We start from the raw sequence: 128,163 nt of genomic DNA on the forward strand, positions 1-128,163 counted from the left end.
CTTGGAGAAGCAGAGGATAGAGAGTAGAAAACATTAAGGCTGGTGTACAAAGTTTTTTTTGAGTTGGATAATATACAGAAGAGTATAAGACATATGTGGGACATATTGGAAATCTCTAAAAGAGACACAAGTGTAGTCTCAGAAAGATACAAGAAAAATGATAGCTAACAGGTGATGTTAGATCATTTTAGAAACAACATCATCAGTCTACACATGGAGGAGACCAGTGGACCCAAGCAGGACAAACGCAGTCTTGAGAAGAGCCTGAGCTGTGGCACTCAGATGGACAGCAGACTTTTCAGCACATACTCAGAAGGCAATAACATTTTTAGAATGTTGGGAAAATAACTGCCAACCTAGAATTTCTTAGAATTCTGTAGTGGAAACATCTTTCAAAAGTGAAGATAAGTTTCCTGGGGAAAATGAACAAAGAGTACATGGAGCTCTCCAGGCTTTTGTTTCTGAGAGTGGCTACTACAAAAGCAGCATAAGCTTGTAACTAGTAATAAAATAACTAAAGAGACATAGCCAAGGGCTAGTGTAAAAAGCAAAAGTTGTTTAATTGGATATAAGCAATAAAGAGGAAAAATACAAAACACATAGCTGATATAAATAGAAAAAAATTACGTAGTGGGTAGAAGATAAAGCATGCCAGGGATTACATTAAATGTAAGCAGACTAAATTATCCATGTAAAAGATGATGGTAGTTTAAAGAAAAAGCAAAAACTACATGGCTACAAGAGGCATGTCTTAATAAAGATGCAGAGGTTGAAAGGAAAAGGATGGAAAATGTATCCCATAAGCTGCCAAGAGGTCAACATCTTGATACATAGGCCACCCCTGTAAATCACACTCTGCACAAGCGGTCTGATCATATTTGTGTGCTAAGGCTTCCATAATGCATGCTAAACAACAGAGGAGGGGCTTTCTCTTAGTCCTGTGTCTGGAAGTCTCAGATAGATGCGTGGGAAGGGCTGGTTTCTCTGGGGCCTCTCCTTGGCGTGGGAGAAGTGTCTTCCCATGCCCTCCCCATATGGTCTTCCCTCTCTTGCATGCCTTTGTCCAAATTTCTATTTCTTCTAAAGACACCTGCCAGATAAGTGTCCACCATACTGACCTCATTTTTACCTTAATCACCTTCTTGACGTCACATTCCAAGGCACTAGGTTAGGGTTTCAGTGAGTTTTCAGGAGAACATTCAGAAGCTATAGCATGGCCAAAAGCCTCAGCCATGTAACACATTGGGGGCAGGGTGCCACGGGCTCAGCAGTTGCTTCCCAGGAGCCTATTTAGGGCAAATTCTTTCCTGAAACATAGAGCATTTGAGCCAACAGAGCATTTCCTGCACACTGAACCCTAACAGAACTGTCCTTGGATAAAACAGGCACTAAGAAACTAGGGGTAACTAGACATAGAGACATGCCATAGTCATGAAAGGGTGTACTCACCAGAAGTCTAGTCTTTAAAATTTCACATGAACTCAGTAACTTCACAGCAGAAAGCTGACAACCATCGGATGAGGAATAGAAACTCTGGCAGCCACAGTAGACAATTTTAACTCACCTCCCGTACTAAATGAGAGAACAGGCAAACAACAAAACTCAGTCGAGAATCTGAGTAACGTGGTTAGCAACTTGGTGTGCTTGGCACATTCAGAACATCATGCCCAGTAATGACAGAATACACATCATTTCCCAGGGCATATGGAGCATTACGAGAATTGATCATATGGCTGAACCATAAGTTTCAACACATTTTAAAGGATTAGAATTATTCAGATCAGGTCCCAGGAATAGAAGGGAACTTGTTCTGTTAAAGAGTAGCTATAAAAAAAAACTACTTTAATGATGAAATATTTAAAACGTTCCCCCCTGAGATTTGGGCTGGGGTGGGGAAATGCAGTCGCCACCACAGCTCCATGTTGTACAGAAGGCCACCTCCCCACCCACAGGGGACATACTGCAAGAACCCCAGCAGATGCCCAAGGCCATACATAGTAGTGAACCATATATAGTGTGTGCTTTTCTATGTGCTCCAAAGCATGTAGGAAATGGGGAGTGGGATCATGGGTAATGCCTACAGCATGTCTGTACTGAACAAAAGTGTGGCTTACAGCACAGTGAGGCTAGAGCCTAATGATGTGGGATTTCACCATACTCTCACCACAACGACCACTCAAACTGTCCCCGAGAGAGAATGGAACGGCTGTGGGGGTGAGTCTGTCAGGGACTCACATCTTTAGAGTGCTGGTGTCTCCTGCCTGAAAACCATTGCTTCCTGAATTTTGTCCAGGTTTATGGCCATTTATGAGGAACAAGGCTACACTGGAATATGCCAGTCCATAATATATGAAAATTATGAGTAATTACTGATAGAGAGGATCACACCCTACTTCCTGGCTTCCCACCTGGCTGTGGCCTAGTGCCCTACTGGAATGACTATCTTAAAACTCCTTGATGGACTTTCCTGACACGCCCTTCTCTCTGGTTTTCTTAGGCTCTGTTGGTTTCTCTTTGTGTTTTTACTCACTCTTCCTCAGGCCACCTTCTCAATGCTACATCAGAGACCCCTCTGGCCCTTGCCCTCCTCCTGTGACGGTCCCAGCTATAGTTCCAACCCTGCTCCCGTGGCTGTGATCCTGTGATACTCCGGAAGTCCTCATTTTCACCTGACCCTGTAGGAACGGGTATCTGAGGGTCCCTTAGCCTCTTCACTCACTGCTCCCCTGCAGAATTTAGTATTGATCCAAGACTATTTTATCCTTTGTTTTTCCTCCATCCCACCTGCATGCCGGGAAAGTGGGAGTGGTCCATCCCACCTGTTTTCCTCTGTCACTTCCATCCCTGGACTACCACATCCTGACTCCCAAATACCTTCCAACTAGAGCCCTTCTTGACCCCTGCCAGTAAACGGCACTCATAACCATTATGACCATGGTTAGTGACCTCAAAGGCGAGGTCATTGTAAATACAGTTTCTAGACTGTGGTAGGGCATTGGTTAGACCTGGCCCCATCAATTCACCTTTGGGGTACAAAGGTATGACTAAGAAGAAAGAAAGTAAGGGGCACTGAAAAGATCCCTGGGGGCCCCAGAATCCACCCGACCCCTGCAGAGGCTGATTGTGCTGACACAAACCTGGAGTCACCTGGGAAGAGGGAGCTCACCTGAAGAATCCTCCATCAGATTGTTCTATGGGTAAGTCTGTAAGGCATTTTCTTGATTGATGGTTGATAGGGAAGGGTCCAGCCCGCTGTGGGCAGTGGCATTCCCGGGCATGTGGTCCTGGATTGTTTAAGAACACAAGAGAGCAAGTCAGTAAGCAGCGTTTCCCCATGGTCTCTGCTTCAAGTCCTGCCCTGAATTCCCTCCATATAAGTATAATATAAGTAAATGGAAGTATAAGCCAGATAAACCCTTTCCTCCCCAAGATACTTCCGGTTACTGTTTTTGTTTGTTTGTTACAACACCAGAACAGAACTAATACACTAATGATACAGTCAGAAAGCCAGGGCCACTGTGACAGGAACTAAATGGGGGTGCAGTTGCTACCCCTGCGCCTCAGATGACGAGAATTTCTGGGGAGATGGGGAGCACCTTGACCTGAAGACTTACCTTGTGGCTATGTCAGGAACTGTCTGGTTGGTGGCCTGTCACGCTGACTGCTGTGAGGTCTGGGCCCCTAGGCTGGAGGCTGAGGCTCCAGCAGAAGTCTTGCCCTCCATGTATGTGACTAATGCCCAACTAGGCCAGAAACTGAGGGGCATTCAGAGAGGAGACCTCAGTCCAACATGATGCAGATAGACAGCAGATGGTGTGTGTAGCTGTGTGCATGGCCTTTGTCTTGACTCCCTTGGGCCCTTGAGTCCTGTGCTCACTGGGCTGGGCTGGGGTCCATTGGAAGTGAGGAGGGCTGAGGAGTTCAAGAGAGCGCTATCCCTTTACCAAATCCTGAGATACAGGGCAGACCGCATGCAGGGTGCAGCCTGGCAGAGGGCACTGTGCTCTTAGGCTGGGAGTCAGGCAGGGGCCACTCTACTCTGGGATCCACAGGATCTGTCCATGGCCGTCTCCATCCGCCTGACCCTGCCCCGATTGAATTGTAGGGCAGAGCAGGAGACCCAGGAGTCCTTCCAGAAGTGCTTGCCTCAGTCCCCCAGAAGAATGGGGGGGGGGGGCGGCACAGGGAAGGGCCTGAGTCTCTCAAAGGAGGAGATGAGTTTAGAACATTCCCAAGCCTGGCTCTGCTGCCCTGCCACCCCAGTCACCTGGGAGCCTGAGGCAGGAGGATGGGAAGTTCATTCAGTTCTGGCCAGCTTGAAAAACTTAGTGAGATCCTATCCCAAAGAAGTTTTTAAAAGGTTGGGGGAGATGTCTGGGACTGTGGCTCAGGGGTAGAATAAGGGGCTACGTGAGGCCCTGGCGCAGTCCTCAGTTCTAAAAACAAACAAACAAACAAAAACCACAGTGCCTCCCACTTCCCACTCCAGAGGACACCAAAAACATTTTTTTTTTTTTTTTTTTTTTTTTTTTTTTTAAGACAGGGTTTCTCTGTGTATAGCTTTGGAGCCTTTCCTGAAACTCACTTTGTACCAGGCTGGCCTGGAACTCCCAGAGATCCTCCTGCCTCTGTCTCCTGAGCGCTGAGATTAAAGGCCTGTGCCACCCCAGTCTGGCCGGCCACCAAAACCTTGGGGAGGAGACTTCTGTCTGGGGAAAGGCCCACGACCTCAGGTATATCCCTGTGCAGTTGAGACTAGACTTGTTCCTACTTGTGGTTTGCCGGTGGGCCTCATTCTGGCCTATCCTGGAGGGGGAGGCAGGAAATCGTTCCCCACAGCCTCCTCACTGCTGCTGGCCTCCAGGCAACATCCTCAGCCACTTAGGGACTCCTCACTGCTTAGCCGCAGTGAGGATCAGAAGCTCTCCAGAAAGGCAGTCCTGCTGTTGTGTGCCGGCCTTCGCCCAACACTGAGCATGGGTCCCTGCCAGCAGCTTTTCCTAATTACGGTGGCTGTGGACAAATTGCATTACATTTGTCTTCCTCCACAAGAAAGGCTCTCGCACTCACAAGCCTTCGCCCTCCTTGCTTATCACGTGGCCCGCAGTTGCCTCCTATTGCGGGACTCTGTGCCAGGCCTGTCCCCTGTGGGGGGCAATTTGGGCTGTTTCCAGCTTTCTTGGTTATAAATAGCACTGCTGTGCATATCTTCATTACAGATTCCCTCCTTACCCTGAAAGCCAGAGCTGCAGAGCCTACAGGCGTCTAGAACCCAGGCTCACTGCCGTCCCAGCCCTTACAGACCTGGAAACCTCAGCCTGGTGCTTCTCGAACACCGTGAACTAGAGCCCAAGGCTCAATGTCTCTGCAGTTCACAGGCAGAAAACAAGCCAAATGAAAATGACGGATGTCCCCATCTCCCTGGACTTCTACACCTTGGCATTTAAAGGTCCCTTTGTGTGTTTGGGAATGAGAGAGACCAGGACCCTGGTGGCAAAGAGCACCAGCTTTTTAAAAATATGTTAAAAGATATATATTTGTGTGTGTGTGTGTGTGTGTGTGTGTGTGTGTGTGTGTGTGGAGAGAGGTGGGGAGGGAGGGGGAGGGGAGGGAGGGAGAGAGAGTGTGTGTGTCTAGAAGGGTGCTGGGATCTGAGCTCCAGCCCTCCTGTTAATGCAGCAGACCCTCCCAACTCTGGAACCATCTCTCCACCCCCACCTCACCCAGGGTTCTGTGTTTTTCCTCTCCACCTTTTAATACTCACAGTTTTTTATTTGTTAATGGGCAAATATAATGCATGAATACTTTTTTGTTTGTTTTTTTGTGTTTTGTTTTTTCATTTTTCGAGACAGGGTTTCTCTGTGTAGTTTTGGAGCCTGTCCTGGATCTTGCTCTGTAGACCAGGCTAGCCTCGAACTCACAGAGATCCGCCTGGCTCTGCCTCCCGCATGCTGGGATTAAAGGTGTGTGCCACCACCACCCGGCATCATGAATACATTCTTATTGTGCAAAGTTCAGCATTTGTTCTGCCTTTTTTTTTCCTTTCGAAGTCAATATGAGTAGTTTGATTGAATTTCAACTACATTTTCTTCTTCTTGGTAAAATGAACGTAACACAATTGTCCCTGAGTATCAGAGGGGCAAGGGCACCAGGGCCCCTCGTAGGTATCAGGTCCCTCAAATACCGAGTTCCCTTCTAGAAAGTGATAGAGAATTTGCATAAAACCTACACATAGCCTTTCATAGACTTTATTTTTATGTACTCACTTTTGTGTGTGTGTGTATGTGTGTGTGTGTGTGTGTGTGTGTATACACATGCCACAGTGTGCATGTATGTGGAGTTCAGAGGACAACTCGGGAAGCTGATTCTCTGTTTCCACTTGGTTTTGAGGCAGGGTCTCTTATTGTTTAACTCCAGGCCCGCTGGCTTGGGCTTTGTCCTGATTCTCCCCCATCTCACCAAGAAGTGCTGGGATGGCAGGTGTGTGCCATCAGATCTGGCTTGGTTTTTCAGTGTGAGTTCCAGGGTTGAGCTCAGGCAGTCCGGCTGCGTTTACCCGCTGAGCCATCTCCCTGGCCCCTTCCATACTTAGGTCATCTCTGCATGGGTTCTAATGCCCAACACAGTGTAACGCTGTGTAAATAGACATTACTCTCCATTGCATGGACAATAATAACAAGGAAAAACGACTCCATGTCTAGTAGAGATGCACCTTCCCCAAAATATTTTTTTTTTTTTTTGGTTTTTTGAGACAGGGTTTCTCTGTGTAGTTTTGTGCCTTTCCTGGGACTCACTTGGTAGCCCAGGCTGGCCTCGAACTCACAGAGATCCGCCTGGCTCTGCCTCCCGAGTGCTGGGATTAAAGGCGTGCGCCACCACCGCCCGGCACCCAAAATATTTTTGATCGGTGATTTGTTGAAGTTACAGAGGGCCAGCCGTTTCCTCCCTCCCTCCTCCTCTCCCTCCTCCTCCTCTCCCTCCCTCCTCCTTTCCCGTCCTCCCCCTCTCCTCCCTCCTCCTCTCCTTCCTCCTCCTCTCCCTCCCCCTCTCCTCCCTCCTCCTCCTCCTCTCCCTCCTCCTCCTCTCCCTCCCTCCTCCTTTCCCGTCCTCCCCCTCTCCTCCCTCCTCCTCCTCTCCCTCCCTCCTCCTCTCCTTCCTCCTCCTCTCCCTCCCCCTCTCCTCCCTCCTCCTCCTTCTCCTCTCCCTCCTCCTCCTCTCCCTCCTCCCTTCCCCTCCTCTCCCTCCCTCCCTCCTCTTCTCCCTCTCTCTTTCCTTTTTTTCTTCTTTTGTTCCTACTTTCCTGGCTTTTTTTTTTTCCTGACCAGACTTGTCAAAGATTTTTCTCATATACTGTTTTAAAATTTGGAAGATTTGGGCTAATTGAGCTCAGTAGTAGAATACTTGCTTAGTAAGCAAGGCTTTGAATTCATTCTTCATCCCAGCAAAACATAAAATGAAATAAATAAATAAATAAATAAATAAATAAATAAATAAATAAATAAGAATGTCTGCTTTGGTGTTAGTGGTTAGTCTGTGTCTTTGTGTTTGCTGATCTCCATCTGACATCGTCAAGAGCATCCTCCCTCTTTTCTGAGGCTATTTTGCTTCTTCCCAGCTTCTTGAGCTGGAAACTGTAGATTGTGTCTGGTCTTACTGGTTTTCTGGTAAGTGCACTCTCGGGGCATCTCTGGTCACAGCCTTGGCCGTGCCCAGGACTCACAGTAGCAAGTGAGCTCTTGTTCCTGTGTGTTTCTAAGTTTCTTTTCCATAGCCCCTGGTCACTAGTGCTCCTGCTCAGTCAACTTCGTCTGCCTTGTTATTTCTTAAGTTTTACCATGTTGTCAGTGGCTCTGGCTTCTGTAGAATTTTTTGAGATCTCCCCTGCTTCCTAACTCTCACTTGCTTTGTGGCTAAGCTTGTTCCATGTGAATGAAAAACAGTATATTCACCATATGGGAGAGCAACATGAACTTACACTTCGTGTAGTTTTTAGGTTGAGGTACGATTTACACACATAATCACATGGAATTCATGTAGACTGCATTTACATAAAATGCACCAATTTTAAGTTTCCAACATTTTGGGCAAATGTATTCACTCATGTAACCATGGAAAAGAAAAAGAACAATTCTGTCATCCAGAGCAATTCCTTTGGGACCCTCTGGTCAATCCTGGTCATGCTGTCCCCTCTGGAGAGATGACCGCTGTTCTGAATCTGCACCCATGGACTTCTGTAGGGATGGAATCCTGCCCTGCGCCTCTGTGTCTGACTTCTTTAGTTCTGCTTTAGGTCCGAGATTGGTTTGTGCCAGGAGTGTGCCAGCAAGTACGCTTTGATTTACATCAATCTGTTCACCTGCGCTTATTCTAAGTTTCAGCTCTGTGAATAGAGTGACTATAAATGTTCTGTTACAAATTTCATTCTTGCTATTTTCTCGTGACATGTTTTTGTTTCTTCCAGGTGAATGCCTAAGAGGGGAGCTGACAGGTCATAGGGTGGAGATCTGTTTAGTTTTATAAAAACAGTCAAACAGTTCCTCGGAGTGGCTATCTCATAAACACTGACCGCCATCAGACTTTAGCTCCTGGTACTAAGTGGCCCTGAGAAACAGTTGCCCGAACTCCCCTGCCCTCTTCTATGTGTTCCCTTGTCCTCTATCAAACCCTGCTTGGGGCAAGGAGGGGACAGCTGGGTCTTGATGTCAGAGCGCAAGAAAACGCTTACTCTTAGATAGACACCAGAGCAGACTGTGCAGGCAGCCTGAAAATGTGGTTCCTGACCACCATGGTGGTCACTTCTGTCCTTCAGTGGTCAGCCTAGCTGGGGTAGCAGGCCTCTCTGTGGTGGGACTCCGGCCCCAGCCCCAGCTCCGCCGCAGGCCTCTCATGTTTAGTTGGCTTGCCCATGGGTGAGGCTGCACAAGATAGCATGGGAGGTGGCTTCAGTGCGAACCTCCTGCCTTCCCTCCCTGAGGAAGGAGTTCCCATGATGGCAAGCCCCTAGTGTCCACTACAGGGTAAGGAGGAACTGGAGCTGTCCCTGGCTCCACCTGGCCATTTGGACCTGCCCTGTTAGTCTGGTCATTCTTGCTAATATAACTGCTTGGGATGTGCTAAGCTGGGATAGTGTCGTGTGTTCTACATCCCAGGCCTGAGGCCCTTCAAAGCGAACAAAGGTGATACCCACCAGAATAGGCGTGGCGAGGTCACACTGAAGGGGTCTACCTCACCAAGGGGCCAGGGAGTACCAGGAGTCCTCCAGGGAACCTCAAACAGCCAGAAGCCTACACAGCATACAGGAGAGGGGATACCAAGCTGCAGTCTCGTTGACTGGGACTGCTTTCACCTGCCTCCCCGTCAGGGCTATGGTCTGGTCTCTTCTGGACATGGTAGTGTCCACCTTAAGCTTGGTGCCTGGTGAGCAGGGAGCAAGTCTGCAGTTCCCGTCTGGTGTCCTCAGGCTGAACCTTAGAGGCAGGCCTGTGGACATTACTCAGGGCTGACTAGAGAGATCCATCTATCATGCCGCTGTTGGCTATAATGGCGGGCTCACATCTCTTGGAGAACTGAGATGCCAGACAGTCTACTACAGAGGAGCCACCAACAAAACACAGTGGGGCTTTTCCTGGCTCACTCCCCTGTTCTTTTCCTTAAACCCAGGAGCCCACTCCACCCACAGGGCCTTTGCAGAGCTGGCTCTTCTCCTCTGCCAACACCTCTTCTCTTGTGCTCCGAAGGCCATTCTCTCCGTGCCATTCAGACCTCGGCTTACAGGTCAGCACCTTCCGGGAACACCCACTTTGAAGGCACTACCTGCCACGCTCTGGCAGGTTACTTTGCTTTAAATAATCTGTATAGACTAGCCTCTCCACCCTAATGAGAGAGAGAGAGAGAGAGAGAGAGAGAGAGAGAGAGAGAGAGAGAGAGAGAGAGAGCGAGCACACACATGGTGTTCCACGGCCTCCAGTGGTCACAGAGAGTGTAGAACCCTATGTACTGTTTGCCCATACATACGCACACTATAGCGTGGAGATGCAGTACCAAAGGATGATTCACATCAGGGCAGGATGAAGTGCAACCACACGCTACCCAGAGCTCCATGCAATTGAAAAACGTAAGGATTGTTTCTTTCTGCAATGGGCCATTCAGTATTTTTTTGGGGGACTGTAGCTGGTTGGGGCCACTGAAATCATGAAAAACCAAGCAGTCATGTGTGTGTGTATGGGAGGGGGGGCATTATTGTGTTTCGAGCACCATTGTGGAAAGCTGTTTTGTACTCTTGTCAATTTGGATGTATAAGCCCTGTAGGCACAACTACCTTGTCATTCTGTGGTGTGAGTCCATACCTGGGCAGGTCCATGCACACAGCTGGCACACAGCCACTACACCAAGGGGGAAAGGGGTCACTCTTGAACACAGCATCGTAGTTAAAGGGCAGATCTGGATGCCAATACTGCACTAGCTTCGTATCCTAAGCAGGTCAGTCTGTTGCTGCCATCCATCACCACCACCGATACGTTTACTACCATTGCCGCCACGGTTACTAATATCGCCCCCATCATCACCACCCCACCAACACGGCCACCACCTCATATGCCTGCCACAGTGTCCTAAATGGACTGGTGTGCTCAGGGCCAGGTGACTGGGGAGTGATGGGCTCTGGTCTTGCTGCTCAGAAGACACAGCCTGATTTACTGGGCAGGTTGCTATGCCTGTGACAGGTGTGAGTGGTAACACACCCCTACACGGCAGCAGACCCTGGAGGTAAAGGCATCAGGAAAGTGGTGATTTTCTTTGGGAGAATGAGCCCCATGTGCATCACTTGTGGCTCTGCAGATGTGATGCTTGTTGCCATGGTAACTGTCCTAACAATAACCTTCCAGAACTGATATTCCCCACAACCACCCCAGCTGCCACCTGGGAGGGAGAACCCTCCTTGCCTACAAAAGTGAGCCCAAAAGGACACTGTGGGAGGTGGAGAGGACATGGGGGTGGGGGAGGGGGTGGGGGTGGGGAAAGAGGTTGGATGAGGGAGGAGTTTGCACCTCTGATCCAGGGCTGAAGCCAGATGAGAAGGCTCCTGGGGTCCAAGAGCAGAAAACGTCACAGCTGGAAACCTTTGTCCCTCTCCACCTTTTCATTTTGCTAGGAAGGAGTCCTCTGGGCCTGAAGGTAGAATGTGGGCTGTGCCGTCTGGGCACGGATAGCCTGCATGCCTCTGGCAGTTCACCTCTTCCCCATTGTCCGACCCCTCGGTGCTCCACGTGTTACCTCTACTGCTTCAGCCGGCGGAGGGGAGTGTCCAGGGGCTCACAGGAATAGAACGGGGAGAGACCGACCACACAGTGGCCTTCAGATTGCACTCTTGGATGCTGCACCTTTTTGTGTAACACAGCCTGTCCACTTCTGATAGGTGACCTAACAAACGATTGTTGCTACGTCCTCGTCTGGTGTGTACATTTGTATGGTTTTGTGTATATGTAGAGTGTATGTATGTGTGCTTATGTGCATGTTTTTGTATATGCATGTCTGTGTGCATGTGGTGCATGTGGTTTGTTTTTTTGTTTTTTGTTTTTTTTTTTTGTTTGTTTGTTTGTTTTTTTGAGACAGGGTTTCACTATGTAGCCCAGACTGTCCTGGAACTCACTCTGTAGACCAGGCTGGCCTCAAACTCAGAGATCCACCTGCCTCTGCCTCCCGAGTGCTGGGATTAAAGGTGTGTACCACCAACCACTGGCTGTGTGTATATATTAATATATATATGTTTGTGTGAAAATAAAAGGTAAGGGAGGCTTTATGGACAATTTCAGCCACCCCTTTTTTGATGAACTTATGTGTATTTTATGTGTATATGTATGTGTTCCACATAAGCATGTGTAGGCCAGAGGCCAAGTCTGTCTTCCTTGGTCACTTGGCATCTTTTTTTGTTTGTTTGTTTTTTAAACTGAGTTCCTCACTGAACCTGGGGCTTGCCAATATAGCTAATCTGGTCAGTATGCTCCAGGGATCTTCCGATCTCCATCTCCAGTGCGGGGATCACAGGCCCCGTGCTTTTTCACATGGATTCTGGGGGTCACACTTGGGTCCCCATGCTTGCACAGCAAACACTTTACCAACTGAGCCTTCTCCCCAGCTCCCACACTCCCGGCACCTCTTGATTGACGTCTGACAAGTCACTTCCGCTGTCTCTGTGTCGTCCGGTCTAGGAAAGAGTGGGTAACAGCACATGGTCCGGGGTTGGGAACTGACCAGTAAAAGATGGGTAACATCCATGCTACCACTGAGATTCAGACACCACCTTGTCATCCTCCAGACTGCTGGTGGGAGGGTGTGTGACTTGGTAGCCTGAAGACAGCCTAACTCACGGAGGGGTGCAATTTTGTTTTGTTTGTTTTGCTAATTGTACTCTATTGCGCAGCCTGCCTCCTCCTTCCAGAGCTCAGAAAGAGCAGAAGCAGCTGGGCTCAGCAGGTGCTGCGGGAGGTTACATCACCCCCAAGAGCAAGCTTCAGCCTGACCTTCACCCTCTCCCCACCCTTCCCTACGCCTGTTGCATGGCCCAGGGTCCTCCATGTCTAAGCTCATGCGTTTTGGCACAATGGGGTTTGTCTTCCTGCTTGGGTCCTGCTGATATCAAGGCCAGGATTCCTGTTTTTCTCAGCTAGACACTTCTGACTGGGACCTGCACTTGTCCGTGCATGCCTCGTTCTCCAGCTGTCTTCTAGTGGAGGCTCGGTCTGGACACCCATGCTGGGGACTTTCCAGGAAGCCTGCTTTCACCTGGCAGCACTCTGTCAAATCTGCCTTTTGGAAAGACCCCTAGCTGCCCAGCAAAGAACATTCATTTGCTCCTTCGTCTAAGACACTTGTTAGGATGTCGGGGGCCAGTCTTTGGTTGGGATCCAAGTCCACCAAATCTGCTCTTGGGGATCAGTAAGTGCAAAGAATTCAGGCAATCGCCTACCAATGCCATCCAAGCAGGTTGTGGTGTTCCCTCCCAACTGCCCAGGGGGGACCTGGCCCCAAACACAAGGAGGCTGCTTGGGGATGCTGGCCAAGGGGAGCTTTGTGGGAATCTGCCTGTGCCCTCCTTCCTTCAGGGCCACTTTCAAGAGAGATAGGAAAGAGACGGGGGAAGAATGGAGGCTTCTCTTCCTGGCCAGAACAGAGGCAAGGGGCTGGACCAGGCTATCTGGGCAACAGGACTCCCTGACAGAGCAGAGCAGCCCCTGTTTTGCTGGCTCAGGGCCCCATCTGCACTCCAAATGTTCACCCCAGGGCAGAAGACACCTTAGTCACCAGTCTCAGAAGAAGCAGGGAAGAGGCCTGGGATCACGGCCAGCAAGCCCCATCCTCTCCAGCTCATTCCATTCCGGCTAGGAGACTCATGGGCAGCTCTGCCTGGCCAGGCGGGCAGGGTCTGGCAGCATCTTATGGGGGTACGGGGAAGGGAGGAGCCCAGTGGAGGGCGACACACAACCCCTCCCAAGTGAGGTGCAGTTCCCTCTTGGTGTTTAGGGAGGTGGGTCGTTAGGGGAGAAGAGTCTGGGTTCACTGTTCAGCTGCAGTAGTGGAAGAGCCGGCCCAGTGGCTTGTCCGTGCAGGGCGCGGGCCTAGAGGGGCAGACGCAGTGCGTGGGCACCGCGTGGTGCAGCCCATGTGCTGGGACAGGGCGCGGGCACGGGTGGGATTGCATGGTGCGGGCGCAGTGCGGGTGCCGGCGCGGGCGCGACGTGTGTGCGAGTGGAGCCGCGGTGCGGGTGCAGGGTGCCGGCGCAGTGCGCGTGCAGGCGCGGGCACTAGTGGAGGTACAAGGCGCGGGTGCGGTGTGTGTGCGGGTGCAGGCGTGTGTAGGGTGCGGGTGAGGCGCGTGCAAGGGGCGGCGGGCGGGGCGGGCGCGGCGGCGACAGCGGCGCCCGCGCCTCTGCGCGCGTAGGTGTGCGGCGCGCTCCTGGCGGGGACAGAGCGAGCAGATCTCGCGTGCGCTCGCCGCCCGGCGCAGCCCAGCCCGGCCCCCGCCCGGCGCCGCGAGCCGAGGTGTCTCCCGCGCCCGCGCCCGTGTCGCCGCCGTGCCCGCGAGCGGGAGCCGGAGTCGCCGCCGCCCGAGCGCAGCCGAGCGCACGCCGAGCCCGATCGCCGCCGCCATGGCCACCACGGTGACCTGCACCCGTTTCACCGACGAGTACCAGCTGTACGAGGATATTGGCAAGTAAGAGCCTCGGCGCGCGCGGGCTGTCCGCAGACCCCGGGGAGCAGGGACCCCATCGCCGCCGGCTCCGCGCGCACTGCGGCCCCGCGCGCCCCCGGCTCCTTCGGGCTGCGGGCCCAAGCTCAGCGCTCCGTGCCACCCGGACCCCCGCGCCTCGGGTTCTGGGCCCCCGCTGCCCCACCGCAGCGCGTACGGCCCTGCCCCGTACCATAGCTCGGCGGGGACCGAGACTCGGGGATCTGGACTCGGCGTGGCGGGGGCGGCAGCAGGTGTCCCCCGAGCGCCGGGCAGACGTGACGCATTTGGCGGCGGGGAGGTCAGAGACAAGCGACACGCGGGGGCGGCTGCCAGGCCTAGAGTGCCCTAGGGGTCGGCCGTGGCCCCAGGGGGTCGTCCCCGGTGTGGGCGCGCTGTCCTCACCCCCACCCGAGCGGCGGGCGGCAGCGGTGGCGGACCCGCTCCGCGCCTGCTCCTCGCGTGGCCCCATCTGCTCTGGGGGAGCAGCGTGGGAGCAGCTTCTGCCTTGGGTCCCTTGGGTAATCTGGGTTCTGGAGGATTTTTCCCCCAGATTTTTCTGGAAACAAGAATTTGGAGGGGGTGGACGAGGTCAGGGAGCCAGGATCAGGCCATGGGGTGGGGGTGAGAGAGTGAAGCCGGGAACCAGTTGGGCCTCTGATTTCAGGGTCATCGAGGCAGACAGAGGTTGGCTTCTGGACCGTTTTATTTTATGTTTTTTTTTTTTCCTTCCTCCTGTGGTGGGAGGGCTGGGGGAGGGACTCTGAAGGCGTATTTCGGGTAGGGCCTCGTGGGGAACAGGTGCCCTGGCGCAAAGACGCTACTCCGCAGCATGAGCAATATGGGGGTGAAGCTGTGGGTCCAGACCTGCCTTTGCCCCTAGGGTCGCCGAAACAGCAAAGCCCCCCAGTGCCCTGGTGTCAGGCCTGGAGCTTCCCTCTGTGATTTAAGGTGACTGCAGGGGCATCCTTAGGTGCTAGCTGCATAACTCCAGAGCTGGGTCCTCCTTCCCACTCCCTCTCCCCTCCCCCATCCCTCCTGCACCGTGGGGGCGCTGGCGAGATTTCCTCTTACACATCCAGCCGCAGATCCTTTTTTTTTTTTCCTTTACTAAAAAAGCGTCTGAAAGCTTGTGGTGGGCGAGGGACGCTGATCATTGATAATTGTGGAGTGCCCAGCTGGAGGAGTGTGGGGGCGTGTGCATTCCCCACTTCTTCCTGCACGTGCCCAGAGGATTTGGGTCAGGCCTAGGGGGCGGGGATGAGGAACCAAGCGGAGTGGCAGGAGGAAGCCTATGCCAGATTGCAAGGACCGAGGCTGGGTGGACCTGAACAACCATGCCAATACCCCTTCTCCAGCGCTGTGTTCCTCTCATACTTGGAGTCATTGAAGAAGCTTCCAGTAGCCAGTGGGGGTTGTGCTCTGCGAGGAAGAGGTGATGGGCTGGGAGTCCTCAGGTGGAGGTGAGGCACCCTCGAGGTTATGGGGTGGGGGGCAGCCCTTCAGACCTTCTCGATGATGCTTCGAAGAGGGCTCTTCCCAGCCAGTTGCCCATCTCCCCCGCAGCTCTGTCTTGTGCTGCCAGGGCAGGTGGCAGGAGTCAAAACCGAGCAGTGGGAAGCCTCTCCTTCCTAGGGAACCTTCTTGTCACCTTCCATATGCCCAGGAGCCTGTATCCCCACCCGGGGCCTCTTGGTATCTCCCGAGCAGTCTGTGTGAAGAGAGCATACCCTCCAGATCACCTAGCTGGTCTGTTTCTCCACCGTGGTGGTGGTGCGAGCTGTCCTGTGCTGAGCAGCAGCATAAGGTGGCCACTGCCACCCCCGCTGGGGAGTGGAGGCTGAAGGGTGACATTTCCAGTAGACACAGGTGAGGACTGAGACTGCCAGCTCCCCCCTGGGCACAAGAGAATGAGCACTCACCCAAGTGTGGGGACGCCACACAGGTGCCAGGGTGAGACCCCAAGTCTGGTGTGGAGGGTCCAGCTAGTCAGGAGTGGTCAGCTCAGCCCACCATACCTTTGTGGAGACTGCTGGATGCGAGGCCCCGGGGATGGGCAAGGAGAGGGATGAAGGGGATGATAACCTCAGGGTAAACTGTGGGAACTCACCGCCCGTTACCCCCCCTCCCCCAGTAGCCATGTTGGCCAGTTGTTGACAGCGCCTGCCTGGGGCACAGTTGGTGCTGCTTTACAGTCCCAGGTAGACACATCCAAGTTTATTTAAAGCTGTAGCTCCTGGCTTCCAGTCAGGAGATGCTGAGTTCCCTGCTTGGCCAAAGGGTTGGTCCCAGGCCCACAGCTGCTCTTGGTTGTCTGGTGGCAGCTCTGGGCTTCCCCCTCCCTTCCTGGCTCTCTCAGATCCGGATCTATCCTTCCTCAGGCCTGGGCAGCAGGTGGGCTGGCAGAGGGGAATGGTTCTCTGGGGCCTGGCCCACGAGACACCTCAGTGTGTGTCTTTCTTTGCAGCTGGTTCTTGCCTGATGGTTCATATGCTGGGATGCAGACACCGGGAACCCGGGGCCCAGAGCAAGCACAGTGCAAAGTGGGGAAGCCCTCCCTCCATCCACATGGAGCGGCCTTAGGATATTTTCAAATTGGATGTGTTTTAAAAATCCAGAAACCCTAGAAACAATAAACATTGGTGCCTCTTTTACCCAGAACTGAAAGTTGTTCATCATTTTGTCTTAAAGTCTTATCTTAAAATTACAGCAAGTAATGTATGACAAATAAATATTAAATAGCCCATTTTCTTCTTCTGTCTTGGCTCAAACACTCCCATTCCTCGCTGTATTCATACAGATACAAGGATTCCTATCAACATGTGATTCTTCCCAGTTTTCTTATACCTTTATGTACAAATCCAGAACTTGTTTTCTCAGTCAGGATTGTCTTGCTGACAGGCCATGGCCATGGCCGCCACATGGTGATCATGGTGTGTGATCACCATGTGTTATCTGCTCTGCTCCTCACATGACCAACACTGTGCACATGGTTGCTGGTGCAAGGGATGAGAGTTACTTTGGTGTTTGTCCCTGGTGGTAGGGTTCCTGGCGAGGCTTTACCATGCCTCACCATCCCCATTTCCATGGGCTACAAGCCCGATGCACCAACCCTGGCTTTGGAAGGTAGGAAAGGATGATGGGCAGGAAGTGATTGCAAGTTCTGGATTAATGCATGTGAGTTTTCCACTTTAGAGGGTTGTTGTCTGATTAAAATATAGATGGTCTCCCTGGAGAAAAGTACTTCCATAAGTTTTGGATATAATTCCGGAGTTCATGGACACTCCTACTTTGGGGGAGAGGGCATGGGGATCTCGGCCTATAGCTTAGTTCCTATTTAATAGTATTTTTATAACAACATCTGTGGTTACTACCTTGCCAAGCCTGGGCTGTGGAGACCACCCTTGACCTTCAGCCCAGAAGACTCCCACCATTCTTGGCCCCACCCCCATTGGCCCAGAACTGACCTTAATGTGTCCTTGACTCCATCTCCTGCCCCCAGTCAGCATCCAGAGCAGACTGGGGTGTGTGTGCACTGCCCGCTGTTAATGTTTCTTCTGATCTGCTCTGGACTGCCGGGTACTTAATAAACTTAGGACATCCAGGGCAGTTCAGCTCCGGACACTACCTTGTTCTGGGATTGAGCTCAGGAGGAATCTTGTGCTTTCTATTGTGTTTGCTTTCTCCCGGCTGCCCTGGAGGACCCCAGGCCCTTTCTGCCTCAGGGCCTTGGCTAGGGCTGCCCCATCCGCTTGTCCCCATGGCTCCTTCTGTGCTGTCTTGTGTACCCTGGGCCTGGATGATTTACTCAGCCTGGAGGCTGAGTCTCAGGGCCTGGCCAGAGTGGGCTTCCCATCATCTGAGGGGAAGGGGTAATTGGACCTCTGGCCTTTGCCTGATGGCTTGCTCTCCAGAATGAGCCCTGGTCTTGATTCTCTAATATAGGGTAATTTAAAAAGAAATTGCACATGCTGGCTTTGCTGGCAAGATGCGCATTAAGGTGACGCTAGTTTAGTTACTATTTAATGGTATTTTTATACCATAACCTACTTTGCTGGGAGCTAAGAATACATCTGCATGCCTGCTGCCGGACTCTGTTCTGGTGACAGTCCCTTGCACTTCTCTGGTGCTTCTTATATTGACATGCTGCATCTGTGGGACAGGTACTGTGGTCATTCCAGGTTTACGGGGGAGATACTGAGGGGCACAGAGCAGTTCCATCTCTTCATAAAGGCCAGGGTTTCCATCGAGGGGTTTGTTCTGAAATCCAGTTCTGCTCATCGGAGCTGTTCTGTGCTTTGGAAGGGTTGTCACTCAGCTGGCAGACTCTTGGCTAGCTTGTGGTCCCCTCAGACCCCAGGCTCCTGAGGACCTTGACTGTCTTCCAGCCAGTGGCTTGTTACATTATCTTTGTGCATTTCCAAACCCAGGGCCCTGTCCACATCTCCTTTGTGAAAATGTCACTTCTTCTCATCACCTCTCCCTGACAACCAACACCCTGACCCCATTTGAGACCAGCAAGACTTAGGATTTTATTTTACTCGTTAAACAAACTAGGGTAATATAGTCTTGTGATGGAAAAAAAAATTAAGTAACACAGCAGTTATACGCAGTAAAATGTGATCATTTGCTTTAACTCCCCCCCACCCCAGGAACCATGACTGTCACCGTAAGGGTATGTGTGTATGTACAACTGTAGTACATACATAGCCACATCATGTATGTGATCTGAAAACAGGCAGGCTCGCCATGTATGTGGCTCTATGATGTGTTTACCTTCACAACAGCCCCTCGTGTCAGAGAGTCAGCCCTCTGCCCCAGTGTTCATGAGGAGCTTATGGAGGCCAGAAGTCAGGTGTCTTCCTCAGTCATTCTCCACCCTATTTTCTGACACAGGGTCTCTCACTGTGTCTATTGGGCCAGTAAGCCTCAGGGACCCCCCTATCTCCCCCCACCCCAGTGCTGGGATTAAGGTGCATATAACTAAATCCAACCTTCTCTGTGGGTGCTGGGGAGCTGAACTCGGCCCTTATACCTGCATGGCACGCACTTTACTTACTGCCTGAGTGGTCTCCTGAGCCCCCTCACATTAGAAAGTCTTTCCCATGGCCATGAATTGTGCCTTTTTAGAAGAGAGATGGGTGCACATCTATCAGCTATCTTTTTAAAACCCAAGTTTGGCACCCATCCTCTGTTATGTGATGGAAAATGAAAGGGCCCTGTATTTGAAGTCAGAGCCCAGTTGGTCTTTAGGAACATGGGGTGGTAATGAAGGAGGGGGTGTGTGCTCAGTGGAGCTTTGGGCTCTGGAAGGGCAATGCCCTCAGGGATGCTTTTCAAAGTCAAGGTCATTGATACTAAGGGAGATGGAGTCCCAGGTCTCCCTTGAAGGAGCCAAAGTATATATTCTGGTATTTTTTTTCTTTCTGAGACTTCCCAAAAGTGGAGGACAGTGAAATTAGGAGTCTGAATTGAGCCACCCTGAAATTCAGCAAGTAATTAATTCAGTAGGAAGGGAGGAATGGAGACTCAAGCACAGCTTCTGCCCCTAGGAGACCCCCTTCAGCTTGCATCTCCTGGTCCAGCAAGGTCTGTGGCCTTGCTGGAAATTTTACAATACAGCTCTAAAACTAACCTAGCCCTTCTACAAACAAGAAATCTGATTTGTTCTTTGTAAAGCATCTGGTTTGTCCTTCTCTTTTTGAGACAGGGTCTCATGTAGCCCAGACTGGCCTTGAGCTGCAGCTGGTCTGGGATTCTTGATCCCCCTGTCTCCACCTCCTGAGTGCTGGGATTACAGGCTTGAGCCGTCACACCCAGCTTTGTGAAGCATCTTTTACAGCTGAAGTCACTTTGTTAGTGGCGAGACAGAATGCATTATGTATCAACTTGGTTTTTCAAGCATTATCATATGGGCATAGTACATGCAAGCATATATTTTATGAATAGGAAAATCTGAATTTATTGGCTATAACAATATCTTTTTTCTGTCAAAGGTGGTCTTACCAACTGTCTTAACTCGGGATGGCTTTTGTCTCCTGGGTTAGAGTCATAAACTTGATCAGGGCTCAGCTGCCCTTGGACAGGGTGCTTTAGTATTGGCATGATGACCCTAAAATAACAAAACTGTGATTCTTTGTCAAGCCAGATACACATTTCTGTTGAATTCTAGAACAGATCGGTAAGAGCTAGGCAGTGATTTAAGATTGTACTATAGGAAAGATCCAGGTCCACAGTCGCACAGGGGTGGATTTTGAAACTCTCGGACATTGTCTTCCTGTTTTGTGAGTCGTACCTTAAGTCTCGAGTGGAGAGGTGGGCTCTCCTCTTGGGGAGATGCCAGCTGTCATGATGTGCCGACACGTACAGTGACTTTTGCAGCAAGGAGCCAACATTCGATGGCTTAGGACCATGCCTTGCACATAGTAGGTGTTCAGCAGTGGCTCAGCAATGTCGTAGGCCACTCAAGCCTTACTCTGTGACTGTTTCCCAGAACCACAACACAATCTCCCGTTCAGGGCAGTACCCAGTCCTGGGGGTACCCAGATGGCTAGTCTACGTGATCTGCTAATTTTGCCACTTTGAGGGTGGCAACATGGGGCCTCCAGCCCTCATATGCTGGCCCAGTGGCCAGCCTGTAGGAGATTTACATACTTCCACTATCTTGTAATGGAATTCTTCCCTTTATTTCTTGCACATTAAGGTGATTTGATACTCAGAGTCGGAAGGGTTTGCTCCAGATCATTTGTTAGAGGACTGGGGGGTCTAGTAGGAGCAGGGTCTGCTGGAGATGACTGGGGTAGTGCCTTTCCCTCATTGGCTGTGTTTAAGCCTCACCCCAGACCACCTCATCAGACAAGAGGGGAGAAACATGAGGAGGTTTGAAAACGTCCTGGGTGTCTCCGATGACCTTACCTGATCCCCTCAGTTCTATAAAGCCTCACTAACTACATTTGGAATTCTTGTTGTTTTCTGTTAATGCACAATGGCATGAATCCCTACACGTTGTCTAGAGTGGCACTATCTAGAATAAAGAAAACGTGGTCATACAGATTTAAAATTTTCTAGTACTTAAAAAAATCAAGAGAGAAACAGTAAATGAAGTTTAATAACACATTTAACATATAATCTCAAATGTGTTTCAACATGTAATCAATGAAAAATTATTACATATCTTGCATTCCTTTTTATATTCTGACTTGGAAACCTGCAGTGATTGTACACTCCCAGCGTGTGTCAGCTCGGGCCAGCCGCAGTTCAGGTTCTGGTGTTAGCGTGATGGTAGTGGCCGACAGACTGGAGGGTTTTGTTGTTTCTTTTGAGAGTAGTTACAGTCTGCTCCCGATTCTCCCCCGTAGACCTGTTCATTCATTGTGCAAACCTGATTGCATGTTCACCATCTGCCAGGATTCTCCTGGCTGCTCAGGAAGTAATAGTGAGCAAAACAGTCAAGGGTGCCTGCCTCCTGCTCATGGGGAGACGGAGGTCAAAGACATAAGAGCTAAAAAACATGAGCACCTGCTAGGGCAACAAGAGATGGGCACCTGCTGGGGCAACAAGAGATGAGCACCTGCTGGGGCAACAAGAGATGAGCACCTCCTAAGACAACAAGTGAGGAGCACCTCCTAAGACAACAAGTGAGGAGCATCTGCTAGGACAAGTGAGGAGCACCTGCTAGGATAAGTGAGGAGCACCTGCTAGGACAAGTGAGGAGCACCTGTTAGGACAAGTGAGGAGCACCTGCTAGGATAAGTGAGGAGCACCTGCTAGGACAAGTGAGGAGCACCTGTTAGGACAAGTGAGGAGCACCTGCTAGGGCAACAAGAGATAGGCACCTGCTGGGGCAACAAGAGATGTGCAACTCTTGGAATCCTGGAGCATCAGAGGTAGTAGGGCCGGAAAGAAGTAATGCTAGGCTCTAATTGGTTCTGGAGGGATAGAGGTGACATTACTACCATCCCAACAGAAGGGACTACACAGAAATATTGTGAACAGTTGTATGCCAAATTAGATAACCTAGGTGAAATCAACAGACTCTTAGAAAGACACAAACTACTGGCTCAGACAAACTAGGAAATCAGAGTAGACCTGTACTAGAGATTGTATCAGTAAATCACCATAGCCTCCGTGGGTGGCTTCCCAGTTTATTTCAGGAATGACACTGGACCATGTTAATGTTCTAACGTTAGAAGGAATTAGACACTGATGCTAGAAGAAAACTACAGGTGGGTATCCTTTGTGAATAGAGATGCATCCATCTGGGCGGTGGTGGCACACACCTTTAATCCCAGCACTCAGGAGGCAGAGGCAGGCGGATCTCTGTGAGTTCGAGGCCAGCCTGGTCTACAGAGTGAGTTCCAGGAAAGGCACCAAAGCTACACAGAGAAACCCTGTCTCGGAAAAAAAAAATTTATATATATATATATATATATATATATATATATATATATGCAACTTCCTAAACAAATTAATAAAACTAACCTATCAATGCACAAATAGACTATACAATATAACAAGTAGGATTCATCCCCAAAATGGCAAACGCTGGTTAAACATTCAGAAAGAAATCTCTCTACCAGACAGTGTTGATAGAATAAAAAAAGAAACACTATGACCATCGCAATAGATGCAGACAAAGCATTTGTATTAGTTACTTAATTTTTTTTTGTGTGTGTATGTGTGTGCAGTAGTGTGTGTGTGTGTGTGTGTGTGTGTACATGTACATGTGTGTGTGGTGTGGTGTGCATAGATTCACATACATGCTGGGGTCAGAGGTCGTTATCAGGTATCTTCTTCAGCTGCTGTCCATCTTAGTTTTGGGGACAGGGTCTCTCACTGAGTCTAGAGCTCATGCATTTCTAGACTGGCTGGCCAAGGAGCTCAAGGAATCCACCTGTCTCGGCTCTTCCTCCTCTACTCCAGAGTTGGGGTTATGGACACACAACCTTGCCCAGCTTTTAAGTGGGTGCTTGAGATCTACACTCAGGTCCTTATGTTTACACGGTGGGCCCTTTTGCTAAGCCATCCCTCTGGCCGCCATCCCTCCGGCCACCATCCCTCCGGTCCCTCTGTAGTTGTTTTCTCACTGCTGGGCCAAAGTCCCTGACAGAAGTGACCTGAGGAGGAAGGGCTGGTTTTGGCTCACAGTTCCAGGGGGGTTTCAGTTCGTGGGGGCCGGTGTGTATGGGAGGTGGTACAGTGGTGTCGGGAGCACGAAGGGGAGCTCCCATGTCTCCACAGGACCCAGAAGCAGAGCTAGAAGGAGACAGCTCCGGGCTTTCACTCTCCAAGACCTGCCCCCAGCGCCTCACTCCTGCCAGCCAGGTGCCCCAGACTGTGCCACCAGCTGGGACCACGCCTTCAACACATGAACCTGAACGCCGAACGTGAAATGTGCATTCAGGCTGTATTAACGCTTGACAAAATCATAGACACTTTCTTGATTTAAAAAAAAAAACAAAAATACTGCAAACTGGAGTAGAAGGAACCTTCTTTAACTTGACAGAAGGTATTTATGAAAATCCACAGTGACGTCACCATTTTTCATAGATCACAGTGATGAGGTTCTTGCCAGGGATATTTTTATAAGAAAAAAAATAATCAGATTGGAAAAATAGTAGGTAAAACTGTTTGCAGTTGATGTGATCTTGTATAAAATTTCAAGAAATCCTTTAAAAACTGTTAGAAAAAAACGAAGCTAATTTCAGGATACCGATACAAAAATCCATCGTAATTCATCACACTAGCAATGTTTAATCCCAAAATAGAGTTCAAAAAACAATTCCATGTACAATAACATCTAAAGGAATAAAATACAGTACTAAGTTTTACAAAAGAGGAGTTGGGGGTAAGGTCATTGGTACCTAAGGCCCTGGGTTCCATGCCCACTACCACATAAAAAAATAAAAAAGAAGAGGAGAATTTGCACATTGAAAACTACAAACCATGCTGAGAGCATGTAAAGACCAAAATAAATGGAGCAGCACCCCTGGTCATGGGTTAGCAGGCTTACGACTATTAAGGGCTACGTCGCCACCTTTGCCTTCCTGAAACACGATACCCAAGGAGGCTGGTTCCTGGGAGACTGACTTCAGCTCAGTTCTTCAGAGGTTGCAGTGCTTGGTCACTGGCCTGTTTGCTTCTGGGCTCATGCATGGTGAGGCCCACTGTCATGGCGGGTACATCAGCTGGGACAAAGGGTTTTACCTCAGTGCCCACAGGAGGCAGGACGTGGGCAGAAGGGGCGGAATTGCTTTTCCAGCCCTTACCTCTGTGACCTACTTCCTCCAACTAGACCCCACTTTCTACCTTCTACCACCTTCCGGGGATGTGTTCACATTCTGAGTCCATCAGTGATTGACTCCTCGGTGAGTTAGAGCCTCAGAACCCATCAGGTCCCAAAAGCCTGTCAGCCACACCCAAGCCTTTCCAGGGCCCTTCAGGAGAGATTTCAGATTCAAACTGCAGCAAGATGGTCCAAATTTAACTACAGTGCCTTTTTTTTGTTGTTGTTGTTTTCTTTTTTGTTTCTTGGGACAGGGTCTCACTATGTAGGTCTGGCTGTCCTGGAACTCATTCTATAGACCAGGCAGGCATTCCATCACAGAAATCCACCTGCCTCTGCCTCCTGAGTACTAGGAATAAAGGCATGCACCACTATGCCTGGCTTAACCATAGTTTCAATATAACACTTGAAATATTCTAGGGTTCTTCTTTTTTACCAAACTTGTCAAATTTGTCCTAAAATTTACATGGAAATTTGAGGGATCCAGAATAGCCAAAATGGCCGGGCGGTGGTGGCGCACGCCTTTAATCCCAGCACTTGGGAGGCAGAGCCAGGCGGATCTCTGTGAGTTCAAGGCCAGCCTGGTCTACAGAGCGAGATCCAGGACAGTCAGGGACACAGAGAAACCTTTTGTTGAAAAACGAACAAAAAACCAAAATAGCCAATAAATTTTTTTCTTATAAAAGAAAAAAAAAAAAAAACTTGGAGGATCCAGTATCTTGGTTTCAAAACTACACAGAAAAGAGCAATCAGAACATTGTAGCGTCGGCAGAAAGATAACGAAGGACTAGTGAATCCAGATTGAATGCCTGGAGCAGACCTGTACCTTTATGCTCAGTTTTTGTTTGGTTGGTTGTTTTTGCTGGTGCTTTCGGATGGAACACAGGACCTTGTGAATTCAAGTCAACTGCTGAGCTAGCTCCCTGCCCATCAGTCGATGCTTGACAGGGATACCCGGACAGTTCAGTGGGGGAAAGAATAATGGTTCATTCAACAAAGGGACAATTGGGTCATTGTTCACTGTGGTGGGACACGTCTATAAATCCCTTAGCTGACAAGGCTGAGGCAGGATTGTATGTAACAGGATGCGTATAACAAGACTGGGTTTCAAAACAAACCAACAGTCCGACAGTGTGCAAACGCAGAAGAATGAAGTTAAAACTGACCTATACAAAACGATCTCAAGATGGGTCGTAGATTAAAATGTAGGAGATAAAACCAGAAAGTGCTCAGATGGAAAAGGAGCGAGCATGGGGCCTTGAATTAGGCGATGGTTGTTTAGCTGTGGCATTAAAATATAATCAACAAAAGAAAATCAGCTAAATTGGACTTCATCAACATTAAAACTTCTGTGTTTCAAAGGATATGAATAAAGAAGACAGCTGATAGCTGGGAGAACTGATTTGAAAACCATGTATGTAAGAGTTTGTGTTCAGAATACTCAGAGCTCTCACGACAGTAAAATGAATAACCCAATTTTTAAAATGGCCAGAGTGGGCTGGCTCCGTTGGTGAACTGTGGCTGCCTTGCAAGAATGAGGCAGTGAGTTTTATCCCCAGAACCCATGTTTTACAAAAACACACAGCTCGGCAGAGACAGGTGGTCCTCTGGCCCCTTGGCCAGCCAGCCTTGCCGCCATGGTGAGCTACATGCCAAAAAGAGACTGTGTCCCAGGGGGGAAAAAAGTAGATGGTACCTGAGGGAACTCAAGGTTTTCCTCTGTTTCCACGTGCACATGAACGCTTCACACTCAAGTGACTGGAAGACCCATCTCTCATCCAGCCAGGATCCCGAGAGGCAGCCAGTCCCCACTGGCTCTGGCCTGCATCTCACTGGTCCTAGGTTGAAGTGGGAAGAAAGGGCATGGAATGATGGCCACAGGGTAGAACTGAAAGTGATGAAATGTGAAACTTGGATCGTGGTAATGGATGCCCACCTATGTGAATATATTACAAGCCATTAGGTCATACACTCTAACTGGATGAGCTGTTCTGTGAATTATACCTCAAGAGGCCCCGGGGCCTGCCTTAGTATGCAGACTTTCCAGAAGGGAGATAGAGGAGGGCCAGCTCTGTCAAGCCAGCTTCCACTGGGAAGCCTCCACAGACCACTCGGTGAGAAACACTCTTGTTACCAGAGCACCTGACAGGTGCCTGGTGACCGTGTCTCTAAACTTAGCTGTTCCTTGGGCCTCTGCCTGATGTGAGCTCAGCCTGGAGCTCAGGCTCCAGGCATGGCAGAGTCAGGTTCCCACTAGGTGAGAAGTGTCTAGGACCTGGGATCTCCTCGGGGCAAAGCCAGAGCTGCAAACGCTCTAGTGACTATGGAAGACTCACGCCACACCCGTCCTTTCTAGAGACAGGGGTGGGGACAAGTCTGCCTGGCTCCATTCGCTTCCAGAACTGTCCTTCTTGAAGGTCCTGCTTCCACTGTGGCCTCACCTTTTTCTCCTTTTGGAGTATTGTCCCCGTTTATACTCCAGCAGGAGCTGGCACGCGGTGTCCTTGTAACCCCCGCCAGCATCCACTTTTCTGACTGGGAGGTGCGGTCCACAGAACAGCAGTACAGTTTCCTCTGTGGTGGGCCTCCCAGGATACACAGGTGGTTGGCCTGAAAGTCAACTGAGGATCAGTGAGATGTGGACCAGAGCTAGTGGACACTGTCTACCTTTCAGGACCCTGGCTGGGTGGCAGGATGGGAGGTGGGTTCCCATGGGCTGCACGCCTGGGGTCAGTGAGAACATGGTGTCATCAGGCCACCATGGACCGGATATACACTTGACTCGTGGGTCTCATCACGTGCCTAGAGACTAACAGCTCAGCCTCTGCTCTCTTGCAGAGATGAAGACCCCACCAAGCCAGGGCCCTCTGTTTCTTTCCCTTTCTCCTTATCTCCTTGTCACGACAGCCCCTGGGACTGGGGGGAGAATATCTTTCACTCACAAGTCCTGCCCGGATCCATGGTTTTGGTGCCCCCCCCCCCCCCCCGCCTGCCCATTCCTCTGCAGGCTCAGCTTCATTTTCTCTTTACACTGACCGGCACTCATCTTTGCCAGCGGCAGACACGATGGATAGGCAGACACGATGGATAACTTGTCTTGTTCGGAGGGTCTCTGTCTCTTTCTCTGTGGCAAGGTACCTTCTCAGGTGCTAGAGCTGGGGAGGGACAGAGGCTGCCTGCTCTGTGTGTGGCTTCCAGGGCCTATGTGGAAAGCTTATCCCATCCCCGTTGGCTTTTAGTTCACTATTTACTGCCTGGAACCATTATGGGACCCGCCCCCCCCCCAATCTTTAGTATTTATCACGAGAGGCTAAGGTTTGATTGGTCACACGGTATTATAGGGCTTCTTTTTAGAGCCACATTTTAAGAGCTGGGGGTGTAGCTCAGTGGTAGACACTTTCTTGATGTGTGAGGCTCTGGATTCCACCCCAGCACCACACAACCAAAACAGAACATTTTAAAGGCAGTGTTTCAAGTGCCAGCTTATTTCATTTCTTTTATTTAAAATGTTTTTAAATTTTTCATTGATTTTTAAAATGTTTTAATTTAATTATTAACTAATTAATTTTATTTATCTCTGTGTATGTCTTTTGCCTGCATATGTGTCTGTGCATCACTTGTATGCAGTGTCCGTGTGCAGGGGCGGGGGAGGGGGCAGAAGAGGACACTGGATCCCCCAGAAGTGGAGTTACAGATGGTTGTGAGCTGCTGCCGTGTGGGAGCTGGGACTCAAACCCAGGTCCTCTGGAAGAGAAGCCAGAGCTCTTAACCAGTGAGCCGTCTCTCCAGCCCTCTTTCATTATTTCTTAAAGATTTCCAGAGACACAGCCACATGTACCACTGGAACATTTCTTTCTTTCCTGTGGTAAACTCCACACGAAACGTAGCATTTGATGGCTCACACATGCGGCCGGACGGTAGCATCAACAACACTCAGTGCCGTATGACAGTCACACTTGCTCACTCCCCCACCACCCCTGCCTTGAACACTAACTTCCCGTTCTTCACCAGCCCTGGCAGTCTCCATTCTTCCTTCTGCCTCTGAGGCTACTCTCCTAAGTACTTCACAGAAGTGGGAGCATACAGCGTGTCGTCTCGCTCGGCACAGTGTCTGCCGGGGTCACTCATGTGGAAGCATGTGTAGAAACCTCCCTCCTGAGTCTCTTCCGTGGCCCGAGTGGACATGTTTTATGCATCTGTTCACCCATCAGTGGACACCTGTGGTCTACCCACCATGTGAGTGGTGCAGCTTTGAATGCCAGTGTGTAGAGGACATTTTTACGGGCATGCTATGTGTTCTCTTCTGCTGGGCATGTGCTATGAGCTGCTGGTCTGTTTGGCCTTGGGCTGCCTTGTATCGTGGGTTTCAGTCTCCCACCTATAAACCAGGAGCAGAGCAGCCCTTGGGCCCGCCCTTGGTTTCTGTGGAAACCTGGTTCTTGCAGATGAGACTTTCTGCTGAGCTTTCCTGCAGGATGGGCTAGTGCCTTGCAACTGACATGGACACAGCTCTGCGTGTAATGTAGATCCCTTAAGAATAAAACAAGAAGCTGAGTAGTGGTGGCACACACCTTTGATCCCAGCACTCGGGAGGTAGAGCCAGGTGGATCTCTGTGAGTTCAAGGCCAGCCTGGTCTACAAAACAAGTTCCAGGACAGTCAGAGCTGTTACACAGAGAAACCCTGTCTCCAAAACAAAACAGTAAAACAAGAAAAGTGAAATCGGATTGAAATGAAGTGTAACAGATCCCTAGTCGTGAGGAACTTTAAATGATGCACGCCTTGCAGGGGAGAGGGACAGAGTAGACACTCACTGAGTTGGGAGGCTGTGTGTTCTCAGTGTAGCTGCTGTTCAGACAGCGCCCAGGGTTCTTGAGATCCCTCCTCAGACTAGCAATGCCATGTCTCCTCGCCTGTCCTTCATGAGCCAACACGGCCTTGGCTGTCACTGTTCAAAGGTAATTTCAGACCCTCTGGGGTTTGATGCAATTCTTGTCTCTGCGTGGTGACCTCCCCACTGTCCCTTCCCGGGCACAGTGACCAGCAGCCTCTGCCAGGAGGATGTGGCAGGCTCTGGAGTGATGCCTTTGAAGGTGGTGGTGTGGCTGCTGCCACAGTGGCCTTCAGTGGGAGTTGCTGCTGGGCTGCTTCTCCTTCAGCTCACGATTTGGGACAGTTTCTTCCTCACTGGCACACATTCAGATGCTCGTGTCCCACAGATGTCTCAATGTCACAGGCTGCTATCCAAGGTGACCCCTTCCTGCTGGCATGCTCTAAGGCCACACAGGGGAGACTGAAGTTGTCAAGCTGGGCCGGGGAGTCGTCATACAGTACAGACTGTCTCGGCATCCCTGTCCTGACCCCTGTCTGTGCTCTCACCCTGAGGCCAGATGACTCCTCTGCATCTGGAGATGTCTTGTGTTCCTTCAGGACCGTCTACACATTGTATGATGGAGCCAGAGCTCAAACATCCAGGACAGGCCCCGAGGGTGAAGTGCAGCTCCCAGAGCCGTAGCGCTTAGGTTCTGGGCTGTCTTTGCACAGTGGTTTTGAAGTTGTCCCTGCCCGGCCAGTAGCACGGCCTAGACCTGAGAGCCCTCCTCCAGCTGGGCAGCCTTCTCCAAGGAGGACCCCATCTGGTTGTAGTGAGACCCCTCTTTCAGAGCTGGTCTGGTGGCTGGCTGCTCTTTGGGACAGCGCCTGGTGCTAAGGTGGTACTTTGAGGACCTCGTGGTCATCGTGGATGCCTGGCATATAAATAAAGCGGACAGGGATTTGGGCTGAGGACACAAGTCACTCTTTGCAGAGGACCGTCAATAACCGAGTGCCGTCCATGCCTGCTGCACCTTTCTGGCCCAGCCCAGCCTGGCAGGCAACAAGGACAGGCCAGCATGGACAGATGCCTGGGAAGAGATGGCCACTCAGTCCCTGGCTTCGCGGCGGGGAGTGTTGAGAGACTGGAACAGTGCTGCGTGTTCAGGCCTGTTGCTAGGCAAAGTGCCTTCTGTAGGCATCACACAGATGGTCTGGGTGTCAGTGGTCACTGTACTTTCTGCACCGGATTAGGACACAGGCCATGTCTGGGCCCAGCACAGTCCTTTCTTTGTAGTCTTCCACCCACCTTCGTCCCCTCTAAAGATGGGGTGACCTTGTCCTGCCCCCAGGCATCCCAGTAGAGCGGGTAACAACAGGAGAGTCCTGAAGGTAGGCCCTGGGGGGAAGAGCCTGTCCTGTGACAATCCAGTGTCAGATCCCCTGACAGGCAGAGGCGGCTGCACATTTGGACTCTCGAGACATAGAGAAGATACAGTTCTGTCCTCAAAGTGCCCGCCCTCATGTTTGGGGACAGAAGAATGTGCTCTGTACCAAATCCTCTCAAGCACTTTCTATGTCACTGAGACCGTGGCACACAGCATTGGTGCTGAAGGGGATGAGCAGGTGGTTTCCCTCACATGAAGAACACCTAAGGAGTCAATAAGAAAATAGCCAGCACTCCAACTGATGAATGGACGAAGCAGGCAGTGGACACAAAATAAGCAAAGGTTTGTGTTTGTAAAACCAGGAAATGAACCAGGATCCAGCTCCTGTCCGTCTTCCAGGCCCTCGGAAGTCCGTGTGATGATAAGCCACCGCGCCCAGACACAAGCTCAGCTCTCCTGCGGATGAGGACCCCGGCTCAGGCTGCAGGCCTATGAGCACCAAGCCTGGGGGTGGGTCGGCCTTCCATGTGCCTAAAGGCCTCATGATGTGGGCAGTTAAGGAATGTCAAAGATGTGGCTGAGCCAGAGGGCCTGTCCCTCGTCCCGAAAAGCCGAAAGCCAGACAGTGCTAACAATGTGGGGATTCCAACACCGAGCCCCCCCACCCTCCTCTCTGCTCTCACCCTTCCCCCCGACCCTCCCCTTCCTCTGCTTCCCCTCTTCCTCCTGCCTGCTGCTCTCTCCTGCCTGCAGTCTTCTTCTTCTGTAGAGCAGGATGTGTGTGTGTGTGTGTGTGTGTGTGTGTGTGTGTTAGGGGTGTCACGGTCAAGACCTCACCCAGGTGCTCAGTGTAAGGCATGTCTTGTCACACTCTGTCCCCCGGGACCCTGAAGTATCATCTCCTAACGCTGTGTGGGTTCTTGTCCCTCAAGTGCTGACATTTCCCTGTGTGGCCAATGCATCAACGCTGTCCTGTGGCTGGCACTCCTCTGTGTTTGGTTTTTAAAATCCTTCTCTGTATCCTGGAAAAATATTTTTTGTCACTTTATAATTTCATTTTGAGGCAGGCTCTTCCTATGCAGCCCAGACTGGCCTCAAACTCAGAATTTTCCTATCTTCTCAGCCCAGGAAAGAAAAAGGAAAGGTTTTTGTTGTTGTTGTTGCCAATGTTTTGTTTTGTTTTATTAAATGGGCTTCATTTTAAAAGTAATTTTGTGCTTACAGGGACAGAAAGCATGGGGCTCCCTTCTGCCCCTTCCCCACCCCTGGATTAGTAGCTTTTCTCAGGGCTGTGACCACACACTGACAAGAAACTTTGAGAGGGAGGTTTCGTTTGGGTTCCCGGTTTAAGGGGAAAGCCTACCTGTGCTGGGAAGGTTTGGCGACGGAAGTGAGGCAGCCGGTCACATCACATCCGGTCAGGAAACAGAAGACCATCTCAAGATACCCTGAAGTCTCACAGCCAAATCATGACGCTTTTACAGCCACCACCTGGGGACCGAATGGTCAAACACGTGAGCCTGTGAGGGTATTTCATATTCTGACCATAACACCTACCCATCCTGTATTCTTCTAATTTTTTTAAAGACTCGTCTGTTTTTATGTTATGTGTATGTATGTTTTGCCTGTATGTAAGTAAGCACCACATGTGTGTAATGCCTGAGGAGGCCGGAAGAGGACATCGTATCCCCTGGAGTTGGAGTTACAGGAGCGTCTGTGTTCAGGATCTATAACTTTGCAGCTAATTAGAGCACATCATAGGGAATGTAATTGCTGGTTCAGGTGGCAGGGTAGTTTTAATTATGTAGGAAACCAACAACTGCCCTCTGAAGTGTCAGGGCTTTTAATCCCAGCACTCGGGAGGCAGAGCCAGCAGGATCTCTGTGAGTTTGAGGCCAGCCTGGTCCAGATGGAGTTCCAGGCCAGCCAGAGCTACTGTCTAAGTATGAAGAAGATCTGTGTCTAGATTCCTTTCCATCTGGATGTTCACTCATGCCAGCCCAGTTGTTGACAAGACCCCCCTTTCTCTCCCCAGGGTCTCCAGGGACCTAGAACTGTGTTCTTTCTTTTTAATGTTGTGTTGGCCATTCTATATCTTTCCCATATCAGCTTTAGAGTAAGTTTGTCTATGTCCACAGAATGTCTTGTTGGGCTCGTCTTTCACCTGTAGATGAAGCTGGGAAGAGCTCAGCTCACAAACTGAGTCAGCCTATCCACGACAGTTTAACATTCCTCAGTCAGTTCCGTCTTCCATTTCTTTTCATCCAAATTTCATCTCTTTCCCTATTAGATCCTGTGCATATTTTGCCAGAGATACACCCACTTACTTCACTTTTTGTGGTGCTGACGTAAATGCTATTATATTTCAGATTTCAAATTCCAATTGCTTATAAGACAGCAGCTGATTTTTAAATATCAACCTAATAACCTCCCACCCTTCTGTACCACTTGTGATTAGGTTTTTGTTGGTCGGAGGGGGTTTCTACGTAGATGCGTCATTTCTAAGCAAAGATGGTTCTATTTTCCCGTTCCCAGCAGTATGATCTGTATTTCCTTTTCTTTGTCTTACTTGCATTAGCTGGGACTTTCCAGTATGATGGTGGATCACAGTGGGAAAGGAAACATCCTTGCTTTCTTCTGGTCTTGTGGGATGGTATCTAGATTTAAGTGTGAAAGAAACTGTAGGTCTTTGTCAATTCTTTTTATCAAGTTGTGGACGTTCTACTGTATTCCTAGTTTGCTGAGTGTGTGTGTGTGTGTGTGTGTGTGTGTGTGTGTGTGTGTGTGTGAATGTGTGTGCTGTAATGAGCGTTGGATTTTATTAAATGCTCTTTTTGCTATCTGTATGGTCACATTATTTTTCATCTTTAATTTGTTGATGGCATGATTATATTGATTTTGAACATGAGCCAGCCTTGTATACCAAGGGAAGAGTTCCACTGGCTTCAACTTAGAAATCTCTGTTAAGGATTTTTGCATCTAGTTTATGAAAAATCTCCACCACAGATTTCTGTTGTGTGTTATTTTATTTGTGTTCTGACAAATAAAGCTTGCCTGGCGATCAGAGGGCAGAGCTAGCCACTAGTTAACCAGGCAGTGGTGGCACACACCTTTAGTCCCAGCACTTGGGAGGAGGAAGCAGGAAGATTGGGAGTTCAAGGCCACCCTGGACTATACGAGATTGAACCAGTCTAAAAGAAAAACAGAGCCAGGCAGTGGTGGCACACACCTTTGATCCCTCGGATCAAAGGGAGGTGGAGACAGGAATATAAGGTGGATGATGACAGGATCTCAGCCCCCATTTGGTCTGAGGATTCGTAGAGGTAAGAAGTTTCTAGTGGCTGCTGCTCTGCTCTGATCTTTCAGCTTTCACCCTCAATATCTGACTCCGGGTTTTTATTGTTAAGATTAATTAGGATCATGCTTTAGATTTCCTTCCTGTAATCTTCACTTGGGTATTAGTGAGATTGGTTGGCTAAAATAAGTTAAGTATTTCTTTTGCTTTTATATTCTGGAAGAGAATTGGTACACTTTCCTTTTGTTTGTTTTATTTTTGAGACAAGGTCTCACTATAGAGCCTTGGCCGTCCTGCAACTCTCTATGTAGGCCAGGCTGGCCATGAACTCATGGAGATCCACCTGCCTCTGCCTGCCAAGTGCAGGGATTGGAGATGTGTGCTACCATGTCCAGCTTGTTACATGTTCTTAAATTCTGATAGAACTCACAAATTAGAGCATGGTTCTTTCTGCTTGGGAAAGCTGTCGGTTACTCACTCCATTTCTCTGAGAGACCTCGACCTGGTCAGAGAAGCTCTCTCTCTTGCTTTGTTTTTTGAGACAGTCTTCCAGTGGAGCCCACACTGGCCTTGAACTTGAGATCCTTCTTGCCTCCCACGTGCTAGAACTACAGGTAGGTGCTAGCACTGTGTAACTTTGGATGGATGTCTTTCCTGGAGTTGTTCCATCCCCTTTAATTCTGTCAAACCATGGCCACAGGTCGGTCTGCACGGCCCCTCCTCATCCTTCCAGTGTCCGTGGGCTCAGTAGTGATGGTACTGCCTTCATCTCTGTGGTGGTGTGTCTTCTCTCATCCCACTCTTGCGTTCTGCTCTCTTTCTTCACCTCATCTGGATCTCGCACTCTAGCGTGGCCAGCGGTTTTTCACTGGCATTGATCTTTTCAAAGCTTTTGGCTTTGTTGATTTTCTGCATTGATTTCCTGTCTACAGTTTCACTGATTTCTGCTCTAGTTTTTAGTTTTCTTCTGCCTGTTTTCCACTTCATCCCCTCTCCTGTTTGTTTTTATTTATCTGTTTCTGTGTGTATGAATGTTTTGCCTGCGTGTGTACATGTGCAACACGTGTGTGCCTGGTGCCCACGGCAGTTAGAAGAGGGTTTCAGGTCCCCCGGAACTGGAGTTAGGGATGGTTGTGCATCGCCATGTGGGTACCTATGCCGTATGGGTGCTGGGAACTGAACCTGGGTTCTCTGCAAGAGCAGCGGGTGCTCTTAACCACTGAGCCATCTCTCCCGTCCCTCTTTCTCATTTCTTAAGGAGAGGCTCAGGTTACTGATTTTTAGATTTTTTTCTTTTCTAAATATATGCATTTTATGATATAAAATTTCCTCTGAGTTCCACTCTAACTGCATTTGGCAGTTTTTGATGAGGTCTACTTTCATTTTTTTATCAAAATATCTTTTAAATTTTTCCTTCAGCCTTTTTCTTTGATCCTTATAAAATTTAGAAACATGGCATTTAATAATGGTGTGTTGGGATTTTTCAAGCTTTCTGTAATTTATTCCAGTTTGGGTCCATCACAGCCCAAACGCATGCTTTGATTTCTGTTCTTTTCAAGTGTGTTTATGGCCCAGCATAGGGTCTATCTCAATGAACATTTGATGTGAGTTTGGGAATGGAGGGTAGATCTGCTCTTTCTAGACCTTCTTCATGTCCAGATGAGTAATGGTTCCTGAGTTTCTGCCTGCTAGATCTTTCCATTTCTGTATGTATAGGTGTGTGCGCAGGCACACATCCATGTGTGTGTGAGGCCAGAGAACAACTTCAGATGTTTGCTCCTCAGGTGCCACCCAGGTTCACACTGGCCTGAAATCTGACTAGTAGGCTAAGCTAGCAACCCCCCACCCCCGCCCAATCCACCCTTCTTCACCTTCCAAACGCTGGGGTTATGAGTGTGTACCACCCCTCCTAGCACTTTTTATGTGGGTTCTGGGGCTCAGACTCAAGTCTTTCGGTTTCTGCCATTGCCCCAACCCCTGGCTCTGTCCTTTTCTGGTCCTGACTTCTACATCTCCAGCTGTGATGGTGGGTTTGTCTAGTTCATCTCACAGTTCCAGCAGCTCCGTCTCGTGTTGACTCTTTGCTGTTGGGTGTCTTGGATTGCTGTATCTTGAAGAGTGGCTCCGTCGCTGTGAACTGGCCCATTTGCGCCTCACAATTTCCCTCATTCTGAAATGACTCAAGCTTTATTTTAGGGAGCGTGTCTTTCTCCACCTACTTTAAAAAATTGTGGCCAAATGTACATCACATAAAATGTACCATTTTAACTATTAAAAACATGATTGTGGGTAACATTTGATTGTTTACACACATCACATGCACTGTTTTTTTAGTTTTACAAAAGCTCTAGCGAAAGTACTATTGTCATTTACAGACGAAAATTCATCTCAAGATCATATGTATAATGAGGAAGTGGCAGATTCAAGAAATGGACAAATGAATCAATAATAAAATCAGTTGTAAATTATTGGCCCTATCCACTATTGTCTTCTCTAATTTGCATATCAGTGCATTTATTTACATTGCTATATGACTAATCAAAATGCTTCTTACATTTTATTTTGTGTCTATTACACAATTTTAGCCGTTTGAGGACAGAGTTAAGTAGCACTGAGCACACTCACACTGTCCTTGTGCTCCAGGGGAAGCACTGTGTGCAGTGGACCCCAGCCCTCCCTTCCCCTTTCCTCCAGGCCCCCCTCACGCTCTTACCTCTTTATGGATTTGCCTGTCCGAGGCACCTGTATGAAGGGAACCCTGCCACGTTCATCATCTGGGACTGGCTTGTTTTAGTGAATCTTTGAAAGTGCGTGGATATTGTAGTGTGTGTGCCAGGGTTTTCTTCCTTGCTGAGGCTGAGTAACCTTGCCTGTGTGGGCATGTGCTGCCCTTTGCTCAGCCATTCATCCTTCAATGGGCGTGTGATTGCTTCTGCCTTAGGCACTTGTGAACAGTGCTGCTGTGAGTGTGGTGTACTTGTACCTGTTTCAGTCCCTGCTCTTAATCCTTTGACTTTGCCTAGAATGGCTGGATCATATGTTGACCCGTGTTTAACTGTTTTGAGGAACCGCAGACTGTCTTATCATTTTATATCCTCATCATCAATGCCAAAGTTCCAAGTCCTCTGCCTCCCTGCCAGCACTTCTGTTCAGTTTTTAAAGTTTTTGTTGTGTTTTGTTTTGTTTGTTTTGTTTTCGTAGTCAAAGTGGTCATCCTAATGGACGGGAAGTGATTGCGGCTACTGGATGCTGAACATCTTTCAGTGCCCTTATTGGCCGTGTGTCTTCTTTGGAGAATGTCTATTTCTTATTTTTAGGATTGTGCTTTGGGTTTTTGTTGTTGACTTTAGGAATTTTTTTTATTTAGCTCTTATAGGATATATTAATTGCAAATATTTTCTCCCATATTGTAGATTGTCTTTTCAGTGTCTTGGTAGTGTCTGCGGCCATGTCTCTGTCCGTGTTCGTGTGCATGTGTGTGATCTGGGGATTTAGCTCTGCCTTGTGAATGCTAGGCTACCCTGGGTCACACCCCATTCCCGCTAGTGTCCTTTGATACTCAAGAGTTTTGTATTTTCATGGAGTCCAGTTTATGATTCTTACTGCTTGTCCTTTGGTGTCACATCTAAGAGATCATTGCCACATCTAATGTCATGAAAATTTCCATCTATGTTTTATTCTAAGTGTTTTGTAATTGGATCTCTTAAATTTAGGCTTTGGTCCATTTTGAGCTAACTTTGATTTATGGTAGATAATATGACCCAGCTTCATTCTTTTGCATGTGGTTATCCAATTTTCCCAGCACCATTTTTTGACAAGACTGTCCATTCTGTAGTGAATGGTTTTAGCATCCTAATTGCGAATTGGTGGTCCATATTTTCTCCTGCGGGTCTGTATGTCTATTCTTATGCCAGCACCATATCATTTTCTTTACCTTAGCTTTGTAATGAGTTCTGAAATCAGGAGATGTGAGTCTTTTAACTTTGTTCAGCTTCCCCGACCTAAAGATTGTTTTGACTTATTTGGTGTCTCCTAGGATTACATATGAATTTGGGGATAGATTTTACTATTTCTGTGGGTGGGGGAGTTAGTGGAATTTTGATAGGATAGCACTGAGAATAATTGTTTTGGATGATACTGTGTCTTTACTCTAAATCTGTTTGTGTCTTTAATTTGAAAGTTGGTTTCTTGTAGACAGTATATAGTTGAGTCTTGTTTTATACTCTGGGGTTTCTCTGTGTAACCCTGGCTGTCCTGGAACTCACTCTGTAGACCAGGCTAGCCTCAAACTCAGAGATCTGCCTGCCTCTGCCTCCCAAGTGCTGGGATTAAAAGTGTACAACACCACCACCTGGATATAGTGGTGTCTTTTAAGTGGTGTATTTAGACTCAATTGATATTGATATCCTTAGGTTAATAGCTATCAGATTAGCTACTATTTTCTTTCTCCCTTTTTTTCCCTGTTTCTTTTAGTTTTCTCTTTTCCGTTTGTTGTGGCCTAACTGAACATTTTATATGCTGATTTCTTCCCCCCTTCCCTCTTTCTCTTTCTCTCATCCTTGTCCCTATTCTGTCCCGTGTATCAGTAATCATTCTTTGCCATGATCCTGTAGTTACCCTAGAGTTTGCAGTATCATTCACAGTTGATCCAAGTCTGCACTCAACACTGCCCTGACTCTCAGGTGACAAGGTGGTTCGTTACCTTGTGGGCTTCATGTGCGGCTCACTCTCACTTATCCAGGAGCTGCAATCACCAAATGTGTTGTTGCTGCTGTTGTTAAGGAGAAATAATGTGTTCTTAAACACCCATGGGAGAGTTGTTCACCAGTAAACTTGTCTATTAGGAAACATTAGAATGTTCAAAAAGGAAAGAATGGTATCGGTCAGAAACGTGGGTCTACAGAAAGAAAGAGAGGGAGTAAGTGAAAGTCATATGAAATATGTCTTAAATAAATAAATAAAAATACTATTACTTGATCGAGCGGATAATAGTTGATTAAAACAATAGCAGCAACAACGTATTTGGTGATTATAGCTGATGGGGAAGTAAGATACCCTGGAAGATGAGAGGGACGAGGATGAGAGAGAGAGAGGAGGAAATGGAATCAGAATGTAAGATGCTCACTAGACAACAGACAGAAGAGGAAAGACAAGAAGAAGCAGAACCAAGAGAAAATAGTAGCTGAAGTGATAGCTAGTAATCTTACTGTACTTCCCATCGTCTGAACTCCTGAGACTCCCGTGGTGTGGAGCCTGCTCGGTCGCCATTCCAGTGTTCTGTTGTTGTTTTCTGTCCTCACCCATGGCACGGTCCTGGGCGTCCTCTCTTCACGGTTCAGTTTTGTCGTCCGCTGTCCCTGCTTCTCCGGCCCCCTTGTCCTTTCTTCAGCCCCGCCCATCGCTTTTGAGCTCCTGTACAGTATTCTGCATTTCTGTCTGTGTCTTTGATGTGCAGCAGGATTTTTTTTCTTTTTTCTTTTCCGTTCTTTCTCAGAATTTCCATCTCTCTGATCACATTGCCCATCTGCTTCTGCGTGTATTCCAATCTTCCCATTAGCGCCTTTAACATGTTGATCATAGTTGTTTCCAGCTCCCAATCTGCCAGTTCCAGCATCTCCCTGCCGCACTGGAGCCTGCTTGCTGTGTCTTTTTGTCCTTTTGTTTGATCTGTAGTGTTTGGTTGAAAGATGGACATAATGTAGTGGACACCACTCCGGTAAACAGGCCTTCAGTGGCCCGGAGCTAGCATGCTGGGGAGAGAGCTCAGTCACCCCGTGCTCAGTGTCCAGGCTGTGACCTTCATGCCTGCTTCTCCTTCCCTTCCTTTCCCTCGTACATGGTACAGGACATCTAGAAGGGGCCGGGATTGGGGCTGGCTTTAGTTAGCCAGAATCCTGGGCAGTAGGCTTTGTTGAGAGGAATAGAATGCTCTCGTGTATTTAAAATAACGACTTCCCCCCTCCCACTGCCTGATGCTGGGGAATGGTCCTCTGATTTCACTGTGGGAGCTGGCAGGGCTCGTGGAGTTCGACTCACAAAAGGGTGAGTGCCTGCTGTTGAGGCTGGCCCGTCCACATTGAGCCTTCGGCACTAGCTGAGTGTGTGTGCCCACCCCAGTCCTGACCGCCAAAGCCTGAGCTCTACAAAGTTGTCGTTCTCTGTATCTGCCTGGCTTTCCAGTCTGGGAGCAAAGGGGATGAACAGCAGTTTGCCTGTGACCTCAGTTCTCTGGTGGACCTAGGAAGAGTTAATGACCTCTAAACATGTCCAGATTTGTGTGTAAGAAGGGGAGGGGCCGCTCCCAAGCTTCTCCTGCTGGACCAGAAAATGCCTCAGCTTTGCTTCCCAAATTAGTTCTTTAAATGAAACAAAACACAAGCACCTACCCAGAACTTATTTTACCCTGGCCCGCCTGATTTAAAGCCACAGTCTTTGAAAGTCTCCTTGATAGCTCTGAGCTCGGAGTGCTGAGCCTTGATCCTTTTCCCTTGACATCCCCTGTTCCAGGCGTATCCACTAGGGTAAATACATCATCCACGTCTGCTGAGCCCTGTCTGCAGGCTCTCACGGCCACCTGCGTCTGACCTTGCTTGCCTCCTGGCTAACTCTGTGCTGGGGCAGGGATAGATCACATCTGTGGTCCAAGGATGGCCATGTTGGAGCCTGGAGAGGTCAGCACCCTTGTATGCTCACCTTAGAAATGTATTAATATGCCTTATGAGTCTCAGCTGAGTCATGGCTGGGGTGCCAGGGAGATGAGCAAGCCAGCCTTGTGTGACCTTTTCGGCTGGTATGTGCTTCCTGCTACATTATGGGGGAGGATTGGCAAAATGGGGAATGGGCCAAGATGGGGGAAATTATCCTAGATCTTACAGCAGGAAAGGATAGTGGGCAGGTCTGAGTTGCCGGGGACCACCCACACCCTTGTTCCTATGACCCCTTACTGTGGAAATACCAGTTGCCAAGTCAAGGGCAGATTTCTAGAGCATTCAGTGTCTGGATGGGGGGAGGAGTAGAGGGCCAGGAGATAGGATTCATTCATGTTGGAAAGTGAAGTACCAGCCTGTGGACCTGTGGGTCCTTCTAAACCAGGGATCCTATGATACACAGCTCATAGTACCCTCCTAGGATCCAGGGCGGACATCTCTGGTCAACCACTGTACTTGCAGGCAGCTGTGTCCCGGGGCTCTATTCCTGCCTCACAGTTGTTACTTCTGCCGCCAATCTTTGTTTGGCCTGGTGCTGGGACAGGAGGGTCAGCAGTCAGTGCCTGGTGACTGATGAGCCATCCCATATCCCTGCTTCTGCCCAAGCACGCCCCTCTCAGCTGTCCATTGCACTGGCAGCAGCCCGGGGTGCCTGTGGTCCTGCTCCCTCCCCTTGACCCATCCCTGTGTGGGAAGCAGACAGAAGCATCCTGGGCCAGCCTGTGACACTAGGGACTTCGATGGGAATGGGGAGGATCCAGGAAGGGAGGTAGAGACTCAACTCCCGTCACATACCTCATACAGGGGCCTGAACGTGAGGCAAGAAGAACACAGGCTAACTCCCCTGGGTGGGGAGGAGCCCCCAAGAGCCTGTTAGACCTCACCTGGCCCCAGAGTACCACCCCAACACATGGATCTTGCTGCCTTCAGACCCCAGCGTAACCAGACAGTCCAGCTAGGGCAGGGAGGGGTCAGATTGAGAGGTGCTGCAGCCTGTGAGACCGATCTCTAATAGACGGTTATGAACACAGGCCACGGAGGATCATCACCAGGATAGACATCCTTGCACCAACAGCACCTGAACTCATGAGGTAACAGTGACAGGGTTCCAGTGTACCACCATTTGCACACACGTGAGCTTTGCCAGGCAACAGGCCTGGTCACAGAAAGCTGAGTGTCCCCTTCAGCTTAACCCTACCCAGTTGAGACCACAGAGAGAGGATGGGTGCCCTGCTGGGGATTTCTCTATCTGAGATGTGCTCACAGTTCGTCCGAGGGTAGCAGCTGTGGTCCTGGGGTGAGGCCAAGGAATCTGGGTGTGTATTTGTGTGTATTCTGGTGGATGAGCACATTCACTCTTCAGAAGCCCCCATTATGGGCTTCCGTGGGTCACACAGAGCTTCCAGCAGCAGCCAGTTTTCGTTTCTCAAAAGGTCCAGCTCTCTTGGAGCCTTGTTTGAATGAAGATTTCTGTAGTCAATAGGTTAGGAGAAAGCCACCCTCCTGGGAGACTCACAGTCCTGAAAAGTCCTACATAAAAAAAAGAATGTTCCAGTGTTCCACTTCACACTCACACACACACACACACACACACACACACACACACACACACAGACGCGCGCGCGCGCATACGCACACGCACCATACAAGCACATGCACACAAACAAACACAAAATACATAAGATGAAAAAATGAAAAATAGAGTTGGAGTGGTGGCACACGCCTTTAATCCCAGGACTAGGGAGGCAGAGGCAGGCGGATCTCTAAGTTCAAGGCCAGCCTGGGCTACAGAGTTCCAGGACAGCCAGGGCTACACAGAGAGATCCTGTCTTGAAAACCAGAAAAGGTAAATAAATAAAAAATTTTAAATTAAAAATAAAATAGGGTAGTTTCATATATCATTAAGTTAGAATGGGGTCATACCAGAGACATGACTGTTGTCATGGAAAGGTCACACAGATATACAGAGGACATCATGTGATCACTCAGACATAGATTGGGGCGATCCATCTACATCCCAAGAAACAGAATCCTCAGTGCAGAGCAGGGGAGAGCTTTGGGGAATCTCAGAGAGACCGGGGCCAGAGTACCTGGCAGCTGGAGCATGGCTGTCTGTTGCTAGGGTCGTAAATTAATGTAAAAGCACCCAATGATTGTGCTTTTGGAAATGAACTCTGTGGAAATAACCAAACTGCCCACGGCACGCTGTTTAAGAGATGGCAAATTGGAAGCAACCCCTCAGTTGCTGGAGAAGCGCTCAGCTGTCAAATGAGGGACGCTCTCCACAGCTCGAGAAGGGGCTCTCGTCAAAGTGTGGGCCTTACATATGCAGTAACCTCCACAGAAAAGGCAAAATCCAAGCAACGACTTGCTGAGAAAGCCATGTTTGGTGCTTGGAGACCACATGGAACTTGTGTGCATGCAGACAGAATTCAGGGCTGTCTAAATGCTTGTTCCCCACAGGGTTCACCTCAAGCCCAGTGCCCAGAATCCAGGATGTCTAGCTGCTGGGCAGGGCTGGACAGGCAGCCTGGGAGCTAGGCTTGCCCCCCAGCCATCTGTGGGTGGTACTGGACAGCAAGCACTTCTCTCTGAGGGCTTTGCTTCTGTCTAGAATGATATACAGCTGGAATGCTCTCCTCACCGCTGTGATTCCAGGGCCAGTGAAGCAGTCACTACTTCAGTACTGCAGGTCCTTCCCAGGGTGTCCACACAGCAAAGCAATGCTGTTGAAGATGTGTCCAAGGCATGTGGAATACCGACAGGGACAAAGACAGGGAGCAGAGACATAGACAAGCTACTCCTGTGTAACAAGAAGTCTCCTCATGGTGACACACCGGCACGGGCAATGTGCAGGTTAGGAAGGACACAGTGACTCCAGTGTGTTCTTAATGACCTTGGTTACTCTGTTGCAAACATTGTAATCATAATTATAATAATGCAAAGGCAGTTCCTGCTAGCGATGGGTGGATAGATGGCTTCTGTTCTTGTATTGTTGCTTAGAAGTTGAAAAACATATAAAAGAAAAATCTTGCAATAACATCAATACTCTGTTCCAAGCAAAGGTTAGTGTTTCCAGCAAATTGCTTAGGTCAGTGTTAAAATAGGAAAAGACTAGGCATGTTGATGTGAACGCATAGTCCCAGCTACTCAGGAGGCTGAATTGAGAGGACAGCTTGAGACCAGTGGTTCAGAATCAGCCTAGAAAACACCAGGACACCATTTTAGATTAGGGTAAATAGATGGACCGATGGATGGGTAGACAGATGATAGAAAAGGCTTCTTCATCTTCACTTTTAAGAGCTCCTTATAATCAGAGAGAGGAAGGTATTTTGTTTAGGTCAGCACATAAATAGCAACTTAAGGGTAAATAAACTGTGAAGGCCCTTGGTGTGGCCAGGACTTGCACCTTCTGATCTGTCTTTAACTCCGACTTGATCAGTAGAGTCTGCTTGGAACTGACCAGGTGAGAAGACTGGACAAATGGTTTGGAGGAGGTTTCAAAACAGCCATTTAGTAATTTACAGCAGGAAATAAAACCACTGTCTGCTCGGCTCATTCCAAAAAGGTCTGCTAGAAGTAGAAGGTGGTGTCTAGTGGGAAGGCTCTGCTGAGGAGGCTCCCCTGTGGAGATCTGTTTGGGTGGGCCTGTTGAGAGGATCTTCTGGGGGTCATCTAGGAGTACTGGGCTTGTTCCTAGGGCATATCCCTGACCCCCGTGGGCCCTTAGACTGGGAAATGTCCATTCATCAACAGGGCAGGGGGGTTGGAGCTTTGATTTTTATTCAAGGCTCCCAGGCATCTTTCCCCTTAAAACACAGGCGCCCCTGGAATTGCAGGCAGCCTTTCTGTGGATGGCAAAGTCCCCGACTCAGCTCTGAGCTGCCATTGTAGCTGGCTTCTGGGAGGATGTGAAATGCACTGTACATCGTTGTCAGGCAACCACAGGCGTTTGTGGGAGAGGGCCAAAGTCCTGGTGGCAGGTGTACTTATGCAAATAGTTAGCTTCCCTCACAGGCACAGGCCAGCAGAGACTCAAGACAGAGGCAGGAAAGCTTAGGGTGGCAAGAAGAGGCCATAAGGCATGGATACAAGGTGGGGGTGCAGAGAAAGGAGTGGGGAAATGTCCACTAAAGGGATCGAATCCAGCCTTGAGGGGGTGACTAAGAACACCCCTTTGACTCAGTTGTCCTGAGTGCAATCTGCAGTGACTCTGTGACCTCTTGTGGGGTGGGCGGGGATCTGGTTCCCTATCTACACCATCCTAGAAGCAGAATCATGTGGTTCGTGCTTTCTGAGTGCTGGACAATGCTGTGTAGCATCTGCATGGACCATCTCATTTCACCCAGACATGGTCTAGGAGAAGATGAACAGCTACCATCCACTTGCCATCTGAAATCCCCAGAGGGCATCTGAACAGAGTCTGTGAGGACAAAGGATGTCATTACCAGCATCTTAACCATACTCCAAGATCTGGGAGCCATGGTAACTCAGTCTTTGTCAGAGTGAAATTGACGTGATCCTCCACAACAGGAATCTTGGCCAGAGTTGGTCACTACCGACCTGAGACTACTGGTCTACCGCCTCCTCTGTGGGCATCGGCTTCAGCCTGCAGTGGCCATGCTGTGATGAGGCAGCAGGGCGCAGCCTGGACAGCAGGAGAGGGCTAAGTTGCAGCTAGCAAGGCCAGGTATAGGACCGAGAGGGCCACAGAGTGGAATGGGGAGTTCTGACATAGTCCGTGGGAACCACAGATGCTTAGCAACAAGCAGCAGGCTCCTGGTGTTGGCTGGCTTGGAGACATCAGAGCCAGGGTCTTTGGAGATCCTGAAGGCAGATGCTGCCTGTGAAGGATAGTAGAGCTGGGGATAGTAGGTGGACAGACGGTCATAGACCAGGAATTGCCAGGCTCTTGAGAAGACAGGGGCAGATGGGTTCCCTGAAGACTGAGCACCTTCTGACACTTCCCCTGGTCACCTGTGGTGATCTGACAGGACAGATCGTTTTCTCCTGGAGCCTTCCCCCGGGGATTGCAAAGGCTACCGCACCCCAGTGATAAAGCAGGTGGGGAGGGTAGTGGCCGCTGGCTGCCCAGCTCCAGGGCTCCAGTCCTGCGTGGAATTAATTCTTCACCGTTGTCTCTCAGGACCTGTTTCCAGGTACTGCTGTTGATCCTGTGGTAAATGAGACAGCATTTGGCGCTCTCAGCAAATCAGGGCTCAAAGAGTGTTTTCTTGTTTTAATTAGCTTTATTTGATTTTAAAAGCCCTATATCGGGCTCGGTGCCCTGGGGCCTCGTGATCTGAGCAGGTTATTCAAATCACCTTCTCCTTAGTTCTGAAGCAGACGGCCCACACCAGGCGTCTCACGGGTGACCTTGGTGTTCAGATGAAGTTCACGCAGTGTCTAGCAGGAGTGTCGGGCTGCATCGCTTTGTGTCCAACTCCCTCTGACCTTTTTCTGCCCCTGTTGCCAAGGGTAGGTGGCTGGTTTGGGAGCCAGTGGTGTTTTCCAAGGTGAGTGATGCCGCTGCCCATCCCGCCCGCCTTCTTAGATGCAGAGGGGCTTCAAGCTCCCATTCTCCAGACTCTGCCCGTTCTGAGTCGGACTATGTAATCTCAGTGTTGGTAGGCGGCCCCCTTTTTCTGGGCCACTCTAATGGGGTCTGCCTACTTTATAGGAGCCTGAGGGAAGCCCTCCTGATGCACCATTTCAGGCCCCTCTTACTTCCTGCTCCTCTCCCTGGCCATTGTTCACCAGCAGCCACTCCTGCACTGCTAGGCTGGACCAGCACCAAGATCCAGCAGCTCCAGCATCCAAAACACCTGCGGCACTTTCAGTCCGTTCTGATTTCCGTGTCATAGACTCAGGGCGGGCAGGACACAGGCCTGCCTGTAGAGAGCCCCAGTGGAGAGGGCAGAAATGGGCAGACAAATGGTCATAAAGTGGAGAATCTAAGCCCTACCACTCAAGACGATGAGCAGGAAGATCAAAAATTAAAGGCCTTCGTGGACTCTGGGAAGAATGAAGTTGGGAAGGGGATGTGTTGGATAACCCAGGAGGAGTTGGAAGAGAGGAGTGGGGATGTATATGATCAAAATGTATTGTGTACATCTATGAAGTTCTCAAAAGGATAAATTAAAATATTACATATTAAAAATAAGTGCCAGGTGGTGGTGGCGCACGCCTTTAATCCCAGCACTTGGGAGGCAGAGCCAGGTGGATCTCTGTGAGTTCGAGGCCAGCCTGGTCTACAGACCGAGATCCAGGACAGGCACCAAAACTATATGGAGAAAGCCTGTCTCGAAAAACCAAAAAAGGGAAAAAAAAAAGTCAAGATCTGCTTGGGCAACTTGGTGACAATCTGTCTTTAAAAAATAAAAAAGGGCCTTGACACAGAGTGGAGGGGCTTGGTGCTGCCTCAACTTAGTATGCCAGACTTTGCTGACTCCCCATGGGAGGCCTTACCCTCTCTGAGGAGTAGATGGGGGGGGGTATGAGAGGAGGTGAAGGGAGCGGGAGAGGGAGGGGGAACTGGTATTGGTATGTAAAATGGAAAAAAAAAAACAGTTTTTTAAAATAAAGAAAGAAAAAAGAGAGAGCTAGATGGTAGAGCGCTTGCCTGGTATGAAGAAGTCCTAGGTCCGGTATTAGGGAGTATGGAGTTGAGTGGGGGTGGGGCATAGAAACAAACGGGAGAAATTATCATGAGACCCTGTGAGGGGTGGTACTCAGAGGAGTCTAAGTCGTGTGAATTGGGTCTTGAAGGATGCCTATGAGTCAGCCCGAGGCAGGGACAGGGTCACAGTTTAGACCAAAGATCTTTGTCCATATTGCTTCTCAGTAATTATTCATTTGAGTGACAGGTGCTATGAGTGACAGGTGCTGTGAGTCCTGAGGGGGACAAGCAATGACATTGGTCTCCTGGCCCTTGGAGATGTCCAAGGTGTCAGCCTCGCTACCCTGCCTGTGTGGTACATACTAAACATGTTTGTGGCTACTTGCAGGGGGCATTCCTGTGACAGTGACATCTGGCGGCTGTCAGAGTCACTGGAGAAGGAGAGGGTAGTTCTGCAGTGGTCTGGGGGATGGCTGTGATGGCGAGGAGCCCTCTTCAGAGCTGGCTTCCAGGGGATGGAAGAGGTGTGGCTCCAGGGCGCTGAGCACAGGCACAGTAGTCATCCGGGGGTCGGCCTTCCTACTCACTTCATAGCAGCGACCTTCTCCCTGGAGGGTGGCTGAGTCACTAGAATGGGGTCTCCTGCCTGTGGCTGAGGCCAAGGCCTCCTTCACCATGGGCTGCTCCTACTGAGAACTTACCGGCTGCCTGGCTGTGTCTGTACCTCCTGCCTCCCAGCCTCATCCCTGTTCCTTCTTCCCTCTGGCAGCTGCCCAGGCCTGGCTTCTTCCTGCCCTGCTGGGTGCCTAGCCCAAGCCAGAGCTGACAGCACACAGCCTTCTTCAGAGGAAAAGGGGGCATCTGGGCTGGGGAGGGAGTCCTCCAAGCAGTCTGTAGACTGTCCACCTACCACAGACTCTTGGTAGTTTTGTGTATGGACACCCTCGCGCTGCAGCAGGGCTGTGGCTCACAGACACTCGTGTCCTTCCCTGGGTCTGGTCAGCAGCTGGGAGCCTGCTCTGCTGATGAGAGGGTGTAGGGGCCTCTACCCTGCTTTGTATATGTGCTCCCCAACTGAGACAGTATCTGACATCTCAGACATGCACGGTTTGGCCCCCTGTGAGGTCTTGCCCCTGGCACAAGAGAGGAAGGGTCTCCACTCCCTTCAGGGGCTGGCCGGGACCTCACAGAAGATGCTTGCACAGCCAGGCCGTGGGCACTGCGCTCTGTGGGCATGAGCAACATAGATGGCAGCTCGGGTCCTGAGGGAAAGTGAGGACACACAGCAGAGGAGGCCGGCTGGGACAGAGAGCCACACAGCCGCTCCCTGAGACCCTGCTGCTTCACTCTGTAGATGGGGAAACTGAGTCTCTTAGAGGTACATCAACCTGTGAAACCAGGAAGTGACAGACAGGAGGAAGCCAGCCCAGACACAGTGGCTGTGAAGGACAGCAGTCCAGGGTAGGGTACGGTTCAGAGTGGGGTGCGTCCCTACAGTGTGGAAGGCTCTGGGTTCCTTCCAACATGGCCAACAACAAAACAAAAGAAGAAAACTGGGAGAGAGAGAGAAGAGAGAGAGAGAGAGAGAGAGAGAGAGAGAGAGAGAGAGAGAGAGAGAGAGAGAGAGAACAAACACCAAATAACTCTTTCTTTACATTTTCCTTACAAAGGGATATTTTGAGACTGTAACTCGCACATAAATGGAAAAATGGAACAAGAAGCTACTGAAAGGACACATGGCATGCTGCCACCCCCGTCCCTGAGCAGCCCTCACCCTGTCCACAGGGTCACAGCAGCTAGGCCATGGTGGCCAGCCTGGGTGAGATCTTGTCTCAGCCCCAGAACTGAAGCCACTGAGCCCAGTGGCTGTGGAGCATAACTGCTGGCCGTGGTGGCCTGAGCCATTCAGGAGCCAGATGGAGACCAGTGACTTCTTTCTTCCCTAGGAGAGTGAATAGTATATTTTTATAAAGATTCATCTCAAAGGACTATACCAAAAAGAAACAGTGGTGGTCACTATCTGAGACGTGGTGTTGTGAGAAGAGTCCCTTAGGGGTGCAGAGGTGGACGTGGGGGCCGGACCAGGGAGTGCTTGGCCTGGTCCAGCCTCCTTCCCCCTCCGCTCCGGGTCTCTGCACCAGCTTTGTGGGCAGCATTCAAAGCCTCTTCCCAGGCTGCTGCCACTTTAAGCCACACCCATGAGTTCTAGGACTTTCCTATTGTGACCCACCCTGGACCTCCATGTCCTCTTCTGTGATACAGGGACAGTCGTGTGTCCCAGGGGGTCCTTGCCTCTGACTTTGCAGTTAAGCGAGACAATGCTACTCTCAAACCTTCCGTACGTCCTTGCATCCAGCTGCATCAATCCCCTGAGTACACCTGTGCTCCAGCCTGGCCTTGCCTCTGGAAAGGACATGCCAGGGTATCATGAACTTGAGGGTGCCTTTCATTCCAGCTGACCGATGGATCAGGACCTGGGTGTTGTACAGGGATTGAGTGGGGACGCTCTCAAGGCATGGCTGCTCCTCCTCACAAAGTCCCCACAAGAGTGTTTGTCTGGCCCCATCCTACTGCTGCCAAGTAGGGTAGCCAGGACTGTGTGGGAGGGGCATAGGCTTCCTTTGCTCATTGGCCATGTGCCTAAGGCCTGGCAGTGGGTAGGTTCCAAAGTGTCTTTGGGAGATTAATCGGTTTTGTCTCTCTCTCTCCCTCTCCCTCTCCCTCTCCCTCTCTCTCCCCCTCTCTCACCCCTGTATCTCTCTCCTGCCCTGCATCCTCTCTAGGGGGGCTTTCTCTGTGGTCCGACGATGCGTCAAGCTCTGTACCGGCCATGAATATGCAGCCAAGATCATTAATACCAAGAAGCTGTCCGCCAGAGGTAGGATCCGACAGGGGTTGCCTATCGGGACTGTGGTGAGGGGACCAGGAATGCCAAGGCCCTCAAGATGGCTCTGGCTGAGCGGACAGGGGAGGAATTTGCCCTCAGACCCATCACAACTTTCACTGTCTGATTTGGGGGTTGCCATGTAGTCTTTCTGGGTCCCCATGTAGCTTCTCCTTCTCAAGCCTGCTGGGTCTCTGTTCCAGACCTGAAGAGACAAGTTCTCATGCTGGTGAGGCACTGGGGGACTGGATGGTATTTCCCTAAAAACTATGGCCAAGGAGAAGTAGTGATTCCAAGCTGTGGGTGGGCGATGGCAGGGCTGCTGTTGACGTCTCGCTGCTGGTGAAGTCCTGTCCCTGGCTCACCTTGGGTATCCCAGATGGTTTCTTAACTGAGTCTTCTGAGCAGGGTATGGGATTGCATGCCCCAAGGAGGTCTCTGCAGGCTTGCAGGTCTGCAAGGAAGGGTCTTACTTGGTGCTGGTTGAGCAGGTCACCAGGCAGAGCCAGGGCCTGTGTGTGTGTGTGTGTGTGTGTGTGTGTGTGTGTGTGTGTGTGTGTGTAGGGGGGGTAGGGGACATCATTTCAGGCAGGTTATTGGAAGTCACTCTTGTGATTTCCTGGGGATGGGGTACAGAGTGAGTGGAAGTCAGGGAACTGCGTAGGAATCTGGGTAAGAGTCCCCAAGTGGGGTGGGCTGGAGGCCTGGTGAGGCCATGGGGGTGTTGAGTGGGTGGTTGCCAACGAGATGGCATTGCCACATCACCCCGCTCCTCGTCCTCCTCTTCCTCCTCCTCCTCCTCCTCCTCCTCCTCCTCCTCCTCCTCAGACACTGCAGCCTGATCGAGCTTCCAGATGAAAATCTGAGCCAATTGAGGGCCCAGGAGCGCTGACCTCTCTCATCCTGACTGGAAGATGCTTTGGGGCTGAATTAGGACATAGGCAGGGTCTCCTCTCGTGGGCATGTTGAGGGTGTGAGCCACTTGCTGACGGCAGGGTTGGTCTACCGTTTACAGTCTGACAACCCACAGGTCACGTAGCTGATACCACACCTACAGTTTAACAACATAGGTGTAAGCATGTTTGAACACCTGCCTTATACCAGACCTCCAGGGCTCTCACATGCGTTTCCTCTTGGAAGCATCCTCTGAACCTAAGATAGGGATCTTCAAGACCTTGGGGTGCTTCTCTACCAGCTGTTGTCTTCATCCCCATCACTGAGTTATGCCCAGGGCTGCTCAGGCCCCGTGGTGGACCTCCAGCCCCAAAGGGCCGGGGAGGGTGATGGTATGCAGAAGCCTTGGTCAGAACAGGAAACAAGTTCTCTTCTGTACCTTAGATGGGGAGCCACATTTGGTGGGAGAGGCTTGGGTGTCCCTTCTCCTGACGTTCTTCACGGGCTAGATGTGGGTCACTCGCTGTCAGTGGCCCTCCCTCTGTCCTGAGCTATGATTCAGGGATCTGGGGACTGTGAGCTCGGTTCTTCTCTGCCAAGACACAGAGCTAGTGTGGAGCCCTCCGCGCTCAGAGTGAGCCCAGGTCCAGGGTGAGATCAGTTCCCAGGGTTTTCCAAGTAATATCCCGAAACCTGCACACTCCCTGCTGGTAGAGAGCACACGGTTCAAGGCACATTAGGTGTGTGTGCACATGTGTGACTTTGTGTCTCTGTGTGGCATGAATATGTATGTGTCTGTGTTTGCATGTACCCCACTGGTGGTGACGGTGTTGGAGTCAGCACCCGCAGAGGGCTTGCTGGATACACTGTGCCAAAACTCGGGACCCTTCTGTGCTCCCTGACGCAGTCAGTGTCGGTTTGCACGCAGGCGTGAAACATTTCTGGCCTTGTAATGCAGGTGGGACGTGTACCCAGGAGGCCACTGAGCACGTTTTGTGGTCAGCCCCATTTCCTCTTGTCACCATCCCTAGACTTCTCCAGCCTTTACCACGTTGGTGTTTTGTCCCGAGTCTCTCGCTGACGTGAGGGCTGCCTGGTACTCGGGTGTCCGGGAGACAGGATGCTTCCGTTGTTGTGTGCTGGTCTTCTGAACAAAGACTGCTCTTCTCTCAGCTCTGTGCCGGTTCCTGGCCACCACAGCAGACCCACCGGAGCCTTGGCCAAGCCAGTTGCTTGGTAAAGGCTGCATGAGCTGTGTTCTGCAAACCATGCTGCTTTCCCAGTCGATTTAATTGTCTAAAAACCCACCCGGATGTATTAACTTAAGCAACTAGAATCCATAATGTTTCGTGTCTCCTTTTGCCTCTCCATCTACCACTGAGAGGTAATAGCTACTCCTCAGCCCTCCTTGGTCCTCACAGGGGCCCGCAGAAGCCCTGCTGACCTAGACCTCGGTCCCATCCCAAGGAGGTGCAGAGCTCAAGCCCCACCTGGGCTGATGGACCCCTGCAGGCTGTGTGACCCCACAGGGTCACTTTCTGGGCACCTTTCTTCACAGCTGGAGAATGTGTGCCCCCTCTCCCTACTGCTAGTGCCCAGCACTGTGTTGGCCCCTGTTTGAGGCCACCTCATCCCCGCCAGCTTTTTCTGGCTCTTTTCACATTGAATCTTACCTGTGGGCCTATCCAAGACCCTGATATGTCTAGACAGACCCTCACTCATCCTACAGATGCACCCCACATGCTGGGTGAGGCTGGGAATGAGGTCCTGGGAGGTCAGAAAAAGTCACTCCAAAAGCTGCATTGGCTGAGTGTTGTGGGGTAAGCAGACGTTTGTTATGCTTAAGCCGAAAACCATCTGAGTATTTTTCCATAGAATTTGGCAGCCTCCTTGGAATTAATCAACCCCCCTATTTATATCCTCAAAGTGCTTCACAGGTTGGGAGGATTGTGAGGAGTGGGCATCTGAATCCGCAGCTGTGGTCTGGTTTCTGACCTTGCTCCTCCTTGACCGGAGTGCCCAGGACCCCTTTAACTGCCAGGCTGCTGAAATGAGTTGCCAGTGTGTGTGGGCGTGCGTGAGTGGGAGGCCTTATCACAGACCCTGCGCCCTGCCAGCTGGGCTGGATGATGGGTGGTGGGGCGGCAGCTGAGGTGTCTGGAGTTACGAGCATCTGCAGACACCGCCCCCACACCTTCTTCCCTGTTACTCTATCTGGGGATGTCCTGCTGTGGTCAGGACGGTAGGCTGGCCCTGGCTGCTCTGCTTCCACGAGGGTCTCCTCACTGCCCAGCCCTGGCCTTTCCTTGAGCACTTTTTTTTCCATGATGAACTTTTAACATAGACCTTTCCCCGCAAATATCAGCTCTTGGCTGGTCTGGCCTGTGTGTGCCCCAGACCCCAGATTACTCACCATCCTGCACGAGATGCTCCAGCATCTGTCCCCCACAGAAGAGGCAATGTCAAACTTCCTTGATGTCTTCAAATGCTCAACCCTGTCCACGGGCTTGGCTCAGCAGGATGGCAGCGGGACCACGTTGCTGGGTCATCATTGATGTTCAGCTCCACTCTAGGCCGTCTCTGAGTGGCTGCCCAGGACCTCATTCCCAGCCCCGCCCAGCTTGTGGGGTGCATCTGTAGGATGAGTGAGGGTCTGTCTAGACATATCAGGGTCTTGGATAGGCCCACAGGTAAGATTCAATGTGAAAAGAGCCAGAAAAAGCTGGCGGGGATGAGGTGGCCTCAAACAGGGGCCAGCAGCACAGTGCTGGGCACTAGCAGTGGGGAGAGGGGGCACACATTCTCCAGCTGTGAAGAAAGGTGCCCGGAAAGTGACCCTATGGGGTCACACAGCCTGCAGGGGTCCATCAGCCCAGGTGGGGCTTGAGCTCTGCACCTCCTTGGGATGGGACCGAGGACTAGGCCTAGTGGGCACCTTGTTACAACTGGTGGGCCCAAGATGGTTTTCTCCTTGAACCTAACAAACGCCTGCTTACCCCACAGTATTCAGCCAAGGCAGCTTTTAGAATGACTTTTTCTGACATCCCAGGAACTCACGGCTGTGGTATGGCCCCAGAATCTTAGGCAAGAGGGAGGCCTGCCAGGAAGCTGACCCTACCAACTCTGGACCAAACCTGAGTCTGAGCAATAATAACCCAGAGCTGGCCTTGCCTCGGCTGCCGTGGGCTTTGCCTGTTTCCCTTCCGTGCCCACAGTCTGCCTCATGAGGATGGTGAGGACAGTACTAGGAGGCCAGTGATACCCAGGAGGTGGCACTGTGGAGGCTCCTTCCTGGCTCTGGTTGGCAGACAGATCTCTGCCTTCATCACCCATGTTCGTTCACGTGTCTCTGTCCTGTGTCCCTGCTGTCCTGGCTGCCTTCCCCTAGGTCCTCAAGGCTCCTTAGCCTTAGCCTCTTGTACCCTTTGGAGGAGGGGAGGGGGAAGGTGTCAGGTGAGCTGCCAGCTTCAAGGTGGGTGACTCCTTTGGAGGGGAGGCCTGGCGCCCGCTCTGTCCTATGACCTTCCATGTCCTTTAACCTCCCTGCACCTCAGTTTTCTGGGTGAAAATGGGGATAAAGCCACCTAACCAGAGGACTATGCTGGCTGCAGAGGATAGCCATGCCTGCAGCCCCTCCCCCTGCTCCTTTTCCTGGCCGCATGGATAGCAGTGGCACCCTGACTCTCAGGGCTTCACGTGGGCACTGCTGTCCTCTGCACACTCAACCCACTTCTCCATGCAGCATCCTGGATCTGCTGGTTGAGCCCTGCAGGTCCTGGGGCCATTGGCTCACCTTGCAGCCTCCAAGCTCAGAGCTGAGAATATACAGGACTGTGCTCTCCATGGTGTCCAGCTCTCCCTGGGATCTCCACCCAACTGTCCCAACGTCCTCCTTCCTATATACGGGGGTTAGATTTTTTTGAAGTAGGGAGAAAGGCCCCCCAAAACCCTGGGGAATTTTTAGACACCTGCCTACATTTGTAATTCAAGTTCGGTGAAGAGTTGGGGACCTCACTTTTCCTCAGCTATCCCCAGGACTGTGGGGAGCACTGTGGCTCTCACATGCAGTGCACCCGGAGGGAGGCAGCTCTGGTCCTTGGAGCCGTTGGGAGGAGGAAGTTGGTACTGAATGCAGAAGAGAGGAGGCCCCCCCCCCCCAGTAAACGACAGTGCTCAGAGTCACACACACACACACTTCGCCAAAGGCTGCAACACTCAGATTTTAAAATTTAATACTTAATTAAATAGAGAATTGTGAGACATTCAGTCTGTGAATGTACTGAATAATTAGAGATTATTAAACTACTCTTAACAAAAGCAGTTGAAGAAAAATTAATTGACTGAGGTAGGGAGATCATTAGGCATGAGTCTTAGAAACATTTTTTGTTATTCCCTCCCCACACTGTCACACTAAACAGCTGCTCCTTTGGGGGTGCTGTTGTCTCTGTGGACACCCCGTGTGGAGGTACGTTGTGGCTACAGAAACCTGTGCAAAGCTCGCCCCTGGTTAGTGGCTGCACACGGGTGGACCGTGTGAATGGGGAGCCTGCTCCTCAGCTCTGCTGTGAGGACTTGAGTGTGTCCTCATCATGGTCCCCATTGCTGCTGAGAGACTCTCCCCAGACCCCCACGATGACACGAACTCACCAGGTACAGAGGAGGTAACAGTCTTAAAGAAACTGAGAACTTAGAGTCCCACAGCTGGTGGGTAGAAGAACCCAGCTGGGCCACACAGTGAACACCCAGGTAAGGCAGATCAGGTGTCCCAGGTGGGTGCTCAAATCCTTGACGGGCCTGCCATCACGAGTGGGCTGATCTCACAGATGAGAAGCCAAGCCCAGCAAACTCTCTGCCCTCAGGCCCATGCCCAGCTAGCCCCAGCTGCACACTTGTCCTCTGGCCTCCCAAAGGCTCACATGGTGTCTTCTGCATTAGGAGACACACACTGCCCAAAGCTAATAGGGAGAAGTTGTCCTGATGTCTCGGGGAACCTGGGGTGCTGGGGCTGCACCCCAGGAGAGGAAAGGCTGGAGGGAAGGTCCACATCTCAGAAACCTGCCTGCGGTTGTGTTTGGCTCCAGGGTCCACAGGTGAGGTTCTTGTTGTAGCTGACAGTGCACCTTTCTTGGCCTCACTACCCACAACCCCAAACACCCCCTACCCAAGGGATAAGCACACAGAATCCACAGAACTGGGTCAGTAGAGTCGAGGTACTGCAGTGCACAGCATCTGGAGCTTGTGCTATAGGTGGTACCCTCCCCCTGGAGACCCTCCCCTCCTTCCTACCCATCCCTGGCCAAAACCACAATCCTCCTGGGAGCCCAGGGACGCTTCCTGGGGGCTTGGCGTGTGGAATGTCTTCCCTTGGGAAGCACTCATTCCCCAGTGCCAGAGTCAGTCTCTAAAGGTTCTGTTGACTAGACTTGAGCTTATGGGTGTGAAGAGCCCTGGAAGGGAGGGCCCCCCGTCCCCAGGGCCAGCCACCCAGAATGAGGGATCCAGACTGGGGTTGCCAGATTTAATGTCTGAGAAACAGTGAAGGAGATTACGTATAACTGTGTCCCATATTCAATTCTTATTGTTGAATTATTACTAAATATTTTTCAATCTGTCTGAGATTTAAACCTACCTAGGCATCCTGTTTTATCCAGTACAGTGAACAAGGCTGTGGAAGGCAGTTCGTAAACCCAGTTGATTTGGTTTAAGCTCCCGACTTCTGGACCCAGAGTAAAGTCAGAGGTGGAGAGACAGGCCACGGCTGAGGAACCCTGGCCCTTGATGGCCTCACCTGGGAGGTGGAGGGAGGGCGAGGCGTTCCAGGGCTGAGAAGTGGCTGTAGGGTGTGGATGCTGATGTGGACAATCCCAAAGACTGGGGTCGATGTAGTTGGAAGTGGCTGCCAAGGGTTGTGTTTTGGAGCTCTGTGGCCCTGGGGAGAAAATGCACCATGCTGTGAATAGTGCCCACCCCCGGGCTGTGGTAGGTGAGGGAGATGTGTTAGTCCTCATCCAGGGCCCTAGTTATCAGGGAAGGCCTATCCATGAGACTGGCTTTCCTAGGGTCATTTGTCCCTCGGTTCTCAGGCAGGGCATTCACCTTCTTGCAGGCCTGGGACTGGGTGTTTGAGCCTCATCAGCTGGTGGACATCAGGAGAGGCTGATGGGAGATGCCTTGTGTAGCAAGTGTTTCTGGCTATGCGGATGTGACGGGCATCTCTGGGTGGTTTAGGCTGGCTGGCTGGGGCTAGAGACCAGAACAGCAGTGAACAGTGTGGATTGTGTAAGTGGGCTGGGCAGGAGCCACACAACCTCACTTGCTAGTGTCTTCTCTATCCCTTTAGTGGGTGGATGTGCTTCCTGACCTCATAGAGAAGGCTTTAGGCTACATTTGGTCCAAGGTGTCCAGTCTGGAATTCGTGTGAAGACCTGGGTATTGGTGTAATTATTAAGGCCACTCCACGTAGTTAAAAGGAGATTTATTTAATGGCGTAACTTACAAATTAAGGGATAGGTAGGTCGCGGGGTCTGGGGAAGGTGTATCACAGTCCAGCGGTGTTCTCTGGAGCTCTGCTTGGTCCACCTCCACCATCCAGGGTCCCAGAAGGGAGAGTGCACTCTCCGATCCAGATCTCAGGTCCCCAGGCGCCTCCCTTGGCCCCGCCTTGTAGGCGTGACAGTTGCCGAAGTCTCAATGGGGGTTGGAACTTCCAGATCAAAGCTGGAATGGCTACCCACTACACCTGGGCAGTAGTCGAAGACTCTGGAAAGGACGAGAAGGAGGTGGGGACAGTTGGGAGGCAGAGGCAGAGGTCAGGCACAAAGCTGCCATGACCAGGAGCCTGTAGCCTTGAGGTGGCCTGTGACTTAAGTGTAGGGCCACAGTGGGCAAGTTTTGTACTCTAGAGGCCACTGACCCCAGAAGCTTTTGCTCTTTGTCCCACGAGTGTGCGTGTGTCGTTAATGCTTAGTCTCCAGCACAAAGCCACAGCTTTCCCACTGTCTCCAGATGACCTTTTGATGGCATCTGATAGGGTGGGCTGGTCTGAGACCTGCGGGTGGGGAGACATCACCCCAGGTATAGACCGATGGCCCCAGAGCTGGGAGAGGAGATGGCTGTTCAGACCATGCCTGCTGTAAGGACGGTGACTGCTGAACTTGTCAGCTGACCAAACCGAGGCCTGAGTCCAGGCCCCTCACTCAGATCCCCTCCTGTTTATAGTCAGTGATGTAGGAGTCCTGTCCCATGGCAATGGGCATAAGCAGCACAGTAGCGGATAGCGGTCAGATGAATTGTAAGCTGCAGTCACGTGCACCCAGAGACCAGGGACGAGCATGCTTGCAGGGCCCCAGGCTGCTCGTGGAACACAGTGAGTCAGCAGTGCTAGGGGAGACAGGCTGTATGGTATCCAGGAGAGGCGACCCAGGCGTCCACACCAAGGATGTTTGCATAATTCTGTGACTTGCTAGGATGAGCCGGAGCTGTGCCCTGTCCTGGGGTGGCGGGGTGTTGCTGTCCTGTCCCCAGAGACTGAGTCAGGGGGACATATGGTTGAGTGTGTGAGGACTCCCTATCTTTCTTCATGTTATGGTGGCACACAGCACTGACCTCCATTTTCGGCCTCACTCCACAACCTTGCTTCAGATGCCAGCTCGGCTGTGAGAGGGCAGGAATGCCAGGCCACGCCTCTGCTTCGAAGCTGAGAGGCACCCACATGCAGAGGGCAGGTTCTCATTTCTGAAGAGGGCCCTGGGAGTGGGACATCAGCTGGAATGACAGGTGACCCCTTGGAGGGAAGACAGTGTCCCTGCCATGCGGCCACACTGGAGCCCACAGGCCCAGACCCCAGAATGCCAGCCATCCCTGACTAATTGGGAAGTAGTTCCGAGGCCCATGACTCTGGTGTGGGTGGCAATTCCAATGGAGAACTGTGCTGCATGCAGGTGGTCAGGGTCCCTTGAGAGTCCCGTGTCGTCGCCCCCCCTTCCCCCCCCCACTTTCTTTTTTTGTGTTTTGAGACAGGGTTTCTCTGTGTAGCTTTGGAGCCTGTCCTGGATCTCACTCTGTAGACCAGACTGGCCTCGAACTCACAGAGATCTGCCTGCCTCTGCCTTCCGAGTGCTGGGATTAAAGGTGTGCGCCACCACCACCCAACTGTCCCCCCCCCCACCCCCGCTGCCCCATTCCCTTTCTTGATGCCAATGGGTTGGCAGGCAGCTGCAGGACACGTACACAGACGTCTCTCCTCACGGTGGCTGCTGGCTGATGCTGTCAGGTTAATTGCTGGTTGCCTTGATGCTTTCTTAAAACAAAGCATGTACAGAAAGCCACAGTGAGAGCCCTCTCGTTCCACTTCTCTGCCCTGCCATCCTTTAGCCTCGACTATGAGCCTGGCTGGAAATCCTTGCCGTCTCTGGTCCCGGCGGTTAAGCAGGAACACATGTCCTCCTCCACTGCCCATCTCCTCACCATCACTTCCACCTGTCAGGTGCCTGCTAACTCACCTGACGCCCTTGGAGAACAGGGGGGCTCCCCCAGGCCTGCCCAAAGCCAGTGTTCCACAGACAGAAGCCATTTCCTGAGGGTCTGTGCAGGGCTCTTGGCTCATTCACAAGGATCGTTTGTCTTTCCCAAGGAATAGTTAGTCTCTGTCCATAATCTACTTCCAGCGTCTGCACCAGATGTGTCCCCAAGGCTGGGTAGGCAGGCCCCACTGCAGCTTGCGTAGCCTGGGTTGCCCAGGGAGAGCCTGGGCTGTTTTATGTCCATGTGAACTAGCCAGGGAAGTGTGAGCCAAGCTCTTCTGGGACCTTCATCTGGGGGACATTCTTTCTTCAGAAACCACTCCCCACCCAATTCAGGTTCCCCATCCTTGAACAAATCCAAGGTTGGAGCTTCAAGGCCTCCCTACTGGCATGGGGCTAGCCTGTACCAGCCCTTAGATTTGAACTCACTTTTGCTGCCTTTCTGGTACCCACCCAGGGTCTGCAGGGTGCTGCTGAAGCTGACCAGCAAGGCGTCAAAGCCACTCCATGTGAAAAGGCCCAGGATGTCCCACAGTGTCCAGTCTGGTGGCTCACTGGGTTGGCAGGCCCCACTGCAGCCTGTGTAGCCTGGGCCGAGCAGGGAGAGCCTGGGCTGCTTTATCTCCATGTGAACTAGCCTGGGAATTGGCAACTGGGTTCCTGAGCACGCGGCCCCTTTGGAATGTGAAATCCAGATGTTAAACTCCCAGGTGGATGTGACTTGGGATTGAAGTGTGTTGTTACCAGACCAGGCTGGGCCAGTGTACCCAGGTGTCGTATGATATGGCTGTTCAGCCCTCTGGGACTTCAGAAGACCAGCTCCCAGGATGTCTGTAACTGGGAGATGAGAAGGAAGGCGGGATCCTATGGCTCTGCCAGTTACCATGGGACAGGTCTTCCCACATGCTGAAGGCAGTGGGAGCCGGCCCTTGATCGTACCGCAGTCTGGATCCCACTGCATGGGCCCAGTTCCCTAAGTGGAAGAGAGTGAGAGGCAGGCTTGGGGCAGATCCCTTCTCTGCTGTGGCCTTTGTAGCTTTTGAACGGGACCAGCAATGGGGGAATCGGCATCTTTGCCGCCCTTTGAGTGGAGAGATACTGAGCCCCCCAGTGGGCCTTGCAAGTAGATGTAGTTTCCTGGACACTCAGCCCAAGCTTTATTGGTAATCTGTGTCCCATTGCTGCTCACTGGGGAGGGCCGGAATCCGGTGACATGCCCTGACCATCAGGAACCTCCAGCTACCCCTTATGTGTCCCTACAGACACCCGAGGTAGCACAGGCAGGCTGACATCCACCTGAGTCTGTGATCCTGGCCTTAGGCTCATGCTGGTGGCAGCTGATTTAGCCTGAAGAAACAGAGCTCAGGAAGCCGCGGCTAGCCCTTTCCCAGCTTCCTGTGTATCTATCTGAGCAAGGGCAGTGCGAACAGGGACCCACTGCTGCCCCCCCTGGCAGAGTCCGGGTCCCCAGGCCCTTTCCACTTGGTCTGCATATCTCTGAGGGTCCCTCCAGAATGGAGAGGCTCTCCAGGCGTCACTGGCATGCTCACTGATGGGGAGACCCCCCTGGACCTACCCTGCACCAGGCCTGGGTGTAGGGGTAGCCTCAACACAGTTTCATGCTCAGTCCAGTCCAGTTCTTTGGGACCAGCCCCTGCCATTGTTCCCATCATACAAATGAGGCCCAGCAAAGGAGTGTCGTTTATCCTAAGCCACACTACCTGTGAGACTCATGCCTGTACAGCTGCCCATGGCCTCTGGTTCCCAGAATTGCAGAGCCCCAGGACCACAGATGGGAGCGAGCGAAGGGGGCCCCTCCTGTGTAAGTGGGCCTCCCGTTTCCCTCTGGCTGCCCCTCCTCCATCCCACCCAGTGCCCTCCCATGACAGCCTGCAGCTGGCAGGGCTGGTACCACCCACGCCCCTCCTGTCCCCTGCTTGGTGGCTCCTCTTGGTTGCCACCCCAACCCCCTGCTGTGAGTCACCTCTGCCAGGGAGCAGGTTGGGGGGGGCACTAGGGTGGAGGATTGGGGGAGGGGAAGGTGCTCGAAGTGGGCAGAGACGCTCTACCTCTTTATCTCTGAGGAGAGGAAATGCGAGTCGCTTGCAGAGATTGACTGCAAATGTCACTTCAGCTTGTCCTTTGGGCCTGCTGCCCCAGCTTCCAGGTGCTGAGTCCCTGGAGCCACACCCTGAGTGTCTTTGGGATCAAAGGTGGGCCTGTCCCTCCTGTCCTCAGCCACCAGCTTGCTACTGCTGCCTGTCGGGCATTTTGGGAATTAAACAGGTTATCACCTGTGATGCTCACAGATGGTGCCTGTCATGTGGCAGGTGCTTCGGAAGGCCGCGTCACATGCTGTGGCCTGGCTGCCAGCACCTAGGGGCAGGCCCTGCCTCTGTCATCTTTAAGGTGATGGACACTAGCTCTGTCACCTGTAGAGTGACAGCATAGAATAGTTCCGTCCACTCCCTGAACCCTGAGAGAGTCACATCTCCTCACAAAAGCTGTAGAAGAAAGAGTCCCTGGATCTGAAAGGCAGCTTGAGCCTTAGGTCATGTAGGTCCTGTCCTACCCAAAGACAGTACAAGTGGTCTGCATTGGTCCAGTTTCTGCGAGTGGGTGATACAGACTGTCTGGGGGCTTACAGGGGTTTTCCTGGGGCCTATAGGGTGAGGGAGGAGGGAAGCCTTGTCACTGGGCCCTCGGCCGCTTTGCTTGGGCCTCTGTAGCAGTATTCACAGAGGACAGATTCTTCAGTGTGTGGAAGCTGCAGAGGATGCAGGCCAAGGCTTTGTCACAGCCCCCGAGCATGGAGAAAAGGCCTTGGCTTTGAGGCTGAACTGGGTCACCTGCTCTGCTGGTGCGGGGGAGGAGAGGGGGAGGAGGGGTGCATCCTGTGTGGGGGAGGGCCTCTCACCCTGCCGTGAGTCACTCAGCATGGGTGTGTGCAGGCTCTGTTGGAGCCAATTCTCTTTCCAGGTCCCTTGACGGCCTGGGCCTCGCTGGTTGCCCAGCACTGGGCCCCAGACATGCTGCTGAGCTCGGGGACACCTGAGGTTTGTGTCTCATAGAGTAGACAACCTAGCAAGTCAGGCCTGCACGCTGAGATCATGGCAGGATCACCTAGAAAAGCTTCCAGGCCTCGGCATTCCCGAGGGTGGCATCTCGGGACATTGCACTATCATTAGAATTCAGGCAGGCGGGTGGATAATTGCAGACTCCGCTTTAGTAAAAAATTTGAGTAAAATTGTGTTGGGTATTTTTTGTTTTGTTATTTTCCGATAAGTACTTTTATGGGAGTGTGGATGAATGCTGTATTCTATCCGAGGGGTGTTCCTCTGGCAGGAGGAATAAATAGCGCATCTTTCGCCTGAGTCTCCCTAACCAGCCCCTTAGCAGGTGTGTAGTGCGTGTGTGCATGCCTATGTGTGCCTCTGCCAAAGTAAACGAGCCAGCTTATACACAGCCCCCCTGTGTGCCCTTTGCTTGTTGGGGGTGCAAATTCTCATCTCATGTTTGAGTTCTTAACAGGGGAGGAGACTCAGGAGCTCCATCTCTGGGCTTCCCATTAGAGAGGTGGAGAGAGAGAGAGAGAGATGGGCTGCTCCTCGTCACCCCCACCTCACCCCCACCCACCCCTCCTCTTCACTTGGCACTCTACAGGGGACTTGAGTACATTTTGTTTTTTCGTTTTTCGTTTTTGCTTTTGGTTTTGGTTTTTGAGACAGGGTTTCTCTGTGTAGTTTTGGTGCCTGTCCTGGATCTCGCTCTGTAGCCCAGACTGGCCTTGAACTCACAGAGATCCGCCTGGCTCTGCCTCCCGAGTGCTGGGATTAAAGGCTTGAGTACATTTTGTAGGAGGGGCCCAGTGCTTGCTGGGGTGGATGATCTCCTTGAAGGAGTGGGGAGGCCAGGGCTTCGGGTGACAGTGAGGGAAGCTTGAGTCCGGGGAGGAAGGAAGGCCTCCCGGGTGTGTTCCAGGGACATGCCCGTTGTAGGCAGAGCTGCCCTGAACAAAGGTGCAAGTGTGTTTCCACAGTGGTCCATACCCTAGACCACAGGGCACCCACCTCAGGCGTGCATCCGACCACAGAGAGGACTCAGCCAGGCCTACTTCCTGAAGGTGGACAGCTTTCCCCAGCTCTGGGGACGGGAGACCCAAACACTAGCTTGCACACCTCCTAAACAGCCTGCATTCTTCCTTTTCTGTTGGTCCTGGGGAGTTCCCATAGTCAGGAAGGCACCCCTCTGAGGTTTGGATTGGCACATTCATTGTGGGCTTGCCGTTCTGTGAGGGGCTCAGCACTCAGCAAGAGGTAGGGGTTTGAAATCCCGGCTCCGCCCCCTCCCTGGTCCACCCCCTCCCAGTCTTGGCAGGGAGGCAGCCGCTGTCCTTAGTACTAGTGCTGAAAAGCCTGCCTTCCCCCACCCACTCTCTCTCTCTCTCTCTCTCTCTCTCTCTCTCTCTCTCTCTCTCTCTCTCTCTCTCTCTCACACACACACACACACACACACACACACACAAGCGTTCGTGCACAGCAGCAGCAGCACTAGTTGGCAGGATAGGCTGTATGTGAGCTGGAGTGAGAGCTTCAAGCTTTTCCTTCCTGCCCGGCATTCCACTCTGTGGCTGTGGCTGTGGCTGTGGCTGTGGCTGTGGCTGTGGCCAGGTGTAGCCCGCCCTTCTAGACAGGGGGCCTTTTGGGGTTTTGCTATTGCTATTTCAATCGGCTTTTTTTTTAAGATTTTATTTTATTTTTATCTTATGTGTGTGAGTGTTTTACTTGCATATATGTCTGTGAACATGCATTTGTGGTGCCCTCGGAGGACAGAAGAGGGTGTGGGGTCTCCTGTTACTGGAATTATAGACTTGTGAGCCACCATGTGGATGCTGGGACTTGAACCCAGGTCCTCTGGAAGAGCAGCCAGTGCTCTTAACCATTGAGCCATCACTGCAGCCCCTCCCTGATCAGCTTTTAAAAGCTTCCTGGCACCTTTGTTTGGAATGTAAAACTCTGGCTAGTAAGTTGCTCCATCTTGGGGGCCTTAGGGATGGACTGACGGGGAAACAGTCAGGAATGCTGGCCCAGCCAGAGGAGATGAGTATTCGGCAAGCGAGCTACCTATCAGCCCTTCTGAGAACCGAGGGTACAGATGTCTGGTGGCCGCTTGTCTCAGAGCCAGATCTGTGCCTGGCGAGGCAAGGGAAAGCAGTGGGCTCTGGCCTCTGAGGACACATGGTTGCTGCCACCTGGCAGCCACGTTGTACTACAGACCCCACAACTAGCTCAAAGTGGAATTAGAACAGTAAGCGAAGAGTTAAGTCAGCGTGCCACTAAAAGTCTGTTCTTGCATTGTTGGGAGCACTCAGCCCGGAGTTACACTACTCACTGCTTCCTATGTTGGTCTCTGTCCCAGGTACCAGTTCTTTATGGCCCCAGGTACCCACACCTCTCCCTTGCAGCCAGCCAGATGGGTGCCCCAGATGCCAGGCAATGGGTGGACTCCTTCATCAAATCCCCTGGGTAGCTTCTTGTTTGGTGGCTGCCACACACACTTGGGGACCTGTCCTGAGGTGGCAGCCATGAGGCCCCAGCTGCTGAGACACGAGGTGATGCCTTGTCCTTTTCTGTTGCTAGATCACCAGAAACTGGAGAGAGAGGCTCGGATCTGTCGCCTGCTGAAGCATTCCAACATTGGTGAGAACCCAGAGCGGGGTAGAGTGGGTGGTTTGGAGAATGCCTACGGAGATATTTAGAACCCAGAACCTGGGGCCAGTGACCTGTCCAAGCCTCACGCATGGGGTGAGTGGCCCTGCCAGGAGGAAGTGGGTATTTGACAAGAGTCTCTCAGCCCCATTTGACCACACCCCACGCAGATGGGTGCCAAGACAGAACACTCAAGGATTCTGGCTCCCCTGCCAAGTCTTGGTCTCCAGAATGCACAGCTGCTCAGCCTCTCAGTCCCCTTCCTAAAGCCCAGACAAAACATTCAAGGAGATGCCGGGACCAAGGTTATACTGACCTGGAAAGTCATCTCGGCTCTCCCTGGGCCACTTAGTCCTTCCATGGCTATAGCAAGGCCCTCGCCATGCATGTACACACAAGTGCCTGTTCTTCCCAACTCTGGGCCCTCTGGAGCTGAGGAAGAGTTTGGGAGCTCGAATCTTACCCATGCTGGGGAGCAGCTCGAGACACCTTGGGTGTGGCTGCCCACATCTACAGATGCAGGGCTGAGCGACCTCAGAGGCACTGGGATTTATCAGGGGATTGCTGGGCTCTTCCCTCCAAAGATTCAGGTTTGCCAGGACACAGCCCAGGAACCCATTTTAAAGGGATCCCCAGGGACTTGGAGGAATGACCAGATTGGGAACCTGGCTTCTACATCTCTTTCCAGCCCAGGGCCTGACAGAGAGGGAAGGAAGGTTAATCTGCCATGGGAGTGTGGGCATTCCTGCTGCCGTCCTGCTGTAGGGGCTGGAAGTCCTCTGCTGGCCACTGGCCCACGCTGAGAGCTGGCTGGGGAGAGACATAATCTTCATTGTGACACTCCTCTGGGTCTCAGCCACCTGCTGATAGGTCCTAGTCTCTTAGCGCCAGAACCTTACCCTCTTTTTTCTTTTGTTTTTTGAGACAGTGTCTCACTATGTAGCCTTGGCTGGCCCTGAACTTGCTATGTAGACCAGGCTGTCCTTGAACCCATAGAAGTCTAGCTGCCTCTGCCTCCCAGGTACTGAGATTAAAGGCATGCACCACCACCACACCCAGCAGAGAGTTACCCTCCTGACTTGCAGGTGCCTGAGCCTGCCCTGAAGAGCTGACTCAGAGGTCTCAGTAGGCCCAGGAACCTGTATCTCAGCAATGTTCATGGGCCCACTGGGCCACTGGGTGCCTGCAGAGCAGTGTGCCAAGAGCCTGTTACCTCACCACTGGGTACTGTGTCTCTTCTTGGGGATCATGGAAGATGGCCCAACTCCACCAGTACCTCCAAGCCCTTGTTTAACTGCCCCCAACTGTGCAGCGACCAAGAGCTAAAGCTCATTCTGCCTGTTTGCGTGAACGGCCTTATTTGGGCGAGTGGGGGCCTAGATGTGCTTTAGGTTGCTGTTCTTCAATAAGACATCTCCCTGGCCTGGCCAGACGCCTGGTGTGGTTCTGGGTGGGTTCCAAACAGTGGCTTGGCTCCGGCTTCCTGTGTAGACTGGGGAGAAGAGGCCCCTAGAAGTCCTTACAGCAGTTTCATTTCAGTCAGGTTAGGACCCCAAACCAGAGCATTCCCGGACACAGAGCTGAGGCTGTGGGGCTCCCGTGGAACCCTCTCTGAAGATCCAGGGGCTCTCTGAGGAGGTGAGGGGACTCCTAGGGCTTCCCCCAGCCCTCTCTTCCTCCTCTCACCTCAGCCCCACTTCTAAACAGAAAGCTGTCCACAGGCCACCCTGAGGCCAGGAGCAAGTGCTGGGGACAGGTAGGGAGGTGGCTCTGGGTTGGGGGTAAGTGGGGAAGCAGTGTGTGACAGGGCCGAGTAAGAGAGACGACTCTGTCTCCCCTCTGACACTGGAAATGGCTCCTGCCACTCTCCCAGGGACCTGGTGGGATGAGCTGAGCTGACTCACTTGGGAAGCAATATAAAACCAAGTTCCCCCTTAAGAGAAGCAGCGTCCACTGTGAAGCCCCTCCTTCCCAGAGGCCTGAACTAAGGCCCGCCCACACGCTCAGAGCAGACTTCTAATTGGTGAAAGGGTTTCTTTCATCCAGTGGTTTCACAAGTATGGCATCCATCTGTGCTGTAGAACAAATAACCCCCAAGCCTTGGCTGCCCAGGCTGGGTTGTCCCAGCCTCTGCTCTGCTGGCAGGCCTCCACGGAGCTCGTGGGACTCACTACAAAGTGTCCTTGGTTCAAAAGTGGCTAAGAATTTCACAGCAGGACTGGAGAGACGGCCCTTAGGAGCACGTGTTGCTCTGCAGAGGACCCAAGTCGGCTCCCAGAACCCATGTGGCAGTGCACAACCACCCTATAGTTCCAATTCCAGGGAGTCCAACACCCTTTCTGAACTCTGTGAGTACCAGGTAAAATTGGCATACGTAGACACGTGCAGGCAAAACACTCATAAAGTAAAATAAATCAGTTTTAAAAAAGAATTTCAAGTCAGCAGCAGGAGCAGAGCCGTCTTGAGCTGATCAGGCCCCTCTCCACCAGCAGGCCCTGCATACTGGTGATGCCTAGGGCACATATGTGTGGTAAATCCAGCCGGGGCTGTGTCTGCCCGGGCCTTGACTGGAGCCTCAGAGTTAGTTTCCAAGATGGCTCCTTCGACTTCCTCAGTTCCTCTCCATAAGTATCTCTCTCCCCAGAGCCATGTAAGCATCGCTGTGGTATGGCAACTGGTTCCTCCAAGACCAGGGATGGCGGGAAAGAGTGTTAGTCAGCTTCCACTGCTGTGACAAAATCAGCCTGTAAAGAGAAACGTGTTTTAGGTCATCATTACTGAGATGCCAGTCCAGGGACTGGACGGGTGGCTAGGTGGGTAATGCCTATCTGTCACAGAAGCCCGAGGCTCAGCTCCCTAGCACCCATGAGCATGCCAAGCAGGCATGGTGACCATCCTGCAATCCCAGTGTTCAGGAGGTGGCAACAGGGGACGCCCAGGGCAAGCTGGCTGGCTGGGTTCAAATGAGAAACCCTGCCTCATATTAAGGCAGAAAGTAATTGAGGAAGATACTAAATGTCAGCCTCTGGCCTCCACATGTATCCACACACATACATGTGCCCCCACATGTGTGACCATGAATACACTCATGTACATAGTATACACACACACACACACACACACACACACACACACACACACACACACAGTAACAGTCCACAATTGCTTGGCCTGGTTGCTTTGGGCCCGTTGCAGAAGCGAATGTGGGAGATCTGTTCACCAGACACATGGCATTGGGGGAACAATGGGTAGAGAGGATGGGGGTCTCAAGATCGCCTTCAGGAACACATCCCCACTGATCAACTTCCTTTCACTAGGCCCCACCCCTTAAAGGATCCGTCTCTCAATAGTACCCTGTGCTGGAATCAAGCCTTCAATATGTGGGCCTTTGGGGGACACTTCTAAACACAGTCTACAGAGACAAAACAGAGAAACAGAGACAAGTGTGAGTCAACAGAGAGTGACAGAGACACACGCAGAGAAAATGAGGGGACATTGCCTTTAAAAGGTGTGATAAACGCGTGACAATATTCCTGTGTAGCTGCACAGCCCTGTGGCATTAACTACATCTACAGTGCATGGAACCTTCTTCATTGCCTATAGCCAAACCTTTTTCCTCTTTCCCATCAGCTTTACCCTCATTAAAGAACTCCCCATTCCCCTCTTCCTGTCCCTGGACCCGACACTTTGCTTCTGTGTCTGTGACTGACCACCCTCAAAGCCTCGTGGAAATGGAGCTGGGCCATACATGGTCTGTCTTTCCATGACTGGCTTATTTCACTGGGTGATGTTCTCCGAGGTCATCTTCGTCAGAATGTCTTCTTCTTCTCCTCCTCCTCCTTCATCTTCGAGACAGGTCTCTCTGTGTAGCCCCCACTGTCCTCACTCTGTAGACCAGGCTGTCCTTGAACTCACAGAGATCCACCTGCCTCTGCCTCCTGAGTGCTGGGATTAAAGTCGTGCGCCATCGCTGCCCAACTAACATTTCTTCCTTTTGAAGGCTGAATAATATTACATGGCAGTTCCACATTTTGTCTGTTCATCCGTCTCTGGACGGACACTTGGGACTGCTTCTACCTCTTGGCCATTGTGAATGGTTCTGTTCTCATGGGGTACACAGGTGTGTGAGCCCCTGCCTTCAATCCCGAGCATACACCTGAGAGCAGTGTTGCTCGCGTGTGAACCCTGTTTAACCCTTTGAGGAACCATGTGCCTTCTTATGATCTCCTTTACATGGCGTCACTCCTGCATACTCTATTTGAAGGCCACAGACAGGGCAAGCAAAGGAAATGCACCACGAGGCTTGGGATGTATTTTGCAGCCACCATGGTGAATACCCAAGGTTATAGGTCGGTTCCTACCTGCTGAGCTGTCTCATTGTAAGTGAGGTTCATGGCCTCACCCCAGTACCAGCCATAAAGTGAATCCATCGACCCCTAGCTGCCAGCCCCCTGCCACAGGGCTTGGCCAAGTGCTTGCTCTAGAGTGGTCCCGTCTCCTTCAGAGTCAAAGGGAGGCCTGGGAAGTACAGCAGCCCCGGGTGTGGCCTGACCTTTGCAGTGTTGTGAAGAGGGAGCCTGGGGAGGCCTGATTGGGTCACTTGCAACAGGAAGAAGCTTTGCCTGGATCCCCCTCCTAGGAAGCAGCCCAACTCATTCAGGCTGTCACCCTGGTCTTTAGACTCTAGGTGTCCTGGTGTCAGCAAAGAGGCCCTCAGAAGCTTAGAAGAGAGCCACAAATCAGAGCCAACAAGGATACATCCATAGACCTTCATAGGGGGGTCCTGGTATGGAGAAGGGGTTCCTCTGGGTTGTCTGGAAGAAGGCGGAATGAACAGAGGAACCCATGTGGTCTTGGACCCTGTGCCATCCAAGACAGGGTCCCCAGGTGAGGGTTGTGACAGTGAAGTTGGTACCTGTGTGGCACTTCTCCTTGAGCGCAGATGGTCTATGCCTGACCTGGATGTGTCCCTGAGCTCAGCGCCATCCCCAGGGAGGCTCCAGAGTTCATTATTCAGCACATGTTTATAAATGCCTGCCTTGGGCCAGGAGAAGCAGTCCCAGGTTGCCTCGGGTCACTTGCAAGAGCTGCAGCCAGGGCTTCTGATCGCTATGGCCACTGTTGACATCACGTGCTTGACCTGCAGGTGGGAGCCAGTGCCGCTGAGGGTGTTGTCCTTCGCTCTCTGGGGTGGCAGATGGTTCTGCCTGGGAAGGAGCAGGTCCTAAAGACCCGCCTTGCACAGTGACGGAGACCAGGGGGAGCCTCGGCAGCACCTATGACTGGGCGCACCTCCTGTCAGGAGTCCGGAGCCCCCTTTCCTGGATGAAGGCTTGCCCTCTGCCTACCAGCTCCCTCTCTTCTGAGCCTGCCTTAGAGTCAGAAAGGTCTTTCTATCGAGTTTCTTGACTGAGGAGCTAGGCGAAGGGGCACCCAAAGGATGGAGCCCACTGAGGACAAGAGGGAGCCCAGGGAGAGGCCACAGAGGTTACAGGAGCTGTAGCCAGGACTTCGGATAGCTAGCCCGATACTGACATCACATGCTTGGTGGGCAGGTGGAAGCCAGTGCCGCTGTGGGTCAGGGGATCATGAGCAGAAGGGCCCCCAAGTCCTCTCATGTTTGGGTGCCTGGAGCTGCTTTGCCCTCAGATGCCACAACTCCAGCTGGACTCGGGTGTCTGGGTCCTTGAGCTCTCTCTACTCAGCAGAAGGGAGAGGAGTCCCCAGCAGCTGGAAGCCCGCAGTAGACCAGGCAAGGGGACATGGTCATACTTCTCCGTTCCTCTGCCCTGGGAGACTGAGGTGGGTGTGTTAGCTCTGGGTGAGATCTGCCACTGGCCACCTGACCCAGACCCTCATGCCTGGCCTGGCAAGAGGCTGCGGTGGACTTACCCATCACCACCTCTGTTTACCAGCCAGCAGAGTGTCGTTTACTTTCTGTTCTTACATAGGTTTTGTCACAGTTCTCTTCTTCCTTAGCCTTTTCTGTGAATTCACAGATCTGATGTGCTGGGTAGGGTTTCTTCAAAGCCATTAAAGTAAACACCATTCTTAAAAATGGGGTCCACGTACCTACTCCCTTAATTCCACATACACAGAGCCCTGTGGTTCCTTCTGCGGGAGGAACCTGTGTCCTAGAAAGGAGATGGGACCTGCCTGGCCAAGCCCCTTCATTCTCTAAGCAGGTGGCTGAGGACAGGCAGCCCCCACCAACAGGCCTTTCCTGGGGAACCTAGGGGCAGTGAAGCAACTAACTCTATCTTAGGGTTTCTATTGCTGTGAAGAGACACCATGACCACGGCAACTCTTACAAAGGACAACATTTAACTGGGGCTGGCTTACAGTTCATTATCATCAAGGCAGGAAGCATGGCAGCATGTAGGCAGACATGGTACAGCATGCAGGCAGACATGATACTGCAGAAGGAGCTGAGAGTGCTGTATCTGAATCCACAGGCAGCAGCCAGAGAGCTGGATTGAGTTTCTGAGACCTCAAAGCCCACCCCCTAGGGACACACTTCCTCCAACAAAGCCACACCTACTCCAATGAGACCACACCTCCTAATAGTGCCACTCCCTATGGACCTATGGGGGCCCTTCCTATTCAAACCTCCACACACTGAGGGATCCAGCTGGGCCTTTTCTAGAACAGCATCCTCAGGGACAGATGGAAGAAAGCTCTCCTGTAGCCTGCTCTGCTCAGAATGGTGCGCCCCAGAGTGGAGGCAGCTGGGGCATCTCAGACCGGCCACCCTGATGGGCCCCCACTAGGAAGGAGCCAGACAAATGTGCTTTGGCTCAACCTCAGAGCTTTTGTTGGCAGGTCCCTGAAGCAGGCTGTCAGCAGGGACCAGGGACTCACCTTGACTTAGGGAGACATAGGTCAGAGTGGGGGTCCATTTAGAAATAGAGAGTCTAGGGGACCAAGTAGAACATAGCCATCCTCAGAGAGGGGCCGACAAGGATGTGAGTCCTAGAGGATGGTTTTGGTAAGGCTGGGGGAGAAGCCATGCTGCTGAGCTTAGATCCAGGAAGTGGAGGAAGAAATGGAAGGACCTGTGTCTATTGTAGCTGCTGCCAGACCACTGCCATGGGTGTCAGAAAGCAGCCCAGGTCCCTAAGTGGCCGCACACTCAGAGTCTCAGTCATCTGGTGTTTCTCATACCCATATGACAGTGATGATAATGACATACAGGGAACACTCACTGCTTCATGTGAGCACATAGGACAGTGGTAATGACAGATACAGGGAGCACTCACTGCTTTGTGTGAGCACATAGGACAGTGGCAATGATGACAGATACAGGGAGCACTCACTGCTTCATGTGAGCACATAGGACAGTGGTGATGATGACAGATACAGGGAGCACTCACTGCTTCATGTGAGCACATAGGACAGTGGTGATGATGACAGATACAGGGAGCACATAGGACAGTGGTAATGACAGATACAGGGAGCACTCACTGCTTCGTGTGAGCACATAGGACAGTGGTGATGATGACAGATACAGGGAGCACTCACTGCTTCATATGAGCACATAGGACAGTGGTGATGATGACAGATACAGGGAGCACTCACTGCTTCATATGAGCACATAGGACAGTGGTGATGATGACAGATACAGGGAGCACTCACTGCTTTGTGTGAGCACATAGAACAGTGATGATGATGACAGGTACAGGGAGCACTCACTGCTTTGTGTGAGCACATAGGACAGTGGTGATGATGACAGATACAGGGAGCACTCACTGCTTTGTGTGATTACATAATTCACAGCAACCTACAAGCAGGTGTTGCTTCCTTCCACTTTACAGAGCTGCAGACTGAGGTTGAGGTGACGGGGGGGGGGGGGGTGGCCAGGGGGCGGGGGACATGGTCCCTCCCAATTTAGAGTTAGTTTGGTGGCCACAGAGCGTGTCCCTCTGTTTCCTGGCTCTGTGGAGGGCCTGGGGCCTGGTGTGCTCTCAAAGGTAGACATGAGGTGAAGTGCCCCATGGGGCTAAGGTGCTGGAACTGAACTGGGAAGGGCGCTATCAGAGCTCCTAGGCATAAGGATACTATCAGGATGGTGCCTGGGAGACCCGGTGCCAGGAAGGAAGATGCTGGCAGCCAGCTAGAAACTAGGGCAGTGGGGGAGGGTGCCAGGAGCAGGAATTGTGTGGGCTGTTTTTGCCTGAGGTCCTGGAGCCCTGTGGGACCAGGGAGAAGGTGGCTGCTCTTCACCCTCCAGCCCCATGGCCCAGTCTTGGGTGGGAGAAGACAGCAAGAACTTAGAGATCCCAAGAGCCCCAGGACCAAGGCTGGCATTGTGCGCTCCCTGGAACCAGACCCTTGATCCCACAGCCCCGCTTCACCTTTCGTGGGTTGTGTACCTTCAGCTGATTAGTCAACCTCCGCCTCAGCTCCCTTTTCTGCAGCCTGGAGGGGTGGTGGGGAAGCTAATTGAACCGACACATGCAAGGTGCTCAGAGCAGCCCTGGCACACAGCGCTGTTCTAGCAAAGGGCAGAACCCGCACGTGGGAGAGCAGGGCCCAAAGTGACTCAGTCCTGGGAAATCCTTCCTGCTTGGTGCAGGGTGCAGCTCAAAGCCTCACTACAGCTCCCTCACTCCTTCCTCACAGCCCATCAACTCCTGCCAGCCCAGGCAGGGACTAGGAGAGAACCTGAATATAAGTTCACAAGTGGTGTGGAAATAAGGCCAGAGGGAGGGAGTCTGTTAGATCCCACTGGCCAAAAGAAATCCGAAGTCAAGGTCTGAGCCTTCTTCCGAGCCTAGTCCCTGCCCTGCCGAGGGCAGTCTTAGGGTCCGGAATGAATAATGGGTTTGTTTCCTGCAGAATTCCCTCCTATGATGGTGTGGCTCCTGTCAGGGGCTCAGTGGCGAGCCTTTCCTGTGTTTCCCTCTGGTAGAGTTGGAAATAGAAGAGCAGAGAGGGGCCAGGGGAAGGGCAAGGTGCTGCCTAGAGCTCTGTGGTGCTGCCTAGAGCTCTGTGGTGCTGCCTAGAGCTCTGTGGTGCTCCCTCAGGCTCAGCCTGCAGCACCTGAAGCCAGCTTGTAGCTCCCCAAGTCCCAGTCAGCCTCTTTGTCTTGGGGGAGACCCCGTGGGTCACAGGGCTTTGCACCACTGCTGCTGGCGTGGGCCCAGACAGGGTGGGGATGGGCACTAGGGACTATCCTGGGCTACATCCAGCTCCTCATGACTTCTCTGTTCCTGCAGTACGTCTCCACGACAGCATCTCTGAAGAAGGCTTCCACTACCTGGTCTTCGATCTGTAAGTGCCAGAGCTGAGGACCCTCACCCTCCTTCACTCCCAGTGTGGGGCCCTCGTCCTCCTCGGCCTCAGGAACAGTTCTGTCCCTACATCAGGACACCCCTCGAGTGCACCTCCGCAGGGGTTTTCCTTATTCCCAGACATACCCAGCCTACCCACCTCTGACTTGGCTATGCACAGGTTTTTACCCACAAGTCTGAGTGTGACATGCTGAGGTGGTCCTCCATGCAGAAAGTTGGTAGGTGGGGGCAGTGGAGGGGGGACCACAGGGAGCAGTCAGTGCCCATTCACCTTCCTCCCTTCTGAGGCCTGGAGGCTCCAAGTCCTGTCACGCCAGGTTGGGGTAGAGCTGGCTGGCGTGAGCACGTTTTATAATTATGAGTGAAAGGATGTACATACACACACATGTGTGATGGTACCTGAGCTTGTGAGAGAGAGTAGGTACAGAGGTGGTTTGTCTAAGGTCCATGGGTGTACATGCATGATGTCTGTTTTCTGAATGTGAACCTGTACGTGGTTTGGGGATGCAAGCCTGTGTGTGTGTGTGTGTGTGTGTGTGTGTGTGTGTGTGTGTGTGTGCACGCATGCATGTGTGCATGTGAGTGTGTTTGCATGAGAGTGTGTGCAGTAGCTGAGTGAGAAGGCGTTCGGGGCCAACTCCGCCTCTCACTTCCTGCCGGATTTAGAAGCGATGATCTCATCTCCCTTACTCCTGACAGCCCCTGTTAAGCAGTACTATATTTAGCTGTCCGTGAATCAGGGCTGCTTCGGGACCCTGGGCTGGGTGGGGGCCCAGGGGCTTTGGCTTGCCCTGGTGGCCTCCAGACTGCGTAGCCAGGGGAGCCTGGATCTGGTGCCGTTACCATGGTTACCACATGCCCTCTGGCTGCCCTTGAGCAACAGGCTGAATGGGAACAGGAGGTGCCTTCCTAGGCCCATCTTCCTCCTCAGACAACAGATGTCCAGGCTGTTGGACATGCAGGCCTTAGTGTCTGCTCCCTGTAGGGTCTTCTGGTGAGGAAGCTAGGCCTTCATGGAGTTTGGATATTTCTCAGATACCTCTATGTGTCCCACAAGACCCTGACTAGAATTATCAGCTAGATAACACTACAGTCTGACTGAATCTGTGTCCTGACATGTCAGTCTCATGGCCTGAGGTGGACAGGGTCACTGTTTCCCCTATGTGCCCCAAACCTACTTTCACTACCCTCTCTTCTCCAAAAACAGAGGCCTGTGGACTGAGGGTGGTCCTGTCCAGGGCCCCTGATGGCCAACAGATGGTTGTAATTATTGCAGGAGCTGAGAAGGAAAGAGAATGGGGGAGGGGCTATATGTGTGTATATGACACATTTATCCCTCAGACCTCCCAAGACATGCCAGGCAGGCAGCTGCAGGGAGAGACTGAGGTGGGTCTGGACAGAAGGCCTAAGCATCCTCCTCCTGTGCCTCCGGAGCCTTCAGGGTTGCGGGTTCTGAGGTGGTCTGGTAGCGCCCCAGCAGGCCCTGAGGCCTTGTCAACCTGGAGCCCTATGGGTTCTGGGAGATGACTGGTACACACCAGACCAGGGCATGAAAGCTACAGGGCAGGGATCCCAGCCGTGGTCCCAAATTTCCCACAGCAGCCAACCCAGTGGAGGCCCAGTTCCCTGCGCTGAGACTCTGGACCAGGAGATGGCCTGGTGCCCACCCACCAAAATGCAACTTCCTGAACACTTGAGGTACCGCAGGAGGCCTAGCCCTGGCACAGATCTGGCACCTCCAAGGGCATCCTTTGAGCTACAGCTCTGCACCAAGACCCACTGGCCTTATGCCATTTCCTCTGCCCAGACTTGAATTTACAAAGCCTGGTTCCAGACTATTTTGTCCTGAGACTCAAACAATTGACCACCTAGCATGGAGACAGCAGCCCCTTACCTGGGCTGCTCCTGAATCTGGCTTTCCTGTTGCACGTGTGTGTGCAAATGGCACACTCACAATGCTGCCTTTCCTTCTTTGGGGTGGGCATTTGCTGGCTGGAGACAGAGACAAAGGACAGGAGGGTGCGTGGGCAGAGTATATCACCTCTGTCATCCGTGGTCTCATGGGGACAGGAGTTCAGGTATCTCAAGACTTCAGCCCACCATGGAAGCCATATATATCCAGGCACCATATCCTCTGGACACTCACCACTGTGTGAGGCCTCAAATCTGGGCCTGGGACAGGGGAGTGCTGAAGCGGGGAAGCCAGATCTCCTCAGACCTAGAATTGGAGTCACCCCCTCTGGGTCTAACACTAGAAAGCCCTGGCTCAAAGCCCTGTGCTGCCTGCTCTGGCCACTTAGATCTGAGAAACTCCGTGATGATGGCTGTGAGGATAGAAGTATTACATGAAATCAGGGGTGAGCAAGTATGCCCTTGAGAAGTTGTCGATGGAGGATGGAGGTGATGGTGATCGGGCGTGATGGTGATGATGATGGTAGTGGTCGTGATGAGATGGTAGCAGTGATGATGATGATGATGATGGTAATGGTGGTATTGGTAGTGGTGATGGTGAGGTGGTGGTGGTGATGGAGATGATGATGGTGGTCATGGTAATGGTGATGTAATGAGAGATGATATGAGAACAGCGATGTCGATGATGATGATGATGATGGTGGTGATAGTGATGGTGAGGACAGTGATGGCAGTGGTGGTAGAAATGATGGTGGTCCTGATGGCAGTGACGACCATGGTCATCATGGCGGTGGTGGTGGTGGTGATGGGTGATGATGGTGGTGACAGTGATGGATCAGGGTGATGAGGAGCTCCAGGATCCATGACCCTGTGCTTTCTCGTAGGGTCACTGGTGGGGAGCTCTTCGAAGACATCGTGGCGAGAGAGTACTACAGCGAGGCTGATGCCAGGTGGGTTCAGAGCTCCGCCCCGTGCTCCCCTTTCTGTGACCCCCCACTTGTCCCGTGAGTCGCTGTCATTTCCGTGGCCCCTCAGAGGCCACCTGAGGAGAGGTGTCAGTCAGCAGGCCTATGGGAACTCTCTGAGCCAGAGGCAGGAGCAAGGGCCTCTGCGTGCCTTTAGCCAGCACAGAGGTGTGGCCCGAGTGGGGAGCAGCTGGGCATGCGCAATGAGGAGGTGCTCTTGGGGCGGCTTACAGGGGAGGAGCCCTGGACACCCTCCTGCTTTGCTCTTGGACATGCCATCCACGGCCCACTAGTCCCCCACAGATAAGCATGTCCACATGATTTTCTAAGACAGACAGACAGATCAGGAATCAATCCCCAGCCATGGTGTCCTCTCAGAGCCACCCTGGGCTCCACCCAGCATGGTCATAGGAGGTCATAGTGGTGCGACTGGAAAGGTACCACTGGTTCTCCTCCCAGAGCTCCTGGACTCCTGCTCCAGGGCAACGAGAAGAGGTCAGGAGAGACCTGAAACCTTAGTCTCAGTACAGGGCCAAGGGCCCCGTGCCCTCCCATCCAGGATGCCAGGCAGAGGCTTGAGCCCTGGGTCTATGGGCCTCTGGCGTGCAGGTGAGTGGAGGTACGTGGATTCCGTCCAGGCCTGGACTCCCCGTGGATATTCGAGGAAACAGCCTTTCTCTCCAGGCCAGTCTTTTCCAGGGCGATGAAGAAGGATGATGACCCAGAGGTGGCTGTTTAAGGCTGAGGACCAGAACGAAGGGTGTCAGCTGTGGCTTCTGGGGCCCACATCAGATGCCACCCAGACTGTGTCTTGTCTCAGGGATATCTGCAGATGGTCACCCCTGCCTGTGGGCCCTGTCCACCTCTGCCTGACTGCAGATGTGTGTTTAAAAAGAAAAAGGGCCACAGTGGTCCTTTCCAAGCAGTCGAGTTTTGGGTGGTTTTAAATTTTTTATCTTGTCTATCTTAAAGCTCGTCTTTAAGGAATATGTATTATATCCCTAATCGAGAAAAGTGAATATTATTTTTGCAGGAGCTTTATGTGACTCGGTTCTGCACTGGCAGGCACCCTTGCCTTTCACCACAGGCCCTGAGTCCCTGTGGGAAACCATGAGCATCCTGGCTCATCATGGCCTCTTAGGTCTTCCCCATGGAGCCAGGCAGCAGAGGCCAAGCCACAGAGAAGGACAGGGTGGGACAGGTCTGTGGCCCAATTCTCAGTCTCGGGAAACTAAGAGTGCTGGGTCCTTCTGAAGGCTCCCTCAGGAAAAACACTGTTTTGAAAAACATCCTAAAAGAGGCCTGCCCCGGGAACTGGAGGAAAAGGAAATTTTCCTGTATATTCTACTTATGAGAGAAGCAGAAGGTAGCAGGAGCTCCTTTCTCTGACCTGAAATGCTGGGTGAGAAATATCAGTAAGCTGGAATGTCACGGCCCTTCCAAGTACCTGCTGGGGTGTCTAATATTCCTTCTCTCCTTATCTATGTCTTCCAACCCTTGCCCCCACCTCCATCCCTATGACCCCATGTGGTGGGGGGTCCCTGTAAGCCTTGTCCTCTAACCTGGGGACTGCTTCCACCATTGAGGTCAAAGCTCACCCCCAGCATACAGGCCTGCTAGCCTTCCAGCCTCAGTCTCTCTCTGACAAGTCCACAGCGCCCTCTGGTGGCTCTAAGGCGCCTGTCTGTAGTAGAACCCCAGTCCCCTTAACCTCCATTTCCGGACCCCCAGCCTTCTTGCTACAGGAGATGGAGGAATAGGGTGGACAGCTCTATCCAAGATCTGTTGGGTCCAGGAGGACTCAAGACTGGGAGTGGCTGAGAGTCCCCAAGTTCTCAGGCTGTTCAGGTCATAGAAACCTGGAGGCTGGGACAGGGAAGTGTTCTGAGTCCTTGCCAGGAACCTTCACGCCTCTTCAGAGGACAGGACTCCCTGCTGCTTCCTAGGGAAACCCTGTGTGGAGAGTATTTAAGGCCTCCTGGACCTAGCTCTGGCTCAGAAGACATGGGGCTCTGTCTCCCCACACAGCTCTTCACAGAGCTCTGTCTCTCGGGGATTTGGGAATGCAAGGGAAGGGGCATGCTCAGTAATCAGGCTGTGAGGAAGGGGTGGACAGGCTGAGTCCTGAGAAGAGGGGAGAGCACACGAGGAATCCCCAGGAAGAGGCTACCCCCCACGTGTATGACAGTCCCGTCTACAAGGCTGTTCCTCTGCAACTTGGCTTTTCTTTCTCACAGTTCTCTGCATTGAGGGAGAACACACAGCCGGGACTCAGATCTCTGGTGGTCTGTCTGCTGGCTGAATCTTTACGTTTCTGCCTCAGGCTTTGGTGCCTAATGGGGAGTCCGTTTAGGTCAGCTCTGTGGTTGTTACCCCTTGGCCATTGACTCGCCCCAGGATGCATCCCACCACTGACTGGGGTTGAGAGGACACCGTCTGGCCAGATGCAGTGGAGGCAGATTCCTACTGTCCAGAGCAGGAAAACAGACCAGAGGGGCTTTTCAGAAACCGTTTCTATCCAAGGAAGCTGGAGGTTCCTTTTAGAGTGCCACAGGGCTTTTATACTGGAGCTTGTAGGGGAAACTTAGAGGTGACCGAGTCTTTTTGGAAAACGAAGTTCCAAATACCAACATTAATTCTTGTAAGTCTTAGAAGCCAGGCACAGTGACAGCTACTGTAGTACTACTGACGAGGTCCCAGACCGAGAATCATGCCCAGAACCCTGCCAGTGTCCAGAATGCTGTTTGAGGATGATTCTGCCCACAGAGTGACTTATAAATTGATCAAAACTTTGACACTGGGTGGTGGTGGCACGCCTTTAATCCCAGCACTTGGGAGACAGAGACAGGCGGATCTCTGTGAGTTCAAGGCCAGCCTGGTCTACAAAGCGAGTTCTAGGACAGCTAGGACTGTTACACAGAGAAACCCTGTCTCAAAAAATAAAAAAAAATAAATAAAAGAGAAAGAAAGGAAGGAAGGAAGGAAGGAAGGAAGGAAGGAAGGAAGGAAGGAAGAAAGAAAGAAAGAAAGAGAAAGAAAGAAAGAAAGAAAGAAAGAAAGAAAGAAAGAAAGAAAGAAAGAAAGAAAGAAAGAAAGAAAGAAAGGTATTGACTTTGCCTGGCGATGGAGGTAGCAGTTGGGCCAAGGCAGCTTGAAGAAATGTCCCTAAAGAGAGTCCCCTGTGTGGCCATTCAGGGGTAGTCTGCCTTCAGGCCAGTGTTACCACTGTTCCTCATGCAGCCTGGGACCACGTTCTCCTGGAGAGCCTTGGCTTGCTGACCAGCCTGTTCCTGGGTACTAGAGATCCTCTCAGGGTGGCTGTGAAGTCTGGGAGGAACCTCCATCTGGGTGAGAACTGGACTATGCCAGAAAGGGGAGATCATGAGTCCAGCAGCATGGGCTAGTGCCTCTGGGCACCTAAAGAGGTCTCTAGTGGTTTTCTGGGGACCCAGAACCAACAGGAAGGGTGCCTCAGGGGACAGGTGCGTAGAACAGTGTGCACTGCTGTGCACATCCTGGTCATGCCATCATGGAGGGTAAGACCACAGGGCCTGGTCTAGAGCCTTGACTGGACTTCAGTGGTCTCTCAAGAGACCGAGCTAGAGGAAGCTCATGGAGGAAGGTGCCAGCTCTGGCCCTCAGCAGTCTGCAGTGTGTGGAGCAGACTGGTGGTCTTTGCTGGTGGTGTCTAGGGAGATGACATTTCCTAGTGAATATGACTGCACATAAATCGATCCATTGGAAGAACATCCCAGGCAGAGGAGAGGTCAGCAAAGCAGGCCTGCAAACCACAGACCTGACATACAGTCTGTTCCTCCTATTCTCTCTAAATAGGGCCACAGGGCCTGGCTATCCATTCTGTGTAGTCTCAGAGGCCCGTTGGCCATTGGGAGAGTCAAGAGGAGCCTCTGAGGGCCTGGGGGAAGTATCGTGAACTCATAACTGTGCCCCTGTTGGCTCTGGTATATGCCATGTTTGGCCTGTGGGAAGACTGAGCTCTGCCCACTTGAGCGAGGCATGTTGTGCCCAGTCCTGCAGGCCCTGCCCTGAACACAACTGACCCCTAACCTGCATGGGACTGAGAGCCACCCTGAATGACAAGTGCTTGGCTCTCTTGGGGACCAGAAAGAGAGCAAGAATAAGTGATGATTACCAGGCACAGTAGGATGTCATGAGAAATGGCAGTTCCTTACTGTGACATAGGCCCTTCAAAACCAGCAGGAATAGGAGATGGGCCAAGGTGGACCCTGGGAGGAGGCTGGGAAGGAGGGTCTCAAGAGCCCAGAACAGGTGAGAGGTGGTAACATTATAGAGGGCTGCCTCCTACATATTGGACATGGTCCTTTCTGAACTCACAAACCTCAGGTTCATACCCATTAGGGTGTCAAGAGTGAGCTTCATGGGGAGAAAACTTAAATGTAATTTTCATGGAACTTATGCTTGGCTCCAGGGGCTACTGGGATGGGGGAGAGAGTTGAGCACTGGCCACAGGGCTTCTGTGTACATGGGGCTGGTGGCCCTGAGTCTGATGTGTGGACAGACAGGAAGGGTTCGAGGCTGACACTGATAGATGTCACAATGAGGAAAGAGCTGGGACAGAGGGGACTCCTGTGCTTAAGCTGCCCTCCGGCTAGAGAGGCACCCTGCACAGTGGCTCCTGGAAGCTGAGCTAGATGAAGAGGCACACAGTAATGCATAGTCACTGCTCCAAAGCAGACAAGCTCACCTACCTACGGTGGCACCGTGCCCCTACCTGCTCCACCCTTCCTCGACTTAGTTTTCCCACTCTCTTGCTCACAGTGTCCACTTCCTGCTGCCCTCAGCTTAGGGTCAGTTTAGCTTAGCTCAGTCTTAAAGGGTTAAGCTAGAAACCAGAGTTTTTCCCCTTCCGAGTTACTTCTGTGGATCTGGTTCAGACTTCCAAACAGACCTGGGCCCAGGAGAGGCAGTGTAAGGGCTAGAACAGTTGCCCTTGGGGCTGAGGAAGGACTCCCTTGTGGCCAGCATCTCCTTCCCCCTGATTCCCCACATCCTCCTTGCTCCCCCAGGCTGGGGATTGAACCCCAGTGCTCCATGGTATTTTCCCCACGCCTCCTGTTGCTGATCCCCTCCTGGCCACCCCAGGACCCCACAACTAACCTGCCTGCTGTTTGCCATAGTCACTGCATCCAGCAGATCCTGGAAGCTGTTCTCCATTGTCACCAAATGGGGGTCGTCCACAGAGACCTCAAGGTGAGTTCTACCCCGCCCTGTGATAGGTGCTGTCACCCACACCTCCAAACTGTGTGAAAGGAGGTGTGGAGGAAGAGGGAGGTGGGGTGTGGAAGATGTGTGTGCATACTGTATGCTTGCGTGAAGGAGTGTGAGTGTGTGTGTACCTGTCTCCGTACGAAGCCACGTGCCTATGTGTGTACAGAGAGGCATGAGTGCATGTGTGTATAAGTCGCTGGGTGTGTACATGCATGTGTGTGCGTGTGCATATATGTGAGATGTAGCTGCACACTTTCAACCCAGTGCCTCTATCTCTGGAGGAGCCAGCCTGCTGGAGTCATCCTGTTAACAGATGTAGACTCAGACTCTTCACTTTCTAGTCTTCTACCAAGATGCAGCTCTGGGGGGTGGGGGTGGGGGTACACAGGTGACTGGGGACAGGTGCTGAGAGTAGGGTTGGTCTGGCTTGGCCAACTCCTCTCAGATCTTTCTTCCCGGTTCTCTGCTGTCCACAGCTGGACTACGGGCTCCAGACTCTGTTCAAAATAAAATGTGTAGCTGGGTGTGGTGGCTCATCCCTTTAATTCCAGTACCCGGAAGATTGAGGCGAGAGGCTCAGGAGTTCAAGGCTAGCCTAGGCTACATAGCAAGTTAGAGGCCAGCCAAGTCTACACGAGACCCTGCCTTATGAAGAGAAAATAATTGATTACAAACTCTCGGATGCTTCCCTTTTCCCCTCCCCCTTCTTCCCTGTAATTTCCCCTTTCCCACGGCCTGCTTCAGTCTGTTGCTGAGTCCGCCTGTTCGGGGACAGTGTAGATGCCAACCTTGGCCTGAATGTCTGTAAGGCCGACCTTCCCCTGAGTATTAGTGCTGACTGGGGTGGTCACTCCTTTCTTAGGCCATAGCTTTCCTGGAGAGGGTGTCACACAGAGGCCCGAGATGTTCCCTGCATCTCTTCATGTGTCCTTGCTTCCTTGAGGGTCCTGTTCTGTCTTATCTGGCACAAGGCCCCTGAGACAAGGGGGGGGCCTTGTCCCCCATTTTGTGAGGTACAGACACTCCATTCCAGAGAGTTGACGTTGAGGCTGAAGAGGGCGTGTTCCCTCTCGTCTCCAATCCTGGACAAACAAGATCTCCCCGTGGAGAGGATAGAATGTCCCTCCTTTCCCAGAGAGAAATCCCACCATCTTGACGAGGCAGACCCGCAGATGGCACAATAGGTTGATGCTACCCAGTCACTCGAGGCAGAAGAGAGCATGGTTAGCTGGTGCGTCTCCGGTGGAGGCTGTGAAGGAGCCAGAGTGCAGCCCAGCCTCTATGACCCAACTGCTGCCTCCCTCCAAGGTCCCAGACTTCCTTGCCTTGCACCGTCTAGGGCCCCCATTTGCCGAACACATCTCCACCGTCTTTTCCTGTAGGAAGGGGTGGGGGTCCCAGAGTGAAGCTTGGGGCCCCTGGCACGCTTACAATGGCAAAATCAAAATGGGCAAGGCTGAGCGTGGACCCCTGCCTAGCCCCAGGGGAGAGGGAGTTCCAGGGGGACTGTAGCTTTGGGCTTGCCTACCTTGCACCCACAGCTGAGCTCTGGTCTGCCTGTAGGCCCAGAGCACCCAACTCAGGAAGCCCACATCTTTCTGTGTAGGGTGGGCACACTTGGATTCCAAGAGCCACCATTAGGCTGTATAAAGTCTGAGTCGGATAACAAAAGAGGCCGTGTGGCCGTGTGTGGTCTGGCTGCAGTATGACCCCAGGAGTGAAGTGCCTCTGTGGAATGAGGGTGCCTGTGAGCTTGCCAAGGGGATCTGAGGGCTGAGGAGCCCCCGGTGGTCAGGAGCCAAACGTCCCGCTGAGCTCTGAGTGCTGCCCAGAGACCCGCTCCTTGGGAGCTAATGCAGCTGCAGGCTCAGGCCAGAACTCTACTGTGATTGGAGGTTGGACAGAAAGGCCAGGGAAGGCAGTAGCTGAGGAGTCTCTCAGGCCCTCACAATCCAGAAACAACAGCCTCTCTGGTCGCTTCTTTAGATGAACCAAATGTCCCTCCACCTGTGGGTGCGGACAACCAAGCGGCCCATGCCTCCTTTCTGTCCATGTGGTAGTGGAGCTGGGTGGGACTTGGTGAGCAGGCTGTGCCTGGCAGGTAGATGCCCTGGGCTGACCAAGGCATTGTAGCCCCTGGGTGTTCCTCCATGTCCTGTGAAGGCGACTGCCCACACCCCTGAACTCTCCGCCATGTGTGAAACGAGGGGGCAGGACCGGCCCTCTATCAGTGGGGTAGCCCTGTAGCCCAGTGGTGAGAACAGTCGTGGGTGTCTGTGAGGGTGAGCTGCAGGTTTGGTTCCCATTTTAAGAGGCAGGATACCCAAGTTCAAGCTGAGAGCCAGCTTCCCTTTGAATGACTAGGATGGCTGTCCTTATCCCCAGAGAGGAACCGGGCTGTAGTGTGTAGTTCTAGGACTCAGTCGTGCCCAAGGACACCCATGTTGGGAGGCAGGCTGTGCCTCTGTGTCCAGCAAACCGCTGCCACCCCTGTCTTGTCCCCTGCCCCCCACAACTGTCCGAGGTGTGAACCCTGTGCCCTGATGGCTGTCTCCCTGTAGCCTGAGAACCTGCTTCTGGCCAGCAAATGCAAAGGGGCCGCAGTGAAACTGGCAGACTTCGGCCTGGCCATCGAGGTGCAGGGAGACCAGCAGGCGTGGTTTGGTGAGTGTCAGGGGGTGGGCAGGGGGTACTGGCAGCTCCTCATGGCCCTTCATGGTCCCTTCCCCTCTGATAGGATTTGCGGGAACGCCGGGCTACCTGTCCCCTGAGGTCCTTCGGAAGGAGGCATATGGCAAACCCGTGGACATCTGGGCATGTGGTAAGACCTGTGTGTGAGAAGTGGTTGGGTTGCATGATGACTGGGTGGTCGTGCATTTCAGGGCTCACCCCCTCTCTCCCAGAGCGTGCAGGTGGCTCGCTTCCCCTGCCCTGAGCCAAGTGTGCGTGTGAGACCTGCCTTTGGGCTGGCTGCCTTGGCAGGGATCTCACACCCTGACTAGAAGTACCAGTGTGCCCCAGGCCATCATGTCTGTCTGCCTGTGCTCATTATAGGTCTGTGTCCAGAGCAAGTGGACACCAGGATACAGGGACCAGGGGCAGTCAGACCACAGGCTCCTTAGGTGGGATCTTCTCTTTCTGGTGGGCATGCAGCAGAGGAGACTGGCCAGGCTCCCCAGTGAAGTAGGGTGGAGATGGAGCAGGGATTACAGGCTGTTTGTGCCGTGCTCCCCATGGCATGGGGGGGGCAAAGGGACACTGAGGACTGACCCTGGTGCCCTCCAGGGCTATGCTGCTCACCTCCCCATCCACAGGGGTGATCCTGTACATCCTGCTGGTGGGCTACCCACCTTTCTGGGATGAGGACCAGCACAAGCTATACCAGCAGATCAAGGCTGGGGCCTATGATGTGAGTGTGCGCCGGTGTGGAGGGTGGGGACTGCCATGCCCCGGGTCTACCTTCCTCGTCATGGCCTCTGCCTGGGGAGGAACTTCAGCCTTGCCCTGTGCACCACTTCCTCCTGTAGTTCCCATCCCCTGAGTGGGACACCGTTACTCCTGAAGCCAAAAACCTCATCAACCAGATGTTGACCATCAACCCTGCCAAACGCATCACGGCCCATGAGGCCCTGAAGCATCCATGGGTCTGCGTAAGTCATCCTTGGCGGCCTCTAGGGGCCAGTTCCTGGTGGGCATATCCAGGGCCCCCAAGATGGCCCTGAGGTTCCGTTCCTCTTGTCTGACCACTTCCCTGGTCTGTGAAGGGCAAGACTTGAACTTGGAAATAAGTTGGGGACAGCAGGGGGAGCAAATGAGCTCATTGTCATGGTGGCTGGTAGCACTCAGAATGCGGGGCCCTAGAGTGCCACTCCCCTGACCCTGTCTCCTCAGCCTCCTCTCTTTCCCACTTGGGGGACAAGGCTGATACTTCCCGGTGTCAGGCCCTCACTGCCCGGTGACTTTCCTTCTCCCGACAGCAACGCTCCACGGTGGCCTCTATGATGCACAGACAGGAGACTGTGGAATGCCTGAAGAAGTTCAATGCAAGGAGGAAGCTGAAGGTGGGCACGGCCCAGCCCCCATCCTCCCGGACTCATGTCCCGGCGGGCCCCATGCTGGAAGTGGGGGTGTCAGTGGGACCTGGAGAAGAGGAGGAGGAAGGAGAAGCCCCCAAGTCTGTGCCCCTTCACAAGTCCAGCTCAGAGGGTTCCAGATGCCGTGACAGCTCAGAGGGTCAGAACCCTGCCCGGGGTGCAGAGCTGGTCACTTCAGCATCCTAAGGGCAGGAGTACTGGCCCAGAGCAGGTTTCGTAAAAGGCAGGGCTGAAGAAGTGTTCTGGTGGGCCCAGCAGGTTGGGGAGGCAGGTAGGCGGGGCTGAGCCTGGTGGTTGCTGTCCAGACAAGGCCAGGGCTAGGCCTAGGAACCATTCTTTTTTTTTTTTTTAAAGATTTATTTATTTATTATGTATACAGTGTTCTGTCTGCATGTACGCCTGCAGGCCAGAAGAGGGCACCAGATCTCATTACAGATGGTTGTGAGCCACCATGTGGTTGCTGGGAATTGAACTCAGGACCTTTGGAAGAACAAGCAGTGCTCTTAACCTCTGAGCCATCTCTCCAGCCCAGGAACCATTCTTGATTGACTTTTCCCAAAGCCCCGAGGAGAGCCCTGACTGCCCTGGGCGGCAGGAGGGGTCACAGCGGCAAGCCTTCCTGGCCACGCCTACTTCTCAGGAGTCTTGACACTGTGATTTGTGGGGAGTGTGAGCTTTAACTGTGGACATAGTGACTTGCCTTTGGTGCAGAGGCTAGGTCCTGGAACTCTTATTTCTCTAGAAGGCTGGGCTGGTATGTGCGTGCGTGCATGAGTGTGTGTGTGTGTGTGTGTGTGTGTGTGTGTGTGTGTGTGCGCGCGCGCATGTGTGCAAGGTCTTCTGGCTAGAAGCCAGCAGGATGCGGACACTAACAGGGTGACCCTGGCTCTGTTTCTCCTTAGGGAGCCATCCTCACCACTATGCTGGCCACACGGAATTTCTCAGGTGAGACCTTCTTCTCCAGGGAGGACCACGTTTCAGTGCCACCCTCGTTCTCCAGAAAGCCCCCTCGTTCCTCACCAGCCCTCAGCCCCAGTCCTCCAGGCTGGTGGGGGCCCGGCTTCTGCCCTCGCCTCTGAGACTTCCCACTTTGCAGAAGGCCTTTCGGCTGCCCTCACTGGGTAGCTGCTGAGGTCTGCTGTGCCCCAGTCCCGCCCCCTCCGTGTTGTTGGGTCTGTGTCCCTCACCCGACACCCCAGTGTCTGTGCTGCCAACACCCGGCCCGCCACCTGTTTCCGTCCGAGCATCTGTTGGGCAGCCCTGTGGCCTCCTTGTCCTCGGCACTCGAAGCATCGTGTTGTGTGTGGGAGATAGCCGACGGTGGGTGGGTGAGAGTGAGGTCTGCGCACGGGGAAACCTCGTCAGTTCTGGATGGGCCGCCTACCCTGGTTGTTCAGGTTTGGGCGATGGGACAACGGAGTCTCCCGGGTCTGTTAGAGACCCGTGGGACCCACCTGGGGGGACGGTGTTGGCCCTAGCGCCCAGACAGCTGTGTCTGTGGCTTCTTCGTCGTCTGACTCTTAAGTGTGCGAGCGTTCATCGTCGTCTCCTTGTCCGTCTGCATCTGGTACCCTGCCTCCTGTTACTTTGCTGTGATGCTGTACTGCCGGGAATGGGCACACGGTCACACCAACACTAATGGGACTGTCCTGTCTGCTGTGTGCCCCGCATGCCCCACCGGGCACAAGAAGCCCCGCTGGGGCTTTCTAAGGAGAAAGGAGGCAAATGCTTTTCAGTGTCCTATCGGCCCGATCTTGTTTCATTCTCCTGAGAAAGGGATTCTGGAGCCATCCCCCACCTAAACTTTAACTCTAATCTTCTTCTGCTTCCTTTGTCTCTTCTCTTTCCTCACCTTGCCCCACCCCGTCTGTGTCCGCCCCCTTCTCCCCCCTCGTCTCTAACCTGGTGCTAACAGTGGGCAGACAGACCACCGCTCCGGCCACAATGTCCACCGCGGCCTCCGGCACCACCATGGGGCTGGTGGAACAAGGTAGATGTGTCTTGCCCAGTGTCCACCTGCTCCTGCCCATCCCTCCTGTTGGCATGCAGCCCCCCTGCTGCACGCAGCCACTGGCCAGGCCCCCAGAGCCTCCCCAGAGGCTGGCAGCCCCCTGGGAGCTCTGCTCCTGCCTCAGTCACATCCCAGCAGAAGCCCCACCCTGGGCAATAAGGCTGCCCCTCGCTCCTGTCTCATTGTCTGTAAAAAGAGAGGCCCCCATCAAACCCCAGATGCATTTGGCTTTCATTGTCTGTGAAAAGAGAGGCCCCCATCAAACCCCAGATGCATTTGGCTTTCATTGTCTATAAAAAGAGAGGCCACATCAAACCCTCAGGTACATTTGGCTGAGACCCTCAGGTCCTGGCCTCTGGGAATCTGAAGAACCAATTCAGAATGGCCCTGACCTCACAGGAAGCCACTGAGCCTGCTGCTGGAGGGTCTCAGGCCTGGAAGGGGAGCCCTTAGATCAAGGTTAGGGAGGTAAGGATGTCCCAAGGAGCTGCAGGGCTCTTCAGTTCTTCTGATGGAACAGTTGGATCTGGTGGTCTGTGCTACAGAGTTCCCCAGAGTGAAATGTGGGGATGGTGTCAGTTTCTGGGACTGAAGGTTCCTTCCCGAAGTCCCTTCTAACTTGGTCCCAAACCCCCGAGGGAGAAGGTGGCCTCTGACAACCTGTTCCTTTGGATGGTGTGGGACCCTCTGAGGGCTCAGTCACCCCGAGGCTCATCATGGGCTCCACGGCCACCATGCTGACTGAGCGCTAGCGCAACTTTAGAGCAGGACGCGGGCTCAGCCAAGCTTCGGTTTCCTCTCCAGCCTCGAGTGTGGGCTGAGGGTAGGACACAGGATTCACAGTCTGAGGTCCAGCTCTTTCCACATGCCTGCCTGGATCCACCTCACGACGCCCCTGGGGCCACAGCAACGCTTTGCCAGCTAGAGGATCCTTCTCCTGGGGGATGCTCAGGTCATCCTAGGAGGGGTCTGTTCTGTCCACCTGGGCCCAGTGTGGATGGTCCCGAGTCCATTTTAGAGCCTTTTTGAAGCCTATATGAGGGGCTAAGTTCATTAAATAAATAAACAAACAAACAAACAAACAAATAATTAAATATGAAGCTAGTGGCTGCCAGGGAGGCCCTGTTGCCAGGGGGCAGTGGTGTGAGACAGGTCACCTCTGAGCCATGCTCTGCCCGACACCTGCTGCAATGCTCGCCTGCCTGCAAGTGAGCGGAGGCAACCTTGCATGAGGCTGCCTGCATGTTGTGGCTCTGCCCCAGGTGCTGAGGGAGGTCAGTGCATGTCAACAGAGCTCAGCATGGCCGCCCATAGTGACTAGAGAGTGGGTGAGGCAGAGACGAAGGTCCCATCGACTCCAGTAGGTTGGCCCCACCACACCCGAAGGACACATGTCGTGAGTCTCCCTTCTCCACGTCTCTGTCAGACACTCCAGTGTGGCAGAGAACCTTGGACGGCAGGAAGACCCTTGCTGTAGAGCGTGGTGCAGCCTGGCTTCCGCCGCCCCCCACATTGAGCGGATATGTGCCTTGTGACTGTCAGGCTGGCTGTGGTTTGGGAGTAATTGCTTGGCCTGAGGCCTGGGAATGGAAAATGCCCTCCTGAGTTGGAGGCACAGGCCTGAGGAGGCCCAGCTGTAGGTATCTGGAATCCCATGTAGTTCAGTTCACTTTTGGCTCCGGCTGCACTTACTAAATCTTTTTGACTTGAGACACCTCCCGGGTGGGCTCCTCTGCCTCTAAACTGTGGTGTGAGTGGTGTGCACAGGTTCCTGGCTGCAGTGAACCATAGTTAGTCCAGGACAGATGTGAATGCTAGATCCAGGAAGTATATGGCCAGGGCTAATGCAATCAAGGAGGCTGGGCCGTGCCCCCCAGGCCGTGGGGAGCACACATGGGCCACTAGGGGAAGGAGCAGGAAGGATGCTGAAATGATATGGCTCACCCAGGTCCAAATTTGCTGGATAGCATGTCCACCTCCAAATAAACCCCGTTCTCTTTCCACAAATAACTTAATCTCCAGTAGCACAGCTCAGAACTGTGGTTTTGATAGTCTTGAGGACTTAAGTGAACACTTCTAAGATCAAGGACCGTCCTGGGGTCTCTGAGGGCCTAATCCTTCCAGTGTGCCTTTCCCTGTGAGAACCCTCCAAGGATGTCTGAGGAGGGGTACCACAATGCCACAACTGAATCTCAGACCAATACTGACCTTCACCGGTTCCAACTCAGAATCCACCAGGGGATATGCTGGGTTGGCTGTATGGTCTGCTGGTGGGTAGGGTCAAGCCTGGCTTCTACAGACTGCCTGTTGACATTGTGGCATCTTAGAAATGCTCCTCTTCCCTTGCTGCCCAGAAAGCCATAACAAGGATCCTCAAGACAGGACTGTCTTACATCCTTGGGCTCCAGGGAGGATCCTGTCGCCCAGCTGTGTCAGGGCCCAAGTCTCTGGTAGAGAAGATAGCAGGGCTGCAGTCTTAGGAGTGGAGGAACCAGCGCTCATGCTGAGGAGACCCATGTTGCCGGTGTAGGGCTGGTGTCTCTAGGGATGAGCCCTGTGGGAAGATGGGGAAGAGAAAGGACAGCATCCACCAAGAGGAGGGCTATGCCAGGGGAGACAGTGCCCTGTCTCTAACTCTAGGGAGAGCCTAGCCACAGTGTCAAAGGTGCCTCACAGTCCGCTCTGCAGAGATGTGGGAAGTCAGCATTTCTAGCCCTAGGAGCCCCCTTGGGGCTACCTCGGGATTGAGGGCCTAGGGGGTCCCAGGTCTGAAGATGACGTGTGAAGGGCAGGATCATTTCAGAGAGATCTGCTTGTAACAGAATTGTTGAGACAAGTACCAAAGACTCTGAGAGGCTGTGGGAAACCAGTGCCCACCACAGCAATGCTCAAAAAGCCCTTCAGGTTCCAAGATAGTATGCGGCTTCGGGTAGCCATGTCCCCAGGTCCCAGCACACAGAGCCTGGATGGGCTCAAGTTGTGTCGTCTGGCTGGTGAGGGAGGTGGTCAGCACGCAGCAGTGGGGCCTGGCTCTGGTCTCTGGAAGGTCACCCTCAGAGCTGTAGACACGTACAGAACCCCTCAGAGTTCTCACTCAAGGTGTGGCCTGGATGGTTGCATTTCTGATCACAACAGTGACATTGCTCTGTGACAGAAGACAGTGTTTGACTGTGTTACAGCCCCCATGTCCCCACCGGGTCTGCTGGAAGCGGCACAGGTTCCCCCAGTACACAGGGGAGCCTGAGCCTGGGTGTGGCCAGCCAGTGTCTAGCTGCATGGGATGTTGTGGGGAAGGGCCCTGGGGACCCCACCATGCTGTGCCAACCATGGCTGCCTCTAACCTGCTGTGTTGGCCACATGGCCACTTGACTCTTCTTGGGGAGCACTGAGCCAGGACAGGCTGGCTTTGCTGCCCCGTGTGGGGCCTTTCTGAACCAACACAAATCTTGTTTTCTCTCTCTTCCTCTCTTCCTTCCTCACTCCCTCCTCTCCTCATCTTTCCTTTTCTGTAAGGTAAGCTGACTTCCTCTCTCGCTCTCTATGTTTGTTGTTTTAATTCTGTAATTAAAACTCTAAGCTCTGCTCTAGAGGATGTAAGTGCCGGAGAGAAGGGTGGGGCAAAGGTAGACCCATCCTCATCTGAGGGGAGTGTTGGAACCAAGGGTTCCATCTACCGAGCCCAGGTGTCTGCCAGGGCTTGTGGGCAAAGAGGCTGGTGTCGGCCACAGTCACAGCCACCGAGTGGTCTCATGGCAAGGGCTGCTGGGACCGTTCAGTGGGAGGACAGGGAGGCCAAGCGGCGTAGCCCTGGTGCAGAGTTTTGTTGCCCATCAGAAGATGGAGGGGTGGGGGCTGGGACAAAGCCCTTTGATGTGACAGCCAGCTTTGGCTCACCATCCCAGTGGGAACCCAAGACTTCAGAGGGCAGGGCCAGGTTGAGCATGACCTTCCCTTTGCATCCTGATGTCTACCAATCCTGACCTGGCGCCGTCCTGGGAAGTGGGGGGGCAGATCATCCTGCCAGTCACAGGCAAGGACAAGGAGGCTTGAGGGCCTTGCAAGGGACTCCATAATCGTTGCAGATGCCGAGGGCAGGGTGGTCCTGGGTGAGGCTCCCCAGGCAGCCTGGCTCAGCACCCCTGGAGTTTCTGCTGCTTCTAGAGCCAGGCCAGATATCAAGGCCACAACTGCCTCTGGCTTCGGGTGACTGGACCTGGGGTCCTGAGCTTCACCCCTGAAGAAAGGGGAAGGGTGGGGGAGGGGAGGGGGCTACAGTGACCCTAGGCCCTAGGAACTCACGATCCCTCCTTCCTTCCCAATGCAGCAGCCAAGAGTTTACTCAACAAGAAAGCAGATGGAGTCAAGGTGAGGTACCAACTAAGCCCTTTGTGGGGTACAGGGGAGGATGCCAGAACCTGCAGCTCTGCCGTTGACCTCAAGGTTCTAGCTTGAGAAGCCATGCTCCCACAGATGCTGGGGCAGGGAGGGTCCCTTTTCTTCCCTAGTGACTCTTCTCCCCTCTCTCCACAGCCACAGACAAACAGCACCAAAAACAGCTCGGCCATCACCAGCCCCAAAGGATCCCTCCCTCCTGCTGCCCTGGTACTGAGCCCCCGCCCCTGCCTCATCCCACTGACAGAGAGGCCTTGCAAGGCAGGGTCTGGTGTGACTGCCTGTCTCTGACCAAGTCAGTCCCACGTGGAGACAGAACAGAATGGCAAGGAATAGGGTTGTGTATCCCAAGAGGAGAAGCCACGTGGGGTCAGGGGGCCCCAGATCAGGCAGGCGCAAGACAGCTTAATGAGCCCTTCCCTGGGACCTTGAGGTACCCAGGTGCTAGAGAGAGATATGGCTTCCCAGCTCTGGTGACTTCTGGACCACCGTGCCTCAAGAAGCTCTAATAAAGGGCCGTCAGGATGCCACTGAGGGGGAAGGCCAGTGACCTGCTGTGGATCCCTGTCCTCTTCAAGGCCCTCACCTCGTACAGCTGTCCAATCTAGCTTAGAGGGGCCCAGGCTGGGATCTTGAGGGATTGTGCCCTGGAGTATTGCATCCTGAGTTATGAGGAGCAGCAGGGCCATGGTGGTGTGATGGAGGTATGTGGTTGAAGGAACAGTGGACTTGTCCATCTGGGACTGTTTTTCTCAAAGTCATGTACCATATTGGTCTGTGGATTACAGAGAAGGAAGCTTGGGGACCCCTGCTGAGGAGGGATGAGAGTATCCATGATACCCCTACTATATTCTTTCTTATTCCTTGAGAAGGCACTAGGCCAACTCTGTCCTCTGTCCCCCTTGCCCTGGGTGACTTGTTCAGGTGAACGTCACATTCCCAGGGCTGTGGAGCCGTGGTCTCAGGCACGGGCCTTCTGAGCTGTGGGTCATGGGTCTGGAGTTTGAAGTAGTATGTTTGGTATCCCCTTGATATCCAGGCAGGTGTTCCCCATAGGAGATCTGGTTTTGCCAAATAAGGGGAGCACAGAAGAGCTCATCCTGGCTGGAGTCGGGGAGTCGCTCAGAGCAGTGGGGCTATGGTAGGAGGGGTGCCAGGCGTCAGCTCACCTGGTGCCAGGGGTGGCTCACACCGGCCTCACAGCCAGCCCCACCTTGGACCCCGTCCATCCCATGTGCCAACCCCCACAACATCTCTAATCCTGTGCCCGCTTCCATGCTGGGGCAGGAGGTGGGGAGAACGCCCAGAACCCACACACATCTACAGTTTCTCTCAGGCCCTGTGGACTCCATCTTTCCTGGCCTCTGGCCTGGCAGATCTGCTGGTTCCATCCTGTTGGGCCGACTCTACACCCACCCAGGGCCATTGCTGACCGCCTGCCGCCTCCATCCCTACTGGGCCATCTTGCTGACCGCCTGCCTCCTCCATCCCTGTCCCTCTGCTCTACACTCTCTCTGGGCAGACCCTGGTCGCCGCCCACTCCTCTGGCTCCCTGGCTCCCCATCCTCTGCTTCCTTCTTTCTCACTCTCTCCCTCTCTCTCTTTCCTTCCTCTGTCTGCCGCCCTCTATAGGAGCCTCAAACCACCGTTATCCATAACCCAGTGGACGGGATTAAGGTACTGCCGCCACCTCACTCCTCACCCTTTCCTTGGGCAGGAGGTATGGGCCCAGGAGGAGGGTGTGGACGGTGACCTGGGAGAAGCATTTGTGCCTATGATAGAGAGCAGATGTGTAGTGACCTGACCCCGAAGGTAGGGCAGAGCCCACAAGCCTACCTGCCTGGGGCCGCGGCAGGACCCAATGACACCGTCGCAGAGCGCTCACACAGCTTCCAGAGGGCCACCTGCTGCAGGCCTTGGGGTCGGTCTGCTTCTCGGGAGCCTCATCTCTGCTCCTTGACCTCGTCTCTCCACCTTTCCCCCCCAGTGTGGCCCCGGCGCTTCCTGCTCCTCTCTGCTCTGCCATCTGCTCCCATCACATTGGCATCATCACCTGGGGCCGGGAGGGGCTGGCTTTCTGTGAGGTGGGAGAGATGGGCAGGTGTCGGAACCATCTACAGTACAGCAACTGGGCTGGGCCGGCAGGTCAGACATATACCCAGGCTTGATCACACAAGGTGACATGGTGGGTACCTCCCTTTCTTAGGCCAGAATCTGCACCTGGCCCTTCTCCATGCCAGGGACCAAGGGCACCTAGATATGCCCATGGTTCTAAACACCAAATGTCTGTTTTCCTCCCACCTGAGTGACTGGTACCCTTTTCGGCCCTCATGTCAGATGAGGTCGTACTCTCCTCTGAGGGACTACTAGTCAACCGTCGGGCTGGGGTAAGGCCTGACCTTATATTTGAAGGCCTCCAGTTTTGTCCCAGAGCCACGTTCAGTCAATGTCTGTACCAGAGACCTGTGAGGTTTCTTTGGTTTTCTGGGGACATGTTGGCATAGAGGTGCTCAGAAGTCAGCCGCCACTTGAAGGTGGTAGACGCTGGGCCTTGCTGAAGTTCCAGGCCTAGGTGGGACAGTGGCATTAGGGATCTCATCTCTTCTGGGGGAAGATATCCCTCCCCTAAAAGCTGCTTACCACATCTGCCCACTCCCCAGGTTTCGGGGCCTTCCATCACTAAAAGACAGTCAAGCCCCATGTTTTTCCATCTTGGGATTTCAAAAGGTCTGCTCTTGGAGTCAGCTGAGTGTCTCAGAGTCTCTTGGGGAAGGTGACGTTGAAGCCCTTGCTGTTGGAAATGTGGTGGCCTGCAGGGGACAGAATGAGCCCTGGTGTGAAAGCCTTCCTGAGAACATACACAGCTAGACCTTTCTCCCCAGTCACTGGGAGGATCTGTCTCCTGAAATCATCAGGACTAGCCAGGCAGAGGCCCTACCTGGAAGCCAGGCTAACTCCACCACTGGAGGTGTCCTGCCTGTCCTTGACCACATCTTGACCCCTGTCTCTCTGTTTCCTCAGGAGTCTTCCGACAGCACCAACACAACCATAGAGGATGAAGATGCCAAAGGTACCTTCACAGAGGCCTTGCCTGGTCATGCTGGGCCGTGGGTTGGCAGGGGGCGGGCCTTCTGCAGCATCTCTGCTCTTGCCGTGTGGTACAGTGGTTCAGGGGCCTGCTGTCCGGGCCTGTCTGGTGTGAGTCAAAGCAAGTTTGGGACATCATGGCTGGGGTGTCTCAGGCATAGTGCACATGAAAGGAAGCCACAGTTCTGGGAGCCAGGAACTCAGTTCTCGCAGGGTATGAAGTACGTGGGTGATGTTGATCAAGATGCTGTTCTTTTCTTGTGTTCCCTAAGCTTTGGTTCTGTTCAGTTTGCCAGTGAGTGGCCAGGTAGCAGAAGTGTTGTTTCCTTTGATGACTCAGGAGCTCCCTCTTCAGGTGGGCTTCTGTGCCACACCCTGAGCCCTGCCCGTGATGTGTGTTCTTACAGATGTCCCTAGGACATCTGCTATCAGTGAGAGGCCTCCCAGCCTCTCTGCTCCCCCCTCCCGCCCCCCGGAACGAGGTCTGACAGCCCCAGGCTGTCCATGGAGCCCTAACCTGTCCTTAGAACGGTCAGAGTTTCCCCATTTGCTCCTGGACAGCTATAAGGCTGTCCCCGAGTGTCCTCCACGCTCCAGAGTGGATATGAGCACAGGACATCAGTCCTTGAACCTAGGAGAGTACACTGCCCTACAAGCTGAAGCAGGACCCAGAGTCAGCAGTGTGGATGCTACCCATACCTCCATGCCAAAGGTTCTGTCCTTGAGCTGGCCCGTGGGACACTGAGCTATGAGGGAAGTGACTGAGCCTCATGTTTGCAAGGAGACAGGAGTAGCAGGCCAGCAGCAGATGAGGCCGGGTGTTAAAGCAGGAGCCAGGGTCGGGGAAGCCTCAGGAATGAAGGGCAGAGGCACTCTCTCCCCAGCCAGGTGCCAGAGCTGGGACAGAGCCAGGACAGTTCCCAAGGCCACCGTGCTCAGGGAGGACCACTCAACAGTTCTGGCCCAATCTTGGCAGGACTTGGCATGGGCCCACAATAGACTTCTAACACCTATGGGTGCCCCCAAGAGTGACCTCCTCACCTCTGTCCCCTAGGTCCCTGGCAGTGGCCTGGGATTCTACACCTGTAACCTTTTCAGCTGTCCTGTGCCTCTTGGCTCTTTCTGTCACGTTCTGTCTAGAGTGTCTGCCATCCACGGCTTGCTTCTGTTCTGCCTCAGCCCCCAGGGTCCCTGATGTCCTGAGCTTGGTGAGGAGGGGCTCAGGAGCCCCAGAAGCCGAGGGCCCCCTGTCCTGCCCATCTCCAGTTCCCATTAGTCCCCTTCCAGCCCCGTGTAAGTAGCCTGGGCCCTGCTGCTGTGGGGATGACTTTGAAGGGCCTAGCAACTCTCTGAGGGGACATTCGGGGCCAAGGACTGGACAGGCCTGGATTCCTGGCTCTAGCCCTACCCTCACACAGCCCCCAGACTGGGGCTCCCCATGGCTGCCTCTGTCCAGCCAGAGTCCTCTCTTGGTCTGTGGGGATGCCGTCATAGCCTACTTTCCTGCTCATGGACACTAGATGATCCCTGAAGAGTTTGGCCTTGACTTCTAGGCCTCCAGGGTCCACCCAAACCTCCCTCTACCCCACCTCTGGAGGTTTCTTGCTTCTAAGACTGGAAGCTAGGTCCCAGATTCCCTTGTGGTGAGAACAGGGACCCGTCTTGCCTGTCCTGTCAATTCTGTCTCCTCATATGTCTGTCTGCCTTGTGTTCATGTGTGTCTGTTCCACCCCAGCCCCCAGGATCTCTGACATCCTGAGCTCGGTGAGAAGGGGCTGTGGAACCCCAGAAGCTGAGGGACCCCTATCAGTGGGGCCCCCACCCTGCTTGTCTCCGGGTCTCCTAGGCCCCCTGCCCACCCCGTGTAAGTAGTAGCCCCGCAGGTTTGCGCCTCTGCTGCCAAAGGCTCGCTGAGAATGGCCAGTGCTCAGCTTCCTGCACCTGCCATGCACGGCCCAGCTCCCCCAGACCAGGGTGCCTGATGGGTGTCCAGTCTGCCTGGCCTTGTTCAAGGCACATGCGTTAACACAGCTGGGCAGCTACCTGGCTTCTCCTCCTGGGCCCAGCAGCACCTCCGACTCCTCTCCTCCCCCTCCTCCCTTCCTGCACGCCGCTCACCACACTTCATCTCAGGCCCACCCCCGCGCAATGATTAGCTGGGGTCCCTCAGACCATCTCTGCCAAGAATTTTCTAGCCACTCACACTCTACCCCGCCCGGGTCACGGTGCCCCAGAGCCTGTCTTCAGAGCAACCCCTGATTCTTGATGTACCCTGTCCCTGAACGCCATTCACTAACCAAGGCAGGGGAGGTCAAGGAAGGTGTCAGGATGGGAACCTCAACCAGGGCCTTGTAGGTAAGGAGACATTCAGAAGAGAAGTCTGGCTCTCCACTGGCCTGGCCCCACATGGGCCAAAACAGTGCCTCCTTCTGAACATCCCTCCTCCCCTCCATCCACTCCTCTACCCACCCACCTGTTAAGGACTTCTCAACACCAGTCACTTGCAGCGACAGCCTCTGGCTTGTTGGGGGCCAGGCTGCCTCTCCTTGGAAGGTATCCTCTGCCCTCGGTGGCTTCCAGCTCAGCACACTAGAGTGGACAAAAGTATCTGCATTCCCGATGCCTCCTTCCACACCCCACTCTGACCTCCCCCATCCCCTGTGTCCCCGTGACTCCTGGTGCGCTCACATCTCCCTCTGGCCTCCCCTACTGTCTGGCTTGGCTCTCTGTAGGTTTCTTACCTGCATGTTCCTCCCACCTGTATTCATGTGTCTGTTCTGCCCCAGCCCCCAGGATCTCTGACATCCTCAACTCAGTGAGGCGGGGCTCAGGGACCCCAGAAGCTGAGGGCCTCCCACCAGTGGGCCCCCCACCCTGCCCATCTCCGACTCTCCCTGGCCCCTTGCCCACCCCATGTAAGTAGCACTTTAGTGGCCCTGACAGCTCCATGGAGGAGCAAGCCCCCTTTGTGGGGTGTGGCCAGACAGCCTGACTCTGGGAATAACCCAGCTTGTGGAGATACGGGGGGCACAGCATCTGTCAGGTCACAAGAAATCATGTCGAAGTCCGTGAAGAAAGCAGTGGGTTCAGTAAATGCAGATTATGGACGTGAAGTGTGTGTGTGTGTGTGTGTGTGTGTGTGTGTGTGTGTGTGTGTGTGTGAGAGAGAGCTCATGTACTCGGGAAAGCTCCCAAAACACTTTACTGACCTGGAGTCCTCACGACCATGCCGCCACCACATTCTGGTCGAAGATGGTGGTGAGCAGGTGCCCACCAGTGCACGAGGAACCCTCGAGAAAGGGCTGCCTGGGTGACAGTAGACCTTCCTGGACAAGATGACAGGAAGAGACGCTCCTGGGAATTCTGGCGTGCTGGTGGCCGGGCTGGACGTGGGGCAGCGGGGAGGGGGCGTGCAGCCAGGGCTAAGACGAGTTAGGAAGAGAGGAAGCACAGGCAGGTGGCTGGCTCTTTGGCTTGTCTGTCGACTGTCCGCCAGTATCACTTACAGGGATGGATGACATCCAGGGCTGCTGCCACCGCTGCCCCCGCCTCCGGGGAGACACGGGGCTGGGGGTGGTGCTGAGATGTTTTCAGAGAAGAGGCTGCTGGGCCAGGGCCTCGGCATGGCAGGGCAGTGGCTGGGTGAGTAGCTGTGAGAGGTGGGCTTGGGGTGTCCTACCCCATCACCTCTGCCTGTGAGGGCCGGAGTGGGGGGATGTCGCAGGTGACCAGAGCACAGAGGCGGCCACAGTGGCCCGTAAGGGTGGGTATCCACGGTTTGCAGTTCAGAGGGGTAAGGGGCAGCCTCTGGAGGGCATGAACCCCCTAGAGCATTCCGTGGTCCGTTGAGGGGATGAGTTATAAGGAGCTCAGCCAGGTTATTTCTGGTGATGGAGTAAGGGGGCAGGGTCCGGGGTGGAAGTAGCCAGTACTCACAGAGCGTGGAGGGGATGCTCTTCACTGCTGGGTGCAAGACAGCTTCTCAAGGGTCACACTGTTTTTGTTGGGGGTCGGCCTGGAACATGATCTGCCATGGGGGGAGGTCTGTGCAATGACCAGATGCTTGCTCGTCTGTGGGGAGCACCAAGTAACCACATCACTTTAAAGGCTATGACATCAATCTGCCTTTGTAAGGTCTATGCTGAACTTGGCTAGGGAAAGGGGTCCTTCATGAAGGGGCTGTGAGAATGACTGGATGGTGGCATCTGGTCATCCTGAGAGGGGCTGGGCAGAAGAAAAAAAAAAAAGACATTCAGCAAAATGTAGGGAAATGTGGGTGACGTCAGATGGTATTGGGCCCCTCTTTCCTGGGAGGGTTACATACAACCCACCAACTAGGTTCCAGGTTCCAGTCAGCCCTCTTCAGGCTCAAGCCCCTCCCCACCTCATGCTCTCTGTACCCCAGGCCTCACTTCCTAATCAGGGATTACACAGGATTCAGGCTGATCCCGGCTGATCCCTAGTCAGCTGCCCTGCCTGCAAGCTGTGAGGGTGGGGGCTTTGGGCCAGTGGGAGGGACACAGACTTTCACTGGTCTCCCCCAGATACCCTCAGCCTCCCACAGGAGACCTGTGGACAGAGTGAGTCCAAACCCTCCCGTCCCCTTTGGCTTCTTCCCTGGGCTTGCAGGGTAGAGGGGCAGCTTGTCCTTGGTCTCAGGCACTCCACCTGGGTTATCCCTGTATTTGGGGCTTCTTGGTCCTCCCTTCATGTTTGATTTCCACTGGTGTCTGGGCAGCAGCCATTCTGCAGGTCAGAAGGTGTCCAGGTCCCGTTCCTAGACAGCCTCAGCTTTTCTAACTGTCAAATGGGCCAGCGGATCTCACAAGAATGCTGTTCCCAAACTCCAGCACATTCTGACTGGTGCTGTGATTATGGATCTCCTCTTAGTGTATTTAACATTGACTCCCGCAGCCTAACTTCATTAAATGGAAAGTTAGTCCACTTACCACAGTGGAAGGTAGACTCAAAGCATGCTTGGAACCAAGTGGTAATGTTACTTCGTTCTAGCCACTTTTGCCGTGTGCTCAGGGACTCCTGTAGAGGAACAGGGCAGCTGAACCTATTAAAAAGGGATTAACAAGCCCCAGGGGATACTTGGGACATGTGGACATGTGGAAGCCTGGGTTTGGGGAAGGAGCTGGCTGCAAGTGTAGAAGCCAGGCCAGAAGCCTGTGACATCTCCAGAAGGAGCAAGTGTGAGGAGGTGTGAGGTGCGGAGAATGATGGACGTTGGGAAGAGTAGGTACTGCTTTGGGGATTGAAGTATCAGATGCTGCCCTGGGACCCAAAAGGTAAGGACAGGAAGAGCTGTTGTGTGTCTAGGACAGAGCTTTGGTACTCCCGCAGAGTGGGGTACATAGGTGTGTGGTTAGGAAGGGGAACAGGAAGGAAGGGGGCTCTGGTGCTCATAGCCCACCACCTAGAGTCAGCATTCCCGAGGGACCTTGTTGTTAGAGGGGGTGAGCAACACAGTGATGACCTTCCTCTGAGTTCAAATGGTGGTATGACTTAGACTCAAGAACAGAGAAGAAACTGAAGCAAGATAGCCCAAGAGGAGCTGGGTTAGGACAGGACATTTTTCCAAGATGGGGGAATCCCATGGGTACACATGCATACACCGACACATGCTCACACAGCATGCATATACACAACATGAGGACACTTCCCATGCATTTCACGAACAAACGTGTATGCATGCATACATGCACACACCTACACGATACTCATATTGACACTCGTATGTGCCTTCTTGTGTACATGCAAAGATTCATACTCATAAACCGCATGGGCGTGTACACATTGTGCTGTGGATTCCACATACATTCCCTGTGCTCTTACATGAGTGCACCTAAGTCCCCAAGGGGCCATCCAGCAACTTCTGCAATCACAGCTCCTGTTCACAAGGAGATGCAGATATCCTTGTGCTGGCACACACATGGCATGGGTGGGCTTCCTGTGAAGCAGGCAGCCTCTGCGGTGGACTCAGCCCTCCTTCAGGGCACCCAATGGGGTGGGCACCCAGACACCCCCTGGTTCCAGAAGCCCTGCCACAGGGTTGTTCTCTGTGCTTTCATGCTTTAAATTCTTCATGGTTAAAAGGTTCATCTCAAAGCCAAGGCCTAGTGCTCGGGAGAAGCAATGGACCGGAAGGCTGCAGACACGAGGGTGGGTTTTGCTAGGACAGCACATAGCCCAGGGCTACAAGCAGGTTAGAGGCTGGGAAACCAATAGAGTGATGAGAAACAACTTGACCTTTCTGAAGAGTCCCAGGCCATCCTTCCATTCAGTCTTTGCTACCCTCACCCCCACCCCTACTCCTGTCCGAGGAACCCTGCAGCCTATGACCACGCCCACTGAGTAAGAGCTGTGGGATGAAGTCATTAAGTGAAGGAGGCTGTTAGAAGGGAGGCAGAAGAACAGGCCAGGGGAGAGGCTGAACAGGAGCCCAGCAGTTATGGCTAGAGGATGCTGGGAGGTGCCAATGGGGTGGGCCATGGGCAGGCTTATTCCCCTTTCTGCATTTTTTTTTTTAGACTTTTTTTTTTTTTTTGGTTTTTTGAGGCAGGGTTTCTCCATGTAGTTTTGGTGCCTGTCCTGAATCTCACTCTGTAGACCAGGCTGGCCTCGAACTCACAGAGATCCTCCTGGCTCTGCCTTTCGAGGGCTGGGATTAAAGGAGTGTGCCACTGCCAGCCAGGTTATAGACATTTTCTAATCTGGATAGGGTATTTGCTTCTTAAAAGTACTTCATTTGATGAGAAGCTATTGCACGTGGGGATGAGGAAGCCATTGGTGGCACGGGAGGGACCCTTGTGATGGGGACAATTTGGGTACAGGTGCCAGAGACTGGAAGTCCTTTCTGAAGAGGACAGACCTGAGCCAGGGTGGGAGCCGCTGTGTGGATGCTACATGCAGCTCTTAATTCCCCAAGGCCCCTTACCTGGGCTCTGCTGGGGCGGGGGATAGCCAAGGATGGGACGGGCTAGTGTCTGGTGGCCATCCCTTTTCTCTCCCTGCAGCCCGGAAGCAGGAGATCATCAAGACCACAGAGCAGCTCATTGAGGCCGTCAACAACGGCGACTTTGAGGCCTATGCGTGAGTCTCCCGGGGGGTTGGGGTGGGGGGCTGTGGAGGGTGAGGCTGGAGGATGGGGCCCCTCCTCACTTGGGTTTGCCCCCCAGGAAAATCTGTGACCCAGGCCTGACCTCATTTGAGCCTGAAGCTCTGGGCAACCTAGTCGAAGGGATGGATTTCCACAGATTCTACTTCGAGAACCGTGAGTGAGGAAGTCGGGGTGGCCATGAGGGGCAGACACCATCAGGAGGATCCCTTAACCCCTCAGTCAGGGGAAGGGCTGTGGCAGCCCCCATGAAGGGGATTCAAGGTGGGAGGGGCGGGAGGGGTCTGTACCTGGTGCTGACAGTTCGGGGTACCTGCCTGTCCACAGTGCTGGCCAAGAACAGCAAGCCGATCCACACCACCATCCTGAACCCGCACGTGCACGTCATTGGTGAGGATGCAGCCTGTATTGCCTACATCCGCCTCACACAGTACATCGATGGCCAGGGCCGGCCCCGAACCAGCCAGTCCGAAGAGACCCGCGTGTGGCACCGCCGTGATGGCAAGTGGCAGAATGTACATTTCCACTGCTCGGGCGCTCCCGTGGCCCCACTGCAGTGAGGTGAGTGCCTGGGGTGCGGCCGGACGGGATGTGGGGTGCTCGGACAGGTGAGCTGATAAAGCCCGAGTTTGGTGGGTCGGGGATGGAGCCAGGGATCAGGGTGGGTCCTGAGCGCTGCTCACTGTAACTCTTAGCACACACACACACACACACACACACACACACACACACACACACACACTCGGCAGGGGCTGCCTAGGTAACGGGTGAAGGTAGCAACTGCCTGTCCTGGCAGGTCCCTTCCTGAAGGGGCATTAACTTGATGGCTCCCTGCCAGGCCCTTTTCCAAGTAGCAAAGGCTTGGGTCCTCAGGGTGGGGGTGCTGATCTGAGGAAGGTGACCTGCCCTCCTGTTTCAGAGCTGCGCCTGGTTTCACCGGACAGAGTTGGTGTTTGGAGCCCAGCCGCCCTCGGGCGCACGGCCTGCCTGTAGCATGTTTGTGTCTGCCTCGTCCCCTCCCCTGGTGCCTGTGTCTGCAGAAAAACAAGACCAGATGTGATTTGTTTTTAAAAATGAGATGACAACAACAACCACACGCAAAAAAAAAAAAAAAAAAGAAAAAAGAGGAAAAAAAAGAGAAAAAAAAGAAAAAGAAAAAAGAAAAAAAAATTGGCATCGGATGAAATGGAAAAACAAAAAAACTAAAGAAAGGAAAAAGCTGTAAAAAACCTGGCATTTGTGGGGCCACCCCCCCACCCAAGCTCCACACGTGTCTGTCGTGCTCCTGGCTTTGGGGACCCTCAGGGCGTGAATGTGCCCGTGCTGACCGTGTTAGTCTGTAGGTACCGCACTCACCCCACACCTTGGGCGTCTGCATCCTCCCTCCCATGCATGGGCCCCACGCTGCTAACCTGCCTGTTGTGGTGTCGGGTGTCTTGGGAAGGGCTGGGGGCTGCCTCCTTACCTGCTAGTTGTGCCTGAAGAGTTGCTGCTGTTCCTGCTTCCCGGGGCCACCGTCCCTCATCCTGTGAAGGGCTGGGTGGGTGCTCCTCTAGCCAAGGACCTACCTTCGCCCCATGGAGTGTGTCGAAGCTTGTCCTCGAGGTCATTGGAGAACTTGGGCTCTCAGCTCTGGTTCTTTGGGGAGTGAGGTGTGGAGGTGCCATCTTGCCTCCAGGCCTCATGCCCAGCAAGGGTTGGTTGAGAAGGCATGTATTGCCTGACCACCTGGCTATGAAGAGAGGACTGGGCCAGAGGATGGCCTCCTTCCTGTTTGGGGCACTTGGTCCTTCCCTGCCACCAGCAGCAGAGCAACAGTGGCCCACCCCTGGCCTGGGCAGTTCCTTTCTGTGAAGTTGGCAGCAGACCCACCAAGGACTTGAGGACCTGAAATACTGGATGGATGCTGGGAGCAGGCCAGACTGCGTCTAGGGTGTTTGCCCACTGAGCTTGGAGTCTGGGTGCTCGAGTCTTGGTTGAATGATGCAGAAATGTGGTAAAGAGGGACCAGATGATGGGTTCTAGGCTCCGGGCAATGCAGGTCCACACAGGTGTTTGATGAAGTAGGAGCGCTCTCCTAACCTGGGCCTAGAGCTGAAGCCAGAGCAGAGCCAGCCAGGGGCACATGCAAGGACAAAATTGGTTAGGGCTGTGTTGTGTGAGGCCCTTCCAGGTGGGCCAGAGACAGCCTAGAGAGCAGGCAGGCTGGGGGCAGAGATTTATGGGCGTGGGGCCTGGATACCAATGGGTGGAAGGGGGGTCCATTAGGACAGTGTGCCGCCTCCAGGGCCCAGTGGTGCTCCTAGGTGCCGGCTGTTTATTGTGGGTGGCCCTGGCCCTTGGTGATAGAGGGGATCACAAGGCTGGAAACATTGCAGAGTCAGGCTAGGGAGAAAGGTATGAAGCCGTGTTGGGTGGGAGTGGTCAGGAGCTTTGATTGCAGAAGTCCAAGGGCCTCCACCCCAGTGCTGCCCACTTCAAATTCACATCATTTTCAACCAGGATTTTCTTTATCTTCTACTACAAATCAAGCCAGGGGAGGGGCATGAAGTGGGGGACGGGACACAGGATCCTAAACTCCAAGGGGACTGTCCACCTACAGACACTCAGTGGATCTCACCTGTCATCCACACTGTGCCCAGGACAGCTGTCTCCTACCCATGGACACAGGGTAAACATCTGCCAGGCTCCACTTGAGTGGCCCAAGGCCATGGAGTGGCAGGGCTTGCCACGGACAGTGTGAGGCCCTGTGACCAGCCCACCCTGGCATCCTGGGGTCCCCTTTCCTCTCCCCACCCACCTTGTTATCTCCACAAAGCTGCCTGTCTGGGATAATTTGGGGATTTTTTTTTTCCTGGGGGACAATTCTTTTGCATGACCCTCTAAAGAGCAGGTCACTCCTGCTCTGCTGGCTAGGTGTTCGCGGGTGGTGGCGTCGGCCGCTGGCCGGTACTGCAGCATGTCACTGCCTGCAGTACTGGCGGCCCTCCTCTTCTCTTTTTGCTGAGTTCCATTGTCTTTTCTTTCTGAGCCTTGTAGGTGTACAAAATTTATTCTTATTTTGTTCTGTCTCGGGAAACTGCAAATAAAAAAAAAAAAAAAGACAACGTGCTTCAAGTAGAGCTGAGTGCCGTGTGCTGGGACCCTGCTGGACAATACAGACCCATCTGCTCCCTAGCCTGGACATGGTCAGAGTGAAGGACATGGAGTCCTAAGCCCCTTTTGGGGATCAGTGAGGCATAGCCTTCTCTTTGTCCCTTAGTGCCTCCAGCCCCAAAGCCCTGTCCTTGCCCGTCATCCCAGTCACCAGAAGGGTGGCCTCCAGAAAGGGCAGCCACTGTGCAGGGAGGAGTCCCAGGTCCAAGATCCAAGTGTCCTCTTGAGCTCCTTTCATGACCTTCCTATGATACGTTGACTGTTCTAGACATGAAGCCATGTGTTAAGTACCCCCAACGCTGTTCCCATGGGTTTTGTAGACAGCACAGCACAGCATTTACATGGTAACCATCATGGGTGGTATCAAGAGTCTTAGCAGCGACGCTCAACCTGGAGCCCAAGTCAGAGATCTTAACAAAGAGCAGACACTCCAAGAGTCAGAACAAAGACCATGGTCAGGTGCTGGGGTCTCTGGGCCAACTCCGTCATGGCTGCAACACAGAGAAGCCCCCTCCCCAGGCTTTGCATAGGGCAGATCTTTCCCTGTAATCTGTGGTGGTCCTGTCCTGTCTTCAAGCTTTGCTCAAAAGCCTGCCAATATGAGCCCCTATACCTCCAGTCCTATCCACTAGGAGCAGAAGGCCCAAGGGGTCCAGAACTGGCCAGCACTCCCAACTAAGCATGTTTTGAGACACATTCACTTTGTAAAGGAGGCCATTGATGTCTACCTCATGGTCTCTGTGGGCTACACCTGGGGAGGTGCTTTCAGGTAGATGGGCGGGCAGGCAGTAGGTCTCGAGAGCTCATACAAGGAATCTAGGCCAGTGTCCACAGGTGCAGCAGCAATGGGCCCTCTGTCTAGGGTTCCAGTCACCTATCAGCTGTAATCGGAGGAGCGTTTCCAGGCCAGGCCTCCCTCAGGAAGGCAGCAAGCTGCAGAGCGAGCCTCCACCATGCATTATTCCTGAAGCCTTTCTGGGGATGTTGGACAGCAGGGCCGTGCTGACAGGGTTTTCAAGGCAGTATCCAGGGGTAACCATCCCATATGGGGCTGAGTACTACAGGCAAGAGGGGCACTCCTGAAGAATGTTTCACTCATCATTTTTAAACAGCACTTACTTTGAACTTAGGCATCTGTCCCCCAGGAAGGTTCAGGTTACTCTGAACTCTACTAGGTCCACAGACCAGGAAAAGGCAGCACACTGGATCCAGGGCTGCTTGCCCAAGCCACACAGAGGGGTCTGTGACAAGGACATCAAGCACAGGCTGAAAGCCAGGCCTAGTTGACCTTCTGAGACAGAGGCCACAGACGCCTCAGGCCACTAATTGCTAGCCACTGGGGCCATTCCAAAACTCAAAACCACACTCCAGATTTGAATATTCCCATCCTGACCCTCACAAGTTAGCTGTGTCCCTCGGGTCCCGAGTCCTCACAAACCCTGGTAAGCTAGGTGGCTTGGAGCCAGCCTACACTGAATGGGAAACATGGGCAAAATAAAGCCTCGTTTCCAGGGCTCTACTGCTAAGAGGCAGCTCTCCCAGGCACATTCTCCAGTGTGCAGAGAACTGGGTTCTGAGATGGCAAGGCTACTCCAGAGCTCCCTCACCTGGTTAACAGCAAACAAGGAAACAGGATTCCTACCAGAACGGCCTGGAGGTTTATCTGGGACAGGATCCTAGTACCTGCAGGAACAAAGTACAGTATCTCCCCACTCCTCAGTGGCTGGGTTGGGGACAGAGCTAAAAGTAACACAAGACAGTACTGGAATTTCAAAAGACAATTTTATTGAGACAGAAACTTTCAAACAGAACAGAGAAATTAGGCATTATTAAAATACACTTTTGCCAAGTGATTTAACATTAGAATAATGGGGGATGGGAAACACATGGCAACTCAATCCATTGCAGGGCGAGTGATACCCTGTAGGACAGCCATATGTGGGCAAAGGTTACCTCTTTCCCACGAACGTCTACCTCCACCCACCCCCATTCTTCCTCAGCACCCTCCAGAGTAAGAAGAAAAACAGGCAGCACTCCAGGCCATTTACTCCACCTTGAGTGCCAGCAAGACTGGACCTGTGCTGTCTGGGGGCCCTGGGGTGGCGAGGTCTATGGCAGCAGAAAATGATATGGGCAGGCAGGCCACTCCAGGGCAGAGCCTCAGCCCTCTGACTAGCAGGACCCCGAGAAACAGGCAGACCAGTAAGGAAGGATTCTGGAAGCCATAGTAGACACCCCACCCCCCATGGGCACTCTGAGGGTAGCTCAACAGGCTGGGGGACCATCAGAGTAAGACAACTGAGGTTCAAAACTCAGAGAGGCTAGCATCCCAGCGGTTGTTTCTGGGGAGACAGGATCTCACGATATACTCTGTGCACAGCAGAACATGAAGAGGCAATGTGAGACCCGGCACATCCTGGGGTCACCACAGACTGTGCTGGCAGTGGGTGCTAGCTCAGACCAACCCCTCAACCTCCTCTACCCTGCAGCTGTCTCTGACTGGAAAGGGGGTTGTAGGTCAGAGCTGGACAGACCACAGGTGAGTGCTGGGAATCTTCGGGCTGCTGGCACCCGTCCTGGTACCCACAGGAATGACTTGTTCAAACATGCAGGCCCCAAGCAGTTGCCAAGACAGTCTTGTAGACACAGAGACCAATAAACCAGCTCTGAGAGATGACACCCCCACTACTTTGATCTTGATGTCCAAAGTCCACTTGCAAGTCAAGGTGAGTGCGCCTCCACACTGCACAGCCGGGGGCACCTGTGTCTGTCTGCTTCTTCCCCTGAAGATGGACACTATCAGCTGACCCTCCCAACACCAGAACAGCCCCCCGTCTGAACAGTCTGCTGGCTGATAAAACCACAACTTATACATCTTGCCCTTCTCAGCCCATTCTAAGGACCTCACAAGCCATCTTTGTGTTACCAGATAAAGGTACTTAGGATGGGCCCTGTCCCTGGCAGATGCCAATTCTAGCAGACAGGCAAGCCAAACAGGGGAGACCCAGTGACCACTGCCTTTCACAGTCCTGATGCTGGTCATGGTGAGCTTCCCCCAACCCCCACAGTGCAAGAGAGCAGAATTCCGGAGTGTTCAAACTCTGCCTACCCAGCCCTATCACCCGAGACTCCCTCCCCCCACCCCACTCACTGGAGAGTTAATATTATTAATGCACAAATGAAATCCTAAGTCATACCAAGGATCAGGAAAAAGATTCCTTCCCATAGAGCCTTCCAGGGTTAGCTGAGAATAAGCCCTTCAGCACCTATAAGAGCCACTTAAGAGTTTATGGTTTCATTTTCCCAACATTACATCTTTGAGGACCTCAGATTCTTTCCCAAAGTCACAAGCACACATATGAACGTCAATGTTCCCACCCTTAAGTCATCCCCTTCACTCCTCTTGAGAACTTCAAAATAAAAACAGCCAGTCAGCCTGGCTCCAGGTCTTCTTCTAGGGTATCGCTTCATCTTCAGGGGCTGTAGTTCTGATGTGACATGACGATCCAGCGCCTGCCTCTGTGGGCTACATCACATGATTGCACAGCATGAGTTTTGTTTCCGGGCCTTGAAAGAAAAAAGAAAAAAAAAAAGAGGATGAAGGGTGCTAAGGAGGACTGGTGGTTCCACTGAGGCAATCAGACAGAGAAAGCAAAGCCAACTTGGCCCTCGAGGCTTCAAAGCAAGCTGCCCACAGCGACACTGCCTCCACTGCTAGTCTGGGCTCCGCTCATTTTTTCACACCCCGCTGATGCTCTCAATGAATCGATAAAGTTCCTGCTGTCAGACCACGTGTAAGCAACAGAAGCAGCAATGGGAACCAGGTTGCCCGAGTATCTACCTCAGTGCTATCAGACGGCCCTGACGGTGTTTCTTTCTGGAGAATGGTCTTTCAGAGAAGAAACATGGTTCTGGCTCATGTTTGTAGGGGCTGCTATTGTACCTGTTCTTGCTTTCTGATCAAAGGCCACCCTCCTAGCCCTACTGGTCATTTTCCTCCAATATGCAACTCAATGTAAATATGCATGGGCAGATTCGTCTCCACTACTATCCCACAATGGGCCAAGAATACAATGTTGGGGCTGAGGAGATGGCTCAGCAGTTAAGAGCACTGGCTGTTCTTCCAGGGGATAAGGGTTCAATTCCCATCACCCACATGGCAGCTCACAACTGTCTCTAACACCAGTTTCAAGGAATTCTATGTCCTCTTCTGGCCTCTATGGGCTTCAGGCATTTATGTGGTATACATATATACATGCAGGCAAAACACCCACACACATTAAACGAAACAGAACAACACAATGTTCACAATTGGAAATTTAAGTAATGCCTGGAGAGAAACTCAGTCAGCAGGAGGAGCCCTGCAATGACAGGGAAATTCGTCAGAGAACTAATGCATTTAGAAAGGTGAGCTGCTGGCTTCTTAAGGACTAATGCCTTAAGGACTAATGTCTGCCAACAGGGGAGTCAGAATGGGAAGGGGTGCTGCCTCTGAACCCCGCCAGGCAGAGCCTTAGTCAAGTAGAATGCCTGAGTGTGAGCTGCCAATCACTGGGCTGAAGCACTTGCTTTAGGCTCCCACATCCCAAGGAGTGGTACCCAAATCCAATCCTGGTGAAGTGAAGAGGGCCAGAGAAACACACTGCAATGGCTCTGTGGGAGGGATACCCCGGAGGGCCAGGCAGCGTTACTCACAGTTTTATAGAAGGCTTTCGACTGTGTTCCCAGTACTTCTGATTTGGATACCAAGTCATCAAGCTTCTCGCCTCGCTCCAACAAAGACTCCATGGTGTTATGCTAGACAAAGAGAGAAGAGAACTCTTGGCTCTGCTCAGTTAAGTGGCTGCTGACAACAGGCCCTTATGGAAGCTGAGTGGCTAGAACTCCCTCCTCTGGGCCCCTACCCAACAGACACCAACAAGCACTGGGACACAGTCCCAGAAGATACCTCCAGTCAAGTCAATAGCACAGGCAGGGCCTGGGCCTTTCCCACTATTTTTCCCAGCACAGATTCAGACGAGCACTGCTCTAGGAAAGCTTGTGTTTGTACTTGTGTGCTGTAAGCACACACGTGCAGAGGTTTCTATGTGAAGAGAAAGACATATGTGAGTACTGCACAACTGTGCTAGGATGGACAGTGGCTATCCAAAATTCACATCCACCCAGAACCTCTGAATGTGACCTTCTTCGGAAAGAAGGTCTTTGCAGGTGTCATCCGTTTAAGGTGTGGAGGTGATGGACTAGAGTGGCCACGACTACCTCTTCATCACAACAGAAACGGAGCCCACAGAGAAGACTGTGACGACACAGGAGGACGAAGGCCCAGCAAGCAGCGCCAGCAGCCGTCAGGAACCAGAGAAAGGCCTAGAGCAGACCCTGTTCACATGGCCCCAGAAGGAAGAGCCTGCCAAACTTCACCATCAGACTTCCAGCCTCCTGAGGGAGAGCGTACTTCTGTTGTGTGGAGTCATACAGTTTATGGCTCCTCCTTAGCAGCCACAGGAAACTAACATAGTGACAAAGCTGTGTCATCTGATCAGCCAGGCAGCTGCCAAGCACTTGAGGTGAGACAAGTCCCGGCATGTTCTTCATGTGCAAATGCAACAGCTTTCAGGGACTCAGGCTCAGTATGCAAACCACTTCCCTAGTAGGACTGGAGAGATGGCTCAGAGGTTAAGAGCATTGGCTCTCTTCCAGAGGACCTGGGTTCGATTCCCAGCACCCACATGGCAGTTCACAACCATCTCTAACTGCAGTCCCAGGTGATTCAATGTCTTCTTCTGGCATCCAAGGGCACTGCACAAATATTGTGGCCAGGCATAACATGCAGGCAAAAACACCCTTACATATAAAATAAAAAATAAAGAAAAAAGTTATAAAAGGAAACACACTAGTGAATTTTTTATTCTGAAGATAGGGTAGAAAGATTTTGGATATTCAAGATTAAATAACATTAAATTTCAATGTTTCCTTTTGTTATTTAAAAATATGGCTCCTTCGAAATTCAGAATTACAGACACGAATCATATACACGATAGATTATATGCCTACTGGTAGCACCATGACAGGAAACATGACAGAGCTTCAGTCTGTCAGCACTACAATCCTATCTTGGGGAAAGAGGAGGACAGAGATGGAGCCCTCACAAGAGCACTGGTCCTGCTGCCTGGCTCATACTCAAGAGCAGCTCATTGCCTTTCCCAGACAGCTACTGCCAGGCAGCTGTACACTTGTGTGCAATGGTCTCGACTGAGGAATTACCCAAATTGTCCTTTATTCCTGCACACAGCTGAGCAATTCATGGAACCTGACATGTCAGCCGAAGGCTGGGAATGAATCCAGCTCACTGCAGAAGCTCACCCGGCAGCATACACTAGGCTCACACGGACTCCCAGCTTGGTCCCCTCTAAGTAGAGGTGCTGGGAACTAAGATGGGGTACACAGAGAGTGCTGAAGTTTCCTGGAGCAGGCTGTGACTATCATCAAAATAAAAATGGACTTTGTTTGGTCAGTGGCACGTTTCCTCTCCACCTTCCTGCTTACCAGAATGATTTTGGTCTCATCCAGTTCAGCTTGTACTTTACTCATGGGATCAGCTTCTCGGGGGTTCTAGGAACCAGAACAAAAGCAAGACTAAGAACAGAGTCATTACCTATAAACAGAATCAAACCAAGGAAGCTGAACGAACTCTGACAATACAAAGGCTTACAACAGAGAAATCGAAAGCCTGTCTAGAGCTGTATTTCTAAGTCTGAAAGTATTTCTCTGTGCTTTTCAAACAGACAGTTCACCTGTACATCAGCCTTGAACTATCATGGCTACTGACCTTGCCCAGATCACAGAGCTTCTGGGCAGTCTCTAGAAGACGTTTCTTTAAACTCACCTGGTATCTACTAAGGTGACTATCCAGGGCTGTGTATTGGATTGTAGCAGGTGATCCTACTGGCCAATCTATCCTATCGACCTGCTTGGAGAATTCATCTAGTACCTGTAAAACAAAGGAGACGCAACATATCTCCCACCACAGTCACCAGCACCTTCAGTGACCCAGCTTCACTCATCCCAAATGAGGCTCCTAGGCTCCCCAGGGTACAAGGCCATCTAATGGCAAGAGAACAGTCTAGGTTCAAGTTCCTCTTTTCAAATGTTTAGGAATAAAACACATCCTAAGTAGTCTAGAAACAAAAGGAAAGTGTGCCCAGCCTAGGGTAAACTTCACCTGGAGAATGATTAAAGTATTCTCATTTTACACTAGTTTTAAACTAGGCCTCTAGTTTTCCAAAGTAATTCTTCCAGAAAGTGATCTAGGTTCTTTGGATGTAAGCAACCACCAGATTCCATGTGCCTAGAAGTGTTTAATGCAACGAGGAACAGGACAAGGTGGCTTCTGCCTCCAAGTTTACAAGCAGAAGTTATTGGGTACTAAACACCACAGAGTGGGTGGGAATGGGTGTGGTGTGCTGGCACATGCCTTTAACCTCGGTACTCAGGAGACAGAGACAGGTGGAACCCTGAGTTTGAGGCCAACCTGGTCTACATTATGAGTTCTAAGCCAGGCAGGGCTACATAGTAAGACCCTGTCTCAAAAACAAAGCAACAATAAACTCCATGAAGCCACTGACCTACACCAGGGAGAGAACTACAGTGACCGCCTGCAGCAGCAAAAGGAAGAGGACAGAAACCTTCAGCAAAAGCGAAGGGGAGAGGGTGGAGCTGTGCCCTACTCTAGAGGAGAGGTAATGTAACCCAGTGGCAGGAATACAGGTCAATGAAGGGCAGAGTTAGCACCAAGGAGGAAATATATATAGGTAGGGATTTCAAATGTCTCCTGCTTTGGGTGGAAATGATGGCTGAAGATGTGGCCTCTGGACCAGGCATCCCGTGTGCTTCAGGTACTAGGCCTACCATGCTCCATACTTGTCATCTCAGTCTAGTCCAACAACACACTCACCTTCTCCAGCAAGGTAAAGGCCACTCTGGAAGGATATTCGCTGTCAGCAATGACCACACCTGCAAGACTGTCACTCCGGACGTAGACATGGCAAAGATACTCTAAAGAGACAAGAGATCTCACATGTGGCTACTGACAGTTTTGAATCTGCCAATGCATCATAATGCTAGCTCCTGCTTTCTAGTCAAACAAAGCCACTCTGGAACCACTGTGAAGCTCAACTGCGCTAAGTAGGAGGCCTACTGAAAGGCTCTGTACCCCAGTTCTATGGGCCATACCCAGGACTGACTAATACCCTACGTTCCCTGAGATATGTGTATAATGAGATTGAAATGAGCTGCCAGGGATGGAAAACACACCAGAGGCAATGTCCCTCAGAGCAATTCCAGATCACTGCCTTTAGCTCAGGCCTGGCCTGGCTAAGTCTTAGCAATTTATGGCCCTCGAGGCTCTGTGCTGTTCCTAAATTGAGGGTACACCAGGCAAGACAAGCTACTTCTACTTTCTTAAAATAATTTCTTAAGAGCAGCTGAGAAGCAGAAAATTACCTCCAAGGGCTTCAATCTCCAATCTCCTGTAATAAGACACAGTTTGACCTACTCCAGCTTGTGGTGGGTGGCTAAGAGGAACTGTCTAGAAAAAAATTAGCAAGTCCTGGCTGAGGTCTCTAGTGTTACTGCACTACAGTTGTCATATGATTAAACGGTATGGTTTACAAAAGGCCTCTGCAAAATAATCAGAGTCCACAGGGCTGTTGAGTTTCATGGCTTTGAAAGGTTTCAGAGATGAAATGGCTAACCACATCCCCAGAACAAGAGAACCAAGGATGAGAGCTGACAAGTAACAACCTCCACGTTCTAAGGATCTGACCCAGGAGACTCCAGTATTAAACAGAAAGAAAAACAAAAGAGGGAAGGAGTTTATGTCCTAGGAATCAGAGAAGGGCAGAGATCAACACGAACAGAGAGGAGGTGAGATGGAGAATAACTATCTTATTTTGTATCCATTCCCAAATAAGAACGAACCAAACATGGAGTCAGTTTCCATAGAAACTAAGGAGCTTGCCAGTGTAAGTGTTAAACCAGGAAGGGCAGACATACAAAGGAGCGACTGCCGAGACACAATCCTGAGTCCTTTTCATTTCTGTGAGAGTCACAGCACAGATATTCATTATGGAGAATATATGGTCATATTGCTGACAGCATCTGTGTCTGTGATTCTATCATCAATTCAGGAACTCTATCCTAGGGCTACTGCCTATGTGAGGTTGTTGTATTAGTTAGGGTTTCTATTGCTACAATGAAACACCATGACCATAAAGCAAGTTGGGAAGGAAAGGGTTTATTTAGCTTATACTTTCAGATCATAGTCCATCATTGGAGGAAGTCAGAACAAGAACTCAAGCCGGGCTGGAACCTGGAGCCAGGAGCTGATGTAGAGGGCGTGGAGGGGAGCTCCTCACTGGTTTGCTTCCCACAGCTTGCTCAGCCTGCTTTCTTATAGAATTCAGGACCAGCAGCCCAGGATGGCACCACCCACCATGGGCTGGGCCCTCCCCCACCATTGATCACTAATTGAGAAAATGCCTTACAGCTGGATCTCATGGAGGCATTTCCTCAACAGGCTCTCTCCTCTCTGATGACTCTATAACTTGTGTCAAGTTGACACAAAATCAGCTAGCACAGTCGTCTTTGTTTATGCCTGATGAAATTCATGTAACTTCAAATTTGTTTGTGAAATGTGTGAGTCTAAAATAAATGCCCCAAACTGATATCCAAAATCAGAATTATGAAATAAAGGAAAGATTTTGCTCAAAAAACAAACAAACAAACAAACAAACAAAAAAATCCCCACAAAACTTAAGGAACACAGAACACAGTATTATCTCACAAGTGCTAGGTAGAAATCCTCTTTTGAAGTATCTGCAACTCTGGGAGGAAAAGCAGAATGGGAAGGCTGCTTGCTGCTGGTCCAAAAGAATCAGTCCCTGTCACCTCTCAGGCTATGGAAAGGCTGCTGAGGCCCCAGAGAATCAGTCCCTATCACCTCTCAGGCTATGGAGAGAGGCTGCTGAAGGCCCAGAGAATCAGTCCCTGTCACCTCTCAGGCTATGGAAAGGCTGCTGAGGGCCCAGAGACTCAGTTCCTGTCACCTCTCAGCCTACAGGCTGTGTCCAGTGAGTCTAATCTTTACTGAGTGGAAGCTAACCAAGTACAGCTGCATAGTAAGTTTTGTACAGTGAGCTTGGACGTCAACATTGGGTTCAGAATTCTGGATAAATAGGAGGAGCAAGGACAGGAAACGGGGTAGCAGAAGATTACAGTCCTGGGAGCATCACATGATGCAGGTAGCACCATGTGCTGTTTACGGTGTGACAGCCAGGCTGGCACTCAGAAGGTGCTGAGTCCTCTTACCTTGCTCCTTGACAGAGGCTCTGCTACCTTTTGCCGAGCGTTCCACAATCAGTTGACTTGTAAAGGTCATGAATTCCTGAACACTAGGGAACACAAAACATATTTATAACCTTCTTTCAAGTCACATTGCCCCAACACAATGGAAAGAGACCTCTGAGGTTCTAAGTTAAGGAGACAGTCATTGCCTCTTAGTTTTATTTCAGTCTCTCTTAACTTTAGAAACAATAATAAACACATTGTACATGAACATAAATGCATATACCACTATTCAAGCCATGTCTGTGTACCAATTGCTTCCAGATAGCTCAGACATTTTCTTTAGGATACAGTCAATTTAACATTTCAATCAAAACATGATTTGGGGTCCAGTGATTTGGCTCTTTAGACACAAGCACCTACTGTCAAGTCTGACAACCTGAGTTTGATCCCTGTAACTCATGGTGGAAGGAGAGAAATGATTTTCCCAAGTTGTTCTCTGAACTACACACACACACACACACACACACACACACACACACACACACACACACGAAATAAAAATGTGATTGAAATTTTTTAAAAAGCCAACATGCTCGGGACCTAGTGGGAAAGCAGAAAGCAGCTCGTGTACTAGCTTCCAAGAAGCAGGATAAATACACACTGCTCTAGAAAAACACCAGTGGCAAAACCAGTCAGGCAGAAGCACACCAGGATAGCCCTGGCTGGGAATGCCACAGACCTACACACTGGGCGAGAGCTTGGCCAGGTCTGCTGATGCCCGAGCACTGTGGAAGGAATGGAAAGAACAGCTTAGTCAAGGAAAGACGTTGAAACAGCTCATAAAGCTGCAACAGACATTTGTTATGGGCCCAAAGGAGAGCTGTAGACCTGGCCAGAATGGAAGAATTTCAGATAGTCCAGCCAGAGGACAGATGAGAAACCTTCAACTGGAGATGCATGATAAAGGGCAGCTAGCCCTCAGTAAAAGGGTTGTTGTTGGTGTTTTGAGACAGGGTCTATGTAGCCCTGGCTGTTCTGGAACTCTTACGTAGACCAGGCTGAGAAGTCCACCTGCCTCTGCCTCTTGAGTGCTGAGATCAAAGGCGTGCGCCACCATACCTTGCAGTACAGGATTCTTAACTGCAATATCTGAAGATCTAACTCAGAGATTTCAAGACTTCCTAAGTGTCAGGCAAATTACTGTGCTGACCTCAGTAGTAAAATCAGGTCTGGTGTGATAGTTAAAATGAGCTAATATATAAAAAGCACCTGGTACCTTGCCTGGCACACAATATACTATTATTATCATGAGGGAATGGCATGGTCAAAATAATCACAAAAAATACTCTTTAAATTTTTTCTTAAATTCTCAAGAAAGCCTTTGCAATAGAACTAAAAAGACAGTATTTAGAGCAGGGGTACAGTCACCTGATTAGGAAGAAGCGCATTAATTGTGAGAGATTGTTAAAGACTTCAGTAATCATGTTGACATGAAAGATGAAAATGAGGGGTCTCGCTAGATCGGAACATGTATCTCTCTGTGTCACTGCTAGTCATCTGAGACTAGCTAATGTAAGGATACCAAAGAATAAGACAGAGGTACGGTGAAAGCTCTGAGAATCCTCCATACAAATAGAAAGGGAAAAATGAAAAGACCAGAGCCAAGTTGGCACCAAAGGTTCCATCAGAGAAAAACACCGTCAAGCACAGAACAGAGGCCAGGGAACATAAAGTAGAGAGGCAGGAAGAACTAGAAGGAGCCAAGAGATGACACAGTGATTCCACTTCTGGGAATCCGCACCACAGAAAACTGTGAGCGGGGTCTCTGTGTGTGTATTCACATGGGTGCACACCTACGTGCAGGTGCCAGTGCACACATGGCACCATTCCTCAGAGGCTATCCGCCTTCGATGAGGCTGGCTTGGCGCTCACCAAGTAGGCTAGGCTGGATGGCCAGTCATTATGCCCTGACCCCCATCATCTGGTCTCTGCTTCCCAGCTTTGGAGGTACAAGCATGTGCCACAACACCCAGCTATTTTGTTTTTCAATGTGAGCATGTGAGACCCTCATGCAGCAAGCACTATCCTGAATGAGGTAATTCCCTAGCTCAAGCTATCTTCCAACCCCTTGCAAACGTTATTCACATAGCCTCAATGTGCAGCGACTCATGTCCATCAGCAGACAGATGCACAAGCAAAACAGGGTTTACATAAAACTCAATGTTGTATAGACTTTAAAAGGAAGAAAATGTTGGTATCTGCAGCAACGTAGATGAACCTTGGGGCCATTCTGCTAAGTAAAATCAGTGAGACACAAAAAGACAAACGGTATATGATTCCACTTATATCAAGTCTTTAGAATGGTCAAGATCAGAGACAGAACCCAGAAAGGCAGATTTCCCCCAGACTTCGGGGCAAAATGACCACAGGTCCTATCCTGTTGGGTCCTTCCCCTTTTATATCTGAATCACTCTGCCCACTCCCACAAATGGACTGGGTGTCTGGGGCACTTCCAATTAAAGCACATCAGACCCCTTTAAAAGCCAGTAAGCCCTACAAATTCAATGCTTCCTTCCAAATTAAAAGTGTGGACCCTTCCTGATCACCAAGGCCTAAACACTAAGAAACAGAATATGAGTTTGACTTCTAGCTGGGCCCGACGCCCAGTCCTTGAGGAATCAGTGACTTCAGTCATGAAAAGAATGCCTCCATACCTCTCACACGGGTTGTTGGAAAGGGCTCTGACCAGCGGCCCTCAACATGTGGGTCGCAACCCCATCGACAACCCTCTATTTCCAAAAATATTTACATTACTATTCACAACAGTAGGAAAACTACAGTTATGAAATAGCAAGGAAAATAATGTTATGTGGCGGGGGGGGGGGGGGGGGGGGGGGGGGGGGGGGCGCGGGGAACTCTATCAAGGGGTCGCCGCGTTAGGAAGGTTGAGAACCACTGGCTTTAACAAAATACCAAGGTGGCTGTGAAGATACCAAACACCCTGGTTAAATCACAGGGTGCGAGGTGGTAGTCAACATACTTATTTCGGGGTCTCGATATCCCATCTCACAACATTCGGTAGTGAACCTGGTCATCCGCACGATCTGCAAGTATTCTTTCTAATCTTTCCACAACAGGGCAATATTGTGGGGTGGCAGGGCCCTTTACCAGGGATGCTGACTCCTCCTCCTCCAGCCCGCCGCCTGGGGAGACCTGCCTCCCCGCCCTCCCGGACCCAACCCCGACTCCAGGCCTCCCGATCCGGGCCCCCGGGCCCGGCCCCCTCACCTGGACCTCTGGAAGAAACTGAAGGAAGACACGTCGTACGCGGCTTTGAGCAGCACCGCTTTGGGCTCGCTTTTGTAAAGGACGCTGAGGCTGTACAGCTTCATGGCGCCGCACCTTCGGGCCGCCGGCCGGACCCCAGACCCGCTCCCAGGAGCGCGGCCGCCGTCCTCCAGAACAGCCGCGGCCGGCTGCTGACGGGGCCGCGCCGGCTTCTTCCTCCTGGCTTGGGGGCCCACTTCCGGTTCCGGTCGAGGGTTGCGCTGGACGCTCAACGGAGGCCGGAAGGCAGAGCACGCGCGTGCGCGCCTGGCAGAGGCGGGACCCGTCCCGGTCTGCGGACATCGGTGCCAGGAGGAGCGGTCTCCGCCTGCGTGGCAGTGATTTGGTGTGTTCCCTTCCGGGCTGTGGCGTGGGCCCTGACTGGCGATCCTAGACAGTGCCGCGCCGTGCCGTCGCTTTTACCTCCTCATCCGGTAGACTAGCAACCCATACCTGTCCCTACGCTCTACTTCTCGGTACACCTTACGTGAACCCTCTTCCAAAACAGAGGAGTAAAAGAAAATGTCCTCAATCCCTTCCATTGCAATAATAAACATCAGAAACGTCACTGGCCGTAGCCAGGCCCAGCAGCTCCTGATACGGGCACACTTGTTCGACCAGCCAAGCGGCCAGATGCTGTCATCCGGCCCCGTTCACCTGCACGGACACAGTGGCTCTGCAGGCGGCAGATGAGAACCATTTCTGTAGAAAATCGCTTCACCTAAAATTATACAAAATGACCAGGAGGACAGTGGGTGGGTGCAAACCACCTCGCAGAGAGAGATTTAGGAAATGGTTAGTAAGAGGCAGAGCTGGGGTTCAACCGTGAATCCTAAAACGCTCAACAAACTCCCTTGCAGCCCACCTCCACTCTTGGCGCCTCTTCCCGCGCTTCTCTGGCTTCACTCAGCCTCCCTTGGCCCCAGGAAGTCTCATCTGATCATATGCAAATTTCCCAAGCCAAGCTTGTTAATGTATTGAGAAGGATTCTTGTCTTCCACTCCATTTCCCCAGCTGTTACCCAACTTGAATTCAGCCCCAGTACAAAAGTGAGGCTTCTCCCCTCACCATCTGTTAAACTTGAAAAACATCCTTTTTGCTAAAAACGGTGAAGTATAATATTCCAAGCCCTACTCATAGCAGATGTTTAACAACGATGATTATTTGCATCATTGTCTCTGTTCAATAACAAAAAAAGAAAAAAAGAGAGCTTATGATAGGTTGAAGGTGTTCTACAGCCTGTTGGAAGGAGAGATTTAAAGGCAGGCTAAGATCTGAGCAAAGTCTATAGATTAGATAATAGCACTATATTTTTATTTCTAGCTTTCAGTCACTGCTCTGGTCATAAAGGGAAATTCTCTGGTTTTTTAGTCTTTAATTTCTTTTTTTATTTTTTCCTTGACTCCGTGGTAACTCAGTAGAGAGTTGTTCAGTTTCCCAGAGTTTGTAGGCTCTCTGCTGTTTCTGTTGTTGTTGAAATCCAGCTTTAATTCATGGTGGTCTGATAAGATACAGGGGATTATTTCAGTTTTCTTGTATCTGTTGAGACTTGTTGTGACTGAGTATGTGGTCAATTTTAGATTCTCTGGTTTTATGAATAGAAATAAATGAACATCATGTATACAACTTACTCATGAAGAGCTCATATGCATATATACATATATATACCTACATGTAGTTATATCTACATATATATCTATATACATGTGTATATGTATGAGTGCATATGAACATATACATATATATGCCTGTATTAGGGTTCTCTAAAGGAACAGAACTGATAGATTAAATATACATCTATTAAAAGAGGATTTAGCCGGGCGGTGGTGGCGCACGCCTTTAATCCCAGCACTCAGGAGGCAGAGGCCGGCGGATCTCTGCGAGTTCGAGGCCAGCCTGGGCTACCAAGTGAGTTCCAGGAAAGGCGCAAAGCTACACAGAGAAACCCTGTCTCGAAAAACAAAAAAAAAAAAAGAAAAAAGAGGATTTATTAGATTGGCTTCAGGATGCTGTACAAGTAGTCCAGCAGTGGCTGTCTCACACTGGAGAGGCCAAGAATCTGGTAGTTGCTCAGTCCATGAGACTGGATGTCTCAGCAGACTCAATCTAGTGTTAAAAGTCTGGAAGATTCCTGGTGTCTTAGTTAGGGTTTCTATTGCTGCAATGAGGAATGGGTTTATTTGGCTTACACTTCAGCATTGCTGTTTATCACTGAAGGAAGTCAGGACAGGAACTCAGACAGGGCAGGAGCTGATGCAGAGAAGCCATGAAGGGTGGTGCTGCTTATTGGCTTGCTTCCAAAGGCTTGCTCAACCATTTTTTTAAAAGATTTATTTATTTACTTACTTACTTACTTATTTATTTATTTATTTATTTATTCATTCATTCATTTATTTATTTATTTATTTATTTATTTATTTATTTATTTATTATGTATACAGTGTTCTGTCTGCCTGCAGGCCAGAAGAGGGCATCAGATCTCGTAAATGGTTGTAAGCCACCATGTGTTTGCTGGCAATTGAACTCAGGGCCTCTGGAAGAACAGCCTGTGCTCTTAACCTCTGAGTCATCTCTCCAGCCCTCAGCCTTCTTTCTTATAGAACCCAGGACCACCAGCCCAGGGATAGGAACACCCACCATGCTCCCCCCACTTGATCACTAATTGAGAAAATGCCTTACAGCTGGACCTCATGGAGGCCTTTTCTCAACTGAGGTGCCTTCCCTTCTAATGACTCTAGCTTGTGTCAAGTTGACACACATAACCACCAGTACACCTGGAGAGACTGGTCTTCGGCGTCCATTTGAATTCCTAAGAATTTGGTTCTAATATAGGTGAAGGGATGCTACAGCAACAGAGTAGTAGCCAGCAGGCAAAAAGCAGTTTCCTTCTTCCATGACCTTCTTTCTATCGGGATTACTACCAGCAGGTACTGCACAGATTTAGGGTGGATGCTTCATTTAATCTGCTCAAGAAAATCCCTCACGAGTGCCCAGTAGTTTGTGTTTTAAATTGATTTTAGACAGAAGTTCACAACCAAGGTTACTCATCACAATGCCAAAGACAAAGCAAATACAGTAGAGAAGATTTAAGGGATCCGGATGAAGAGTGTCGAGAAGTTCCTGCACCGTCCTTGTCATGGTTCAGGAGACCCGGGAATGTGGGGAGAGAAGAGCTTGCAAGGGTGAATCACTGAGATAATCATCAGCTGTGGGGTGGTTTAGCTCTTGTGTCCAGTCTCCCCCGAGTCCTGAGATGCTGAAGAAAAGCCCCTTTGCAGGGCAGGAGAGATAGCTCAGTGGATAAAAGCGTCTGCTGCAAGCCTGATGACCGGAGTTTGATCCTCAGCACCCACACGGGAAGGAGAGAACCAAGTCCCACAAGTTGTCTTCTCACTTTCGATTGCACACAGTAACATACATGCCAATCCCCTGCATACTCGACATGTATGCATGCACACTAACACATATAATAATATTATTATAGAAAATAACATTTATTATTGGTGAAATTATTAAGGCCACTCCACGTAGTTAAAAGGGAGGTTTATTTAGTGGCGTAACTCACAAATGAAGGGATAGGTAGGTTGCAGGGTCTGGGAAAGATGTAGCGCAGTCAGGCGGTGTTCTCTGGAGAACTCTGCTCCGTCTACCTCCAGCGTCCAGGGTCCAGGAACCAAGAGAGGTGGCGCATCCGGATCTTGGGTCTTCAGGGTCCTCTCTTGGCCCCGCCTTGTAGGCGTGACAGTTACTGAAGCCACAATGGGGGTTGGAACTTCCAGACCAAAGCTGGAATGGCTATCCACTACAATTTATAATGAAAATTTTAAGATTTTTTTTAATGTGTATGTGTTATTCTAATTCTTTTTTTTTTTTTTAATTTTGTTTTTCGAGATAGGGTTTCTCTGTGCAATAGCCCTGGCTGTCCTGGAACTTGCTTTGTAGACCAGGCTGGCCTCGACCTCACAGAGGTCCGCCTGCCTCTCTGCCTCCCAAGTGCTGGGATTAAAGGCACGCACCACCATCCAGCTGCACCACCACCACCGCCTGGCATGTTATTCTTGCATATATGTGCATGTGCCACGTGTATACATGGTGCCCATGGAGACCAGAAGAGGGCATCCCATCGTTCGATTCCCTGGAATTAGAATTACAGGTGTTTATTGGCTACCATGTGGCTGTGAACCAAACCCAGGTCCTCTGCAAGAGCAGCCAGTGCTCTTAAGCACTGAGCCGTCTCTCCAGATCCTAATTTTATTTTATTTTTTTGGTTTTTCTAGACAAGGTTTCTCTGTGTACTTTTGGTGCCTGTCCTGGATCTCACTCTGTAGACCAGGCTGGCCTCGAACTCACAGAGATCTGCCTGCCTCTGCCTCCCGAATGCTAGGATTAAAGGTGTGCACCACCACCGCCCGGCTCAGATCCTATGAGCTACCCCTTCCATGTAAGCATGTCTGTTGATGCTATACTTGCTCAGATCTTGTTTAGGCAGCCATATTGTTTAGGTATCATTGGTAAAGCTTCCTTGTCATTTCTAAGAGACACAGTCTCACAGCAACCCCACCCCTCACAGTGTGAGGCAGGAGCCCTCTGGATGGCTAATGTCGGTGTGGTGAGGTCTGGTCTGGTGCAGGAGTAGATGCTCTTGATTAGCTCAGGATTGGGCCATCCAGGCCATGAAGATCAGTGGCATCCATAGCCCAGGGTACAGTTTCCTTGTAGGGACTCTTCCTTTGTGACTGTTGCTATGGGTGTTGCCAGGGTTGGGTTGATGTGCCTACCTCCGAGGGCATACCTCTTTGTCTTGCCTTTCCTCTGTATACTACTGTTCTCAGGTGGGACCCACACCCACCCACCGAGGCTGAGGGAGAAATGTGCAGGCTCTGGAGCAGGAGTAACCCCTGAAGGCTCCCCTGCCTGCTCCTCTGTTTCTCTGAAGCTTGCCTTCCACTTCCTGTGTAGTGCTGACCACAGCCATCAAGCATCACGGATAGTAGAAGCAAGCTGCCTCACACTGAGCACAAAAAGCTGCCCTGGGATTTGTGAGAGTAGTAGGAAGCCAGAACAAGAGGAACGCCACCAGAATGCTGGATACTCCTAACACAGTCACAGAATGACCAATTGTTAAATAGACAGTTTGAAAAGTTTGGGGCTGGGGTTGCTGTGCACAGATTTGATAACCAACACAAATCCTTAGCAGACCCTGACCCTGGGTACATTACTCCCCTAACCCGTCCCTGGACCGTCCCAGTTTCCACTGGGTTCTCTAGGCAGCAGAGAAGATAGACATGATCTGCCACATATTTTTATTTCTGCCCCTGGGCTGTGTCAGGACAAAGGAAGGGCAGGGATAAGACCATATTTGGGCAAGACTATACTTCCACATGTGGCCATGTATTCCCATTTCAAATGTCTGGCATCTGTCCAGTACATTTAGTCCTCAGCCAGGGAAGGCAGTCTCTAGGACAAACAGAGCGTTGGGAAAGCCCCTGCAGGGAAGGCAGTCTGTAAATCCCGGACTCACTACCTCAGAAAGCTCCTACATGGTTCACCTGGCTGTGTCTTCCTTGGCTGTTGGTTATCAGATCTGTGCACAGAGGGAGAAGACTTGCTTAGCATGAATGAGGTCCTGGGTTCTACCCCTAGCGCGCACACACACACACACACACACACACACACACACACACACACACACACGTATAATCTCCAGCCTCATCACCTGACCATCATGGTCTCTGGCACAGGGAGTCCAGGACGGACATCATCCTGGGTGGCCCAAGTGAGGAAGACACACTAGTGGCTTGTGAAGCTCAAAACACACAAGGAGGGTTTTCCAGGTCAAATCTACAGCCTGTTTGCTCGGCCAAGGTCATGGAAAAGCCAGGAAATCTACCAGAAGAACAGTGTCAGCTGCAGGATTTGGCAGCTCCTGCGTGGAGAAGAAGCCGAGGCACATGGTGTCATGAAAGGGGTGTCTCCTAGGGCCCACCCACAAACAAAGAGCTACATGGTGTCATGGAAGGGGTGTCTCCTAGGGCCCACCCACAAAGAGCTACAAGCAGCTCAGGAATGCTGAGAGCAGGAGAAACAGGATTCCCTTTTATGAACCCCTAACGGGTTTTCCAATACCAAGCGATCAGCCCTGAAATCATATACACAAAGTATATGATTAACCAGACTGAACAGGTTGTAGTTATATATTTATGCATATATATAACAATAACAAAGAAGAAAGGTCATGTATTAGAGAGGAAGAAAGGTGGGTATAGGGGCATGAAAGGGGTTGGAGAGAGGGGAGAGAAGGGGGAAATTATGCAATTATCCTTTAATTTCAAAAAATCAAAAATAAAATATTAGAATGGAAGATGGAAGATCAATTTTAGTTTTACAGCTTGGGAATGGAAAATGGCTTTCTTTAACAAACATAAGTCCTTCAGATAAGAAGAGGCTGGAATTCATGAAAGTGGATACTTCTGTATGATGCAAGACACCATTAGTCAAGTTGTAAATTTAACAGCAAACTGTGAATTTTAGATGGGATATAAAAATTGTTCCCACAGCTAATAGGTAGAAAACAGGTCAATAACAACATAGTTAATTGAAGAAGTAATCCTTAAAAGAAAAAATCAAGAGGCCTAGCAAGTTGGAGGAGGAGAAGATGGTTTTATGTGTGTGAAAAAAGATGCACTTGAATGAACATGCCCTCATTTTGTACACTTAATACATATGCTAATAAATACTTTCAAAGGAAGAAACATTAGGGCTGGAGAGACAGCTCAGTGGTTAAGAGCACACACTGCTCTTCCATGGACCCTGAGTTCAATTCCCAGCACCCACATCAGACATCTCACAACTGCCAGAAACTCCAGCCCTAGGGGATCTGGTGCCACTAGCCTTCATAGGCACCTGTACCCACTGCACACACTCACACAGTGACACACACACAATGAAAAAGAAGAAACACAAGAATCAATAGACACATAAGAAGAGAGCCGTCACTTCACGGTTCAAACAGCAATGAGAAGACAGAAATCCACAGAGATTTAGCTTCTCGATGATTGCTGACAATGTAGTGAGACTCCTACTGTTGGCAGAAGTATTAATAGATGGCTCAATCCGCTTGAAAAGGTCATGTGGTCCTAGCTGCCAAAAATGTAAGATGCATACATCCTTTGAACCAGAGGTTTGCTTCTACAAACCATCAATGACAAACACTCCTACATATTTACTCAGGCAAAATGCCAAGATTTCTATTCCAGCCTTGCCGGAAACTGAAAAACTAAAACTGTCAGTGGAAGTTGATTTCAAAATACCGTATCTAGAAAGTTCTACCTACCATTCCAGCTCACTCCCCCCGACCATTGAGTTTCAGAACAGTAGCGGCTCAGGTCAGGGGTTGGGAGCCACCCCATTTAATATAATGGTCACCAGCCACACTGACTGAAAAAGGCCAGGCCTGACTGAGAAGGGCTGTAAGTGTGAAATGCACACAAGACCTTTTGCTCCAGACCACTGGCACAGGTTGAATTCTCAGCCTGCACCCTGGCTTCCAGTTCCATTGCCTAGGTCTTCCCACTGCAGAGGCCAGCTTCACTAGGAACATTTGGGCTGTGTGGTGAACATTTGTGGTGCAGTTATACCCTAGGTTGGGGCTTCCTGGGCTACAAACCCACACAGTCGCATGGGCCTCTGTTTTAGCAGTGTAGACCCAGCTGGGCTTGTGTGGCTCAGGCCCGCCATGCAGTTCAGGTTTTAGAAGAGGAAAGGAAAGCAGCAAGAAACTCCTAGCAGTCCCCAGTACCCACGGCCAGGCTGGCAGCTGGGAAAAGCCAAGCCTTCTCCTCTGCCTGGTTCTCGGACACAGAGGCCTCTGCTC

General features: G+C 51.9%; 2 protein-coding genes and 1 long non-coding RNA gene across 5 annotated transcripts; 2 read left to right on the plus strand and 1 right to left on the minus strand.

The window, feature by feature from the left end:
* Positions 1-2,926: 2,926 nt before the first annotated feature.
* LOC131920922 (uncharacterized) lies at positions 2,927-5,532 on the plus strand. Its single transcript, XR_009381799.1, has 2 exons — positions 2,927-3,197; positions 5,220-5,532. It is a non-coding gene; the product is annotated as an uncharacterized LOC131920922 (long non-coding RNA).
* Positions 5,533-14,080: 8,548 nt separating this feature from the next.
* Camk2b (calcium/calmodulin dependent protein kinase II beta) lies at positions 14,081-104,554 on the plus strand. 3 transcript variants are annotated; one of them, XM_059275012.1, is made up of 22 exons: positions 14,081-14,209; positions 50,113-50,207; positions 65,269-65,328; positions 74,556-74,610; positions 77,426-77,491; positions 82,666-82,738; positions 85,318-85,420; positions 85,494-85,577; positions 86,071-86,165; positions 86,284-86,406; positions 86,734-86,817; positions 87,753-87,795; positions 93,186-93,226; positions 93,392-93,463; positions 96,275-96,323; positions 97,520-97,633; positions 98,076-98,204; positions 99,127-99,255; positions 103,363-103,438; positions 103,525-103,619; positions 103,791-104,024; positions 104,383-104,554. In XM_059275012.1, the coding sequence occupies exons 1-21, from the start codon at positions 14,145-14,147 to the stop codon at positions 104,021-104,023; spliced, it is 1,884 nt and encodes a 627-aa protein (XP_059130995.1). In that variant the 5' UTR covers positions 14,081-14,144; the 3' UTR covers position 104,024; positions 104,383-104,554. The 3 variants fall into 3 exon arrangements, with proteins under 3 accessions (XP_059130995.1, XP_059130994.1, XP_059130993.1); XM_059275011.1 differs by lacking the exons at positions 97,520-97,633; positions 98,076-98,204; positions 99,127-99,255; XM_059275010.1 differs by lacking the exons at positions 14,081-14,209; positions 97,520-97,633; positions 98,076-98,204; positions 99,127-99,255 and adding an exon at positions 49,622-49,751.
* Positions 104,555-109,888: 5,334 nt separating this feature from the next.
* On the minus strand, positions 109,889-120,486 carry Ykt6 (YKT6 v-SNARE homolog). The gene is made up of 7 exons (XM_059275495.1): positions 120,252-120,486; positions 116,985-117,067; positions 114,571-114,671; positions 113,503-113,607; positions 113,163-113,228; positions 111,315-111,416; positions 109,889-110,186 (listed from the first exon to the last, which is right to left on the minus strand). Exons 1-7 carry the CDS (start codon positions 120,353-120,355, stop codon positions 110,151-110,153), a joined length of 597 nt encoding a protein of 198 aa, XP_059131478.1. The 5' UTR covers positions 120,356-120,486; the 3' UTR covers positions 109,889-110,150.
* Between the last annotated feature and the right edge of the window lie 7,677 nt (positions 120,487-128,163).

The sequence above is a fragment of the Peromyscus eremicus genome, chromosome 10 (assembly GCF_949786415.1).
Source record: "Peromyscus eremicus chromosome 10, PerEre_H2_v1, whole genome shotgun sequence".
Classification (NCBI taxonomy): Eukaryota; Metazoa; Chordata; class Mammalia; order Rodentia; family Cricetidae; genus Peromyscus; species Peromyscus eremicus.

Bases quoted from the DNA above. Each gene is read 5' to 3' on its own strand.
- Camk2b (XM_059275012.1), top strand. From the start codon at position 14,145: ATGGCCACCACGGTGACCTGCACCCGTTTCACCGACGAGTACCAGCTG. The intron at 86,166-86,283 runs GTGAGTGTGCGC...TTCCTCCTGTAG, and splicing joins TCAAGGCTGGGGCCTATGAT to TTCCCATCCCCTGAGTGGGA. The intron at 99,256-103,362 runs GTAAGTAGCACT...CTCTCCCTGCAG, and splicing joins TGGCCCCTTGCCCACCCCAT to CCCGGAAGCAGGAGATCATC.
- Ykt6 (XM_059275495.1), bottom strand. From the start codon at position 120,355: ATGAAGCTGTACAGCCTCAGCGTCCTTTACAAAAGCGAGCCCAAAGCG. The intron at 117,068-120,251 runs GTGAGGGGGCCG...TGTGTTCCCTAG, and splicing joins AGTTTCTTCCAGAGGTCCAG to TGTTCAGGAATTCATGACCT. The intron at 113,608-114,570 runs GTGAGTGTGTTG...TTTGTTTTACAG, and splicing joins CCTTTACCTTGCTGGAGAAG to GTACTAGATGAATTCTCCAA.